Source organism: Onychostruthus taczanowskii, unplaced genomic scaffold (genome assembly GCF_017590055.1).
Source record: "Onychostruthus taczanowskii isolate IOZ18803 unplaced genomic scaffold, ASM1759005v1 scaffold22, whole genome shotgun sequence".
Classification (NCBI taxonomy): Eukaryota; Metazoa; Chordata; class Aves; order Passeriformes; family Passeridae; genus Onychostruthus; species Onychostruthus taczanowskii.
The window spans coordinates 7717691-7861869 of NW_024499462.1; the positions used below are offsets into that span (position 1 = coordinate 7717691).

At 38.6% G+C, this 144179-nt stretch overlaps 1 protein-coding gene across 2 annotated transcripts; it reads right to left on the bottom strand.

The window, feature by feature from the left end:
- Positions 1-58823: 58823 nt before the first annotated feature.
- Positions 58824-116410, bottom strand: SH2D4B (SH2 domain containing 4B). 2 transcript variants are annotated; one of them, XM_041405018.1, is made up of 8 exons: positions 116227-116410; positions 103494-103653; positions 102284-102431; positions 94570-94714; positions 86636-86837; positions 85464-85591; positions 61600-61820; positions 58824-58916 (listed from the first exon to the last, which is right to left on the bottom strand). In XM_041405018.1, exons 1-8 carry the CDS (start codon positions 116408-116410, stop codon positions 58824-58826), a joined length of 1281 nt encoding a protein of 426 aa, XP_041260952.1. The 2 variants fall into 2 exon arrangements, with proteins under 2 accessions (XP_041260952.1, XP_041260951.1); XM_041405017.1 differs by having other exon boundaries at positions 86630-86837.
- Between the last annotated feature and the right edge of the window lie 27769 nt (positions 116411-144179).

Here is a 144179-nt window from a genome sequence, read left to right on the forward strand (position 1 = left end):
GTTTCTTGTATCTTTGGACAGCTCCTTTTAAATCAGGTAAAATATTTTTTTGATTAAATAATGTTCATGACACAGGCAAACATGAGTTCATCTGCCTGTCACAACAGGGAATAAGCAGATGGGTGATGCTGATGTACTCAAGTGGAGAGGTTCCTGTACAGCCTGCTGTGTTCAGTGGAACAGCAAGTGAGTGAGAGCCCTGCTAGTCCCAGGAAGGGGCAATTTGCAGTCAGTCAGGTCTGGAATGGTTCCTTCTACTTGCAAGGTTTCAAACTAGAAGTTGCACAAGTAGCTAGACAATTTGCAATGATCTCTCCAGCATTACAAACTATTAATAGACAAAGCACTCAGCATTCTGTGCAAATTGCCTACTTTTTTTCTTATTTCCTTTTGATCTTTTTCTTTAATCTGCTACAACCAATTGTTCAAGGCTCAAACACATACATATCTCTACGCCATTATATTTATAGCTTGTGTTTTTCTTTCCATCCAATACCAATCTGATGCTATTTTTTTTTCTTTAGCTTTGATTTGTCAACTCACATTCCTTTTTAGGTGTATTTTTAATGCAAGAACATGAACAAAGGTGTCTCTTTATCTACCTTTCATCATTTAAGCCATGCCTAGACTATAAGCTTTCCACAAAACAAAAGCTGTAGTTCAGTAACTTTGAATCAAATGTTCCATTACTACAGGGCCTAAGAGGTTGAAGTCCTTCTAAATGTAGTATAAAGCTATCTTGAGTAATTTTCACTTCTGCAAGAATTATTTCATTGTTTCTACCATTAGGGTTTCAAATCCCCATTGTTGTTCCCCTGTGTGATTAAAGAAAAGCAATGTTTCAATGATTTCTTATACCAGACTTGGAGTGCTTTCACAACTAAAGAAACATTCTGGAAGGGACAGGGAGTATTTTCTGAATTTCTAAGTTCAACAATAGACACAGATTTAAAAAATAAAAAAAAAAAAAACCATCAAGAACAACAACAAAACCAACCAACCAAAAACTCTCCCCCAAAAAAATTTCAGCAACAAAACCCAAACCACCCGACACTGGTGGGAAGACTGCTTGGATATCTAATAGAGCATTTTTTAGATCTACAACCTAAAAAATGATCAGAGGAGGTAAATACCCGCTAAGCAGCATTGCAGCACTGTCTGGTTTTTGCTGTGTCTAGTTCTAGGAGAAATAAGCACTTGCCTAAGGCTGACAAGATATTCTGGTATCATCATTCCTTGCTCCCACATTTTCTTCTCCTTCTGCCAACACTAAAGCAGGTACTAGTGATGAGAGGCAACTGCTGCTACTGATATCACTGTGTGCAATTTGTGTGTGGTGTGCACATGTGAGAGAAGAAATAATAAAGCATTCTAATGCCTTTATGAAAAGTACAGCTTTTAAGCTTTTCTGAATCAAAACAGTCTTTAAAAAGAATAAAATATTTTCAGAGCCATACACTACTGTTTTTGTCATCCTCTGCTTCTCACTAATGTCCACTTGCCTCATAAAGTAATAATACAATGTATACACAACCAGGGTCAGACTGTAAGAGCATTCATGCACTGCAAAGTAGAAAGAATTGCCGAGAGAAGCAATTAAAAATAACCTTTCTACAGAGATACAAGTTGTGGGACAGTCGACCTCATTTTGAGCCAGTTAAACAGAGTTGTATTGAAATGCAAATATGTTGATTCCACAAGTATTTCTGTAGACACCTGTTAAAGAAATTTCCTTCAAAAGCTATTAAAGACTGCATTGGTTTTGCATCAAACCATACATGAGAACACAATAGACTCTGTTAAATAAAGATAAAGGAGAGGAATAACCTTGTTAAAGGCAGCACTGTATGAAACACAGTGGTTGCATTTACCACTATTTAACTGTAATTACGACTTGTAGAAAAACAGTATTTTCCTTGGGAATTAACACAGTGGCTGCAGAATTCTTTTATACTAAACCACTGTTCATTTTGGTTTTAACCAATTTTATTTCCATTTCAGTGTTTTGGAGGGCTTTATTTAATATATGGCAGCATAAGTTCAGTAAGCACATGCCAGCAAGAAGGAAATAGCCAGGCTAGGAGTGTTGTTTGGACTCTGGCTGTAAGGGCTCACTGGGCCTTTGTGGCCAATGACAGCAGTGAACAATGGAGATTTGCAGGTCCTTGGAAGTGCACCCAAGACATTTTTGGAACTCCATTTAAACCCAGTTCGAAAAATCATTGCAACAGCAAAAAAAAAAAAAAAAAAAAAAAAAAAAAAAAAAAAAAAAAAAAAAAAAAAAAACAGGAAGAACTTCAATAAATTTCCTCTGAGGCACAGTCTAACTTTTTTATTCATAGTGGTGTCCTGAAAAAATAACCAGACCTACAATTAAGATCAGGTCAGAAAACAAGCTTATCAATATAGCTGTAGGAGAGAAAACTGGACAACAGACTGACAGAACTCTGCCAAAATGGGACAGTAGCAGAATTTATTTATCTCTAGATTATTTAACTCCTTCACCAAAATTCAGCCAGATAAGCTGAATATGATAATTATCATGAGCAACTGAAAACCTCCAGACAGCACATCCATTTACAAAGAATCCCCTGCCTTTACATAATCCACGCTGTTGTTAATTAAATTGTGCTGGCTGGCAAGACCATTAGCTGCAGGTTTCTTAGCTAGCTAGGTCTCCTATGGGATGTTACCTGCCTTGCTTCCATGGGAGACTAAGGCTGACATAGGAGTATCCTGACTGGGCTCTCCATGTTTCTGTAGGACATGCATTTTGAGGGAGAGGCTTCTTCTTGTTGATACATTTTTCTTAGGCTGTGAAATCTTGATAGTAGGTGAGGTCTACAGATAGTTCTGGAAAATAATTATTGCCCTGGTATAAATTCCCAGCGCCATTTAGTCCCAGGAAATGAGTTTTGCACTGTGTTTCAATTGCATCCTGGTTGATTTTAACAACAAATTATTAAATTTAAAAAAAAATATTAAGGATAGAAAAATTTCCCAGAAAGAGTTTACAAAGATTTATGGTACAAATTAAGGTTTTTGAGTCCCTGACCTCCAGTTTAGTTATTGTATTATTTATATTGCTGAAAACCAGTGTTTATCACTATCTATATTGAAAAGACATCACATTCCTTTTTCTGGTACAAATTAGATTTAAGTCAGAGCTTTTAGCTTCAAACCATTCTGAAAAGCCTGAGGATGTATTTATTGTAATAAGACAGACGCAAGGCATCAGTTTTTCACCTTTTCCAGACTGTTCTTTAGAGAAATAGCACTAGAAGGAATTGTCTAAATGACTTTAAAATGTAGATTGTGATCAAAATAAGTGATGCAAGATACTAAATACTTTCAGTTTGCGAAACAGATATAAATCTCCTTGGCTCTTGAAATTTCTGTTTTCAAGGCACAAGACACAAATTCAGCTAACCTCTCTCAGCAGTGAGAGGTTTTACTCCAGTGGCTTCACAGCCACCTGTTTCTAGTGTCAGCAGTGCATCAGAATTGAAATTCATTCTGAACAGGGAGATGAGGCTTTTGAATAAACACCATCATCCAAAATATGTCCCACATCTCCAGAGCAATAATAGCAGGGAAGAGAAGAGTGGTGAGCTCTGAAAATGGACCATTCCTCCAGTTGCAATGATTCACAGTTTTGTCTTGAATACATTGCTCACATCTGACATTGTCTTTGGACTGGCCTTGAGTTTCAGTGCCTACAAAATATAAATTGCTTGTACATGCTCTGTTTACTCTGGAGCAAATTGCCATGATTATAGTGCAATCTAGAAGTACAGTAAAAGCTACCACATGGTCAAGGAAAAAGCAAAGATCAAAAAAAAGGAGGATCACTAACAAGAAAAAAGGAGTTGTTTCATTTCAGTAGTTACCGGGGTTGAAACTGCTACATCTACAGATCTCTGTATACAAATTAAGCACTGTTTCCAACAGTATAATCAAGAACCACTCTGCACTTTATAGCCTCAAGAGGAGCATAAATAGAAATGTACAGAGGGCAAAATGGCAGTTTCACTAAAAAAGTGAGATTTAAAAACATATTCATTCAAACTGTAAGTGAAGACTGAAGTCTTCAGAATTCTTGAAGCAATAAAAAAGCCTGTTTACATGGGATTGTTAATATCTAATACTAAAAATGAAGAACATAAAAATATATTTCAAAATGTTAAAACAAAGTAGAGAATTTTGATGTTGTTTGAACATCCAAGTATTCATCCTAAGCAAAAAGTTTGATGAAATCAGCTTTGGGTTGGTTTTCTTCTTTTTTTTGTATTGGTGATGAAATACTGTCCTCACCTAGACTTGCCACATAGTTCAGCTGAAGAGCTAGAAGTGCTAATCTAAAATTAAATGAAATTATTTTGTTACATGCTTTTCTCTTTACATGGCTTTTAGCAAAAGGAACACCTGTAAGTCAATTGATTGCTGTATATGGGGTAGAAGATAATCATCTCAAAAGGTCCTTTCCAACCCAAAGTATTCTTTGAATCCATGACTGTGGAGATTCTGAACAAGAATTATAGAGATACAGAATGCAGTACTGGATTGCAGGTGTACGTACAATAGTAAAAACTATTTAACATCCCCTTGGCTCACACAGTGATTAAAATAGGTTTTTCTCAGTTATCTATGTCCTGCTCAGATTACTATTTACTATATTTACTCTTCTCCATCATGTCTGAGGAGATGTTGTAGCTCTTGAGATGGAAACTCTTGCAGCTGTGATAGTTAGCTGTCATTGATCACTGTCATAAAAGAAGAAAATTTGGGCAATTGTATCTTTGTCAATATTTGTTGCTGTGACAAAGGGTTAGTTCTTCCTATATCAACTGCAATTGCAGTATGAGGGTTGTAACAGAATTTTGAGCTATGTCTCTTGCATTACCATTTTCAGACATATTATCTTCCTCAGCTTTTAATACCTACTGTAACTCCTGCTGCAATCATGTATATACTCTGTGGATTTACTTGTTAAAGATAAGCTACTTTGTATAGAAAAGACTTTATAATGAGCCCAGTGTTGGGCAGTGATGCATAGAGACCCACTGCACTAAATTTTCTGGAAGTTGATTAAGAAGGCCTTTGGTCCCCACAGATCTGCTGTATTTAAAAAAAAAAAATAATAAAATCAAAGTAAAAAAGATTTTTCCTCTCCTCCTGGATTTTTAATGTAATTTATACTAAAATAAAGATCAGAAGCCAAACCCAACAGCCCACCTATACATGTATATGAGTTTGTAATAGAAGAAGACAAAGGACATACTGTAAAATCCATTTTACAGAGTAGGAAAGAGGAAGAAAGGTATCAGAGGCTTTACCTAAAGTAAAAGAAGAAATACAGAGCAATAATAGTGACTGGCCTCCAGAAGCCAGAAAGTTATCATCCCTGCTAGAATGTGTGAATCTTCTTTGGTACCGTAATCAAGTCTCTGCCAATGATATACATGCTGCTGCAAAATGCCAGCCATGAAGGGAAAGGAAAAAGTACTTACCTTGTTGTAGCAAGGTTCATTATTCCCTCTTCTGACAGGACTGGAGAGAGCAGTTTTCTTTAATACCAAGGTACTTCAATTACTTTTGCAGCACAAATATATTCCTCTTATTTTCTGCTCCTTTGGATATAGAGAAAGAAAGGATTTCTGTCCTGGATTGTAGAGAGTATGACTATGCTTTGCTCTCCACAATTTGGAGCCTATGTCTTTGCAGGTGCAATTTTTCAGTCTTCAACCAAAACACTGCAAATTACTTTCAAGTCCTGTAATAATTTTAGCTATAACATTGTCATGAGTGTTGAATGTACTTAGCCCTGTGCTAAACATGAGAAGTTTATTCACTCCTACGTACTACTGACACTGCAAATAACACCTAAATTCTACTCTAGGTAGTGCAGGAAAGGCTTGGAGATGATAAAAAACCACAGAAATGGAATCTCTGTTCATCTGTGTATATTCTTTAAAGTGTTCACTTCAGGTAAGCTAGGAAGAAAGCAATGTTCTCATGATTTCTGCTTGCTCTTTCCTATTTATCATTTAACTTCTACATATAAACAAACTTGTAAAACAAAAGTGCAAAATTAACTTGACCAAGTATTTAAATACCCTGGTGTGCCTTTGCTAAGCCAAAGGTGATTTAAGAGGATCCCTGCTCAGAGGTAAAAAAAACCCCTTTGATATCACCATAACACATATGTCTGAATACACGGGTAAGATTCAGTTTTGAAGCTTTTACAAAATATCACTACAAAGCAGACACAGTAAAGAAAGAACTAAGAGCAAATGTCCTTTCCAACAGAAAACAAAATGTTCATTAATCCATATAAGTAAAAGAATGCAGCATAATTCATCTTAACAGTTTATTATATGAGCATAATGCAAGACTTGAAGCACCCTAACGCACTGTAAAATGTAAATTAATATAAGGACCAAACTAAGAGCTATGTTACATAAGAGCATAATAGGTATGAAGGGAGTCATATATATGTACTTATTATCAAGGACACACAAAACTACTTAGATCTATCCTTGATTTTTCAGTACGGTTCTGTTCTATTAAGGACAGAAAGATGAACTGTGCTAACAGACAGAAAAGCATGGGCAAGCGCATGACAAAACTATGACAGGGTGAAAATTTCCAAAGCATTCACATTTGTCTTTAAACATCTGAATTGCTATTTTCAACACCAATGTTTCCATCCACCCACAGCTGAGAACCAACCAAAAGCTTTCAAAACACTTACTGTAAATATTTCTTTTCAACTGCATGATATGTGAGTGCTCCCATGGTCCACCTTTGACAAATGTCCTGAATAACACTTGCAAGAACAGAAATGCAAGAGTAAACAGCATGAGTGACTCATATTACACAAAACTATCTGGGTAGACATTTGCCCCACATAATTCATATTAAAGTGAAAGAGAACCATCAGCTGGATTAAATAACTGAGGAATTACAGAGACTTCTGAAACAAAGAAGCAAGCCTGAAAATAATTATTGAAGCACGAACTTTTGTAAGAGAGGGGAGACCTGGAAGTTGACACAGTGGTGTGCAAAACCTGTTTTGATGGTACCACAAGTTGTCACACAAGCAGCACAGCCTCTGCCAAGGCCTCACAGAGCATCTTCATCATCAGACATGATGAGCAGTCACAATCCAACCAGGAGAGTGAGACCCTGGGGTGCACCAGGGAGGTACCCAACCCTGGAGGGGCTAAACGTCACTCAGGGAGGGTGGGGAGCTCGTGGGGAAAGGGGGTCTGAGCCCATCACTGAGGATAGGATTAGTTACAAAGGGTGTTTCAATATCTGTGGGCATTTGTTAGCATTTTGTAAGTGTTCTAGTTTTGTGGATTATCTGACATTGGTTCTTAATATACAGTTCACTGATTGTTAATTACATGTTGTTAAGTCTTCAATAAAGTGGTTTGATCCTGATTTTTATTTAGAATACGTGTTCTGAGCTCTGTGAAGTATAGTTTCACGCCTAAGTATTTTAATTCTTTTCTCCCTGACATATCAGCTGGACAAATTTTATATGAGATATGAACTCCTACCAGTAAAAAGAAAAAAAAAAAAAGAAAATTCAGGTCAAAAGTTTTCAGCTGGTGGTAGTGGCACTTTTTCTGTACATGATACCACACACTTCACAAGATTACTTTGAAACCTGAGAAGCAATCCTTAAATTCCATCTGTTACAGACTCTCATATTACTAACTTTACACCTTTTCACAATTCCATAAAAATTATTTAGCTATCGCTCCAAACACTTCCAGGGAGAGTTAAATATCAGTAGTGTCAAGGAAACTTCCCTCTCTGACAATCCAGGAGGCCCTATTGCAGTCCCACTCCTACAACCTGAGCTGGGACCGAAGCCCCTTTGCAGCTGCACCCCCCTGCTCACACAGTCAGACTAGGTTTCCTTACTCTAGGTTTCCCACAGCAGTCTCAGACATCCAGATCCTTCAAATGGTTTCATCTTGCTGCAATAATTTCATCTTGGTGTAACAAAACAACAGCTTGAGCTGGTGCCTCCAATGAGGGACCCTCAACAAAGGAACACCCTAGCTTTTATCCCCTCACAGTCTATGTGTGCAAAAGTCTGGGGTCCTCAGATCCTGCCCTGCCCCTGAGTGTCCCTCACCAGGTCCCCAAACCTTTGTCACACAAAGGATCAGCAGTTCACAGACTCCTGTCTCAGGCTCCCACCACCCAGAGCTCAGCCTGCAGCCCCCATTGCAGCTGCACTCAGCTGCCCACACCACAGGTGTTCCTCAAGTTAGTGACTCTATTTGCAGTGGACAACTCAAAGCATTTAAGTGAAGACTATTCCAGGTTCTTGAATGGGAACTAGTTCTGGAGACACATTATGTAATCTTTCCGAGAGAAGTTTATCCCAGTTCAATTTTAGGGATTTCTGTCAACTAATTTGACTGCCATGATTTCAGTTTCCCCACCACTGGGGAGGATGCAGGAACACTTGCTTACCTTCAACCCCAAAGGTGGTACCCTTTAGCTGTCTTCTTCAATCCAGAACAGCCCAGGAGTCTGCTGCTTCCCTCATTTAATGACTGAGCAGATTAATCAGTTCACAGAACTTGTGAAAACTATTAAAGAGAGAAGAGTAATGGGGATAATTGGCTAAATCCTAGCTTTTGAAAACATCCAGGGCTCTGATTCATGACTAAGGATAGCTTGCATTGAGGTGGCAATGCTGTAGTCCTGCTCCAGCTGACCATAGGGAAGTGCAACTATTTTTGTGGCAGCGGCTGAATAACCACAAATTACAGCCTGATGTATTACAGGAACCCAGAGGGTAGTCTTGGTTTACCTCAATACCCCGGGCTCTAAGACTGTGAAATTTCAACTTTTGCTTGGTGTAAAAATACCCAAACAGCTCAGTGCATTCTGCTTCTGACACAGAGGGGTAGGAGCTGCAACATCTATCTTCTTCTGCTATGTGACTCACACTTTTTGCGGTTGTTATTGCAATAACAATTTAAGTGCATGAAAATTTCCAATATTTATAGAGCTACTTATTTTTAATTAGTTAATTAATTTCAAATTAATAGAATGTATTTCTAGTTTCCTTCGGGTTATTTATTCATCCCTCCTAGATTTGTCATATGGTGGCCCTTTGTATTTTTTATACTACATATCTAGCATTTCATGAGTCAGATGATTTTTAATTTGCAGTAATATACTACTAATACATATTACTACTAAAACAGTGTATTTTCAAAGCTGGAAATTATTCCATCTATGGTGAGTCATCACCCACAATTGCTTCTCACACTACATCTTTTAATACAATCCTCATGAAGTCAAAATGGGACTTACTACTAGAATTTTCCCACACATTCAGAAGCATACTTCTTAATCCTACAATTACAACACGAAATATCACATTTGATTATCACTGAAGACAGGACAGGCTTAATTATAACAGCTTTGATCAACTCAGTGTGCTCTTAATGAATTATCTCTCACACTGACAAAATTTTCACACAATTGGCAGGGGTGAAAGCTGAGACAGATCACAGAGATGTCTCCTATGTCTGCCTTCCTTAAACAAAGCAGAGGGAGGGCCTGGAAACCTAAACAGCTGTGTGCAATTGCTCAGTCTCAGCTATTAGTACAGTCCCGTTTATGCTGACCCCATTCTTACAGGAGAGCTCTCAGAAGACAGTGTTTCCAAGATGAATATAAAATTAATAGAACAGTATTGTGAATCTAAGTTAGTTTATAAGTGCATGGCAGCTGAGTGCAGAATAGATCTATTTAATAGCACCTGCAAGTCACTGTCCACAAGTGTTTATTCTCACAGCTCTGCAATGCAGTGCTGAGAAGGAAGCCTGGTGATTCCCTCGGTCTGGGAGCACCGTTAACAGGCATCCGCAGGCTCAAACAACCTGCAGTACTCGTAGTCAAACCCCCCCAGGCAAGTTTTGAAAACAAAGCCTAGAATTTTTTTTCTGACTCTAGCACATCCTAGTGTGGTCTTCAACACAATTTTCAGTCTAAATTCTGTGAGTTAAAACTGACTTTGATCAAGACTGCAGTAGAGAGAGCAAGCACAATATTGCTAGGAACTGAAGTTTACAGTATTCACTTCTGGAAACAAAAGGGGGAGTTCTAAGTAATGGGGAGGGGAGGGGTGGAGGGATGTCTGGGTTGGGGGTTTTTTGGGTTTTTGTGGGCTTTTTTTTGGTGGGTTTTTTGGTTGGACTTTTTTTGGGGGCTTGGGGGTAGGGTTTTTTTGGTGGGTTGTTTTCTTTCAGCAAAGGAAGCAACAGAAACTTTTTCGAGGTTTTTAGCCATACTTTGTAGATCCCACTGCTCTGAGTATTTAGTATTCAGGCAAAACATAATTTTAGATCTAAGTTATATGATAGCTAAAAGTAGACACAGCAAATTTGTAACACCACTGGTCTTAGTTCTGATCCATTCTATGCCTTGCAGTTTATGACGTATCCCAGAAGTTTCAGCTACAGGTGTTGCTTCACCATTCAAATCAAAAAGTGAAAGCAATGCACAGTATGCATATGAAAACTCAACCTTTTTTCAAAACCTAATATCTTTACTGAAGAGAATTATGAATCAGAATTATGCTAAAATGTACAATATTAAAATATAATATAGTAATGTAATATTAAAATATAATAAAGTAATGTAAAAAATAAGTTTGACTGAAAAAACTCTTGTATTGGACTGATTATTGTTAGCATTGCAAAGCAAAATAATCCACAATGAAAAATTGGAAGAAAGGAAATTAATGTCTCATCTTATTCCTTTCCCAATGATAACATCAAAGCTGCTCAATACAAACAGATTTTGAAAATGTACAAAAACAACAGAGGTAAGTCTATCTGCAATTCAGATATCAGTAATTCAGCTCTTCAGCAATGTGTCAGAAAAGAAACAATAGTTTCTACCTGATCACTTCAAATTATCAACTACTGACTCACTCCATGTCTTCACTAGAAAATGGACAATAACTGATGTAAACCTAGTCTGTTGAGACCTGTACTTGTCCTTACTGGCAGAGAAAGCAAATAAAAATTAAGCTTTTCTTCGTTCCTGTTTTCTATGTAATAATTATGCCAGTGGAAGACCTTATGATCTCAAGCAGCATCCTAAACCATGTAAGGATTGCCACCTGATAATAGCATCATAGTTACTATAACATATGAATTTTTATCCATATATTAACTTAGTGTCCTACTGGTCCCTTCTCCAATTTCTATTTAAATGGGATTTTTGCAAGGTCACTGAAGGTAGTGGAATGTTCCCACAGCTCACAAAGGACAGATATAAGCACCTAAGTGATACTGCTGAGGACTCAGGGTGGTGTTCATCCCATGACATTGCATTTGGCTGATGATCTATGACTACAGGGATCCTTTGCCCCCACTTATAGCTCATTCCAGCATTCCCCCTTTCTTCCTGCTCTGCAAATGAAGCACGGAGTATTGCTGCTTCATCATCCTGACACCTTGCACCAGCTCACTGCATTGTCTGCCACAGCTACCCAAATTTGAAATATACTTCTGCTGCTTTGGGGCTCCATCAATACACATCAAGGCAAAAGGAAAGGAAGGAATAAGATTTTTTCACACATAGGTAATACATTGATTCTATGAACATAAATTCCATTTGTAAAACGCCTGTGTTTGCTTCCACATTTTTTCCAAAGGACTACCACCAAAAGGATTGCCAAGCACCACAGACCTTTTAAAACCCCGCCTGAACTTCATCATGGTCTTTAAATGAAAATCACACCTCCCTGAGAATTTCCACTGTAATCAGTGTAATCAGAATTTCCACTGACATCAGTCTCATTGCAGCTACAAATATTCTGCCAGAAATTATTTTAATGTCTTTCCTCCTCTGCATAAACATTCCTTTCTCACAAATTGTGTTTCTCCTATAAATATCTGATTTAAGAAATAATCTGGTTTAGTCAAGGAAAATAAACAATAAACTTCTTAAATCTTAGTTCAGTATTAAGAAGTGTGACACTTTTGGCTTTTTGTGTGTATCATTCATAGTTAATTTGAAACAAAGGCTTTTCATACCAACACCTTTAGCACTGAAAACCATTCGTTGCATAGTAGATGAGGTAAGCAAAGATTAATCTGCCACAAGAAAGCCATTACTTCCTTATTAGGCCACACATATATTGATAGACCCAAATTCTTATCCAGCTTCGAATTCTGTACACAAAACACCATTCATGATGTGTCATGCACACTGAGACCTGACTGCTGTTGTTTCAGGGGTTCCAACCCAATGATCAAAGCTCTTTATTCATCCCCAAATTGGCCAGAACATGTTGGAGGGCATACCCAGTGACCTGTGACAGTGTGTAGCCACACTGACCTGAAGGCACCAGAGCAGGGTCTGAGCCTGGCCTTGGCTGCTGCTGCCAACACAAAGCCTAGTGTCAGCACCTGAACACAGAGAAGGGAGCACAAGTAGGATAAAAATATTAGAAACTTTGAGGTAATGAATGTCCCTTCATAAATGGTGTGATAAATTAAAATCAGTTTGTTTTTTGGGTTTTTTTTTGCACATTAAGTATCCTTTTCGTTTATGCCACACCACATTCTCTTACCTAACACTTAATTACCCCAGGAATGTTTATTTTCCTCCTTCTCAGCAATGAAATCTGATTATTTAAAAGGAAATTAACTGAATTACACCCTTTCACTGATGTCTATGCCCTGTTTTTTCATTCAGTTCAGAGTGCATAAATTTTCTTTTCCTTTTGGATAAAAAAAGGTATCTGAAGGATCAGAGTTATAAGGACCAGTTTGCTATATCCATACATCCACACTTTAGGATACTCTGAGGGAACAAAGATTTATAAATTTTGTAAAATGAAAAGTTATGTCAACACGTTAAGCCCCTTGTAACCCTGGTGAATTTTACCTTTTTGACCTGGCTGGGAAACGACTGCCAACGTGGGAAGTTTTTTTATGGTCTCAGTGGACCTCAAAAATACATTTGAAATCAAACAGGTACCATGGGTTTGACTGACATGGAGATTTGTTCGTTGTTCAAAGCTTGAAACACATGAATTTACAAACAGATATCACTCTAGAACCTGATGACAATCTCTTCATTATACATGCTCCTTTGGTGATTTGGCGGCTGTATATTTTCACTAATGTATTCAGAGACATAGTTCATCTGCAAATGAGATGTCCTTTTCAATTACATTTCTGGGGGAAAAGAGTTGCCTAAAAACTTTTTGACAGTGTTTGAGAAACAGTAAAAAGAATAAATTCTTGAAAAAGTGAAAGTTTTTTTTCAGGAGGAGTTTTGGGTTATTTTTCTTCCTTCTGGCTAATTTAATTTTGGGTTACTATGTTAATACTCTTCCCCCATACTATGTTCCTTCAGTAACAACTATTTGAGTTATTTTGTAATTGACTGCCACAATGCTTATAGCTGTATAGGCAAAATTTACTGTGATTACATCCGAATTAATTATTTCCACCCAAATACTAGTAGAGTAGAATTTGCTTCAGGGGAAAGAAATGCTTTACATTCCCTCAGCTGTCTGAAAAAGAAAATTCATAACCCCTCCCAGAGAAAGGGTTTTTTAAAAGCAGACTGCAATGCAAAGAACTGAACCAACAGATTTCTTCATGGCTTAATCAGAATTTTGAATTATGTATTACGGGTTGAATCTGATAAATTTGGCAACTTCTGACCATGAGCCGAGGGGGGATTTCAAGTAATGTGATTTCACGTGATCCAGGAACACCCAGCAATCACAGTGGGCTCCTCTCTCAAACTACCTAAAGGTCAGATGGCAGGGGAAACCATAAGGGCACAGCTTCAGCCAGAGAGAAGCATTAGGGACCCCAATTCCTTTTCTCCTGGGGCAGGGATCACAGCACTTGCTCCCACGACACCCTTCTGCTTTGGCAGTGTGGTAGAGGAGCTGGAGAGCAGCCATGGCTTGCTTTTGCTCCTGCACATGTATCATGTCTTGCAAAGATATTTCTGGCTTCTAAGGAAAGAATTAGTCTGGATTAGTGCCTACCACAATTTCACAGCTGGCATTTTCACTGTCAGAAACTTCCATCAGCAAAACCAAGTCCTTTCCTGAAACCACGACGCAGATTAAGGTGTACAGCCTGGGTTCCAGCTGGAAGACAACCATCATGGTATACTTTAAAGTTTTCCAAAGCAAAACCTTGTGGTTGGAAAAGGTTGGTTCTGGAAAAGGACTCAAAAGTCTTCGCTCGTAATTTGTGCTTGGTAAGAGACATTTTTGTCACCATCTTTACAAGTGTCTACGTAGGTAAGAATAGAGAATTAATTTTGCAATAGGAGCTCTTACAACAGAATCTGAGTCTGACATTCTTAAGGCATGTTAGAGGATTCAGAAGTAGAAGCAGGCCAGCTGCACCTTCTAAATAAATGAATAATGTAAAAACAATTCTTGGTTTCTACAGTTACTGCACAGTATAACACACAATATTTATTTTTTCATTTTGAAATGCGAATGTTTATGTTTACAATGGCACTTTTTTCTAGGGAAGTGACAGTTATGACAACTGAGAACAATATCTAGAATGTGCTTCACGATTATTGTGCTGCAGTGATAAAAAAGAGGAAAAATCAATGAAACCAATTAAACTACATTAACTGCAGTGCCCCAGTCCAAACACAGCTTTCCCTCTGTATCCAAGCTTTCCTCTTAGAATCTACAGTCAAGGCTCGAGTATTTGAGTACCAAACCCAAACAAGCAACAGTGGTGCTGTTCATACCCCTGACAGGAATAATCCTGTTTGCTAAAATCTGCTCTCTTTAAGCTGTTATTGATGCAGATGGTAAAAGAGCTTGTTTGAAATTCAATTTGGGTGATTTGAAAACAGGACTCTGAGAGGAAGCATTTTCAGTGGCCTGCCAGAGTAAAAATGTAAATACACAAACCAATTACAAACTTATTTCCTTCCTGTGAAGCTTTCTTAGCGTAAATGTAACTGGAGGGAGTAGAGGAAGGTATTTCTCTGAAAGTGTAAGGTGGGTCCATACTTGCCACTCACTCCTTATTTAAGAATAAGGTTGATCTTTATGCAAAAAGTGCTCTTTCTACTGGGTAGAAGCATTTTTATGCTAAGTTCAAACACAGGGAAGCAAAATAAAAAACAAAACCAAAACAAAAAAAAATGCTGCCCTGTGCAGATTAGGAAGCCATATTCTGTAAATACAAATAATGCAGCTCAAACAAATCAGGTCTTAAGGTCACAGCAAGTCAGGTTTGTTCTGTATTACATCTTTACTGAAAGGTTTGAATGATGACATTTCCAGAATATCTGAAAAAGACATCAGGTATGTAAGGCACAGGGAAGCAGTGAAAAGGTTACATACGAACAGCACATAAAAATGCAATTTCCCAGCATTTAGCAGATTGATAAGCAGACATTTTCTAGTCAATGTTTCAGCAAGAGGCATAATAAATAATTAGGAAACCTTTTGCCCTCTTGAGCCTTGAGTTAAATTCAGTGATGTCACCATATAAAAGAAGTTCAACTTATTTTCTTGTGGATCCAAGGGAAAGTCATTCATATCACATGAAATGAAAGCGTGTGGCAACTTTCAGAGAGTGAAATAGATTACAGCACAAGCTAGGACACCCAAAGTGGGAAACATGCTTGGATAGAAACAGAAATTGAGTGATGCAAAAATGAGTAAAGTATGAAGACATGCAAACACAATGTAGTATTTCTGAAGCCCATTTCATACAGCATTTTGGATCGTCTAATGCTCTGGATTCTCTGATGTTTCCAAATCCTCAAAACTGAGTCATAAGAAAGGATAAAAAGCTCCTGACATGAAGAAGTGGTGGTAGCAAAATATGGAATCTAATGTAAAAATGGGATTTAAAAAAAAAAAAAAGTAGCTGTTCCCATGGATATATAAAGAGTGTGTTACTAGCTGCTCTTACTTTTTTGTTCCCTGAAATCCAACTTCTGTAGCAAAGAATTAAGTCAGAAACAGGACTTTTTCTTTTAAGACAAATACATCACTTTACTGAATGCCTACTCTACAAATTCTTCACAAGTGTTATGTTAGAATTTTATATGAGAAGAAAAGAACAAGCAATGAAATTACAGAATGCAACAAAATTTCAAGTTTTCTGATATCTTTTATGGCCCAAACACATGGCAAATTTTGAATGGCATTCCTTTGTGTCCAAGCACCTGAAAGTAGATGAGAAGTGACAGAGGTGAACTTCTTATCATAAGAACAGACAATGACAAAAAACAATGGCTGATAATGCAATGCTATTACCATGAAACAGTAATAATGTTAATTCTATGCTACTCCTGAAAGATGATAATCCTTTTTTACAGTGGCATCCTGTTCACAGTCATTTTTCCCATGGCAGTCTTCTTGCTGGTGATACTCTCTGAAATGAGAGGAAGCCATCTGAGACTTCATGGACCCCTCTCTTACCCTCTCCCTTGTCTATGGAGAGATCTTTTTGTCTACTCTGAGCTATGGATGAATATTCTGTTGATAATATGAATGGCCCATGGTTGCAAAAGGCATAATTAAGTGCACTGTTTCTTTCATTGAATTTTCAGAAAAATTCTAAAATTCATTCCACCCTGTTTAACTCCTAAGTATTGAGTGAGGACTTAATAAATCTGCTAAAGTCATTGTAGTAATGCTAGTATTGAGTTGAAGGCAAATAAATTCTTAGCTAATCCACTAATACCTCTCTCAACCAACTCTCATGAGACATATTCAGAAAGCAAACATTTCCCTGAATGCAGTAAGATTTCATCTAAAGTAGTGTAAATACATCATCATTACAAATTAAATCTCGGCCCTCTTGATCAGCCATAAGATAAGAAAGACTTGATTCTAGCTAAAGATTTCAAGCACTTCTTCTTTCTCCCAGGCCTTCATGTTTAAACTTTTAAAATTAATACAAAAATGAATACAAACACTTTTGTATCACTCTGCATTTTCACACTAGTGAGGGATGAGGTAGCACACCACAAGGTATTATTTGCTTTCTCTAATGGTGATAATATTGGTTTTAAGACAGGAAAGATACTTCCAAGTAAACTGTGGTACAGAAGAATGCGGACTACCCACTAGACTTCTATGTGATACAATTATTTATTTCACCTTTCCAAGTAAAAATACCTTAAATCATCTTAGTCCAAGATTTTATCTGGTTAGTTTTTTTGTAATTATAAAATTAGTTTTTTGTAATTATAGTTAATTTTTAATTATCATTTATGATTGGAAGATTGAAGTGATAAAAATACCTTAAATCATCTTAGCCCAAGATTTTATCTGGTTAAGTAAAATTAGTTTTTTGTAATTATAGTTAATTTTTAATTATCATTTATGATTGGAAGATTGAAGTGTGAGATGAAAGTGCTGAGGCTGAGAATTCCTTTGTCTCTCCATGTTTACACATGTCCAGTCCACCCTTAGAACATTTCACAGACATTTCCAAAGTGCTCAGTACTTCAAATCATAGGAAAGCTGTGCTTGTTACCTTCTTTAGTTCTTTGTCACAGTTTAAGATTCTTATGTCCTCTATATGCTCCTCTATATGCTGCTATTGCTAGTAGACAAAGTTCTTGAATTTATGTTAGGTACCCATTCCACAGTGGTTGTGTAGGTTAAAGTTACAGCCACACACAGAGCTTTATTTGATGTGGGCTTAACAGCAGGTGTGCCAGCAAAGCTAAAGCTCAAATCAGACTTGGGGTATTTATTAATCTCATGTTAAAGATTCATTTTTATCTCATGGTCACTTATTGTATATTGCATGAGCCTTTTGTCCTAATGTTATTTGCCTTTATCATGGGAAAAAATGTGCCAACTGAAAGGGAGTTTAGAAAATTTAATTTAGAATGCTTTGGGAGATTAGAGAATTAAATTTAGAGTATTGTCAATAGCTTCATCTTCAGAAGCAGGAAGTCCTTTAGTGTGACTCCATATTTCATCGTATTCTTAGAAAATTATTTAATTTATTATGGGCAAACATTGAAGTACTAGACATACAATTATATAACTTCATAAATGCATGTGTTTAAATTTGCACTATAAACATAAATTAGCAGCACAAGGTCTCCAAATGCACTGAGGACAATACAAACCTCTCTCCCACACGAGACTGAATTGGTTTCTGTTCACTCATGAGAGTCTGATGGAAGGTAGGAGCCCACTGACCACCCCCATAAACGGAGTGGGTTGTTAGGCAAGCAGCTCAAAGGCTCTGATTGCCTCCCCCCACCCCTGCATCCAAAGCTCACTGCAGCACTCCACAATGCCAGGCACTCCCAGGCACCTCTCAACTCCCATCCACTTCACACATCCCTCCACAGCCAGCCCAGTGAGAACCGGCCCACTGCCCCAGTGCCCCCAGTGCCACAGCCAGCCCAGTAAGAATATGCCCCATTGCCCCAGTGACCCCAGTGCCACAGCCAGCCCAGTAAGAATATGCCCCATTGCCCCAGTGACCCCAGTGCCACAGCCAGCCCAGTAAGAATATGCCCCATTGCCCCAGTGACCCCAGTGCCACAGCCAGCCCAGTAAGAATATGCCCCATTGCCCCAGTGACCCCAGTGCCACAGCCAGCCCAGTAAGAATATGCCCCATTGCCCCAGTGACCCCAGTGCCACAGCCAGCCCAGTAAGAATATGCCCCATTGCCCCAGTGACCCCAGTGCCACAGCCAGCCCAGTAAGAATATGCCCCATTGCCCCAGTGACCCCAGTGCCACAGCCAGCCCAGTAAGAATATGCCCCATTGCCCCAGTGACCCCAGTGCCACAGCCAGCCCAGTAAGAATATGCCCCATTGCCCCAGTGACCCCAGTGCCACAGCCAGCCCAGTAAGAATATGCCCCATTGCCCCAGTGACCCCAGTGCCACAGCCAGCCCAGTAAGAATATGCCCCATTGCCCCAGTGACCCCAGTGCCACAGCCAGCCCAGTAAGAATATGCCCCATTGCCCCAGTGACCCCAGTGCCACAGCCAGCCCAGTAAGAATATGCCCCATTGCCCCAGTGACCCCAGTGCCACAGCCAGCCCAGTAAGAATATGCCCCATTGCCCCAGTGACCCCAGTGCCACAGCCAGCCCAGTAAGAATATGCCCCATTGCCCCAGTGACCCCAGTGCCACAGCCAGCCCAGTAAGAATATGCCCCATTGCCCCAGTGACCCCAGTGCCACAGCCAGCCCAGTAAGAATATGCCCCATTGCCCCAGTGACCCCAGTGTCACAGCCAGCCCAGTGAGGACCGTCCCATTGCCCCAGTGACCCCAGTGTCACAGCCAGCCCGGGGAGAACCATGCCACTGCCCCAGGGACCCCAGTGTCACACCCAGCCCAGTGAGAACCGTCCCACTGCCCCAGTGACCCCAGTGCCACAGCCAGCCCAGTAAGAATATGCCCCACTGCCCCAGTGACCCCAGTGTCGCAGCCAGCCTTGCTGTGCACTTGCAGGCAGCAGCTCCACAAGGGGCTCTGCAGAAGGGCAGCCCCTGAAACTCCCTAAACCACTCCCTGATCCTTAGAGAGATGCTTCATATGCAGTGGGAACCAACAGCAGAAATAAACTAGTCTCAGAATCAACTTTTGGGAGACTGTACACCGAGGACACAATTATTGTATCTTCCAAGGAAGAATATCTTGGCAAGTTACCTGAAAAATTAATCCCTCATAGCTTGCTGGAAGCCACTCCAGGGCAGCAAAAATGATTTGGTTTGGGTTTTTTTCCAGCTGAATTAATTCAGAAACAGTTATTTCTCAGGAGGCTGAGGTGGGATAGAAAGTGAGCTGAAAAATCTGAATACTCTGGAAAAAAATTGCTGAAAAAAAATAACAGATCAATAACACTTTTTAAAAAATCTATAATATAAAGAAAATAACATCCTGAATAATTTCAAAAATGTGAATCTAGGAGTTCTTGTGGATATATCCTGACATAGAAAAATTAGCATATCTCCAAAGAAACAGGGACAGAAAAAAACAGTAGGATCTGGACCCTAGAAACCTTTATGTCAGTCCTGGGGAAAAAAAATTGTTGCTAAGAATGCCTTTCTCAAAACAAGTACTGGCAAGTTGAACAAAACATTCCATTTCCACAGTTTCTTCCCAACAAAAGAAGTGCTCACATAAACACCCAAACATTAAAAAAGCAAATAGTCAAATCTGTGCCAGTTCTGTAAGTTTCTGACATTTCTTGTGTGACAAACATGTACAGCAATGCCACAGACCACTGGAAATTGTTCACATTTCAATGGGAAATTTAAGAGATTTCTCCAAAAACTACTTTTTTCTCACTTTCTCACACATGCAAGTGTGACACCTCTTCCTCTCCCTCCTCAACAAAATGGTTACTTTTCAAGGAAGATTATTTTCATAGCTCCCTGAAGTTATGATGGAACAGACTGAGCTGCTGCTTCATTTTCTGCACATCCTCTGTGTGGACTCAGCATTTTGAGAGAAAAAAACTGAGAAATGAACAGTGACAGTCAGGGCCTGCCTCCTTGCCCTTGAAGGGTGCTACTGTACAGACCTAATGCAACATGACTTTCCCCAGTGCCTGCTTTGCCTGATGTCAGGGAGGAGCACCTGGTTTTGTCCAGTTCTTCCTGCATTCTTGTGTCAGACCCTTATCCAGATCCTGCAACGGTTTGTTTGCCTTTAAAGTACTTCATATCATATACTTCTTTGAAGTATATGATAATGTCAATTAAAAAAAATAAAGCTCGGCTTCAGGGTGATGGAGAACTCTCCAAAATACTACAGTATTTTAAAATATGAACAAAATAAATAGAAATGTGGATTTCTTTTTCCGTTAAAAATATTTCAAATGTTTGGGCCTACTATGATTTATCTAGGGGAACAGCAGCAGCTCTGCAGATATACCATAAATATTGCTAGCTGTCACACAGAAATAAGGAAGTGAGTTATTGCTCCTCAATCCCTTAACAAAGACATATAACATAGACTATGCACTCTGGCTTCAAGGAAGTTAATATAGTAGTTTCTGTTCTTGAAAGCAAGAAATACAAAGCTGTGTGAGGTTCTTTCAGAGTTGTTTTTCTTTTCTCGTTGGGAAATGTTTGCTTTCAGTAATGCTACAGGGTAGAAATAATTGTTCATTATTTAGCAGCAAACAAAGAAATTATTTCACAGTTGTGTAGTATAAATAAATATTTTCTTCAAATTATCCCACACAAGTTAAATTCTGCTGTTCTAGAGCTACTGTCCTCAAAAGTCTTGGCAGCACCTGAAGATAAGAAAATCCCTTTATAACACTTTTTAAGGATATAGGTGGACATTTATGATTTTTGACAAGTTACACTTAATTGCAGTGGAACTCTGCACTGTATTTAATTGAATACCTGAAGAGTTTGTTAGTGTTGAAATTACTACAGTGATTCCATAGAAAACAGTTGGTCTGGTCTTCTATTACCTAAGTATCTCAAGCTGATTTACACCAGTTAAGAGAAGGAGAAGCAGACAGCACTTGGACAGGTGAAAACACATCACTAAATCTTGAAATTTTACCAGCTCTCATCCATATTCTTACATTCCTTGAGCTTTTTTTTCAGTCTGGCTATCACTCCTTTAGTTTTCTGTATCCTTCACTAAAAGTAAAAAGTACTAATTATGAAGAGAGACCTTTTATATCATTTAGTCCAACAGAATCCAACAGATCTACTTTGCAGATGTCACTGCCAGATGTCACTGCCACTTAGTCTGAGTAGGGTGGGAGGTTGTGAAATACAGCTTTTAACCAGTGATTTCCTCTCCTTTTCCACACAATTAATCTATAAATAATTAACTGAGTCATCACCCTATTTAGAGGTTGACATGGCTGAACTTCCATTGCTACAGCATACACTTAGAGAAGGATGAGCCTTCAAAGCATGTCCCTTCTTGACACAGTAAAAAGGGCAAAAATATTTGGAGTAAGGCATGAAAATCTGACAATACTACACATTATGTACTCCATTTCAAAGCAAAGAGAAGCTGGCAGGTGGTCAGTTTGTCACCCATTAGAAGTTTGGTCACTTAAACAAAATTACATAGGGCAAGATATTACAGTGAGAAACTTTAATATTCTGGGACCAGTTCAAGGAGTTATTTTGGCCCTAAAGCCACTGGAGTACGGGAAGAGAATCAATCTGTAGGAATCTGACACAGTGACAGGAAACCTAAACCCTGCTTAACGGGTAGAAGCCAGCCTTTAACATCATTCATGAAAAACTGCATCATTTCTTTGCTTCTCCTATATCAGATATCCCATAAACAAAGCAACCAGGAACTTTTGAGGAGACTTCCCACACATACTCAAGGCAGTTTTTAACTAATGTAATTGATGTTATTATTAGAGGAATAAAAACCACAACAACAACAACAACAACGAAAAGCTAATGTCTGGATCCTGTCACAGTATTCTAATGAAGGAGATCAATAGTTGTGTATTTCTTATAAGTTACTTCTGCTGTCACTCAGCATTATTTGCTATGAAAACAAATTCTGCCTTTCACACCTGTACCGGTCAATTACTAGCACTAGAACATCTTTGTGTAATCATTTAAAACCCTGCACTGCAGTTTATGCTTAAATAAAGCTACTTTCCTGTCACATGAGTGAGTAAGTCAAGAAACCACAACTTTGAGACAAAGCCATGACTCTTATGAAATATCCTTCTCTTTAGTCTGAGGAGAAGTTGTGGTTGATCAGCAGAGAACAGCAGACACTAGGAAGGTGTCTGTTTTCCCAAATACAGTTCTTACAATGCAATAATGTTCATAAAATAAAATTTATACCATCTTCTAAAAAATACGTAAAACCTGTTTTTTATATTTTCAGTGGAAAAAAAAACATGTTAAAAGTCACAATATCTTACATTTTGTAGCGTTAGCCATCATAAAATTCAGCTGAAAAAATCAATAAAATTTATACCATCTTCTCAAAAATACGTAAAACCTGTTATTTTTTTATATTTTCAGTGGAAAAAAAACATGTTAAAAATCACAATATATTACATTTTGTAGCGTTAGCCATCATAAAATTCAGCTGAAAAAATGTATCTATATGAACTTTGTTCCCAAGGCAACAAAGTTGGTTTTGTCAGCACAAACTCTCCAAGAATCTTGAATAAAAGTTGTTCAAAGCATTATAACAGTAAACTAGACTAATATTTGTCCTGTTCTTCTTGAAATTTTGGGGATTTAAGCCTTAATGGCACAAAGGACAATGATTTCGAATCACATGTAGTCTTTAAAACTAAGAGAAATTTGGAGAAAAAAAAGTATGAAGTGATTTATACTGTTAGGTGTTATTCTTATAAATGACAAATGCATAGATTGCTTGGCTTTTTTGCTTAAATTTAGATCTTTCATGTCATTTCTCTACTGGATGGGTTATTTCTTTGAAGTGCCACCTAAACAATTATGAAGAGTATAAAACCATATCTTTGGTTTTAACCACTAGACCCCTCTTCCTAGATAATGAGTTTATTTTTCCATGAAATAAATCAAAACCTTGTTGCTGTACTTAAGCACATCAATATAAATGGTTATAGCCTGGTATTAAAATATTTGTCCTTCTCCTCCATTTCCTTTAGGGTAACAGACTAAGGAAATAGCTTTTGAGTAAAAGGTCCAGACTAATACAAATTGGGTAAATTAAAAAACAAGCCTCATAAATCAGTTTTCCAGTGATGTTTATTTTTGTCATTGTTCCTGATGCTTGTTATGCAAACATTAGTCATGTAGGATGTGTCAGCCTTTGTTAAAGCCTTGATTTATTTCACATAAGAGAAAGAAACCTGTCATTGCATTAAAAGTTAATGGACTCTTCAAAAAATAGCTTTAGTTTGGTACGCAATTTTCTAAAATTCAGGCCAGTAAGGGCCCAAATAACCCTAGGTCTGTATTGCATTAACATCTTAAATATATACATACTTATATTCTCCAATAATTCATAGGGTTTTTTTCTGTGTTGTTTCAAAGAGCTCAGATTAAACTAAAAAAAGTGTTCGGAAGGAAACTTGAAGGTGACAGAATGTGTCTACCCCATGGATGAGGCACTAAGAAATGGAGAAAAAAAGGCTGGATTTCACTGAGCTCTGGGTCGCAGCAGAGAAATCTCTGTCTAAAACTTCCCTTAGCTTAACAGGAGCAGAAGCAAGGCCCACTTCTGGAGGCAAACCTGATGGTGGGAGCGCTGGTGTTTGGTTTCCAGGAGTCTGCTCCTGGGTGAGCGCTGCCAGATGAACTGCTCGAGAACACGAATTCTTCAGACTTCTCAGGGCAGGTGTAGCACAAACAGTGGAGGTAGGATCTCCCTAAATGTGTTGGGCTTGAAATGGAACCACGGAGAAGCTTGGTCCTGTAAGTCTAATTGTTCTTGGACCAATTATGTTTTGTTCTTGTGCAACCCTGACTTGTATTTGCAGTGGTTCAGACAGCCACTTCTGCATGGCATTCTGCTAGGGAAACCTGTGCCCTCAAGAAGGGAGACCACTGATCTCTAAAATGTGCATTTTTGGGGTATACCTAAAAAACCCCCATCATGAAAAATGCACAACGCATGCGAAAAAATTAACTTCTAGTCCATTTCTTCCTGATGAAATTATTATATCTCTAGTACAAAAATACCATACAAGATTACATTATTTAAGTGAAGTTATTATATCTCTAGTACAAAAATACCATACAAGATTACATTATTTAAGTGAAGTTACCAGGTAAGGCTGTGTCAGAAATAGGAAAACAATGTCAAATTCTTAATTCCAGTTAACTGAATAAACTTCTAGATTGCTATAATTTCAGATGTCCAGTATGTTAGGTCACCTTACTCAACATCTAGATAAGCACATCTTACCCTGAGGTACCAATATCAGATCACATGTATGAGGGAGGAATGGATAAGTTCAAAGCTACATTTTTCAGCAAAATTAGGTCTTACGTATTGTGTTTACTGTTTCCTCTAAATATTTGCATGAATCATTTGCAGTTCACTTTATAAGTTACTTCGGTAGCATTACAGCAGGCCAAGCATGCAAAAGGAATAATATGCAGAACGGTACGTGGCCTCCAAGACTAAGCACACCCCTTCTGCATCTGGCTGGACATGAATTGTTTGTAAAATCTGACTTAAGTCACTATTACAGTCCTTGCAAGGTTGTCATGTCAAAATATTGATGTTATTCTAAAATGCCATTAACCTGAGGATGTCCCTGAGGGTGCATAAGATTATGCATGCACAAGATTAAAAGGTCAATAATGACTTCCCAACAACACCATCAGCCTGATTCTCCAGGGCTGTTAAATTTCTGTGCCAGACTTAATTTGAGCCAAGAGGATACAAAATGTTACAATGGGCACCAGTGAGTAGGGAATACTCACTGGGTCATGGGCCATGAACTCCTTTCCTGGGTGAATTACAGATCCTTTGCGTGCAAGTGCCCAAAGTGAAAGCCCTATTGCCTCTGATGAAGCAATTACAGGGTGTTCACAATATTTCATTTTGCTTTTCATCAATGTCCAATTGCACAATTTAGCCTTAGAAAGTAGCAATTGACCAGCTGTCTGATTACCATGTTCAACTTGGACTCACACACCTGGGAAGCTCCAAAGAATATAAGGCCACTAATTTTGAAAGTTCAAAGGCTTCCTCCATAATGTAAAAGCAAACACAAGAGTAATTCCACTGGCTGTCATTCTTGTTGGATTACCTTACGCCTCGAAGCCTTGCATTACTCTGTTTAGACTGACAATGCAACTTGTGATTAGATAGTAAATTTACTCTTTGAATAGGATGAGCAGCAGAACAGCAGAAAATGCCATTGACTGCAGTTTCAAATTCCAATAAAGTCTGGCACGCTCCACTGCCTATGAGCATCTCTGAAGTAAAGCACTGTAGTTAAGCTTTCACCTTGCATGCTGCTCTAGAATTCAAAGAAAGAAAGGAAAGAAATCATCATAAGAAGCCCCAGCTGTTCAGATTGTAACTGCTTTACTCTTGGTATGACAAAGTATTTAGATGCTTCTCAGTATTGACTTTTTCACTCAGTTTCTCTCTTCTGACCCCACTCTGTAAAAGGTATTATCTCCTATGAAACACAGTCCAGGATGGAAGAGGTTCAGTGTCTTCAAAGTGAAAGGAGCATAGAGGAAAGCAACCAGAGCATACAAAACACCTTAATTGCAGCAGTTATGGAACAGTCAGACTCCCTAGGTACAATTTAGGTGATTTATTATGCAGTGTTGATAGCCACTGGAGAAGAGAGTCATGTAAAAAGAAATATTTTATTGTGTTAAATTGCTAAATAACTGTGCCTTCTTTTTCTTCATATTTTCATATCTGCTGGCATGGCAGAGTCTGATGACCCTGCCATTGTCTCCAGACTAATAAACAGTGTCTGTTGCTGTCCTCTGACTAAGACACAGAAACCTTGCTTCAGTTTCCATGCACAAACAAACCAGGAAGGCAGCACTCATTGCCTCCGAATCTCAACCCATTGATATTTTAATTTTACTGAATTACAGTGTAGGCTGAAATGAGTGTAGGCTATACAAAATCACTGATCATTAGGGTCAGATGGAAATATATCATTTTCTCAATTATAAAAAAGCCCGAATTAACTGATGGAAACATCTTGCCTGGTGATCAACTAATCGGGCTGACCTCTTTTGTCTCTCTATAAATAAGAGACTCCAGTTCATCCACACAGTGATTTTTTGTTTTTTCTTTTTTGCACTGTCAGAATTTCAACCATCTTTTGAAGAGCACGAGTACTGCAACTTCACACAGAATTTCAGTATCACTCTTACCTGTGGCGAAGAGAGATGAAAGTCCTTCCCTTCTCACCAGTCTCCACTGTAAACAGTCAAAGACTCCCTTAAACCTCTTTCTTGAAAGCTCATTTTTGTTTATCTGCCCTGACATTCTGTGTTTCTTGTACAACACACTGCTTTAGAGAAAATAGAAAGACTCATACGGAGTTTTAATACTCACCATCCACACATTATAAACTGATCAAACAATTCTTCTGATCATGGACAGTAATTTAGGTGAGTACTGATAAAAGGGCAGAAGTTGAAAGTTCTTAATAATCTCCAATAATTTCTCCTCAGCGTCATAAAATACTCTTGGCACTCATGTTTTACAAAAGTCAACATATTAATATGTCAGGGACAGGGAGAAATTAAGGAAATGCTTTGTCATGAGGCTGCCAAAGAAATCTTTCCTTATTAAACGTCTGCTTATGTGATAAAACAGAATTTAGTAGGTTTCTATAAAAACAAGTGAGAACTGGGTTGTATTGAGCAGAAATACTGTGCTACTAAAGAGAACTCACATGGGTGAAGAAAACTACTTGGATGGCTTATTTATTTCCCCTAGAACAAGGAGAAAAATTAATACTATATATTAACACCATAACTTCTTGGTCTGTTGAAATAATCCAGAAAATTATGAGAGATTATAAAGCAACATCAGCCATCTTTTTGTACATATTTCTTTTGTTCTGTATCCTAAAAATTAAAATAGCAAGAAAGTTTCCATGTTCCAGCCTCTAAAGGCCACATGGGTGCCTCAAATCCATCACCTCTGTTACCTAATGTCTTTTAAATAAAGAAGCGTAACTGATCTCTCAACTTCATAACCTGTCACATGTTGGTGTCAGAGTTTCAAGAATTTAAACCTTAATTTGAGTCCAGGGTGAAATTACTTAATTTTTAAGCAGACCTCACTAGTTAGGTACTATGAACCAGGGGAACCAGCAGGGAAATAGATTTAATGCACAGAGCATGAAGTATAGAGGTTAAAATGACTGAAGCATGACAGCAACCTGAGAAATATTCTTCTTCATCCTCCCCTTTTCTAAGAGCACTTATTCTAAGAACAACTTTAAGAAAACACAATTTCTTTTCTGAGGCTGGCAAACTTCTCAGCATGCACACACAACCTCCCAAATTCCCGAAGCATCGCACATACAAACACATCCTAGCACATAATTTCCTTAAAGACATTTCTTAAAAGAAGACTAAATAAGTCACCCTTCTCCAAAAAATAAACCAACTGACAAAAAAAATGGACAATACCATTTGTTTTGAATTACACTTTATTTATACTTTTTACAATCTGTTTGCTAATTCACATGCAACCAAAATAAAGATGACAAAAAAAAAGGGTGCTATGTCCTCAAAACCAGGGAGCAAATACAGCCCTAAGCTCTGAAGAAACAAGCAGGGCAGCTACTCTGCTGGAAGCCTGGCTGAAGGGGAATTGTGATTAATCAAGCACTATGCTTACAAGGAGGATGTCTGGCAATTGCAAGGTCAGCAGGAGGCAAGTAAGAGCACAGGATGATCAAAATGTACACTTGGAGATATTTTCATCCCACATCCAGCAAGCTGGGCTTGCCACAGATCAGATGTAGTTTGCAACACGGGAAAGACAGCTAGAAGAGGCTTGCTGCACTGAGTCTCCACTAGCAGAATACAGTGAGCAAACCACTACATTCTTTATGTGCCTGTAGCATTACAAAATTCTTATGTCCTTGCAACTATACACAGTGAGCTTCTCTGGGCAGGGAAGATGTGTTTATGTACATGTAGATAAAGACACCCTGAATGACCTCCCCTCAGCAGCAAGGCTAATGTTTTTATAAAACTAAGAACAAAATAATTTGCATGCATCCAGATGGCAATGTCATGTAAGCAATTCTCCAGAGCAGAGACTAAGCTCCACAGGGTACAAGATACACAGATGTGCACTATGAGAGTGCTGATGTTGTTCTATGCTGTGTTGGGAAACAACTCTGTCTAGAGGCATCATATGTCCTTTGAGCAACAAAGGTTTGGAGACACATCCCTGAAACATGTCATGTTTCATACCTCTGGGCACCATCTCTGCAGTTTGATGATTTCTTATTGGTCTTAAGAGAGGATAAATTCTGGTATTCTAGTGGCATCTCACCCATGATGAGTCATATCAGATGTTGCAGAAACATCTGCTCTAAAATGCCTTTTGAATCTCCAGTTAGATGGAATACCTGCCTGGAAAGCTGCTAGTGTCTCAGAAGTGATGAGAAAAGAAACACGCTCTTTTTCATGAAGCATAAAACTTAGACAGAAACTGATTTCTGGGTGGTTTCTGAAGAAAATCTCAAGATCCTTGCTAAAAGCAGCCAGTTATTCCAGCTGTTGATAATGCATTTTAATGTACCATGGCCACACCCAAGTTTTTCAAGCAGCTAAAGACAGGCTACAGTCAGAACGGCATGGACAATGCCTCAGAGACTTTTAATTTCTTTCTTGCCTGTATAAAGTTGAGAAAATGGAACACATAGTATACAATGTGTTCTTGCTCCACATAATTGTGTATAGGAATACAGCTGATTTTTTTTTTTAAAAAAAAGGTATTAAAAATAATGACTAAGACATCCCAATATAGAAAACCATGGAATTGTTTACATTGAAAAGGACCTTGAAGATCCTTGAATCCAACCATTAACCCAGCACTGCCACATCCACCACTAAACTGTGTCCTTAAGTACCACATCTATGTGTCTTTTAAATACTTCAGGGGCTGCTGACACAATCACTTCCCTGGGCAGCCTGTCCTGGTAGCTGGTCACTCTTTCAGTGAAGAAATTGTTTCTATTATCCAATCCAAAACCTTCCCTCATGCAGCCTGAGGCCGTTTCCTCTCCTCACGTCCCTTGATACCTGGTAGGAGACTGACCCTCACCTTGCCACCACAAGGGCCAGTGGCAGCTGGCCTGTGTCAGGAGCAGTGCGGCCAGCAGGACCAGCACAGTGATCCTCCCCCTGTTCTTGGCGCTGATGAGGCCACACCTTGAGTACGGGGTTCAGATTTGGGTCCCTCACTACAAGAACAACACTGAGGTGCTGGAGGAGGTGCAGGGAGGAGCAATGAGGGTGGTTAAAGGTCTGGAGCACACAAGCAGTGAGGAGTAGCTGAGGGAGCTGGGTGTGCCTAGCCTGGAGATAAAGTGATTCAGGGGGGCACCTTATTGCTCTCTACAACTTCTTGAAAGGGATGTGTGGCAAGGTGGGAATCAGTCTCTTCTCCAAAGTATCAAGTGACAGGATGAGAGGAAATTACCTCAAGCTGCACAACAGAAGGTTTAGATTGGGAATTAGAACACATCCAAGCCACAAGTAGCCAGTTTGTCCAGGAAAATGCTTCAAAAGCCATATTGATGTCTAGGCAGACAACATCCACAGCTGTTCTCTCATCCACTAAACATGTCACCTTATCCTAGATCAGGTTGATCAAGCAGGACCTGCTTTTCTTAAAACCAAGTCAGCTGGGTGTGGTCCCCTGGGTGTCCTGCACATGCCACATGGTGACACTCAAGAGAATCTAACAGTCCACTGAGGTTAGGCTGAGGTCAGGTCTGTAGCTCCCGGGATTCTCCTTCCAACCCTTTTTGCAGGTGGACATCACATTTCCTGACTTCCAGCCCATTGGGGCTTCCCTGGTTAGCCAGGACTGCTGGCAGAGGGCAGAAGATGTCTCAGTGAGCACTTCCACCAGCTCCCTCAGTACCCTTGCACAGACCTCACCTGCCCCCACAGACCTGTATGTGTGTCCGAGTGGTTTAGCAGGACACTGACCATTTCCCCTGGATCATGGGGCTTCATTCTGCTCTCCATCCCTGTCTTCCAGCTCAGGGAGCAGGGCATCCCAAGAACAAATGCTTGTGCTCTTAAAGACTGAGGCAAAGAACACATCATATGGAGCAGGAATAACTTGAACACATCTGTGTTGTGTTATGGGAGAGTTTATCCCAGACTGGATGTGATCAACATAACAAAAGAGTGGAAATAAGCCCTTGGTGTGTTACACTGACACATTTAATTGTGTTGTTGAATCTATTTTTTACTTGTCACATGTTAACACATAAATGGGGAAGTATGAAGGATGCTATTATTTACCTGTAAGAATACTAACATTCCAGTTGTAAGCAGTTTTAGTCACAGTCTGTCTTCTTTCTTTTTCCTCTTGAGTCAATGTCAAATATCTCCTACAAACTACACTGAGGAAGGGTTTGCAGGGATATTTATTCTTAGTTGTTATTCCTGATTCTTCTTATTCATTTTCTGTCATTGGTGCTGCTCTTTTGAAGTTAAAAAGAAAAAAAAAAAAAAAAAAAAAAAAGTACACTGCTCTGAATTAGCATACATTTAAATGGAAGAATGCAATTCAGACAGCAGCTATACAAGAATGAATCAAGAATTGTTATCTCCTTTAAACCCAAACCTTGCTGTAATACAAATCAACTTTAGCAGATTAGACCATCATTATATTCAGTTTTGCATCAATGACAGTCCTAAGATCTCATAGCTTGGGAAGCAGCACGGGTGAAATGTGAGCATTCAACCATTGGAAACTGGTTTGACAGGTGCAGGGAAATTCAAAATGCAGTTACAGTAACCACAATATTCTTATTCTTTAAAGTATTTCACACATTAATACTTGTGCAGGATGACACTGGCAGTATTAGCAATAGTATTGCTTGGTAGGCAATTCCCTGCAAGGCTGGGGCCAACTTTCACAAAGATCCCCCCACAGGATTCATTTTGCATCTGGTGCACAGGCCAGGATGCTGGGAGGACTGAACCATCCTAAATTCTGTTCGCAGCTGTTTGCTGTGCCATTATATATTTTGTCAATACGCATGCAATTTTTTGCAACCAAGGAATAAAATTAGTCTTTAAAAACATGATACAAGTAGGCACTACTCAGAATCAGAACAGGTTGCAGAAAGAAACGGACTTTCAGCAGGAACAAAGCGCAAAACCTTGTTCCCGCACGGGGTTTTCGCTGCCCTCTGCATTTAAAGCGGTACAACACCACCCCGTCATGACTTGCAGTTCGACACACAGGCGGATATTAAAAGACGCCCCGCCGTGATATGAAAAGACAGAAATCCATTAAAGGCGAGGGGAGGGCGGCCGCCGGCCGGCCCCAGAGCGCCCCCTGCGGGGAGCGAGCGCCAGGGCGGGCGGCGGCTCCCCGCTCGGGCGGCACCGGGCACCGCTCGGGCCGCGGGACACGGCCCAGCAGGGCTGCCTTCCCCTCCAGGGACGGACAAACACTGCCAGGAGTCCAGAAACCAGGCTCGGCCCAGTGCAAATGAGCTCTGGATTTAGATGGTGTTACCCGTCTGTCTCTTCCTCAGATTACAATAGTGGATTTAAAGGATCCGCCTTCAAATCTTTCCATATTTATTCTTAATATGGTCGCTTTCCTTAGCTTAATCAGACTTTGTCATCCTGTATTAATAAATGCTAGTAGTTTATGCAATAGGAGCTCTTTTCCTTTTTTACAGCTGGGAGAAGCTCTTTCAGAGAGAGATAAAATCGCACTGGGTATGAAGGAAGGAAAGGAAACAGACAAAACATAGTTTCTACTGTCAGGCTCATAAACTGAAGAAACTACAGGTGTCCTGTAAGTTAACTAGAACATGTTCTAGTGAAGGCTAGAACATGTTAAAGTTTCCTGACATACATCCTACCTAAAAAAAAACAAAAAAACCCCTCAAATTCTATACTTCAAGTCAGTGTTATTTTTTTCATAGTATTATTCAAACAGAAATGAAGGAAAGGAAAAAGGGAGTCCTATCCAAAACAATGAGGATAGACAGAATAACCTCAAACAGATAATCATATAAATAACTCCTGAATAATCTTTTCTATTCATGACCTTGTTTTCCTTTATACTTCTAAAGGGGACAATATCAATTTGTTTGAGTTCAAATTAATTATAACTTCAGATCTCATTAACTGCCAAAACAATACCAGAGCAAATGTTTTAAATCTCTTGGTTTTGGAAACATGTTTCTGCTGAGGAGAATTTATGCAAAATTTTGCAAAGAGAAACCTCACTCATTTTTCAAGATAACTTTTTTCTGCCTCTGGATGGTGCTGGCAGAGGGAATGAAGAGCTTCTCTCTATGGAATTTCAGTGCTCTGTCTTGGTGAGGCATGTGAGCAGCCTGATGCACAGTCAAGGGGTGCCAGGGCTATTCACAGAACAGCATTACAATGGAAAGCAGGCAATGTTCTAACGCAGAGCAGCATTCCCAGTCACGGCAGCAGCCAGGACTGTGCAGGGGTGGGCACCCAGAGCGCACCCAGTGTCACCCTCCTTGGCCCTTCACAGCATGTGCTGCCACCTGGTAGCATTATTCCCACTCTACAGGCAGAGCCAAGCCACAGAACCAGGTAATCTGACAGAGGTACCAAACCTTTGATAGGGCTGACCTTACTAAATTAGATTCCAGATAGATTTCGTCACCTCAGTTCTCACACAATGCCTGTGCAAAGAAAAGCAAACAGACCTGTAATATATGACTAGATAATAAAAATACCCATTTTCTTTTCTAAAAAGATCTTTCAGATGTGAGGTTTCCCTGTAGAACTTCAATAGCAACCTGTTTTTCTATTAAAATGCTGTTTGCCTTGTCCTTGGGATTTTATCTGAAACACTTATTCTTGTAAAATTCTATATGAACCTTAAATTTTCTCTAACACCTCAGGCACTAGCCTTCCTGCTGTGTTGTTACATCACAATCAATGTTGCAATAGTGTGGCACAGGAAAATTTCCTGAATAATATTAGACTAGAAAATAACTTTTAAAACCATGTTGGATAAATTAAATTAATATTTGATTGGAAAAAGGCAGAATGCTGTCAGAAGAGCACACTAAGGATGGGAGCCTACACACTGTGTGTAGGAAATTGGCATGAATAGTAATAAAGGTGTGGAGAATGAGTGGGCCAGGGTAAGAGCACCATGATCTGTAGCCAAGAAGACTCAGTGTGTTTATTTATGCATTACTCAACAGGATGAACAGTAATGAAGCTCCTGTCTTTCTAGGTCAGGATCTTCAGAAAAACCTGACCAGGAATATGCACCCACTAGGAATTTCACATGCGTTCAGCACACAGCATTCCCCACAGCACTTCCCAGTCAAGTACTTCTGCTATAACCTGATCCCCATCAACCCTGCTTCCATGAATTCCACCTCTGTCATCTGTTCTTTTGACAGACCTGCAATTGGCCCAAACTTGTGACATTCCCAACAGGACTCATTGCTCAAAAGCTTTGTTTTACAACTGCTTTGGCATCATGTAAAGGAGACATTGACCCTACCACTGTTATGCCATGTTGCATCGAAGCAGAAAATTATGAAACTCCTGCAAGGACTAGAAAGGAACTGGAAACAGTTTGAAATCACAATTACAGACTGTGACACCTGCAGGCAGGGACACGAGGACCAAAGATCACCATTACAAAGTGGATTGTCCTTCATATCAACAGATGTGAGAAAAAGTTCAATGTATCAGAGACATCTGATGCAGTACAAAGTCACATCTTGCAAGCTATTGATGAGTCTGCATCTGGGATTTCTCCTTTTTTTTTTCCCTTTCTTTGAGTTTTCCCATACTCAGTCCTATCATAGACAATCATTCTTCCAAACTTCTTTGGAAAGATTTTTTTTCTAAATTTGGAGTCAAACTGTTTATCATGAAGGTTTAGCCTTTTCCCCCATATATGGGTAATAGGTGTATTTTCATTTTCTGCCATATCTTTTTTAAAGATTGCCATATTGTTCTTGTTGAAAACAAGAACCACAAATAAACAGCACTGTATTAGTGCTCTTCAGATTGGATTTTTCTGTGTGCCTACAAAATGTCTACTGAAGTACAGCACTGATTACCTAAAATGCACCACAATTTACCTGATTTGCTTTCAGTTCTCCTGACCTCATTTTGTGGGGTGCCAACAGAAATTCTTGTTGGTAATAGAAGTAGTCAAGAGATTGCAAGATATGGAAGGGCTCAGGGCAGCATGAAATCAGAAATACAGGACTCCCAGATAATTGATTAAGGGTCTTGACCCTTAACCATGGGGTATCAGAGCCAGATGGAACAGCAAAAGCCAGCTTTATTACTCCACTCAAGCTCTAGTCACAGCAGAAGCAGCACGAAGCTCTCTCTCTACATGGCAGCTCTGACACTGTGCTGTGAACTTTGTCATAGTTAGTTGTAAGCATGTGCTCCAAAAGCAAGGCAACATAAATATCCAGGTTCCACTGCACCTATTTCAAGTATCAATAGCTGCATGGCACTAGGAACTTCCTGGGAAGTTACAACTCACAACGACTTTAGTATATAACAAAAAATAGGGTGATTCCTTAAGGTTTCTAAGTCATGTACAGTTTCATTCCAGGTTTTAATGTCAACTGAGCCGGCATGATTTATTTCTTTTCAGTAGTTTCATGGTACATCTCTACAACTTCCCAAATTGTCAACCAAAAAATTAACCAAAGAGTTATTGAATGCTATTAATCTATAAGTATCATTCAGAATGATTATTTTTCTGTCTCATTCTGAATAAACGTTTAGCAAGGTACAAGGAAACGATCTAGTCTTGTTGACTAGACAAGCAGGGAACTTCTATTTCATTACTATAGGGATTGTTACACATATACCATTTCCTTTCAGTATTAGCTACTAACACCTTTTTTGGACATTCTCCCCTGTTTGATTTTGTGATTAAGAGACACCAGTTTCACTTTGCATAATGTACCTTCCTCCTTTAGAATATTAGAGACCTCAGATTGAGAACAAGCATGATTAATAATTCCACATGTGTCTCAAACACATGGGTTGTCACTGCTGACATATATATATATATATTTAAAAACATGTTGTGCAAGTTGTGCAAACACACTTGTGCACAAACAAATGTGTGCGTAAGTCTAGAAATAAAAAAAAAAAGGTTGTAACATTAAATCTTGGTGCTACATTAAATCACTAGGGATACAGAGTTTATTTATTTAGCTAAATGTACTCAATATTACCTTCTCTGCCATAATGTTATTCCTTTTCAAGCTAGTATTTCTGGTTTAAAGCAATTCAAACTACAGCAGGAGGAAAAAGCTACTTTGCTTTAATGCAAAGTTTGTAGACAATTTGCTACCAGATGGAAAATTTTATATCACTTCTTTTGAATTTCTCCTTTTTTTTTACCTTCTTCATCTCAGCTACTTATAAAAATCAAAAGCAATTTTTAAATTAGAAAAACATCACCCCATAAAGCTTTTGTTGAAATGCCTTTGAGGACATGGTGCACCAATATTCATTTAGGGATAGATAGATTCATAATAATAAAAAATGAATGAATACCTCAAATGTTCATAAAAGTAACAGCACTTACAATGATAACATTAAGACTTTTTTAAATCCTTTCATAGTCCCAGATCATCAAATCCGACCTTAAAAAACACTGATAGTGTATCATTGTAATTAATGAAAGGACTCTTGAGAATCTGGTTGATTCAGACATATATATTGTAAAAAATCAGCACCAGAGCTTTTCAGCTCTCACTCTCCATTTTCTTATGAGGAAGAAATAAATCATGCTGCAAAATTCAAGTCACTAAGTTCCAGTAGGAACTTGGAAGCCAGTAGAAGCCACAAAGGATGCATAAAGAAGGCTTTCTGTCCCACATCTCCAGCGTGAAGGAGGTCCTTTAGAGAACATGGGGAAATTAATTATCATGTTGATCTACTATCACTAAAGCTGTGTCAATGTTTTAGTAAACAGCAGCTTTTGACTTAGCTGAAAAAATGAACGTATGTGACTTGTAACTCTCAATGTTACTAAAACAAAGCAAACAAACAAAGTTGTTTTGTCTTCACTACAACCCTTGCTTTTATCGAGGCAAATCTTAGTAGAAGCACATTCAGTTAACAAGAAGCTTTAATTTCAAGGCCTAATGCACATGATGAAGTCTCAGGAAATAAAACATATCACAGCTTGAATGTGCCATTCTTCCCTTTCAACACATGAAAAGATGTTTGCTTCTCAGCCATCAGACACACAAACCCCCATGGGTCAGAAGAAACAGTTATTGCAACTGTAGGCATTTATTCTATTAAAGAATTTCTGAAATGTTGGAAAGACTTTTCTCAGAGTTAACAGTGTGATGAAAGACCACATATTGGGCGAGTGGAATCAGTTTTGGTGCTGGAGTTGAAAAAACACAGGCTTAGGAAAAAGATGTTAAATCCTCAAAACATTCTCTACTCACTACTAAAAGCAGAAATTGAGTCTTTCATGTAGAAATCTGTATTTACAATTAAAATAATTATCTTACTTTCCTTAATTCAATCCTTTTGACTTTTTTCTGAAAGAAAAATAACAACACTGTATCTGAACTCCTGCTGAAAGGCATGATTATCCACTTCTAAGTTTGCTTTAGCTGCTGCTTAATGTTCATTAATTATTTTCATGTTTAAAAGACTTTTTCTCCCCTGTAATGCTAGAACTTAGTTCCCAGATAAACTGTAGCTCCCAAAAAGGAAACCTGACATGCCAGTTTTATCTTAGTGTTGATGCTTCTGTTGCTACAGCTCCATGGGAGAAAATCTCAGCTGGTGTACATGGCTACAGTTAACTGATCCTGTGGAAACTGGGCAACCTGCACTGAAGGTTTGATATTTCATTATGAGAATTTGCAAAAGTCTATTCTGCTGTGAGATACAGAGTCCAGCTCAGAAGAGAGTATTGACTACTTCTAGCTGCCTTCCTCTAAGCTGTTAATCGATCACTAATTAGTCATTTAGATTTACTTCAAGATAAATCCTGCTTGAAGAGTATTTTCCCTAACCACATAGGAGTCTCAGCCTCCAACAAAGATCCTCACTGAAACTGAGGCAGTTCCCAGGAATACCTCAGAAAAAAACCCCACGTGGACAAAGGTCTGCTCCATCCCCTTATAAACCAACGCGCTTCACCTGCAAAACTCAAGCCACAGGTTTATCACCAGAGCTCACCAAGGGCACACATTAGCACCATTCTAACATAATAGTGCTCTTTGTAATTTGGAGAACATTAAACAAAAAGCTCCTAAATTCAGCAGGTTACTAAGTTGAACTGCATCAGCACACAGAAAAACCTCAGGAACAGCACTTTGACACCATTCAGCCATGGCTGCCATCTCCACCCTATGTAGTGCTTCCCTGAGTTCCTACACAGGACTTGTATTTTGAAGGGTCCTTGCATGGAATTCAGAGATGTGCTTCATGTACCAGTGCCACACACTTAACAGCTTAGCCCTGACAAACCCTGAGGATTTACATATGCTCTAATCAATTTCTCCAAATAATTGCAGCAGGCTAAAATATACTGAATTGGTTTTTTATACCTTTGCTCTCACTTTATTTGCTTGCGCATGTCCAGTGACAATATCCAGGTACTAACAGTGCAGGCACTATTGTTTCCATTCATAAATAAATACTAGCAAATAAACACCCATGCAACAGTGTTGGTCCATTGTTAAACTGAAAATTATGGAGCAAAGATAGCTTTTGCAACTTACATAATTCATATTTTATTATTTTGCTACCATTTTCCACCATCTCATTCAATTGGGGATTTCCTGTAACAGGTATTTCACTAAAAACATCATAATTTACCCACTGCCTTGTAACTTGCAATCAAAGCCCATGCATATATAATGTGTGATAACTAATAAAAATACAGGCACACCTGTGCCCTTGCCCTCTCCCTACTTCTTAATTATGGAACAGGCAAATTTTTTTTGATTTTGTGGGGATTGTGGGGTATATTTGCCATTCCAAATCCATTTAGACAAACTGTCTTAATTTTTGCTCAGTGGGCTCTGGCCTGCTTTTTCTGAACTCAGTTCTTCCACACAAAGACTTCTGGGAGTGCCTGAATACATGCATGCATGCAGAGAGTGACAGCAGTGAAATGCAGTGAGCCTGCAAGATGAATAAAATCACAGCTGGAAGGAGCTCCCCCAGAAACACAGTACCTATACTTGTGTTTTGAGATCAGAAACTGATACTGATATGGAGGGAAAAGTATGACTGAGATTGCAAAAGCAGTGGGAGAAAAGCAAACCTATTTTTAAAAGTACCTGAGAAGTACAGATCACCAAACTGAATGAGATATTTGGGAAGATCCTGGAAAACTGGCAGCATTCTTGCAGTGATAAGTAAATAATCTCCTCCATGATGTAAACGAAACATCTCACTAGAGCAAGTGAATTTCCTTAGCTGCCTTAGTGAACAAGGTTAAGCAATAGATGGGCCACCCCCCAGATTTAGTGAGGTGTTTGACACTGGCATTACAATAAACTGGAAACATTTGGAGGTGGCCAGTGAAATTATCTCAAAAATTAGCAGTTTTTGACTTATCAGACTAGGAGATTTTGAGATCTTTTACAAGTCTGCCCTGTGATTAATTTTTTTTTTAACTATTCAAGCCATATCTATAAATCACAAGTCTGCCCTGTGATTTTTTTTTTTTTTTTTTAACTATTCAAGCCATATCTATAAATTATTTGAGTAATTAAATAACACAGAAAATTTACATGGGATAATTTAAAAGCATATTGAAGGAAAATACTAAGATTTAGAATAACCCTAGTGAGCCAGGAAAATGGTTTAGAGACAGTAAGATAAATTCAATTAGGACCAGAGCAAAGCACTGCCCATAGTAAAGAGAAATAAAGAGTGTAGATACAAAGGGAAACAAACCATCAGATTTTACCAAGGAAAATTCTGGTTGTTAAGATTAAACCTCAGTAAGAGTTAACTTATTCTGAACTGTATTAACAGGAATATTGCAAATCTGAAATTGAGAAAATTGGTCTGCTTTTCACCATCCTGGTGAGAGCCCAGCCAAGAACCCTGACTGAAGTCTGGCCTGTCTGCTTAAGGCAGACAAAAGCAATTTACCAAATCCTGAAGAGAACATTAAGAGTAAAAAGGTTTAAAAATGTGAACTAAAAGAAAAGGCTGCCATGAATTCAGCAGAGTTAGTCAAGAGAAGAGGAATTTTACAGGTAACATGACAACAGTTCTATAATATGAAAGCTGGTAAAAGTGCTATAGCAATAAGTTGTTCTCCAGTCTCATGGGGAGGAGGAAAAAGAAAAACAAACTTTGCCTGCTGAAGAGATTTCAGATGGAGTCTGGAAAAGAAATTTCTAATTCACAGTTTCTGTGTCTATCATTAGTGTCCAGGGAAGTTGTGTCACTGCTTAGACAGTAAGGGACAAAACATCTGTCATTAATGCTACCTCACTGAAAAGAGACAAGCTGGATAAAAAAAAATCCCTTTATAGTGCTACACTTCTAAGATTTGTAAGCATTCTTTTGCTAAAAGACACAAAACAAAATACTGAAAAATATTGTACAGTGCTGGTATTTGCAGTTTCACAGTAAACATGTCAAGCTGTTTTTTCTCCATTTTAAAATAACTGAAAGCCCAGATGGTCCCTGAAGTGCTTAAATTGCATTGATCATCACCTGTTCTGCATAGCACATTCTTTTGCACATTCAAGCTGTGAGCACTGTACACATTCACGCTGCTTTACAGCAAGAATGATAGGTAATAGTAACTTCTCCCAGGCTTATGTGTATGCCACCCCTGAATAGAAAATTTTACCATTAGTAGCTTGTTCCTTTTTTAGCTTATTTTTAAGCCATTGAAAGAGTTTGAGTAACAGGGAAGTTATTTTCTGCTATTCAAAACAAATATTTTAAATCTGCCTAGTGTATTGTAGACAAATTGTGTAAATTCACAGTAGACATGGTTTTTTTAAATCCCAGTTCACAAGGTCCATTGCTATCATGGGTGAAGGCCATGGAATATGTGCTGGTACTATTTTATCCCTCATTTAATTACTTACTTTATGAGGACAACGCTAGTTTTAATGCTGATTTCTCAGGGAAAAGTCAATACTGTATAATTTCTCTCTAATGATATTTGGGGGGGGGGGGGGGGGGGGAGGGGGGACAGTGCGATTTTTTTAATTAGTAAATGTGAGTAATAATGCTGTGTTCTTCAAGCCATTATGTCTGTAATTTAGCCTTGGCAGTGCTGTGGTGTGTTACAAGCATATTCTGAAAATTTAGGACTCCTTAACAATCTTACTGTCCCTACAAGTATTTGCTTAAGCAGTACAAAGAAGAAGGCAGAAATCTACCTGCCTTCTCCTGACTGCTTGCTGAGTCACTTCCATCAGCCTCCATCACCCATCATCCTCCTCTTACTACCATGACCAACTTCATGACCTAAGTTTTTCCCAGTAAGGGACCTCTTGCTCAAGTTGTGGGAGAAAAAACCTCAGGAGAACACACCAAAACCTGAGAACCTCCCCACAGACACACTTCTCCCCCTCAAACAAGAAGTCTATTCCTGGTGTCTTCATCCAGTGTTGGTGACACAGCCAGAAGGCTGTAAGGTACAGTAAGAAGATAAGTTGGTTACACAAATTCAGTTTCTTTCAATACTGAAGAAAAGAAAAGGAAGGGATGAACAGAGACAAGACAGTCAAAAGCCTGCAAATTATTTAAGCAGCAACCTGATGTAAGAGACTGATATTCAAGTTCTTCTTTTAAGCTGGCTCTCAGTGGTATCCATGGATATAAATATTTTTTATAGTCATCACAGCTGTGAAACTCTGGGTAAACTTCTTTCACGCTTTCAGGAAAACTTTAAAATACCAAATTTAATTTGAGATATCAAAATAAAAATCATAGTTTTAGTCCATCATGTAATTCATGAAAAAAACAACATAAGTTTCCTAATAGCACTTACCTGAAGACCTTGAGAGCTCACACAGTTGGAAGGACAACTCTTTGCAGTGATAATGTAGAAGAGAAGAAGCATCAGCAACAAATCATGAGGAAAGGACAGCCTGGCTCCTAGATGAACTACTGTCCAGGCACTTGCTAGCAGGGATTGAATTTCTTTTCATTTCATTTCAGCCTGTGAGGCTTTTTACCTTCAACTGAAGTTTCCAATGCATTCCCATCAAAGTGAAAAGAGAATGAGGGGATGTCCTAAGTTTGCATGAGCCCATGGAGACCCCAATGGACTGGTGGGGTGAGAGAGCACTCACTTCTCATCACTCTCACCTGAGGACCAGGGGCAGCTGCCTTCCTCCAGCTGCTCCACATCACCTGAGGCTGAGCCAGCCAAAAGGGCTGAAGTATTTCTCAGTATGCCTCTCCTTTGAGGGCAAACACAATTCTGCTCCTGCAGAAACAAACTCCTCTACACATCACCAGATCACGAGCAGCATTTTGTGTTTAGGCAACACATCCCCACAGCTTCTCAAAAAGATGGTGGTGGGACAGATAGGATCTATAACACTCTCTTAATTAGGCTGGGTTGCAGCATTGTATTTGTGTACTATATTAACACACATAAAAAGTATTCAGCAATTGATCATTCTTGTTGATAATCATATTCAGATGCTTAATTTTCTTAGAGGCTCTAGTCAAGAACTGTTGAGAAGGATTCAAATAATATTGAAAGAAAGATTGTTCAAAAATGACTGATTTTGGATTCCTCAATTTTTTGCCCGAGTTCATTTGGAAAGAATTGTTCTGCAGAGCACTAGCAAATTTAAAACCTTATAAAATTTATCTAATACAACAAAACAATGCAAAATCCTTCATCATGTTTGAAAAGTTGGGCTGTGATTTGTTCCCAGTCAAGATTGTGCTTGAAACTGAGATATATGAACTGTAGAGTGGTGCCAAAATGATCAGCCCTGTCTGCTATATTTCTTGGAAGGGCATACAATCATCCTGGTCCATAAATGGCTACTGTTCCTAGAAAACAAGTCAATTTCTGTCTTGCTCTCTGGCTTTAATTTTAAAGGCATAACTCCACATGCAAGCCAAATAACCAAATGCTATTAAAATATTTACTTTTACAGAAGGTGCTGTCTGCTTGTCTCCTAAGTAGAAGGGTGATGAGAAAGTGAATTCACTGACATTTCAGAACTCAGGCCCTTTGCAGTGACAGGGACGCACTAGTTAAGGAGGATTTTATGTCTGTTCCAATTTTACTGTGATCTGAAACGTTTTAAATTGGCTTTGTCTGCCAAATCCTGAGAAATGTTTGTGATGTCCAGAGAAAAACAGAATGCAACCTACTTGACTCTATGCCTGTCAAAACCGCCAATGAGTTACAAACCCTTGTCAAATCCTGGCAGAATGTTGCAGCAGGAGGTTCCCTATCTTATATGAAGAAAGGTAGTATTCTAGTACAAATATATATATAACATATATTTTTTAAGCCAATACAAGGGGACGCTAGCAGTTACTCAAAGATCTCCTATTATACCTAGAACAAATGGCAAAGAAATTGATCTGGCTTTCCTCCTTCAACTTTGGCCCATCAGGAGTTTCCTGACTCCAGCACTATGAGTTATAGATCATGCAGTGGAGGCCCCAAACTTAGGAGCTGGGCTTAACAACTGTCAGAGCTGAGTTAATAGGCACTCACTTCAGGATTTGCAGCTTGCCTCAACACTGTGCTCACTGACTTCAGATCTCTGAGCACAAGAGCACTTCCATGTCTGCTTGCAGCAGGAATATGCAAAGTGAAAGATTTCACTCACATCTGTGTGAATAACAGTATTTAGACTATAGTCTCATTCTCAGATTCTGTACTCTAGGTTCAAAAGGAAAGAAATTAGTTATTCTGAACCTCTGAGAGAGTCAATTTTTCAAAGCACTTCCCTTTAGAACAGTTTTAATGAGGTTTTAATTGCACTTTTCTTCCTTAGGCAGCACATACCTTTTCACAAACTGTTTGTGTAGCATTAAATATATCCTCCCAGCAAGCAAATATTTGGTACCTAACATTTTGCATGAAAGTATTTAGTGTTTGACTTGAAGTTCTTCTATCATTACCTTATTGCTATGGTAGTCTTCCACTGTAATTCAGCCCACTGTGTAGCAAACAATCTTTCCAATTATGTCTCCAACCCACATCCAACTGCCTTGTTCTACAGGTTATGGAAACACTGTGTTCATGGCAAGGCAACATTACAGTTTTCCCAGGACACCAAGTCACTCTACACAGCTGATTGGAAGCTTCCAAACAGTACGTGAGATATGCATTGGCTGTGTCCTGGTGTTCTGAATGGGACTGAGTTTTTCTCTGGTAGGACAAGAGGACTAGGCAATGTGAAGGGGAGAAAATCATCTAAAACATCATTCCCATGTGGGGAATTAATTGAAGCTGAGGATTATATTCTCTAAAATCAAAACACCCAAAGTATAGACTAGACTATGGAAAAGGCTTGCATTTACTTTTACCTCAGAGGACCTGTTGTGATGATCGCCAAACCTTAGAGCCACATTTTTCATCTATAAGCTCTACTTTCTGCGTCTTGAAGTGTGTCCAGATAATCCTCTGGATCTTGCATGTACCATCCTTTTGGATGGAGATAATCAAGTAAGTTCAGACTTAGTTGTTTCCAGCTCAAGTGTTAGATGAGGGATACCACGGCAATAATCTAGTCTGGGCTCCTGGCAGAAAGCATTTTGAGATTCGGGTACACAGTCCATTGTGAGCATCGGTGACTGCTCCATTATGAGCCATCATTGACAGATGAGAAGAAAAAAGAAGGTGGAGAAAGACTTATAAAACACTTTTGGGAACCACAAGAAAAGCTGTGCAGGCAGTTCAGGCTTTAGTGAAGTCAGCCAGAGGTCTACAAATTTTTCTAATAAGCAAGTGAGTACCACATTTTAAAAACAAATGTATGTGTTTGAAACTTAGCTACCATTCATGAATTTGCTTCTAAATTTGTTTGGTATTTAGAGAAAAACTTCTCACTCACATTTGTGGCACTATTTTACTCAGACTGGATTATTTCTGGAAGTCACATCTAGCCAGTTTTTATTCAAAGACTTGAGAATTTTTTCCTTTCAAAAACATCTATATTTGGAGACCTTGTTCTGCATGTCACTGAAAGCATATTTGCTGGTAAGCAACCATGTGTAACAGATGCATTTTACAAGATTACTTTCCTTGTTTTTCTTTTAGCAAAAATTTTAGAGATCCATTTATCTCCTGGAAATAATTTTTTCCTTTATGAGTTATATTTTACAAGCTTCCTAATACTTCACACATGTTTGACTGGCCAGCAGCTTGCAACCAGATACCTGGACTTGCCCTTGGGACTCATTTATTCAAGGACAACTCAGTTCAGGCTGCTCACTTACAGATGTTAATGTAAGATGAGTTGTGTTACATGAATGAGTAAACAGCTACCTAAATAGCCGTCAGAAAACCTCAGCAGGTAAGCCAAAAGTACAGAGTAAAATTCCAGCCATAGAATCTACAAAAACAAGAAAAATTTGCAGTGACATGGTGCTGAACACCCAGCACTGTGGTTAAATGAGTTTGCACTCTGCAATCCAACACCAATGCCTAGCGCTGGGCTCACACTTTCTGCCTTCACCATCACCAAATTTTCTCTGATGGTATAAAATTTTCATACTATTTTTCCACTGACTTGTTTTGTTTCTCTGCTTCTTCTACAGGTCTAACTCTTCCGCCAATTAAGTCAATGGGATTTTTACAGTTGACCTACATTGAAGAAATACTGGCTTTAGGCCTATTGAGTTACAATTTCCACACAAGTAACTCTAGAGAGGTGTTTTTTTCACTTCACACATGATAAAAACCTTTAAGGAATATGAGTGAACAGATAAAGTAACTAAACACAAGTCAGAGATCAAAAACCTCAAAAAGATTAATTAACGTCCAAGCTTGTATTGTGAGCAATGCAGTTTCATAAACAATAATGACTCTTATCTAGAAAATGAATGGTATTTGAACACATACTGAAGGATTTTATATCTATTACAGCTATGCAAGATGATGAATTAAAAACAGCTTTGAGTGGTTTCTTTTAAAACACTATTAAAATCACTGTCCAGCAGGAGTTTCTAACACCTTCTGATCATTAGGCATGCAAAACCCCCAAAGATCCCTCTTGCATTAAACTGTATTTTGCTTGGTGCTGCTAGGACTGCTACAAGATAAATGGCTTGTGAGGATATGGATTTGAAGTATTACAAATTACTTTTTGACTGCATATCAGTGCCATTTTATTGATAATGAGGGATTTGCTGACTATTTACAGCTGACATTTTGAGAAGTTGTTCTGTAATCCAAAATGATCTCCTATTCTACAGCATTCATTTTTAAGCTAGGATCCAGAGAGAAAAAAGTAGGTGTTCAGCACAATGTGACATTTAATGCAAGATGATGACTTAAAAACAACTTTGAGTGGTTTCATTTAAAACACTATTAATATCACAGTCCGTTGTCCAGCAGGAGTTTCTAACACCTTCTGATCATTAGGCATGCAAAACCCCCAAAGATCCCTCTTGCATTAAACTGTATTTTGCTTGGTGCTGCTAGGACTGCTACAAGATAAATGGCTTGTGAGGATATGGATTTGAAGTATTACAAATTACTTTTTGACTGCATATCAGTGCCATTTTATTGATAATGAGGGATTTGCTGACTATTTACAGCTGACATTTTGAGAAGTTGTTCTGTAATCCAAAATGATCTCCTATTCTACAGCATTCATTTTTAAGCTAGGATCCAGAGAGAAAAAAGTAGGTGTTCAGCACAATGTGACATTTTGATGTGTCCTGAAGAGTTTTTAAAGGACTTACCATCTAAAATAGCAGAATAGATTAAAAAATACGTAAGGACATTTTCATTAGAGATTAGCTCTTCTCAAAAAGTTCAGATGCTTCTGAACAGGAGTTCAGACCCTCATCTGAAAGTGCTTCATGGAGTTGAGGTCTTTGGGATGCATCAAGGTGGTCTTTTGAGACTTCCCTTTCTTTATATAGCTTCTTGTAACAGACATTTAATGAGTTGTAAAAGGAATATAAAGGCAAACTTGCATGAGTTTCAGGACTTTGGATCAGGCAGGCACTCACAGAGCATCCTTTTAGCACTCAGATCAAAACTAGTAAGAAACAGGAACTTTATGAGGCCCTAAAGGGAGACTGGAAGTAGAGGCACTGAACTATTCTTAAACTTCAAGAGAGTTCTGTTATGGTTACCTATAAAACCAGAATTAATTCAGTTTGCCTGAAATAGTTTTGTTTTCTTTAACTAAATGGTTTATCCAAGGTATTCTTCACTTCTATTTCTACAATAACTTTTCTATAGTAACTGTTCTGGCACCTTTGCCAAAGGAATGTGTTATGCACAGTTTAATGGTGCACTGAAGTGACAACTCACTGACAAGCACTAGATTGTAACAAACAAAAATAAAAAAAAAAAAAACAATAGGAGAAAAGAAAAGGCAGGAAGTGGGAATCAAGAGGGGGAGATGTCTACATCTGTGAAAGAAGCAGAGTGGCAGAAGATCCTGGACTTGTAAAACTGAGCAACAAGAAAAATGAAGTAAAAATAATGAAGAAATAGTGAGGCAGCTCACAGGCTTTGTGCTGCAATTATTAGCTGTTTATTGTCCTAGAAGACGTGATCCATTCCTCTTATAGCCTTATGATTAATATTGATAAGGAACTTCTAATCTCTGCCAGAAATTTCTGTGCCTCAACATAGCTCAAAGTTTATTTTTTTTACAACTATATTGAATCACAATTTTTCCAATGTGTGAAACATACATTGTACATACAGAGCTACGTAGAATATTTGAGACTTCTCAGTTTGTCCATTTCTATTGTGGTGCCAAAATGGGAATTTTGGAGCCTAGCTCTAGACAGGCAACTAAGCCCTTTGGTTTTGGGTTGGTTTTCTTAAACACAGTGTTGTGTAATAATGTGCATTGTACTTAAGAAAGAGAAAGAAGACCAATAACCAAGTTGTTGATTTCCACCACAAATTCCCTGCCTGAAAGGAAAGCTCTCCATAAAGGAAGTTAATAACCCTGGTCTGCCTGCCTTCCTGAGACAGGACATCACTCAGATGCTGGTACAAATTCATTGTCTATGCATGTATCTATTGCAATATTTATTCATCTTCCCGCTGACAGCAGTGACAAATTGTTTCCTTGCATTCTTTAGTTAGAAATGGGCTGCTTTTTCTTTTCCTTATATACCTCCCAACACCTCAGTCATGTCCATAGCTGTTACAGAATTCAAAGGCATTTTATTAGACATGCAGCAACAACAATCAATGTAAAATATCAAGCTTAAAGAAGAAATTTCATGAAGCCTTCAACAAATCCTCTCATATCCCATCACAGTTTTTTTAATAAAAAAACCAAAACCAAAGATAACAACCTCAACAAAACAACAAAATCAACAACTCTCCTCTTGCTCTATGAATATACATAAAGAATTGTAATAGTACAAAAATAAAAGATGGGTAAGAATTTCCAGAATTCCAAAATATTTTTCAGCCTTTTCAATGGAACTTTTCACCCATATTCACACATAATATAGCCCAGCATCTGAACTGCAGTTTAAAACTAAAAGTCAAAAGAAAAAAAAGTGTCTACAGCAAAAGCTCCACTGAACAATGAGCTCCAGGAATGACAGCCTGAAATACATTCATAAAAATAAAAGGGCAGATCTGTTAGTTGGACCAATAAATTAGACAGCTATGGTCCTCCAGAGGGTGCAGTGACAAGGAAAAAAAAAATGAAAGTCCAGATGCTGAAAGATTAAAGAAAATTAAGTTAATTCCATGAAAATCCAGGAGACACCATCCTAACACCTATGAGTTCCAAAGGCCCCTAAAGCCCCAAATTATTCTAAGATGCCACAATTCATCCCTGCTGAGTCAAAAGCATCTTCCTTTCTTTGTATCACAAAGGAATTCTTTATCTACACCTTTGTGCTGTGTAGAATGAGGGCAGGAGAGTCTTCACCTTTTATTTGCTGCTTCTCATCAAAATCAATTACAGTGCCATAAGTCCACATTTTATTTTCTCTATTGGAGCTCCTTGGTTTGTTAAAAATTAAACTACCATGAAAAATACTCACAAAATATTAAATAAGCATAAACATATCAGTCAATCTACTTAAGAAAGCATTAAATTTGTTTAGATGTTCTCCAGCTTGTTCTGTAGTAAAAGGATGCACAAATACTGCTTTAGACAAAGAAATCAAAACAGAATAATTTCATTGTAAAAACCAGACATTCTTGATAGCCATTTACACTCCTTTTTATACAAAAGCTTTATTGCATTTCTGAGCATTATTTTAGTATGTGTTAAATAATTTTTGAAAATTTATAGACTGTATCAAAGCACATCAAACCAACCAGAACATGGCTGTTTGCCACTCTACTCTCTAGCACCATCCCATTTTGGACATTTCTTATTTTGACATTTCTAAGTCTTCAGACAGTTTTCCCTCTCCTGTATCTGAAAATGTTTAGTGCTGTCTGGAGCAAGGTGGTGGTAATAATATTTAAATTTACAGTTTCAGAGAATGATACACTTTATGTCATCAAATAGAAACAGTTCCATTAAGGGAAACACAGACTGCCCTGATAATATGTGCCCCAGCTGTGACTGCAAAGATAAGAAGGCAGGTTTATTTTCTTTTGCATTTGAGGCTTGACCCAAGACCCATTGGAATAATTGGAAAACATTCACATTTTTGTAAACATCCTTGGAATTTAACTGATATGTGATTTGTGTTCAGTGGTTCATGGAGATCCAAACATGTTGGAAATTTTTTCCTTTAGATTTGTTCTACATCTGACTCAAACCTTGCACTTGGTTAACAAACCGGGGCAGTGAACACTGGCCTCCTCAGCAATCACTGTGGGTGATTTTCCTCTTTCAGCAATCACCTTTCCTGCATTCCACCACTGTTACACTGGCAATTCAGAGAAGCTAAGCCAAACTGCAACAAAAAAATGCATCTTACCTATTGGTCTGCCTCCATCACGTAAGCATTACTGGAGAAGAGGGTTCCTTCCCTTGTGCTTGGGGACAAAAGGGTAGCTTCCTTCCCTGGAGCTTCCCAATATTCAGCAGGTGATGAGTCCTTAAACCAGGACAAAAACCAGGACAGTTTGGCATTTCCTGCCAATTTCATCCTGTCGGTCTGTAAATTATCTGCTCTGTTCAGCCTGAGAGGAATCAGCCCACGGGGCAGGATTTTATTTGACTTTGGGCTGAGGAAAATTGCTCGGAAAGTTTCCTGGAGCAAAGCTGCGAGACTGGGCCCTCAGCGCCGAGCCGTCCCTGAGGAGCGCTGCTGTGTGGGACCGCTCCATCCCGCATCCTCCTTCTCCACGGCCGCTCCTCCGGCATCTGCGGCAGGGCCGCAGGATGCGAGCCGAGCCCTCACAGGCCGTGGGACGGGGCAGGTGGAAGGGCCCGCAGGGTTCAGGAGTACCAGACTCCGGAAGGTTGCAGGCAGAGCCGCCCGAGGAGGCCCCGCCGCCCCTCACAGCGCCCGGGGGGCCGGGGCGCGGCCGCTCCCTGCCACAGCGCCCGGCGAGCGCCCCGAGTCCGCGGCACACTGCAAAGCCAGGCAACGAATCCTGACCGGGTCAAGTGGGCCCAAACCCCTTCAGTGATTTTTACCCCAGGAAAAGCGAGGTGTGCTGTTTGACTGATACTTGTCTCGAATATTCATTGCGGGGCGGCCACGGGCGGCCTGTGCTGCCCATCCCGGCTCCAGAGATGGCTCCGGGGCAGCTTTGCGCTTAGAGTGATGGGTGGGACTGTTCGGAGAACAATACAGCTCCCACTGCAGCTCTCAAGAAGGGAACTCAGTTAATGACCTTGGACTTCCCTGCGCCTGGTTAATTACTGAATTACCCTGGAGATTTTTAAACCATTTCAGATTCTCCCTGAATCACCAGATCCAGGAGTTAATGCATTCCCTACTGCACTGCTGCAGCATTTATAAGGATCAGGCTATCAGATGCTTATACCCTTACACCCCTTCAAACGCCACATTTTCCTATTGTCTCTAACAGCACAGTTCATGAATGCCTTCAATCTTTATTACAGCTGATGCCACCATTGTGCAGAAACAAAGTTATCAAAGAAAAAAATCTGAAAAAAACATTATCTGTCGAGCATTTGAGAACTTCACTTGATATTAAAACAGGTAAAGCAACATAATTTGGTCTCAAGAAGGCTCTCTATTCCATTAAAATTTCATTGATTTGCTGCTGATAGAAAATGAACCACAAGAGACATTGATGAAAAAGCTTTATAAACGGATATGACAAGTGATCATCAATTACTGAAGTGTAACTTGAATTGAACTTTAGCACTGTGGGCAGGTGCAGACCCAGGATTACAAACAGAGTGTTAGCCAGCAGCCAGTATTCTCCTTCATTGTTTTGAACTTGGTTCATTATTAATAAGTCTGGGGGAGGAAAAGAAATTTAAAAGAAAGAACCCCGATGCCTCTTAATTTATCACCTTTATCTGTGGCCCAAAGTAAAAGCATCCAAGAGTTCTCAAAGTATGTCGCCTGTCTCCTTGGCAGACTGAGTATTTTTAGCTCACTGGCTGTGAGCTTCTCCTGAGAACAGATGGGTTAGCACTCCAAGCACTTCATGGCTCTATGTGCACTGCTGTAGAACAGAATGAATAAAAAATGACCTGGCTGTGAAATCCTTATTCCCCACTTCCATCTCATTGACTTCAACAAATTGTGTACATGTCGCCTCCCCAACAGGAAACAATGTCTTCGAGTTTCACAGTGCCTCCTTGTTTCCTCATTACAAACTGATTCTTATCTAGGGTGGGGAAGGGGAAGTTGTTTGGTTTTTTTTCCCTTTCATAGTAATATTTCAAAGTTTCACAAGTTTTCTCACTCTCTCCTGGTCCTGCCTTCTCAAATAATCAGTGGTCTTTGGCAGAGGAGCTGACACAACACTGACCGGGAACTCTGAAGTGCCTGTTTCTAGTCCAGCCTGAGAACAGCTGGAATCCAAGCTACTCATTTTTGTTACACCACCACAGCTGTTCTGTGGCATGTTTCACCTTTGCAAGGAGCAGGTACGTTGCAAATGTTTCCATTTGGTATTTGAATGTGTAGTTTGAACTTTGTATTTCTTAATCACAAACTTTCATCCAGGAGATTTCTATTGTGATTGACCACAATGACAACTTGGAAAATCAGATGCCTTTTCCCTACAAATGTTCATTAATAGGCTTGGTCTTTTACATAACCATTGATAGAATTAACCTTTTTCAGAGAAACTTGAACAGTAGGTCTAATTTCCTTTATGTTATTTATTATTCAATTTAAATTAATTACTTTTTGATGCTCAGACTTTTTAGCAGTGTATAAATGTAAATCACGCTCTAAGGATCCAAGCATGTAACACAATATATTCAAAACTGTGGACAAGATGCATCCATTCCTTTTTTCTAAACTCACTTTCCTAGCTTAGATTTTTTTCCTGGAGAAACGTGTCAGGGGTTTTATTTAAACCACAAATTTATTTCAGTCATCAAATCAGATATTTAATGGGCTTGACATTTTGAGTAACTGCTCCCTGGATATTTTAATTCTCCCTAAAAAGGAAACTAGCATTAAGGGAGAGAATGGATACCTAATGAAATGTCAAAAACATTCAATATCTGCATTGAATTTGGAGGATAATGTAGCACATTTTCTTTTAGATATTAACAAAAATATAAAATTTTTCTGTGTTAAATTTGAGCACATTTTTCGTATTTTCTGCAATTAAAAATTCTCTTAGGTTTTTTTTTTTTTTTTCTGAGGAATTGAAACAATTTTATGAAGCTTGGCATTTTGAAAACAGAACCTTTCTCCATTAAATAGTGTCAGTGGAAGATTTTAGAGTAGCTCTGGGGGAAGTGAAAAGTGATTTTAACAGGCAGCCCTGATAAAAAAAATTTCATATTTATCAACTAAGGATTGCCACATGAACTCCAGCAAATGTTGTGGGAGTTCAGCATTGGAATTCAGTGAATATTTTTTGTCACACAGAATGGTTTGCTTGCCTACAACTGTCTCTACTGCTTTCTTATTTAAAAAATCAGGTAGATTGCAATACATCATATGGACTACTGAAATTCATAATAAATGAAACAGCATTATGTGAGTACGGCACATAAGAGGTAAACAAAATATTGTCTAGAATGCAGACCAGAAATTATACATTGCTGTTAGAATTTTATTTTTTTCCTGGATTCCTTGAGAGAAAATGTCAACAGTAAAAATTATAATGAAACATACACTTTAACACTTCCTCATTACATTGGATTTGAATTATTTCCTTAAAACATATTTCACATTAGCATCTGGCTCATGAGCAAAAAGACTTTGAGGATCAAGAGCAGACATAAATGCAACAGGCTGCCTATCTTACTAATTGCAGTGCAGTGTTCACTGTACAGCTCTCAGAAATGACTGGCTGTAGTCCATTATTAAGATTAAATTCCTGCATGGGACGATATTTTCTTGTTTACAGTGATGACATTTCCTACAGGAGAGCAGAATAACCAGGGACACCTTTATTCTTCACTGAATTTTTAAGTGCTGTGAAAATTACACTGGCAAACTCATCATATTTTACATAGTAAGCAGTGTGTAGTTTCTGCATCTGTAAAGCCTGATATGCATGACACATTTTACAATTTTCTGCCCCAAATAAACTACAAGAATGCTTAGTAACTTTTGTCTAAGACAGCTATGTCTGATTTTCCTTTCAGGAAGTCCATGCTCTACCAGCTTGTGGAATAGAAGGTGCATTACACTTGGCCACATCTTCACATGCATTGAACCTAAATGACAACAATCATGCCATTAAAATAATTAACTCCTACCAAATAAGAATTTGCAATCACTCCCAGTCTACAAACCCATACACAAAATATGTCTTTACTGTGTTCTTGATCCACACTCTTTCTGTATACTCCTGGGGCACTACGACATTACTTACTGAACAACTTCAGGGCTTTTTCCTCACCCACTAGGAATTTCTTCCTGTTGCTGTTGTGTGAGGAATAAGTAGTGACCACACTAGTTTGAATGGTAAGCAGGAAAACCTGTGCATCTCAGGAAGTACTTAATCCAAGCTCTGCCTGCTGTTATAAGGAAATTTCTGTGGAATAAACCAGTCCTGCTTCCTCTCTTTTCTCTCCATGGCTTGCAAGCTTATGACCTTCTCCCACCCACAGTTCTCATTAAAACTGAGAATGGGGGAGAAATGGCAGCTAAACTTTAAAGGAGACATTAACATGCCAATTGTTTTCTTTGTACATACATCACGAGGTCGAATATAGGACCAAACTAAATGTCCAGTCTCTTTTGAAGTTATTTCTCTTCCTTAAGAAAAGTCACTTATTGTTGTTTAATAAAGATACCATAAAATGTTACCTTCATTTAAAACTACTGGAAGAAATTCCAAGAGAGAAGAACCTAAACCTGTTGAAGGCTCCAGCCTAGTAGAAAATTTGCATTAGCTACGGGCCATCATGTAAATATACAAGCTACAGGATTAATCACTAGCAGTAAACAAATATTTGAAGAGATGCTTTCACACAGCACTTGCATGGCAAGAAATTAGCTATAAAAATCAATTATGCATCATTATCGTCTGACAGTATGTATCCAGGAGATTCATCTCAGGAAACACAAAGCAAACACCTGGTCAAGTGCAAACAACTCATTTTGCAATTGATAGCCTGGTCAGGGACACACTTCACAGAGGTCACCCCATCCTCTTGGGAGGGGAAAAATGAATCTTAAAGCAAAGCCGCAATAAGAGAGAAAAGAAAGGCAGACCCTGAAAACCATTGAAAAATAAGCTCTGACCTGTAAATTATGGTAACAAATTTATTAATAGAAAGAGAAAATCTTCTTCCACTGTGAACTACCACAGTCTACCAGGTTTGTGATAAATGGGAGAATTCAGACTGCAGTGAAATGTGGTGTAACTCCATTAATGCTCAATATTCAGGTTTCTGGTGTTTCAAGGGAAGTCTGAGCAGAAGTGGATTCCTAGTTCATACAAAAGGGAAGTCTTTTACTGTAGTCAGTGTATTAATACTGCCCCACCTCAGCCAAGAAATAGGTTTAATTTGATTCAAGGTAACTGAAATCTAGTGGAAATTCTCCCTCTGAATCTGGTTTTTGAAATAGTTTCTACTCAGCCTGAAAATTAATCTCTGTTATAAAACAAATTTTTAGGTATATTTTTCTTGAGGGAAATATTATTTTATTTAGCATAATATTTAAGAATAATAGGGATTTATCACTTAAAAGAATAATCCAGGATATCTACTATAAAACTAATATGCAAAAACTCATACTACATCATTGTTCCTTTAATTACAAGAGTTGGACTGGCATCTACATTCTTTGAGTAGCCTTGGAAATCTCATCCATGACTGTTGTTAATTTCTTTCCTTGGTTTTTGTTCTTTTTTAGAGAAGAGGGCAGTATTAAATTGGAGATGTCTGTGTACAATAACAGATTAAAACAAAATTCAAAAGAACAGATGGATCTGTGGATCTATGAAGAAGCAAGAATAAATACTCAAGAGAGGCTTTTTTCAAAGATACCTGCAAACAAGCTTGAGACCTTGTGTGCCATATTTTGTTGGTATGAAACAGATGTGAGAAAAGTTAATTCCTTTTAAAGTTTAAAAGTTTACCTTACTGCTGTGGCACTTTTCTTTATCAAACACCATACCATAATTACCATAGCAGAACTCTCAATGAATTCCTGGTGGTCTCTTCAGCAAGAAATATTGACAGGGAATCTTATAAGGAAATAACATGCCCCTCTTACATGCTCCTCTTACAACTCACCAATACTTACCACTAGAAAAACAGGTCAGGAAGCAATACTGGAAATTCCCAGGGGGATGAGCTAAAGCTACCCCGACAGCCAAGGAAATAACAGCACCAGGACCATTTTTTCAGCCAGTGATGAACAGCTGCAGCCAGCACTACATGGAGAGGCAGAGAGAGGGAAGCATTCAAGGCTGCAGCACAGACCAGCCCAGCTCTTACAGATTCAAGGGTGTCAAATCTACCTCCAAGGTAGGTTTAGCTCAAAGCTGAAATCCTCCAGACTTGCAGAGAGAAGAGGTAGCAGTGCCCGGTCTTCCTCCCAGAGCAGCAAAAATCCAAAATGCTTTCAAAAGAACAGGATAAGCACATTTTGCTCTTTCTTATTTTCCTAATTTTCCATATTTACTCCTTCACTGCTTTATCTTCTATTCTTCCTACTAACTGGGCTACCTTTTCATAGTCCACTTATTGTCTTGTTGCCCCCTTAGGTAACAAGAAGCACCTGCTAGAAAACTTAGAAAACATCACACTTGTACTTCACTCAAGTATATTGGCAACAGCTGTGCATCTCTATCAAGGAAAGCTTCTGTTCTTAGTTTCTGCTAGCTATGATTTCCTTTTGTTTCCTTCAAAACTTATCTTCAGCCAAGTGTACAGTATTTCATTGCAGCTGCATCTGGTTACATATTGTTTAGATTTCTTTCTTGCTAAGTCTATGAATCGGCTGAATACTTTTCATTATTTCTGTGAGGCTTAAGGGAGAAAAAACAAGCAATTCCTTTACTTGTGAATTCTGCCATTTATTAGGAGAGTAAAACTCTCAGGAGAAATTGCAATTTTCCAAGTAATATCATTTGCAGGGGAACTTAAAAGGGCTTTATTTTAAAACTAGGTAAAACTTAGAGTGAGAAATTGATGGAATGGAATTGAGACAAAAATTAGAAAATTAGAATATGTGCTCTGAAGTGAAAATAATGTTAATTACATTGCAAGAGGCTACATAAGCTAAAGAGCTATTATTTCCAGGCCTTCTTAATGCTAAACAAAACACAAGCAGTTGCTGGGAAGTGTGTCACTACAAATAAAGAGCTGTATTATTACCAGCTTCTGAATGTGAATTGCATGTGGAACAAGTTCTTCAATATTCTGTCTACAAACATTCACAGCATTGTGTTGAGTAATCTTCCAAAAACTTTGGAATTTGCATGTCTTCTAGCATGCCTAGCACCTTTTCCAAAGAAAAGGTAGCATTTCATGGGAGTTTTTTTGTTGTTATTCTTGGTTTTTTGGGGGGATTTTCTTCAGTGCATAAAGGTGTAAAGACACCTAGGTGTCTAATCCTGTACAGTCACCTACTGCTTTCTGGTTTTAGACATAAGTTGTGGATACTTATATTTTTTATAATTTTAAAGGTCTCTTTCCATTCTACTTTAAGTAGAGGTTGAGTTGTTCCATGAAAAAACTGCAGCTGTGAATAACCTGAGGCTGAGGTGGCTCTTGAGGTGCCTCTGAAGGAGGGAGAAAGTGCAGAGCTGGTTTTCTCAGAGAAAGCAGATCTTTTTTGCTTATTTGCGGTGTCCTAACTTGCTTTGTTCCAAGGTGCTAACAGTAACTATCTAAAACCTCCCGAGCCAGTGTGGCAAGTGATTACTACAGAAATTACCCAGCTGTCTCTGTGGGAAGTTCAATAGAATTTTCTTTTCACGGGCCACAAACATTGTTGGATTAAATAATACAAAACCCAATGTTAAGAGAAGAAAAGGTTCCTGACCAAGAATGAATCTAGTGTACAAAAAACTGTACTTTAATATGAGCTAGCCATAAAATTAATTGTAAAAAAATACTGTTATTACTACCACAAATATTTACTGTTGTAGCACCTGAAATGTTTAGTGTGCTTTATTGGCTTGGATAAGACAAGTTTCTTTTCCTGGTTGATTTTACCAACTAGATCAGACAGAGCACAGAAGGTAACAATGAGTCCAGAGTCAAATGACTCTTTGAGGAGAAAGGGTTCAGGAGAGAGGAGGTTCAGGAGAGGTCTTCACCTGGATTTTGAACACAACCCCACACGGCTCAGAGACTGCCCAAAGCAGTAGCTTGTAGAAATATGCTCAGTGTGCCTTTCCTATGTGTACTGTGATGAGATTTTATTATTTTTCTAGTCCAAGCACTAAGCAACTGCCCCACACATCTAGGCTTCTGGTCTATTTTCTTGGAGTTAATATTTATAGTAACAGGATCAGGAACACATTGTGTGCACCTTGTATTTACACATAAAATAGCATGATGATAATGTAATTAGCTGTACCTTTTTTATCTATAAATACACCAGCCCCTCCCTCTCTCATAACTCAGAAAAGGAAAATACCCAGTCCTATAGCAAAGTAAAGCTAGCAATATCCACTGTGTCTCTTGCACATCTAAAAGTGGAAAGCATGACAAGGCCAGTGAGAGAATTGCAGCAAATCAATCCGTTTCCTTTAGAATAAACTGACCACTTACTGTACAGGAGTAAAGTTCCTTCCAAGGCTGTTGGGCTTCATGAAAATGTAAATAAAATATGTTTGACCTTATTCTGTCTCTGCTGTGGGGAACTTTGTAGGCCTGAATTCAAAAGCATAATGGCAACTTTCAAGCTACATCTAATTACATACACAATCACAAACTTCACAGGGATGTTTGAAGGCTGCTTCTCTTGTCATCAAAATGCACCACTGGGTAATGAAATTGTCAACAAAAACAGTCAAAACGTGTTTTGGAACACAGATTCTGTTCACCAACACTGATACTTCATACAGTACTCTGTGAATGGCTCCTGCCCATGCTTCTTGCAGTATAAATCATGAGAAAATTAGAACAGGAGCTTAGCATTCCGTGCAATTGGCTACAACCCCTTGAAAATTTTTTTGAAGTAGTCCTCTTTTGCAATTTGCTGGTAATTTCTCACCTTTCAAGTGCTAGCAGTATGAAAAATGATGATGATAATTCAGATGCAAACCAGAAATATTTTAGGCCTCCTAATGAGGATACTTTTTGGCCACAAGACCAGTGGCTTTGAAAGTGGATTAACTACTTCCATTGTTTACTTTTGTAACTATCTATTACTACACTTATCCAGAATGCATTCCTGTTGGTCCTGGATCAGTTATTCAAATAAAGGGCTGTAGTCTGGTGGATTCTTCTGCTGTCCACATGGCTCCAGGAGTAGCTCCCCACCTGAGGATGTGATGATTTCATCCTGGAATGATAAAACCAATTAAAATACCAGAGATCTAAACCGCATCTACCTTCTAAGAATAGCAATGAAGGCTATTTTTTCAGCCAGAGATGAACAGCTGTAGCCAGCACTACTCCTCTGTAACTGGCAAGCAACTATGAATAAACACTTGATAAAATAATTACAGACCATCAGAAGGATCTTATAGGTTAATCATTTTCTTCATGCTTTGTTTATCTCTTATTTACGCTGGTAGCAACTTGTGCTACTGTCAAAGAGTGAAATCAGCGCACACAAGAGACTCTGATTTGAATGACTTGTAAGTCACTGCACTACTTAGGAAGTCAACTACAGATGCTTATAGAGGGTGTTCTCATGGGTTAATTGAACAGACAGATGCCAGTCACACCATGCTGCTGCCCCCAGGCAGACTGAGCAGGAGCTAATGTTGAGTGCTCACACACAACAGTAACAGCTTTCTGACTGATGACAGCAAGGTGAAAGACATTGCCCTTGCTAGGAAAAGGCAGTCTGTACTCACAGCACCTATGCACAGAAGATGCACACTCACACCATATTCTGTAAGGTTTGTTCTTCCAGCTAACAGTTACCACCCCCTTGTGTCTGCAAGCTGAGTTGCTTGAGTGACCTCTCAGTTTTTTAATTAAAATGAAACAAAAAGAAGTCAATCAGTATAAGCAAGTAAAAAATTAGTTATGCCAGCCTTCCTCAGGCCCTTAAAAAATTCTCTGCAACCTTTGGGCTGGGGAAGTATACTCTTGCTAAAAATAGTCATGAGGAAAGCAGCACCTTTTCCAAAAAATATAGCAATAGCTGCAAGGGAAAATGTGCCCACATCACCACCAGTCACATACAGATTGCTTGGGGTTACCAGGAGGTTTTGGGATAATTGACAGTGTACTTCACCAGAGAAGGCAGGCAGAAAAGACTCTAAGAAAACCATGTGACAGACATGATAAAATGCCTCCTGAGGTGATTGCCAAAGGTACCAGTTTTAATATAGCCATAAGCTAGACAGGGAAAATAGAATTGTGTGTTGGTATAAAAGGTGAACTGGTTTCCTTCCTAGGCTTACTGCTGGGGCAGCTATTAACTCTTATCACGGACACCTAAGCAAGTTTTTTCCTTTTTTTAAATGGCAGGAACTAAAAGCCATTCTGCTTCTGACAAGTGATCTACTGCTGTCTGTAAATAGATGCGTTCCTAATGCAGTGATTGCCTAATGTGAGCTGTGATGAAAATAAAGGAACATAGCTGGAACACAGATGGCTGGAATTGGTTGTTGCCATCAGGACCAGAGGGAAAACTACATTAGCCAATGGTTCCACATCCAAAACCTGATAATCTGCATTTGAGGTGTGCATGCCTGCTTTTCTGTCCCTGACAAAGCCCTGGTTAGACTCTTTCCGGGTGCACTGGGGCTGGCTGGCTGGGATGGAACTTCACAGCTGCCTGTGCTCCATTGTGACATTGTGCTTTGAATTTGTGGCTAAAACAGTTTAACTATTGCTCATCACTGCTGGCACAGCACAAAGGCTTTCTCTTTTTGCCACTCAGGCCCTGCTGGCAGAGTAGGCTGGGAATAAGGGAGAACTAGGAGGGGACACAGCCTAGCTGGTTAACCCAAATTTGCCAAAAGGACATTCTGTACAAGAAGGGTGTCAGGGATTTGACAAGGTGGCCACTGAGAAAGGTTTTCTTTAAATTAGGGGAGGACATATATTTTAGTCAAATGCTACACCTACCATCTCCCCATGTGGAAATATAATTTGTGGTCATGTAATGTCATAGTGATCTCTGATGGACACTAAGGCAACACTAAACAGATGCTGCAAAACAAGTGAGATAAAAACAAGATTTAAAAGACAGGGAATTTCGAAGAAAAATAACTGAATACTTTAAAAATTAAAAGCTGTGAAGAAAAGGAGGAGCAAAAAATTTATAGAATTACGCTGAGAAAGAGTGAGAAAAGGATAAAATAGGATGAGGAACTAGAAAAGAAAGGATGAAGAGGAACTATAAGGGTGGCTAAGAAAAAAAAAACAGAATTAAAACTGATGAAGACAGGGAGATGCAAGATGAAAACAATTTATGCTTTCAGGAACAGTACTACTATTTAGTTACAGTCTGGCAACAAGAAACAGAACCTAGAGGTAAAGTAATTCAAACCCATCTAAAGTCGAATAGTAAATTCCTCTTGCAAGATTGTTTTGGGTAATAAGGAGTGACCCTTAACACAGCCCTAAAAGAGAGCCCGTCCATGTTCCCTTCTTTAGCGCAGGGTCACACTCTCTTGCTTTTGCACATTACAGCCCTCACATCAAAGGTAGAAAAATGCTGAAATTTCATTGAAAGACCTTTCTGTGGTATTTCCAATCCAATTTTCCACAGCAAAGAGGCTCAGAAAGCATTACATCTGTCAGCCCTTATTAGGCCATTTGTAGCCAAGGAGAGTACACACTGTATAAGGGGACACAAGTACATACTGGAGCATTTGAAATAAGGGGAAAAACCTTCTGATTCACTGCAACAGAAGTATGAATGTTACAGCTGGGCATAGTGTGCAATATTCTTTCTCACTATGGCCATTGCTATTTTCCAGTGTGGTTTCAAGCTACATGGCTCCTCATTAAATTATTAATCCATTCCACTCAGCTATTGATCTCAACCTAGCAAGTGTTACCTTGTGAAAATCAATCAGATCTGTGAGTGTTGGGTGTCGGTTTGGATCTACCCCCAGGAAGCTGTAGAAATCCCCCGAAGCATCAACCAGGAAGTGCTTGAAGCCGTTTTGCTGGCGGTAGGACAACGCGTAGCCCCAGATTTTCTCACTGACTCGCACCAGGAATGCGCCTTCAGATTTATTCATCAACAACTCCTCTGCTTCCTGACGACTGATAACGCCTGGCAAGAAAACACCCCATGGTTATGCAGGTAACAGGTCTGCCGGAGGCAATTAAATGCAGCAAACACTGAACAGAAGTGAAATCACAATGGTATAACTTCTGAAGACTGGAACGTTTCTAGGAGGAGTCTAGGAGGAGATGAAGACAATGTTTATGCTGTTTGCTTCTGAAGGATAGCTGTTGTTTTGATGGAGTCTGGTGGGATATGTTTTTTAATTTGATGATTAAGACTTGCTTTTTCACATCGTTACTTCTTTTTCAAAGGAAGTGCATAAATGCAACTGGTCTATCAAACCAGCAAATTCTGGACAAGCTGTCATTTAAGCAGACTAGCACAGCTTGGCATTGAAGCTTGAATTTGCAATGCATTTCTGATACTTGCAATTGTATTGCAGTTCTGCAGACTGTGTTATAACTGCTTTATAGGTCCTATGGAAGGAACATAAAGCAAAGTGCCAGGAGAAAAAGAATTTCCCTGCTTTTGTACATCCACACAGATACACACCTATAGATGCATATAGGTAAATTGGAGGAAAAGGTTTAATGGGAGTAGAGTTCCAAAAACTTTCCCATTTTACTCTTTTGTGTTGGAAAAATCTTCATCTCTCTTGTTCCTTCTGATTCTGGGGCACAACACTGAAGTTGCTGGTACTTGTGCTTGCATAGAGGTTATAACAGATAAAACCTGTTCTGATCCCAGCCTACAACAAAGGTGTGATCAGAATTACACCTGGCACTAAACTAGGTCTTACCATCTACCCAGAGAGCCTGGTTCCAGTCTGTCTGGTCGACCTAGAGGACAGTCAGCTCATGTCTCAATTATCTGTGAAACACCAGATGCTCACTCTCATCAGAAGCAGATGTTGAATTAGGCCATCCTGAATGTGAACATGGCACATACGTCAGTAAATAATGTATGTACATGTTCCAAAGTTACTCTCTGTGGGCATAACTTTCTCTAAACAATGCATGTAATATTTAATGGAACTGCTTCTCATCGTAGAATCCTACACATGTCCTAGAGAGAGCCCCATGGAGTCCAAGTACTGAATAGCCACATTGTTTTAGAGTAATAAAAAACACAGTTCAGGGATTATCAGTTTGCACAGAGAAGGGTTTACCTGAAAGTTTGCAATGCTCTAATTAAGTCCTTAAGGAAAATTATGCATCTGGGAGACATAGGAAGGGACTGAGGAGGTCTGGGTACTAAAAGCAAGCACTGTGTGGTATTAGGAAAGGCAGAAAAACATCTCCTTTCAATTTTTTGTCTACTTTCAGGATACTAATTTCTTTTACAGTTTTACTTGGTGCTCAATCTCAATGGGGCTCAGAGGTCCCCTTGGGAATACCCTCAGTACTAAGAAGAAATGCGCACGTATACAGTCTGCTGAATGACACACATTTCTCTTTTATGAAGGATATTGCATCATCTTTGCACCAGACATGAAAAACAGGCAATGCAAACATAAGCATTTGTTTAGAAACAGCAAGTAATTGCTCAGCAACAGTGTCAATTGATGCACTTTTCAAAATTCAAAATACTTGTGTTGAAGGTATTCAAGATGAATTATTAAAAATTTTTCAGCTCTGTTCAAATGAAAAGACAGGACCAATATGAATCCATATGACACAGCGTATTATGGGAAGCCTCACCATCACATCCCAATACCAGGTACCCAAGAATTACACAAAATCTGATTCTGAAATCACAGTATCTGTTAAACCAGTCTTCTCTCAAACTGGCCTAATTTAAATATTCATGAAATGTTTTATTAGTGATTATGATGGTTACTTCCTTGACAAATCTCTGCTGGAAATAAATGTAGATGAGTCACACTACCAATCTCAGAGCATTTAATGACAGGAAAGGATACACAGTGCCATCACCACCAAATACTACATTAATTACCATAAATCAGTATTTATACTGTAGTTCTAGAGTGAAGGCATGCTGATAACTTTTGAGATAGGAAGTGGGTGTTGTTGTAACTACCTCTTCTCCAAACAGTGCCAGAACTGTTATGCAGCCCTGAAAAGGAATGAGGTAGACTAGACAATTCAGTCTGGATGAATATAGAGGATTTGTAAAACAAAGAGAGTTATAATAAAGGAGTGGTTGTATTATACAGTGAGCACTATTAGGATATTTTTAGAGATTGAATCACTATCAGGCATATAATATGAAATTAATTTAGCATTATTAGTTTAATGACAAACAATCTGTTCACCTGCTCTCAACTCCCACCAGTGGAGCTAAAACACTGGAGGCTTCCACACAGTGCCATCTTCTTTGCCAGACCTTATTTTTGTTCTGGGCACTTCATAACATTGAATAGGTGAAAAAAGCTATATAACTGACAGCCAAGTTCTTTTTTTCTTTTAATTCTCTTTTCTGCTAAAGATGGTGTAATAAATTATCAGCCAGCCACTCTCTTCCCTTTTACTCTCCTGATTCTGTTAATATCTCACAAGAAATCATCTCTCCCCTCCATCTCCTCCCTCTCCTTGCCTCCCAGTTATTTTATTTTTCTCTGGTTCAATTCTTCAGAGGGTAGTTATTACAGCAATGAAAGTTTCCCTCTACCCTTTAAAAACTTTATCCTGTTCTCAAGACAATCAGAAAAGAGTGGCACTGTTCAGAAAGATAGACAACATCTGTGAAACCCCTACATTTTAAATTGTTTTAACTAAAATCAAGAAACCTGGTTTTCCAAGGCTCCAGTAAGAGGTATGGAATCACAAATGCTCTTATCTGTGTTAATTAGGATATTAATGATATATATTATATTGAATAGAAATCACTGATGCTTTGAAAACTAATTTCCCCCCACTCTTATTCTTGCTAATCTCTTAAAAAGATAAAAAAAGGGACAGCCCGGTCCAGTTTTTTAATGCTTATACATATTAGCAGCTTGGAATCTTAGCAGAGAGAATAACATTTTCTAAAACAGTTATTTCAAATCATAGAACATTCATCATCAGCTGGCATGTTCTTAACTAACAGCTTCATTTTTAAAATACAGGACAAGTTTTAGATGATGATAGGCAAGTATTAACATTTTTGTTGTAATTATGTTCTGTTTACTGCCACCAATCTTTCAAACAGGAAAAAGATCATCCTAACATTAAGGGTATGTTAAGCTCATATGAAAAGTGGTGAGTTCATTATTAATTTAATAAGCCCAGCTAAGAAATCCTAATGCTGTCTTCCAAGTTTACAGGAGCCTCAGCAGCAGAAAATGCTATTCTGCAAGATTCTGCCATGACACCTCAGTTTGCCACTCTACTTTCAGGGTTATCCTACATACATCCTTGAGTGAAACTCAAGATGAAGTACATATATATTTGATGAAAGAATGCCACACCAAGCACGAATCCAAGGCTGATAAATTTTGCCAAGAACATAAACTATGTAATAGAAGCCTAGAATTATTTTTTTACCGTTATACAGATAAAGTAACATCACATCCTTTGTTGTAACCTACCAAGGCTCTAAAGTACCACATGTAATAGTCATGTCTATATAAAAAGATAATTCAGCCTTTAATGGGCAATATATTTTTAATATACACACACATATATAAAATAAATATTATATATAATACATGTATATTATAATATATGTGTATATGCCAAGAGGCCAGCTAAGGTTAGAGGGACAGCAGGTACAAACACAGCCCAGAAGCTTTCATTTACTGTTCTGCCATAGAAGCTATTTGCTCAGCTGATATTTTCTCTTCTCATATTTTTTCCATTAGCTTGATCTCAAACACTCCAGTGCATGAGGTCTTACTCAGAAAAAGTGTTACAAATACTGGCATGAATAAATGAGAACAATGTAATGAAAGAATTCATGGCAAAAGTGCTTTCACGACCATTATGAAAAGCCTTCTATCTCGTGCTAAATTGATTTGATGAACAATTATGAATATTCACACGTAATAACTGCAGAAGAAGGAGACCATTCTGCTAATACAACTTAAGACATCTAACCAGGGTAATGTAGGTCACTAATCAGGACCCAGAGAGAAGACAATACCACATTCTCCTTTGTTTTCAATGACATTAGATGAAAGCCCATATGAATACAAATATGCCTGGCAATCACTACATGAATGATTCACATGCTAAAGGTCATAAAAACACATTACAATGAGAGCAACTGTAAACAGTAAATAAATAAGTATACACAAGGAATTATGAGGAATTAGCAGATAACTCCTGAATAGGAGGACTATATTTGGGACTATATTTGTTCAATAATACAGGCAGATCTAATCAGAAAAGATATTCTTAAATAACAATATATAAGAATATATATAATTTGAAAGACAGTGATAAAATGGCCATAAGAGAGAAGGATCAGTTTGCCTAGCATCAGCCAAACCCTTCCATTTTTTTGAACTGAAAAACTGAGCTAGGCAGATATACTACTCTAAATATAGCATTTAAAATAAAAAAGTTCCCAATGGCAAACTTTTTGCCAAAAATTTCCAAAGCAACTTCTTCTCTTCAAGACTTAATTTCAAAGTCAAAATTTGGATTACACCTCACAATGAAAGAAAGAAAATAGCTGAAGTAAATGTCAGGAAAAAAAAAAAAACACCATAGAAGCTTGAAAAATAACTTTGTTTAGAACATGTTTTAGGGTCTTAGGCATTTTGAATCAAAAGTTGTGGTTTGTTGAGAGGAAACTACATCATAAGTTTTTCTCCTTATTTCATTACAATTTTAAAAAAATCATGCAGTTGGAAGTAAAGCTCAAACCTGCCTGGGGCCAAAATCTGAATGAAGGCAATCAGTTTTGAAAGAAATAATCAGACAAGTAAGCAGAAATTCAGAAGGGATTGATCCAAATGCAGACAGTGTGGTTTCAGAGGAGCTGACAGGCTGTGTCACACGGCAGCGTTACGATGAGCCACTGCCAGGAGGAGAAAGAGCAACTTCTGAGAACACTCTGTGAACCTCATGGAGGGGGGCAGAGCTTCCAGAGCCCACAGAAGATTAAGATGCTCATGAGGAGCCAATACAAGGTAAGATGAAAACTGAAACTGGGGAACTAAGACTAGATCTAACCTTTTTGAGGTCCCACAATAAGGTGGGATAATAAAGGCTTGGAGCAAAACTTGAATGACACTAGCAACCATCTCTGGTCTGGAAGATGAAAAACCCAGCTCCTTCAGCCACTCAGAAAGACCAAAAGCATAAAAGCAGGGAAGCTGAAGTAATGGCTTCCCTGCAGTGGAAGAACTAGAGCAGCTATGGTTTATACTCTCAAGGAAAAGCATCACTCAAAGCAAGTTTCCTCAGGTTGACTTTTCCAATTCTCTCCCACAGGTGCAAGTCTATACGTGGACCCTGAAACTGAATATGCTTCTGGTTGTTCATTGGGAAGGACACAATTAATCTACAGCAGGGTGATGTCTCGACTGAATACTTTATGTCATCCTTGAGACTGCCAATGTCACACAGAATTTAAAGAATGCTGTTATCAGTGTGGTGGTTTATGGACTGTGCTGTGCCTGAAATAGTCAAAAAATAACAAAGGGTCTAAAGTACCACATATAGTCATGTCTATATAAAAAGACCAATCTGCCTTTAATTATAAATATATATAAATAGAAGACATGCATTGTCATTTCTCTGGTGTTTCCAGCAAGAGTAGCATGCACAACTAAATACATGCACAAATATTTGCAGCAATAGGATCTTACAGTATACTGCTATGGAAGAGGTTTCACCCTCTCCCTTCCTTTTAGTCACAATGCTTTTTTGAATAATGCCACAAGAAGAGATCAATAGTATTGTATGAGAAAAGCTATAGCTGAGAGGTAACAATAGCTCTGCCTCTGCTATTTCAGAATAGAAGCAATAAAGGCCAGAAAGCAAAGCAAGGGAGTAAATCAAAGACATCTGGTAATAGAAACAAAGCTGTTGAAGCTATTCACCATCTGCTGTTAAGGCAGAACAAACTCACATGGGACTAGATCTTCAAAAGAGTTCTGTTTCCATTTAGACATTGAAATAAATGGCCAAGATTAGTTAGAAAACCAACAAATAACAAAACAACAAAAATTCAATAAAAAACCCAAACAACAAACCAGCACAAGAACTGGTAGGTTTGTTGAGGTTTGGGGGGGAAATTGTGGTTTTTTGCTGTTTTGTTTTTTCCAAATTCTGGCTTGAAGTGTCGTGGCCAGAATCCAAGAGCCAAGGGGTCCTGAATTCCTAGGTAATGCTTTTGCTAGTTACAGCTAGTAAGAATGCAGCTATTTCATGCTGTGTTGAAGGCTGGTAATCTAAGTCCTATTAACTAGTAATATTTATGGATATTGATAATAAAGAAAATATATGCAATAGGTCACAAAAAGCAAAACCTAAAATATGTGTAAATAAAACCTTCCTGTCTCCATAGAACTGCACTGGTAGACAAAGCTGGGTTGTACTTAGAAATCAACAGGTAAAACACACATTTGCAATATACTCACAGATGAGTTATGTCAGGACTCAAGGGCCAGCACAGGGCCAGCCTTCTCTGAGCTGCATAGGAAGTGAGACTCTCTAGGAAGCCCCTGGAGAAAGTTTTCTTTGCTCCACACTCACCACCTCTTCTGCACAATTTCAAGAGTTGAGCAGGCAGTAACATAACTGAGATAGAGATAAATCTGTGCTGGAGAAAGGTGAGCAGGAGCTCATTAGCCATTCTTCACCATTCTTCTCCTTTGTAACCATCATGGCACATTTCAGGCGTATGCAGAATTGGGAAGCAACACCTCAGCGAGATTCAGCCATCTCTCCAGTGTGCCTTGCTCACTATAGGAACTATGCCCTGGGCTATGCATAGACATGTATAGCAAACCAAGGCCCAGAGGAATAATGTATTGCTGGTGGCAAGAGATCCCTTTAGGCAAGGATGGGGCACTTTGATAATCCAACATGTCCTAAATGAGCTCTTCTTGAAGACTTAGTTGATGCATGTCTTGAGTCTCTATACACAGGAGAAATTCAAGGAAAAGTATCACAGTTAAAAATATATAGGACTGGTTTTGTTTGGGTGGAGTTTTTAAAGGGTTTTTTTGGTAATTTTTTGATTGGTGGGTTTGGAGGTTTTTCCAATGTGGATTCAGTTTTGTCAGAGTGCAACATTTCTTAGAATAAAGCAAACTCAGTCCACAGATGATTTCTTAATTCCCTAAGAATAAGGTTCTCTAAAGCAGTTAAAAACCTACTGAAATTCTGAAAGGAATAGATGCCTTACTCCCCTGGGAATCTTAAAAAATCCCATCTAAATGAATAATGCAGCAATAAAGGGTATTTTTCTTCAGGTTTACAGAAAATCAGGTGTGTTACATCCATTGTTGCCAGTGCAGCTCACAGTTAATTCCCTATGCACTCTGCAGAAAATATACCTCTTAATTGTCTCCTTCAGAGTTCATTCTACATCCAACTATCAAATACTGTAAAAACCCTTTATACCCACTGTCAAAACATTTGCACCTTATTCACTAGCAAGCAGTGCTGCACATAAAAGACAGGTGTTGGCATTACGTGTTTGAATATACCACTGTATCATAGAGCTGTGAATTTTTCTGTTAATGTCTCCTCAAAACCTCGTGTTGGTTTCTTTTCTTCTTTTCAGAACAGCCTATAGAATGCATTAGCTGGAAGGAAAACAAGTTAACCTCTCTTCTCTTTTTACCTTATTGTCATATATCAGAAGAAAAAATAGAGCACAAAATACTTTTAACCTTTTATCTCTTTTTTTTTTTGCTTCAGATGTAAGCTCTTCTGACCTGAAATCCCTACATTAAATCTCTGCTACTACCCTTTAATTTTTGTGAGTTTTCTCTTCTTGTCTAAATAGCTTCTAAAAAGAAGCTTATGCTAAAAGATGGAACCGTTAAACATTCCACTTTCAGTGGCTTCTTAAATGAAAATCCTGTTTGTAGTTCACTATGTATGATCAGTAAATTGTCAGAAATTATGGGTCAAGAATATTTCATTTTGTACTGTTTTCACTGTTGGAACACTGTCATGTTTCAAAGAGAGAAGCCTCAATGTTCAAGTGAACTCAATGGAAGAAAAACAGGAAGGTTGGGGTTTTGGTTTTTCCTTTGTTGGTTGGGTTTTTTAATCATTAAATACTTCCAGGCCTATATATACATGAAGAGGTCTTCAAACTTGAGAAAATATCAGTACACTAATCCAAGGAGGGAATTTTGTTACAAATACTATTCCTGTAGGATGCATTCACCTCCTTACAATACAGATGAGATTGAATTTTTATTTCTATTATGTACAAAAAAGCTATAGCAAGCTATACAGACCATCAATAAACTTTTGTGATGGGTGCATGATGTGACACATGCAGTACATATTAAGACCTTGCTGTGTCTACTGAAACATGGAAATTTGCTTAATCAGTAAAGAACACAAATATCTCACTAAAACCTGACAGGGCTAGAAATTGTACAGTGGAGTAATAAACACAGAGCAAAGAAACTGATTTATGCTCTGATCCTGGCTCAGCAAACCGAAACACCTCTGTCCTGGTACAATAGTCACTGATATTTTGTTTTGTGTGCAAATTGAAGAGTGTGACAGTTTTTTTAAAAGGTTAGTGGGCAGTATTCATCATCCTTTCTCCAGGCGGACAGAATGTTTGTATTTATTCAGTCGGTCTTGCAAGCAAGAAACGGGAAATTCTAGTTTGTGGGTATCTTTTGTAAGCATTTCACTTGTTTACATTACTCACCTTGTTACTGCTCATCTAAATTCTCAGTTTACTGGATTTGAAAATGAGAGAGAAAAACCTTCTAGTATGCAAATTAGATCTAAATCAAGGAAAAAGATGAGAAAAATGATATGTGCAAGAAGAGGGAAGAGGAAAAGCCCTCCTGGGACCTATTTATGTTTTCATAACTCTAGCCATCATTAGGCTTTTGTTTCTCCTAAATACTTCTGAGGGAAACACAGACATGAAGAAACATGAAAGACTGAGCTTTTACCAAATCAATTGCAAAACAAAGCCCACAGCAACATTCTTGTTTACTCTGGATTTCTGAAAAAAGGCAAAGTAGAAGAATTAAAGTAGTCTTCTAGTAGAACCTTCTTGGCTTTGTACAACTCATTCCAAGGCAATAGTGCCAGGTGACTCTCCAGGGGGAACACATGGACCAAAGGCAAAAACAGTGCATGGAACAGAACTGCTGCTAAGTAGCCTTGGCTGGGATGACCTTCCTGCAGAGATCTCAGAGCCCAGCACTGGCTGATGGGCAGTTGCAGTAGGGGGCACAGTTCTGAACACACAGAGAATGAGGAAACATTGTGAAGCTGGGGGTTCCTTTCTGGATCCTTTCTGGGATTCCTTTTGATGGGCAGTTGCAGTAGGGGGCATGGGGGGCACAGTTCTGAACACACAGAGAATGAGGAAACATTGTGAAGCTGGGGGTTCCTTTCTGGATCCTTTCTGGGATTCCTTTCTGGAATCAAAGGCTCCTTTAAAAAATAATTTAAAGAAATATATGAAAGCAGAAATTATTTGCAATTCAAAATCAGCAGTCAGTGAACACTTCACCTGCTGAAGACATCACAGTGAGAACTGAGTGCCAGTTCCCTGACTTGCTGTGCAAGCTGCATTTGGAACTCGACCCACTGCTCACTCAGTGCGTGGAGATGTTCCCATTTCCCACTGCCTGCAAGTGGAAGACAAGGGTGAAAAACTGCAAGTGTTAAAACTACTGTCAGTCTCAGGATTGTTTTGGAAAAAAACCTGTCTCCTTACATTTTTATTTACTTGCAGCATCTTCCTTCTCTCAAGCCTATATGCGCATTTAACCACCAGGATTTTCTTTTCAAAACAGTGTCAGAAGAAATACTTGTACTTGCAAATCTATGGGTGTTTAATCTCAACAAGAAAGACAAGTCAGGCACAAAACTTCAACTGTGCAGTCTTTTAAAACAGCTACATATTTTACTTTCTCTGAAGTAAGCTTTACTGACTAAAGAGTGGAATACTTTACAGTGCATGTAAATCCATAATCATTATTTAAAAAATTAAATGCTAATAGATATACTTATATATTTACTTATTTTAGCACCAGGTTCTGCTTCCACACTACACATTTAATATATTGATGCTTCTTAATAAGTAAGATGCTTCTTTTTGTCTCCAAATAATTTGGACATGAGAAAAATACTATATACTAACACCAAATGTATACTTTTTCATTAACAGTCTTTCAGTATTGATACATAAATTAGTATTGGTGCTTCTGAATTGTGAATACTTGGCTGCTTAGGCATACAAACATTTAAGTCCGCAATGCAGACTGGCTCCTTTGTGGAATCTGTTCTAAAAACATGGCCACATTCACGGATGTATAGAAGAGACAGTAAATAATGAACATTCATTTAAAAAGGCTGCTGTGGGCTAAGAAAAAATGAATTCCATCCCAGCCAAAAGCAGGATGTTACCCCACCATTTGTATGCTCTATCATGAGTATACCACTTGTAGAGGAAAATGGGATTGAATTCAGCTCCCATGGAATGCATAATATCTACACTGTGGTTGATATTATCCTGAATAAATTATATAATAAATCAGCATAAACTCTGTCAAAACAGCTAGGGCCTGATTAGACTTCTCCTTGTATACTGTGCAGCCATTTATTCTGAGGCAGGTTTTGACCCATTATACCCATTTTTCCATCATGTAATTAAGTACAGAAAATAAAGAATTAAAAAATCAGACCCGTGTCCACACAGCCTGGACTGAGACAATCAGCTGCCAAAAAGCTTTCTAATAAGAATAGCAATAATTTACTTAGTATTGTAACATGCTCTGATTTTCTATCAAAATTAACAAGACAGCAACATTAAATCCTAGTGCAATTCCCTGTGCCACAATTGCCAGAGCTGTAAATGGCTAGGAAAAAGAATAACTGTATTTACTAAATGTAGAAAAGGAATTAATTGCTTAGGTAATAGGAAGCTACTGGCAAATTTCATCAAGACAAGTGAAAAGCAGAAAATTGGACAAGAATATTCTGAAATCATGGTGGCTGCATGACACAAACTGTAAAAAGGCAAACAAAAGCAAAGCAGATGTGTTTATAACACCATATTTTATGGGTATCCCTGCCTTTATCAGACTGTCTTGACTAAGCATTAAAAAACCACACCAAAACAATACAAAAACCCACCCACACAAGCACACACAAAAAGTAAAAACAGAAAAGCAACAAGTAAAAACTGGAGGGAAAAGCAGTGCATTCAGTCATGAGCCAAATTATTAAAAGCCTGCAATCCTTAGGGGTTAAAACTCAGAGAAAAACAACCAGTGCCACTTTCTCAAGCTCATCTCTAGAAAAATAGGAAAATAATTTTAGAAAAAGGTAATTCTCAGGCAATCTTTCCTTCTTCACATTGTTACAAAGCTTTTCAATACATCCTGTATAAAAGCAATAAAATGTTTCATTATAAAAACAAAGAATGTTTATTTTCAATACATATTCCAGTTTTTCATTATTTTGTTGAACTAATATAAATCTCAACACTTCAAATTTGGACTTAAAACTGAACTTACTGTCCTTATTAGACATTTCACATGTTTTACTTGGATGTAACAGCACAACCAAAATACAGACTATAGCTTCAGGCAAATAGGAAATATATCATAGCACTACTTAGGAAAAATCTTAAAATAAATGAGATGTACTGAATGAAAGCACATTTTAGAACACTGAAGAAAAGTTACCATGTCAGTGTTTATAAAGAGGAAGACAACTGCATTGGCTTTAGACTAGCAGATGGATTCAAATAATTTTCTGTATGATGAATCTCTGAATGAATTCTTCAATTATTTTCCATAAAGGCAATTAATCTGTAGTTCTACCTAAAACAAAGAAGCTTCACAATGACTTCAGTGAAAGAGCAAAGTAAAATGTTGACATGAGTAATGATTCTTAGATATTCAAAATCTGCTAGTGTGTAAACTGAAACCCAAAGCTCTCCACAGACACCCATGCTTAGTAAGGTTTATTCACATGTTAAATTGCTGTGAACAAATGTCTTTAATAGTGAACATAGAACACATGTGGTAGGAAAGGTTTTGTAATTCTGCTGTTTACTAACAGAGAAGTGATACCTAGGCTGGTCACGTTTTTTGAGCATTATGAATGTTCAGCCTTCTTTTGGAGCCTTTGTGTTACATTGCTAGTTTAAATGGCTTTATTTATGCTAATATTGATTTGCTAGTCAGTACACAGGGAATGCATTATGAATAAAACTTCATTAATCCAATGGTCTCACAGTAAAAGCATTTACCCAATGAACAAACACAGAAATGTCTAGAAGATAATTGGGTTACATAGTAGTAAACAAAATATTACACCACAGCCTCTGACAAGCTGCTAACTTGCCAGAGTTGCTAATGTTTTCCACTGGTCCTTACATATTGATACTGATTTGTATTGATGTATCTATGCTTTTTATCTGACTACATGGAAGTTAGGTTTGGATTCTTCTTGCATCCAACAGGATTCTTTAGACCTCTAGTTTGACTTCAAGCAGCAAGCGTTGCCTTTTAGATCCTGGAGCACTTTCTCCATGTGTTGTTCCATGTGCCTCATGGCACAGCTGAGGGAGGCTGCATGCTCCCAGGTGAAACTGTTAATTTCAGGAAGAACCCAAACTAGTGCCACAGATTTGGCCCAGCTTATAGCCTCTCATGAATACCCTGAGTGGATACCAGCTGATAAAGGCAGTCACATTGTGCCACTGGCTCTGCAGCCACCACAGCAATGTTTGAGTACAAGGCGAGGATACTGGTAGTGTTTTGGCCATGAATTAGAGAGAAGAAAAGTAGTGGAATGCATTCTCAGTTTGTTTTTATCTAATAAGGAAACCCTCAGTTTTAAACAAAAAATACAAACCACAATCAAAAATTACTGATGAGCCCTTCTCCTTTCTATAATTAAATTAATAGATGCAAAAAGTACAAGACCCTGATTATATAACCACATATACACACTCACAATGGTCTTTAAAAGCACATATATCTTACAGCTCACCTAGAACACCATAATCTCAAGGATGTTGAAGAAGCTGTCAAGACACATTTTCCATAAAGCTAAATGACAAGTGTACTAGTAAATCACAGTGTCAGCAGAGCTCACTCAAAAGGAGGAGAAAAACAAAGCCACAGTTGACATGGAGCCCTGGAAAATTCAAATTTTACAGCTGAATGTTTCAACAGATAACTAGGCAGAAAATAGACTGTGTTCTTTCTTTACATGCTTTTCTCTCAGGTGAAGGAAAATGTTTTTGTTTTTTTTTTCCTTTTTCCCTTTGAGTAAAGTTTAAGAACACATTTATTTTTTAGGTACATTAGCAATCTGAAATCTGAAATCTATTTTTATCTGTGAGATGCTTCCAGATGACATCACTGATTTCATAAGAAATCATTTGACATGTTTTTTTAATCAAGTAATTATTAGAACCTTTATTGCTAAAAGAGGTACAAATTTAAATCATAGTATATCTGGAGTAATTTCCCATATTCAAATTAAAACAGCAGGTTCAGATTAATTTCTACAAAGCATTTTCTGTAACTGCTTAAGAAACTGTACTTCTTTATCTAGCTCAAAGAAAAGTAAATCTAGGCATAATATTGATAACTAATTTTTCTTCTCACACACTTGGCTAGATTTGGGAACCTTAGGCTAGCTTTGTTAATTACAGTGCTTTCTAGCTGCTTGCAGCATTCTTGAACATTGATTTCTTGTGCTGTTCCTCAGGGGGAAAAGTTACCTTTAATCACTAAATAAAGTGAACCAGACACTGAAGCACTGTTGAAAGTCAAATGAGAACAACATTGGGATAGTAAAAACTTCACACCTAACGAGTGGCAGTGTAGTACCCATATGCAGCTCTGACAGTGACCCAGTTCAGGACATCCCCTGGGGTATGACACAGTTCTCAGGTAAGCCACCAAAAACCAGGCACTAAATTGCCTCATTTCTTACCAGCAATAAAACTAAGGTGAGTGAGTTAGCAGCTAGGCTCAAACTCACAGCAGGATAATCTGAATGAGGGGTTTGAAGGCACTACTCAGAAACAGAAATTACTTTAGTGGACAACTAACTTCATCTCAAGTTCCAAAAAAGTTATAAACACAAGGAGGCACAAATTTTTACTTAATTTTTGAATACAAAGTCTGGAATTAGGTGTCTGTCATTTACACTAAATTTCATGAATGAAACATGATAAAAGGAACTGAACTCATACAGCAACTGTGCAGAATAATTTGCTCCTCCCACCATCAAGGTTCTTAAAGCTCCTGTCACCACCCTGTACACAGTAGCATCAAGAGAGAAAACAGAAGAGGGAGTTCTGTCCCATTACTAATGAGCTATTACTTCATTGTATTTTGGATTGAGTATCTATAACTGTTTATTGCACACTTGAAGTCGAAAAGATTCCTTTTATCAAGCATATTGGAATGAATTTATAGTAATCACAGGCACTCATGAAAGATCCATGCTGTGTTTAATTGTGAGAAGCAGTGGTAGCAGCAGTGGCAGAATGACCCGTGGAATTATATTTAATTTAGATCTCAGTCCTCTCCACTGTGGATTAAGAACTCTTGTGTATTTTATCATGGATGTTAACCTTGGATAGAGAGCTAGGGTTTGAAGCAGTCAGAGCCAATGCCAATCAGTGTGCCAACCTGCATGGCTCTTTTGGAACTTTTCCTCTTCAAAAGAGTCATGAGTTTGTGATTTGACAATCCCATTCACTGAAAGGCCAGGAGAAGAAGGAAGAACTGACCTTTCTGAAATTGAAAAGGGAAGGAAGCTGTCATTCCCTTAATGTTTGCAAGAGAAAGGCAAATTTCTGTCTCCCTCACTCCACCCCATTCTGCCCCCATGCCAGCAGCACACAGTGCAGTGACACACACAGGTTAGTTGCCCGCAGTCACAGAAATCTCTTCCTTTTCTTTCTCTACCATCTCTTACTGTTTACCTCCTGCAGGGAAAGCAGTTCAAGTGTCATGATCTGCTTCTAACTGGGTGAACTGGAATTAAGGTAAACCAGCAACATATTCTCTCTCAGCCCCATGCTTTCCCCCCTGCATGACTACACACAATACCTGCTGGTACCCTGTTTGAGAGAGTTGTCTTTGCTTAGCAGGAAAATAGTATTACTTCAGAGAAGCTGTCAAACTAATAACTTGTAATCTTTCCCCTTGAGGCTGGATCAATAGGACTGCAGGCTCAATGCTTAGCCGAGCAAGAAGAAGGACCAATAAGGCATCCAGCTTCTGAGAAATCAGGGAAATTTACTGACCTCAGGTCTGCAAGTGTTTGCTGGGCTTTAAATAGATAAAATAATAAATATAACTCAGTCTGCTGTAAGCAGATGAAAAAATATACAGAAGCCTGTGAAAGAGTAAGCACATTCTTGTAAGTGTGCCGGCAAAGGAACAAGAGCTGCAGGCATGGCTGATAGACACTTAGATATAGACTAAAAATAAGCAGGATATGGGCAATTTATCCAGGACTAACAAGGTTCTGCACAGGATACCTGTGGTATGCCAGAGGGAGTGATGAGAAAACAGACACAGCACTTAAAAGTGCACAGTACCAGCTGAATGTCTTGTGCTGATAGTGACTGATATCTAAAAGTACCTTGTGCATGGATAAACTCCAACTGACACATCCACAATGCCACTGGAAGGAGAAAGCATGGTCCAGCAGGTAAGGACCAGACTACAGTACCTGTAAAAGGGTACCACTGCTCAGATTCAGGCTGCTGGGCAGACAAATGAGGTCTTCTGCATTTCCTTTGGTTACCATCAAATAATCATAATTCCTTCCAGTCTTACTATAAGCAACCTTGGTGGATGTCTGGGCTTTTTACTTGTGTGTAACACTCATTATTTTATGTAAAATGACTTTTATGTCTTTACATATGATTTCTTCCAGATAACTCTTGCTCTTATATCACATGGTTTTTATAAATGATTTTTCATATCTAAACATTAACAGCAGAGCTTTCTATCCAGACACGCCTCTCTCTGTTTTATGGAATGTGATAAAGCCTGAAGGAGCTGCAGTAACAGAGAAATGTACTCACACACAGACCAGCTCAAAATGGAGACAGAACTGTAGTGAAAAATACAGTAAATACTGTAAGCTGCCATGAAGGCTTACTAAGCAAAATCATAATTGCTCACAATGGCATGCTCTAACAGTAGCAGATGGAGAAGAAAATCTTAAAAGTGTTTTAAGTGAAAGGGGAAGATGTCTTCAAAATGTAAAGGAATTTGATTTTCAATATTTTTTCAGTAAATTCACCTGGGAGTAAACTCTGAAAAAGTTGCTCAATATTCTTCACTTATGTAAAGAAGTACATGATGCAAACTTGAAAAGCCTCTTTTTTAAAAATTATTATTTTTAACTAACCCTGCACTGTCTGGGCTCTCTACCTGACCTGTTTATGTCCGTGAGACTGTTTGCACACCACACCTGTTTCCCCTTTGTGCTCACATGTTCTTTATTATCTCTCATTCTAAATGTCTGCCATGCCTGCTAAGAAAAAATCCTGCCTTCTATCTTCAGAACATGCCAAATCTTTGGAATATAGCTTCCAGTTAAAAAGCAGTCAAGAAGGACAATGTATTGTGAAATAAGAAAGCTCATTTCACATTAGCAATTAGCCTATTTACATTAATTATTCAACTGCCTCATTCTACAATTTCCCTGCTGTTCTTTTGTGCTTCCTTTCTCCTTGCAGCCGGTTACAGCTCACATTACCTCAGTTTGATACTTTGGTCCCTTCCAAGAGGAGCCATGAGTCTAAAACATTTATTTTGTTTGCTAATAACCTGTCTGTGTAGACACTTTGGAACTCTAATGGTGTAAGAAAAACAATTCCAAAGCCCTCAAAAGAACTGACAGACTGAAACAATCATTATGACCTAAGTGGAATGAATTAGCGTGTGAAGAATCATCTAATTTCTCAAAAAACAGAAAAACACCTCTCATTTCTGAAAAAAGAAGCTGAGAGCAGAACTGAAGCTGAGGAAGCATATGGGGTTTTTTGTGTTATGGGTCTGACTCAGGACAAAAATAATCAAGTACCAGAATCCACCATAGGACCTGAACTCCAAATACTGTGTGATCTTTGAAAAATATTATCAGAATATCCAGTAAATATTCGATAAGAATATGTTCAGGAAATACAGAAAAAGAATGTTCCATCTCACAGAAAGTAAAAGAGATTATCATGACTCTAATAACAGCTCTCATGCTCATATCCATATAAAAAAATATATATATAAAACTGCAAGAACAAACTGGTTCATGTCTGGTGCTGCATTAAAACCTGTATGTGTAGGTTATAAAAATTACTGCTTTATAATAAGTAAAATTACAATAGTGTTACTATTTAAAGGCAATGGTACAAACTAAAAATGAGCGAATCCTCAGTCCTTCAAATGCAAGACAGATTTTCCAGCCTCATGGGGAGTTCAGCAACCCCTCTGTATAATACACCACAGGGCTCTCATTCATCCTGCAGCACCACTGTGACAGGAATATCATCATTCTGTGCCGCAATTCAGCAGTGGGGGAAAGCACAGGACTAAGCAGCCTTGGAATCTCCTGTGCCCTGTGTAACTACAGGATGGGGACAACAGGGGTGCCAGCACAGCCTGCCTTCCCACTCAGGCCTAACTACTTCACAACACATTTTCTAAGGTAGGCTTATGTGATGAGAGTGTAATTTGGTGTCCAAACTTATTCCAGATCTGTTCTTCCTGCCAAGATTCCCAACAAAGGTAACTTCCATTCCTACCTAATTTTTCTGAGAAAACCACACAGATTGGGGATGCTGATTGATACTAATTGGCTGTGGCATTACTTGTTTTGTACAAAATCAACCAGGTGGCAATACCTGGCAGCCTGTGTTGACCTGGCTGTATCCCTGCAGCAGCCACAAGCCACAAAGCCTACAGATATTTGAACTACTGATCACAGCTGTGTCCATCCTCTCTGAGAACTGACTGGCAGAGAACAGAGGACTCTACCTTTTTAATAAAGGGAGTAAGACAATCTCTTCTAAATCTATCATCTTGAATGCATTCTCTTTTTTTTAATATTTCCCAGACAATGGTTCAAAATAAATTTTTATCTTCTGTAACTCCTTTTTTTTAATCTCACTTCCCCTTCTTCATTACTTGCATAAATTAGACAACTGGATCTGTCCTGCAAATGGATGCAACAGGTACATTGATAATCACAATTTTCATTCCATTCCAGATGTTTCCTGGCCACAGAACATTTTAGATACCAAATCTTGCATATAGCTATTTTTTTGCATGCTTCAAGTCCTGTGGAAGACAGTGAAAAGCTCTCAATGAATTCAGGAGATTTTTAACAAACTTTGCATCTTTTTATCATCAGCTACAATTTTAGGAGAGAAAATAATCCCAGACCCCTAGGGCTCAGTTTACTTAAGTAGGTAGTCTATATGTACACTTTCTCAAACAGATGTAAAACCTAGATAATGATAAAGCAGTGAATTAGAAAATAGATCTCTAACATCAAGAAGGCTGTACTTCTGCTAGATTTACAACACTTGTTTTACGTCTTCCTAAAATGCATTTATTGGAAAACTGGAAAGTTCCTCTCCAAGAGCGGAAGAAAAAGCATGCTTTTGTGCTCAAAGCAGCAAACTTTGTTCACTGTTAGATGTTTTTCAAACAAACCACTGCCATTTCTTTGTCCTTCAAAAATATTACAATACAAGCTATAAGTTATATTTCCCACAGTTCATCTATATGAATATTCCAAGTGCCCTCGCTCTTGTTCAAGGACTCATAATGAAAAGACCTTCAGAAATATCTCCTTTACTGAGAATACCTGATTTGCAGAACCATTATGACTCTTTCAATTTGCTAGATTTTGCTGTTGAAAACAAGTTTCTTCCTGAAAAGAGCATTAGCCATCTGAGGCTAAACCTTGATCTGTAAACATTTGCAACATGTTCCTGATAAAATGAAAATATTCTTCCCTGGCTCTCCTGACCTCAGAGATTATTCATCTCCTGCATCTCTCAACATTCTTTGAATCCATCCTTCGATCTGCTCTGATCAGCTCCTCCACAGTTCCCCACTCCCTTAACTGCACCACCCCTCTGACTTCCCCTGGTTAAATGGTTCTCCACAATAGCACCCATGCTCCTGCAATTACATTTTAAAGGTACAGCCTTTAGGGTAACTACCTCATGTCTCCAGATCTGTGATATCAGCCTCTGAACTTTCCTTCCAACCTGAAGACAAGTGGAGATCTGATAGTGCTGCAGTAGATGCTTGGCAAAGAAGCCCACAGCCACCCACAGACAGACAATGAATAAATTCTGTACTGTGCTTACTACACACCTGAGAGATCCCTCTTATATTGTGTATAAACAGAAACAATCATAAAACATTGCTCTCAACTAAACCTGGGGAAATATTTTGAAATCAACACTCTCTGCAAAGACCAGCACCCCTGTATTCTGAATAGAAAATAACCAAATGCAAAACAAAGTATGTGAGGGTGAACAGTCTAACATCAGAAGTTAAAAAATATCAAAACTATCAAAAGTAACAGCTGACAAACTACTTGTAATGGGGAAAAAATTGCTGAAACAGACTTCAGGCGCAAGAGAAAGGTTAAAGGACAAATGAAAGAGCAAATATGGAAATAACACACATTCCAGCCACCAGCAACATTTTGTTAAATACTGAGGGGAGGGAGGGTCTTTAGTTTTGTGTCATATGGAATTCCCAAGTGTCTTATGCCTGCAATAAACTGAAAACTACAATTTGCTAATGTCTCTGATATTTTGGCAAAACTCTTCAACATATAGGGAAGACTGATAACTTTCCCTTTACTCAGCATGGGACACACAGGGGTTTGAAAAGAAAAACCCTGTTCAAAGCTAAACTTAGAAAAACACGGAATGTGGAATGTATCCCCCTTTCCAGCCTGTTTGAGAGACAGCTCTCCCCTCCTAAACAACAATTTACTTCCCTGCTTTCAAAGCATATCAGCAACTGGGATCTTGGCAACATACAACTTGATACAATATTAGGATGCCCATATAAGTTTGATTAATATGCTAATACTCATCAATTAGCAGGTAGGAAATCAGAATACAATTATTAACTTTCTGGTTATCACACTATACAGGATTTACCTTTAATTAAATTTAGACCAATTACTTAGTTTTCATAGTAAAAAAATTAAATAATATTTCTTTTCACTCAAACCTAAGGCAACTATTAGACAATACAAAAGAAACAGACACTGATTACATTAAATCCCAAGACAGTCCTGGTGACACCTTAATCACTGGCTCTGATTCTTCTCTGTTTTAACTGTTTGAGAGTTGAGCACTGTGGCCACAAAGTGAGCATAAGCTACTTGTAAAAAAAGGTTCGTGCTTCACAACCCAAATGAAGTAAAGATCATATAATAATTTTATGATTTAGGACAGAATTAAAATTGGGTTTAATTTATATAAAACATTTGACAATAAATATGTGGGTTTTTTTTCTTTGCAAACTAAAGAAAATCATTCTAGATTGGAAGGGCAAATGAACTGGGTTTTGGCAGGGATCTATTATTCAAGCAGAGCAAAAAATAATTGAATTCACATCCAGAATTCAGTTGTATGTTACAATTTGTATCCTTAATGTGTCAATTTTTTAAATTAAGAAAGCAGTAAAGCCTATTTCAAATGAGCTAAAAAACATCTGCTGAAATTTAGATAACTGATGATAATTTCAAGAGATAAATAGAGATGGATGAAGTTGAAGCTGATATTTATTTAAGAAGTAACCTTTTGTGAATAAAGAAAGAAATGTTCTGATTTGAAAGACCTTTTGTTACTACAGATTTTACTACCTTGCTTCAAATGATACATTTTGTAGTGATTCTTCAAATGAAGACAAAAGGAAAACTTCAGGTACCTTAAGCAAGCCATATGTTACAGTGTTTCATGTACTATGAAAATGCCTCAGACAATGTGTATTTTTAAACAGAATCCAGATTGGTTTGATCACTTAAAGTGGAAAATAAGCCAAATATATGAGGATAAAGACATTTGCATTATGATTTGTACTTTGCTACTTTAGCTACACACATCTGTCTCAAAGCTTCATCTCTGAATAACTAGAATAAGTTATATGTCCACAGTACAATTTGAAGACAGTGAATCACCTAATGCTTAACTTCAGCTAAAAAGCTGAACAGTCTGACAGTCAAAGCAGACAAGCCAAGCTCTACTGACCCTGGCAAAAACATGTAATTCTGTAATAAACTGGTATCTACTTTTTCAGTACTGCTGCAATAGCTCTCTTAGTGCATTGCATTCAAAAAGCCCTTAACGTGAGGCAGAATATTAAACTTCCATTTTATGGTCCAATACTGAGATATAAGAAAATACAGAAGTTGCTCGAGGATGTGAAGAACCTGATTATATCTGTTGTAAGAGATGCTTGAGGAGACCCAGTGGCTTGAGTTGCCAGCTGTAATTCTGGGCTTTGCAGAATGGCTTTCATTTGTACTGCCAATTTCTTATACAAGTCAAATATATTCTGCTGTATATTTGTTCATAGACAAAAATCATTCATAATGTATCCTGGTTCCCTGAATACAGTACAAAATAACAGGAGGCCCAGGAGTTGGACTCAATAATCCTTGTGGGTCCATTCCAACTCTGCATAATCTGTGATTCTGTTTGGTTTCCCTCGGAGTTATTGTGCGCTACAAACTGTAACACAGACACCAGATAACACTACCAAACACTAATTATTGCACCTGTAATAGCCTCTTTAGATTCCACCACTGCAGAAGAGTTACAAGGTAGCTGAGTTGTTCAAAATTTACAATTGTAACAATTAATCTGACCAAAGCTGCAGAATCCAAAACAACTCATGCAGCAAATAGGTACCAAACCAGCACTCACAGGAGTCCTTGCAAAGAAACCACTGAGCTTTAGGCTGGGAGTGTAACTTGATTGTCTTTGTCAGGCTCTTCGAGTGAGGAAAGGAAAAATTAGGTACTCTGCTCACTTTATAAGTCATTGCATTCAGTTTCTCAGGATATGAAGAGCATGACCTGGGAAATTAAGGAATGATCAAGAATGTCTCAGTTCTTTCAGTGATTAACAAACTAATCCAAAAGCCACCAAAATCAGTAGAAAGACTGCACATGCATTGGCTCAAGCTCAGATGCCTCCTTAACTTTAGGCATAAATTATGTTTGTAACTCCTCACATTAATTTATATGGATGTGACCTTCCCACATGCAGGGAAAACATTTATCATTGGATCATACAGAAAGATGCTGGTTGGAAGCATGTCTGGCAAATGCCCACAAATGAAATTTTAATCAGTTTTTCTCTCAGAAAGCAACCACACCAAATATCTTCCCTAAGGAGAAAAGTAACACTGCATCACTGTTAGTAAGAAATGAAAGTATTTAGAATTAACAAGCTATACATGACTGACTTCAGTGTCTTTGACCAATTAAGCCAATGAAAACAGCAGCTTGTTGATGTCTTTTAACACATAAGGATTTGTGTATCATAAACAGAAATCTGAAATATATGAAACACTAAACTTATTTAGAAATCTTCATTGTCTGACTCACTTCAGAACGCCCACACATCGTCATCTTAGCCTTAGAGAATCATGAATCAGATGAGGGTCAGCTTAGTGCTTTGAACAAAGCAAGAGACTCATCAAAAGCAGCAACAAAAAAAAAAAAAAAAAAAAAAAAAAAAAAAAAAACAGCTTTAGCTTTAAAGTCTTGCTGGTCCCCTCAGTTATGTAAGCTTTAAGCCAGAACTCTTTTTTTTTTTTTTTAATGTCTGAGAATACTGAATATAAAGAACATTGCTAATACCTATGAAAATAAGACATCTTACCTGTGAATTTGATATCAAAGATTCAGCTGCATTGCAAATGCTATACAAAGCAAAAGTCTCAGAGATGCTAGCAACTCCAGCATATAAGACAACAAATTTTGAATCTGCACATGTCCCACTTCAGGAAAATTGCCTAAAATTATACACTCTCAATTATTTTTGAGGAAAAAAAAAATTTTTTGTTTGCAAAAGAAAGCAAGAAACAAACTCCCCCAGTTTATAAAGTAAAACAATGACTAAAAAGATATGAGTTCAAGTCATTCTTGCAAGTCAGGTAAATCAAAAGCTTGAACATCAGTCATCTACCTACCCCAACATTGTAGTATTTTCCAGTTAATTTTGGAGTTCTTCTCACCCTATCTTTGTTTCAGTACTCTCGCTTGACTTGCTATCTTGCAGCAAGTATATTTTGGCCAAAATATTCCTGAAAAAAACTTTGGTGCTATGAGTCCCACATTAGTCTACTTAGTTAGTAAAAAGAAAACAGGAAAATTGTATGCTAATAGTAGGAAAGATGCAAAAGTCTTGTTTTAACAGGCGCTCAGTTTCATCATGTCAGTAGGCTTTGCTTTTTGGGATGGAAGCTGGCAAGATTAATTTCCAAGCAGATACTCACAGCTCTGTTCTACACAAAATGAGAGATCAGGGAATTACCATGGAACCACTGAGCAATCCTGTTGGTGCTCCTCTCAAAGCCAGCCCGCCGAGGGATCTGCTCCTCCTTGAACCAGCGAATGATGACGTCTCGGGAGAAGGGCCGAGAAGGGCGCTCCCAGATGTTACTGCACCAAAGACAGAGCATCAGCAGTGTGTGAGAACAAGGGACAGCATAAATAATAGTCTTTTTTTACACATTGGCAAAACATACAGCTGCAAAATGGTCAGTGTAACTACAACTCACTGAACAGCTTCTTAAAATTTGTTAAATTTACTTTGTGTTTTTATGGAAACCACAGTGGTGTGATTTTTATATTTGCAACAGCACCCTGAACATTTTCTTACTGAACTTAAACTGAAAAAACAATTTACCACAATGGACATTTCAGTCAACTTTCCTTTTCCACCTCATTTTTATTCCAATGTAAATACTGACAAGCAATTCTTTTTTCTTGAGTATATTCCTTCTTACTAGCAAAAAACTCTAAATCAGTATCAGCTATAATACTCTGTGTCTCCAAACAGGAACCACTAAGAAAACAGAAGGAATGTTTAGTTTAAACTTTTATGTTTCCTTTGCATTCTCTACTTGACAGCCTGCCTTACTCTTTCTACTGCTTTCAATTTGTTTTAGCTAGTAGGAATTGTCCTCTGGTTTGAATTCTTCTCCTCTCCTACAATTAATTGTGCTCCCTAAATAGTTAAATGAAAGATTAATAAATACTGAAGGTACTTGTTTTGCCTGAAAAAAAGCCACAAAAAACCAAAAGCCTCTAAAATTTAGGACTGCTCTCATAAAAAAAAAAAAAAGGAAAAAAAAAAGAAAAAAAAATCTGTTAAGCAGCAGGAAGTTTTAGGCCTGAGGCTTAAGACTTGCTTAAGAATTTGTCCATTTGACTTCAGCCTCACATACTGATTTCATACTGTCTTCTCAAGGAGTCATCTCTGTGTGAATTCTAAGAAATCCGCCTGAAGAGAAATGACATTTAGTTTGCATTAAATGTGGTTTTCTTTTCCTTTAAACATTCTTTTTTTCTGATCATAAGGAAATAGCAAGACTGAGGACTCCCAAAATCTGAAGAACAGTTTGTTGAAATGGTAGGGATTGGAGAGGGAGCAATCCAAGAGAAAACTGTTTCAAAACCACTCCAGTACAAACCAACCTGGACACTGCAGGAGACAGCAAAGGACTCGCACTGTTGTTGTTCAGTTTGATCTCCTGATCATTGCTCAGGTTTGTCCCCTGGAACAAGTGACTCAGGCCAGCCACTCTTCCCTTCTGGATGGCCCGCAGGGACTGCCGTCTGTACTCGTCCCGCGCCCTGCGCGCTTTGTGGCTCCTCTCCTCGTCGGCAGCCTTGGAGCGGCGCACTGGGCGGAATGAACGGGAGAAGAGATTGAGAAATACCAACAGCCATTTATCCCTCTGCTTACAGCAGCTTAGTGCCCTTATTCCTAGATGAACTGATTTTAAGAGCATACAAATTGTGACACATTACTGAAGTCAGATAACTGGATGACTTTTCTGATGCTTCAAACACAGGCCCACCTCTAGAAGAAGTCTCAAATTAACAATGATCTGACCACTACTGGCAAAAACTGAGCCTCTACATATTGTGATTAAATTTGACACTTCTTTTGGCTGTAATAAGAGAAATTCTGCTTGGGGACATCCTTTCCCCTGGAAGTGCACCAAGTTCTGTGTTTCAAGAAAAGATGTTAATTACTGCTTTAAATTAAGTCTGTGTCTAACAGTGTTCTTGGCCACTATGAACATAACTAGAATTGAAGAGTATACTCCCAAAATTTACCATTATAAGAACTGACATGTAGGTTGCACTTTGTCGGTGCTGTTTGCTGTCTGAAAGGCATATGCTATCTTTGTCATGGTACTTATAGTCACAGATATTTCCAACGTGAAATTTGCAGTCTAAAAATGGTTTCAGTAACAATGGATAAATTAACAGCCATTGGAAAGGTCATGTTGATGCTATGGATAGGGCTGCCTCACATTTCAGTCTCTGAAACTGTATATGGAGAACCAGAACTTGTAGTTGAAGATTTAATACGCACCTAACCATGGCACTGACCAAGGAGTTTCCCATTTCTGTAACCTAAAATGAGACTACTGTTCTGGCCTCTGTGGTTCAGGCGTTTTTCACTAAATCTTCTTCATTTTAAAGTTAATGTTCCAACAATCCCATCTTTGACATGGCATAACTTAAATGCACCAAGAATTCTACTGCAAATATTCGTCATCTATCAGCTCTTTTCTGGTGCCTCAAGCCCTATTTGGATGATGTCTTTGAGTCACAAATAACTGCAGGCAGGCAAATTATTCCAGTGCAAAACAAACCTTTAACATGCAGTGAAGCAAATATTAAAGAAGCTAGCTATGGCCTCCAGTAGCAATTATCAATCCTACCATGACTATCCTGGCTTAGATCATATCCAGTTCATAAAGTGAACACTCAATTTCCTACTCCCCTGTGACTGCACCTGTGACTAGGAATGCATGATATAATACCAGACATCTTCATTTCATTAGTCTGCTTGCATCCCCTCTGGTTTATACTCCCAATTTAAAGCAAGCAGAAGTATAACTGGATTTAACTCCCAAATTCTAAGAAGGTTTAATGGAATCAAGAAATAAAAGCACTCAAAGCCAAATGAAATGAAATAAAACCTTGTGGGCAAATAAGTGAAAGAGAAAAGATCTTTAAGCTTGGAATTATATAATATTATCATAAGCAGAAAGATATGCAGGACTAAAAGCTCATCAAGATAGCATAATAAACAAGTCATAGATGCTTCACGTGTATACGACTGGCAGGATTTCAGTTTCACTTAACTACATACCCTGCAGTTTAGGCTAAACACAGTAAAAAACAAATGCACAGCACAGGAAGTAACAGACCTCACTATTTATCTTAGAGATCATTCTTTTTAAGGGTAGATAATGTCATTTACATCTAGTGCTTCAATGGCTCCAGTATTTCTGGTTTATCGCTTATAAAGCCTCTCAGTAATGGACACTTTAAAGATGAACTTTGTGCTTGCAGCACAAGGAGAGACTGCAAGGAAGATGAGTGTGATGCAACTTTGCAAGACATCTAGAAACCCTCAACTGTTTGTCACCATCACAAAATTCAGATTGAGGGCAGACTGCCTGGAGCTTTCTGGGACTCTTTTCTACTGATGTACAGGCTGCCTGGCAATGACAAAGACAAGGTATCTTCATGCCTCTCTTTCCTCAATAATAGGCACTTTTTTAATAGTTGTTCCTATTGTATTTTTGCTAGCCAACAAATCTGTGTCATCAGAAGTCAGTGACCCAGACTACATCTTCCCAAATTATCAAACTTTAGTACTTATCACAATCATATGACATGAGATAGCATAGTTAAATATCAATAGCAACTGTTAAATATTGATAGCAAGTGTTAAATATTAATATTCAGAAAACCTTTTGAAAGTATGACATGCAGCCCTCTCTATGCAGACATATATATGTATGTATGTGTGTTTAAATTTGTGTACATACCCATACATGTGTGTCTGTGTACACATAAGGATAGGGAAAGCTGCATATAGATATTGAGATTTTTATATACAAAATTATCTCTTTCACTTTATGAAGAACTTTTATTGAAATTTCCCAGTGGAGGTATCTGAATTTTATTACTAACCATAGGAATGCATAGGAACTCTTAATCCATTTTTCTCATTACTGGACTCCTGATTTTCTCCCTATTGCCTCCCTTACAGTTACTCCCAAAAATATCCTTCTCTTTCCTCTACCTTTTGAAGTTGTCTAATGTGGCTTCCACTGCGGACCTGTGTTGCTGTGTTATCCTATATTTCTTTTCATCTCTGATTGGTCAAGGAGCTTTTTGAGCAAATAATCAAAGTCACTGGCATCAATAACCATGTTTGGTGACTAGAAATAGTATTGGAGATAGAGCCATCACAGGAATCTACAGAAAATTTTTCACTACACCCCAGACAAAATGATATATACCACATGAGCCATCCTCCCATACTGACACTTCCCACAAATTTATCTATCTTGAGAAAGTCACTTAGAGTCTGAAGATAAATCTGGGTGTATTTTTGTAGAAGGTTTTTCTTACAATAGAATTTCATTACTATTCATATTTTTCTTTATGGCTTAGAACCCATATCACTAGGAGGGAGAACTTTATGTCTGGATCAAGTCTAGCACAATTTTAAGATAGAGGAAGCCAAAATTCTGCATTACTTATATTTTAAGACATATCACAACCTTTTCAGTAACAAGAAAGCAAAAGTAGTCAGGACTTCTAGTACTGACTTAAGTAGAAACAGATTCCTTTTCTTAGCTGGCTGTCCTTTTACAATAAATTTACTTCTGGCATGACCCCTGTGAAAAACACTAGTAGTGTAATCAGTCAGTATTCTCAGTGGGGAGATTATGTGTCTGGAAAAAAAAACATAAAAGCTCTGAATCACCATAACAGATCCATATGCCTAGCATAAAGAATTGCTACAAATAATAGTTTACATACTCTTACACCTTTCTTTTATTTCATGGAATAATGTAAGGACTGACAAGGTGGGGAAATTAAGAATTGTAAGACCAGTTCCAAGACCAGTTTCTCTTCTGGTGTTGGTGGTACCAACAACAGGTGTATCCTCCAGTGCTCATAAAATGAAGAAATTTCTGCCCTCCTGGAACTGGAGCTTGTGTAGAAATGCCTGAGCTGCTCAGAGAGGTGTGTACCACTGTGATTGCAGCCTCAGCACAGCAGGACAAAAATAAATGACCAAGCCCTCCTGGAATACTGGTAGATACATCCAAGACTGGTCCATGCTGCCATTATTGTCTGGTTGTCACTACTAGAAATGAGCAGTTCAAAGCCAGCTCAGACATGTCTCTGTGACATACAGTGTGAACATCCTCTTAACAATGAAGAGCAAACCACAAAGCTGGATATGCAGGAGCTCTTTGGGTCCTAGAGGGGTTGACTTGGGATCACCTTGTTTTCCATGAACAGTGTATGAGAATCTATTCTTTCTCTATGCCAACCTAAGGTGCCTTTTTTCTTCTATATTTTCTTAGGATTGGGAAATCCCTATTAGCAGTCCTGGCAAAGTTCTAATACCAAATATTTTGATATAGATGAGGATTAATTCACAATGTGCTGCAGCTGAACTTGATGAAATAATTTGTGAAAGACTAAGACCTCTCCATTTTTTATCATCTATTTTCTAACTCAATCTATTTTCGATTTACAGTCAGATATGTGAAAGCTGAAAAAAACCCCAAACGTACGCTATGAATATCCATCATTAATTTTAACTCTTTTTTTTTTGTTTAAGTTTTCCCCTTTTTAAAAATTCTTGGAAGCTTGTTTATTCAAAATGACTAACTAATACATAAAATTCAATCTTCAGATTTTCTGAGTGCACATACAAATCACTCAGTGTTTTTTCCCTTTCCTAAGTGGAAAATATAACTTCTCACAAATATTCTGCAATATTACTTCAGTTCAGCAATCTTATGTGAAAGCAAGTGAATAATCTCATTCCTATTCAGCAATGCACTGTGAGACCTATTGCAGTTCAGAGGGCACATATATGTAAGACTGAGCACTTGCTTAGTTAATGCATAGCTAAACTGGGGACCACTCACTTGAAAATTCAGCATTTTATCAATGCTCCTGCCAGCAAACTCACTTGAATTTTTGGGGAATATAAATAACCAATGAATTCCTTTAAAAGTCAGGCAAAAATAAATTCATAAAAACATTGATAGAAGAACATAAAAATACAATATAAAAGAAGTTATAACGAGTCAACCTGGTATCCTTCTTCCAAGAGACCAAAATTAGGTACTCAGGGAAAGGCAAAAGAATAGATCAACTCACTCATCTCTGTTTGCATTTTTAGTGGACTAAGTTTTTTCTGGAGAAAGCTGGTCAGATGGTATCTGAGCACTTCCCTACCTGATGCAGTTTGCAGGGCTTTGTAAGTGTATTAACAGAATGCCTTTTACAATATTCCATCAGATTTGTGCTACAGATTTTTCTGTCATGTTTCACAAATTCATTTTTTGCTTTCTCAAAGAGAGGTCACACTTAAACTAGGAACCTAAAAATGGGAGAACACACAGAAGTGTCCAAAACTAATGAAAATACGTACCCTCTGCTATGCAAGTCTAGTTTTGTTTTTCAGTTTCAAAAATAAGAGTTTTGAACAGGAGACTCTCTGAATAAGTCTTCCACTATTCATCTTTTCACTTGCCAACCAATATCCCTGCTTGACTTACTAACTTACAACTGCTCTCTAAAATACCCCAATATATATCTTTTATATGAAATCAAACTGTGTAATTGCTCTTCAACATCATTTTTCCCTTTTAGCACTGATTCCCCAAATTATTCTACACTTGTTATTTACTATACTAAAAGCCCTAAAATCATGTATTTCAGTTAACACAGTAGTTCTATGGGCCATTATTGTTCTTTGGCAAACAGCAGAAGCAAACTGAACTGAACAACAGAAACTAATATTAGCACCACTTTGCTTATTGCCTTGGCAATAAATAGCTGAGGGATAATGTGATGAGGAGAGATGAATCCCCATCATATTCTGAATTCCATCTACTAAACAAATTAGTAGTGTCATCAATATCATTGCTACATTCCTGTCCCCAATACCTGCTCCAGCACTACTGTTCCCCCGCAGCACTGATCCCCAGCTCTGTGGAACAGGGCAGGGCTCCCTTCAAGGAGGTAAGACCCAAAGGAGCCTGGCCTTGTTCCTAATAGACAATATGGTCTCCACTGGAGGTTGGTAGTGGCAAAAAATGTAAATATTACATCTGTTTGTAATTCTCTTATGCATTCATGCATTTATTTATTACTTAGAAAAGCTGACTCATGGACAGCCATGCCTAACTTCACTAAATTTCCTCTCAGTGCCCCACAGGAATACTTGCAGACAAAATGGAAAGATTACCATAAAAGAAAAATGTATCTGGAACTGAAATAAAAAATGAGAAATCTGGTGAACCTGAGGTACTAATTAATTTCATAGCAATTTCAGATGTTCCCACTTCCAAATATTTGTTACTATCTGCTGCACATTTTGGCTCCTGCAATAAAGTTAAGGCAATGGAAGATGTTAAAACACCTGAGGAAACTCAGTGCAAAGTTTGATAGCACAGTCTAAACCAGCCAGCAGCTGGTCTCAGCTGAGGCACTAAACACTGCATCTTCCTATCTTCACCCATTTGCTAATGGAGCACAGTTCTGAGCCTCAAACCAACAGGGACAAATTGAGACACTGAGATAAGCATAAGAGGATAAACAAGGATATGGAACACTCCAGTCATTAGTCTGTAGTTAGTTTAATGCTAAATCAATTACTGCTAACAGCATAACTCTGGCAGCACAGAATTTATAGCAGGCTGCAAACCCAGCAGCAGGAGAGAAGGTGCTGAGCTTTTGCTCTGCCTTGACAGCACTACTGCTGGTGACCAGGCTCAGCAGCTCCCAGCTGAGCTGCTCTCAGTCACCCTCTGGCTGAGGGGACAGGCCTGCAGGTACTGAGGCACACAGACTGGAGGTGACACAAGTCCTCCAGAGCATAGAGAATACCCCAGAGCTTTCACAAGATATAGTACTGGTGGCAGACTATCCCCACCAGCATGTGACACAGTCACAAGTGTTTTAACAGACCAAAAATGCCATTACAGAACTCCTGGTCAAAACTTTCCATAGCTTATTCCTTTTTCTCCCTCCCTTCTCCCATAATTATTCTACTGCATTTTTTGATGTCTATCCCTGCACAAACAGCATCCCTCAAAAAAAACCAGAGGCAACAATTTAAAACATCAGTTACCTCATTAATGCAGTAGTAAGAAAATGATACCTGGTTTTAGCAGTGTTTGTAGTATTTTGTTTTATTTCAATGTAAAGGTAACCCAAATTATTTTTTTTCTTTTAACATTATGATTGAAATGTATTTTCTTTCCTTATATAGTATCAAAGAAATCCTAAAGAGTACATAATACCATCCTCTATGCTGGGTAGCCAGCTGATGCTGATTTTCTGCAGAAATGAAGGGCTACTTTTTCCTCAACTCGCTTTTCTCTTACATACCCAAAATACACAGTTAATTTCCCTTTCCATATAAATATGTACACCTAGATTTAGATAATTCTCCAGAAAATAATTATCTTTATTGACAGTGTAATATGCAGAGGTTTTATTGATCAAAATTAACATACTCTGTTATGAGCTTGGAAAATGCCACCAGTGTATCATATAGATTTAATTCATCTTGTACAGAATGATTCATTATCAGATCAATTCCAGGTAATAGCACTACAGTAATTAGTCCTCAGGAATTAATGAAGTGATGACTAAAGCCATAAAATAAACTAACTGTATATTTTGAAATTTATTCATAATATGGGCCATTACTTATTTACACTACTAATGTATACATCTATATAATACTATAGTTGTTCCTTATACACTTTTTTAAATCACCAAAAAAAATTGAAATTAATCACAATTATGATATTCATAAAGAATTTCAGGCTATCTAAAAAGGAGCAGTACTTCCATAGAATGAGGTCATCATCAGGTGGTTTTTTTAGAGCAATAATCTAAGTATGATTTACTGTAATCTTTTGGAATGAAGTGAGTTTCAGCATTGATATCATAGCTTCACCCCACTACCATATGGAAGCAATTAAAACACTGATGAAGACAGATTTTATCTCTTCAAAGATAGCTGAGGACAAGCTGTCAAAATAACTGTGCCCTGAGTTAATATTACTGAGCCAAAACTGTTAATTAAGTACATTAGACAGAACTTAATGATCTCAGTCATTGTACACAAAAACTTTTCTATAAGGCACTGACTCAGATTCAGGAAGAAATCCAAAACTTATGTTTGTAATTTTAAGCTGGCAATTTCCACCAAAATAATACCGTATTTTGTATCGCTCTAGGTAGAAGAGATTTTTTGGTCACACCTTCTCCATTCTGCAAGTGTCATCTTATCTGCTTTCAGAAACACATGAGTGCTGTGGAGGTAGTTTACTCACACTGTTCTTCCCACTCCTGGTCATCGTCGCTGTGCTGACTGTGCTGCTGAGCTTGCTTGAGGCTCAGGTACAGCTCCTTTGCCCGGATTTCTTCCTGCTGCCTGATTAGTTCCTCACCTTTCTGTCTTTCCTCTTCTTCTCTTTTCTAGGGAAAATGAAGTAAGCCAGAAGTGACTAATGAGGAAGAATGTGCCAAAAGTTGAGACACTACTTCAGTTGCTTCCTATCACAGAGAAGCTGCATTACCCTGGACAAATCACTATCTCTTCTAACTTTGGGCTTCTCACCTCTCACAACTGGCATCACTGAATTTTCCCACCTCCTAGGAATTGCTGAGGAGGGTACATTTTGAGACCACAAATCAAAGGAAAGAGGAACATGTAAGCATTAAGATCATCTTACATGATCTTAAACTATACAGAAAACATTTTATCACGTGGCACCAAAGCCTGTGCTATTCTCCATCCTGTAAGCAAATCTTGGTTTTAAGTCCATGTGTGCCCTCATTGAAGATACAGCTGCCTTTGAGCACTACACACATCATCCACAGAACCTTAGAATTCAGGAACTGATTTATTGCTGTTCTTGGTTTAGCAACTGTCCCAGTGTGTCATCACAACCAGCACAGGAAATCATATTTTCCAAAAATTAAGATCACTTCATTCTGGAGGAAAAGGCAGATCCTTCAGCACAAAACAGTCACTTTGTAAAATGTAGCTAAGAGTAGCAAGACAAAAAAGTTTCCTTCCAAGAAAGCCTTAAAAGAGATTGAAATTTGAGAAAGATTGCTTCTTCAGGGGGCCTCCCTCACATTATCAATAACATAGGAGCTCAATTAATTCAGAACTAGGAATCTGTATCTGCTTTCCAATATCCCTTAGGTAGTGAAGAAGTAGATTTAAATAATATAGTTTAATTGAAACCCACAAAAAACTCAAAACTGAGCTTCATTAAGTGTTATTCATATTCCTGAAATAACTTGAATTACAAATAAAAACAGTTTTTATTTAATTTTATAATGGAATCAGCACTATACCCTTATGGGTAACGAACATACAGCTAAGAATTTTTGTATAAATCCCTGAGTAAAATCACCCTGAATTACTGTCCTAGTTACCTGACCTAAACTATAAGTACAGGAAACCCAAGTAGACTGTTGCAAAATGTTAATCCTATGAAATTTCTAGGGTGAAGGTTAAGGGTCCAGCTCTTTATGTTATGTGGTTCTGTGAACAATACATTAGACTGCTCTTACAATTTCTAAGAAAAAAAAATGCCTAGTACTGTTCTTCAGTCAATTTAATGCAGCTATCTTGGATTATTCCTAGCATCATCCTTCCATTGTTATTTCCTGGGTCCTAAAACATGAGCTGAGTGGACAGTTCACTATTTTTGAAAAGTCAATGCTTTTAGACAATGCTAATTTCAAAGCCAAACAGCTTCCTCAGAAAAAATAATTATCTTTTTTAATATCTCTGTAGAACTAGGGATTGCAGATTTTAGCTGCAAGTAAATAGTCCTAGTTTCTTCTTGAAAAAAAATATGAGATCAAGTGTTCTTATTCTTATGAGGGGAATATTTATTCACTTATCTTCACTACCCAAAAAAATTCAATACATTCAGTCTATCCTTCAGGAAGATGGACAGACACAGAAGCAATCCTGGGTTATCAGAATATTTTCTATTCAACATCTTAAACCACAAGGCAAACTTAAAATAGAGGACGAGGGAAAAAAAATCAATCTCGCTGCAGTTTCCCTGAATCACACAGGAGTTTTGTTGCAAGTTTGGGCTTGGTTTATAATGTAGCTGTTGTTGAAATATTTCTAGTAAAAAGATGAAAGGGTCAAAGAAAAGCAAACAAAGAGCAACCCTACACACACCAAAAAAATAGAATTCAGGTAGATTTTGAGCTCTTAATGGAAGGCAACAATGCCAACTAAGAAAATCCTACCTTTTTAATCGAAAAGGAGATTTAAGGCAAAGAAGAGATAACAAAAGCTTAACACAGGCACTTGATTCTGAATTTACCAAAACTTTTTCACATAATTTTCCTTTTTACAGAAAGAGGAGATTTAACTTATATTTATTAAATTAGTGCATAGATGTGCAGGTATATTGCCCAAACCCCTCAAGGTGTGCGTGAGAAGAAATAATCCTAGCTGTTATGACACAGGAACAGTCATCCTTTTGTCAAGTCTGACTAAACAGTGTGTGTGTGTCTATTTAATGAACAACAATTGAACTTTTCACATTTACTCCACTGGAAGAATACAGTAAGCAGTTTGTCTGCCTCTCCCCAGGAATCCAACCCTGTACATCAGAGCTGGGAGTGAAGAGCTGTAATGCCTACAAACACCATCTTCTGCCTGACAATTGAGAGAGACTGTACTCTTTGTCTGACCCTTTTAGCTCTGCCAAAATAATTAGGGAGTGACAATTCAGTTCAGAGTTGCAAATTGTTGAGAAATATCAAGCTGCTGAAACAAATCACACTGGCAATTCGACAGCCAGAAGTAATCCTCTCCAGCCTTTACTCCACTGGAGAATTTGAACATGTTAAATGATATTACATATCTTCTGGCAGCTGAGAATTTACCACAGACTTGTTTCTGTCTATGAGTATCTCACAGTGTTTGACAGCTTTACTATGAGCAGCTCTACATAATATTTAATATTAGCCATGGTTAAGTTTTAATGTTTTAGTCCAAGGCAGATGAAAGGAGATTAGGTCATTACCTAGTTTTTGCTGCAGAAAGATTTAAAAAATACACTGAGGAAAAGCTAAAATAGAGCAGTGAGTTTTTTTACAGAGGAAAACTGGGCTTCTGGCTGTCACAGCTTTCAGGGTCTTTCTGGGGAATCTTAAAGGTTGCGGGGCAGCTGAATGACCACCCTCCTCCTGCTCAGGGCAAAACACACAAGATGTGCTTGTTAGAACAGCCCTCTCTGAAACAAATGCTACCTGGGATTCTCCCAGTGCAGTGTCTTTGGCAGCCCTGAAAGCTGCAGCCAGATGCACTACAGCTGCCGCGAACCTCCTGAGCCCACTCAGCAACCACCTGGGCCAGGCAAGACAGTCAGGCCACCTAAAACACAGCTGAGAGCCCTTAGGGACTCCCTGCTCTGAGGAAGGAAATCTGCAAACCCCAGGGTCACTGGCTGCAGCACAGGCTGCTCTCAGCAAGGCTGAAACAGCCAGCTGAGTCCAGAGATCAGACACCTCTCCAGAGCCACCTGACAGGTGCCAACAGAGCTCTGAGTAAAGGCAGAAATACGTCCAACTCCTTCCCAGACTTTTTCTGAGAAAATTCTCTCACACATCAGAAAAGAATGTGTTTGCAGAGGCTTTTTTTTTTTTTTTCTCTACTACCAGCATCTCAAAAGGAACACAGGCTTTGCATCACTTCACTGTGCATGCATTTGCACAAAGACAAACATATGAACTGCACTTATGCTTTATGCAGAAGCTACGAGATTTCTGCCATGGGTGTGTCCCAGGACATGCTATTCACACACCTCATACAAGGAGGTACCAACTTACTCTGATCACAAAGATCCTGTGCTCCATAAGCTGGAAAGCAAAGCTAAGGACTGTTCCTGGTTGGGAAAGATCTGACATTTACTGCACATGCTGGAACAGACTCTGCTCGAGTAATTTGCCATAGATCCAGTGACCATCTACTTAAAATTTCTCTCTGGACCTTAGACACTCTTCACAGCTTGAATTCCTAACATGTAAACTACCCTCACTAGTGGCTCAGATTTTCCCATTCACCCATGGAAAACACCTGAGCTTTGCTAGTTTTTACCAGCAATTCAGACTTAAGACAGTGGCTTCAGAAGTGCAATCATTACTGATGTCACTAAGGAAGATATTTTCCTTTAACATTAATATCAGTTACAAGTAGAATAGAGAAAACCTGAAGAGCCAGTTCCCAACCAGAACTAACAGCTTCCTCATTTACAATATTGTTCAGGAGAAAACAGCATAGGGGAAAAAAAAAAAGAATTACTGAATTGTGGTGACCCAAAAGGAAGAAAAATGAAGTATTACTGAATTATTGTAATTGCCATTGAAATAAGTCCCAACTAAGGCACTTTGAGAATGAATTGCGTGCTGAACCCCAGAAAGAAGCTGTTGTCATTTTCCTAGATTATAAATATGCTGTCTTTAGGAAAGAGTTCAATGTTTTCTTGGCACAGCAAAGCACAGAGCTGAACTTACAGCTTATTTGCACTTGGAGATAGCAGTCCCACTCTAGTGCTTGACGTTTACTTGGAGAAAAGAGTTTTTTTTCAGATCAAGACAGAATGCTCACTGCTCTATCATAAGAAATCCACAGTACTCCAAATGGCAATGGTGACAGTTCACTGTATTCCTAAACTCTACATCTGGCAGCAATTTTCTGAAGAATCAGGTCCACAGCACTTGGGGCCACAGTAAAGCATTCAGGCATGTGTTGAAAGCTTATCCAAGCTCAACAGAAAGTGTATTCTTTCTACTGAGCATAAGGTTAATTAGATATTTCCTGAAGAGAAGCACTAATTGTTCTGTTCTCTGAACCTATCTGCTTTGATGAGACACATTTCATCTCCCAGGAAATTTTTAAGAAGCAATCTAGCTCTGCTGTCAACTGTGCTTATATTATTAAATTTGGCAGGTATCTGATGTTGTCATAAGGACAGCACTATTAATATTCTCTTGCTTTGTGTAGACCACATGAAGACTGAACTGAGAGATCTCTTTTATTTCTAAATGTAGCTGAAGGGTACCCACCCCTGCCTGGATGACACTCACATCTTCAATTTGCCTTAGCTCTGCACATTGTTCAGACTCTTAATAACAGCTACTGATAACCGTAGAAAATTATGCCTATGAGTTCATAGCCTTTGTGAATTAGCAAGAAGATTAATGATAGTAATTGGCTCTCTTATTTGTCCTTTGCAATAGGTGCATAAAAGAATTTCTGTCCTTAAACTGCAAAAATAGAGTAGTCAACTTTTATATTCTAGCACCGTAAATTAAAGGCAATTCTGCTTAGAAACGCCAAGGAAAGCAATACTTTTGGAATAGTGTTGGAAAAGGAAATAGGGATCATCATTCACTTTGATATGTAAGATATCATTTATCTAATGCAGATAGCCCTAATGTCCCATGATAGGTCAAGAGGAATAAAAGCATCTTAAAAAGGAGTTTTTGTGACACAATATGGTTAGAAATTAAACATGCCAGCAGAAAGGAGACAGTTTCAATTTCCCAAGTCAAACTGCTTCAAGAGGGTGAAGCATTAGCAGAGACTGGACTTTCCATACCTCAGTCTGGAGACCTCTTTAAACATGGTGTGGTCATCATCACAGAAGGTTGATTAGCAGTGTGTTAAATATTTTAAATCTGTTGAAGAGAGCTTGCCTACGGATCTACATCAAATTCCACACCCTTTCCTTCATTCTATCAATTACTTCTGTCATACATCAGTAGATTCATTAATTCAGCTTTTTCCCTGTACCTTAGTTGTATTATTTCCTTCTAGTTGGACGTGGATGCCAGAAACACAGCTTTCTTTCCCTGTCCACATACCATGTACAATGCACAAGATCTGATCTTTTAAGAGTGTGTAACAGATAAGCTGCTTTTCTGAGCAGCAAAGGAATGGTGTCAAAGTACCAAGAATCAATGCTGCATTTGGATTTCTGCTGGGGGAACCCTATGACAGACCAAGTCTCTCCCAGCAGATCTCAGATCACAGACCTGATTGAAGGACCTATGCTGAAAGTAAAATTAGACTCTGTTGTTGGATTAACACAGGAAATGATGGGGAACACTTGATAAAGGGCATTTAAAGAAACAATCACTGCATCATATCTCGTTTCTAAACTAATTCTTTAAGTCAGGAGTTCCTTTCATCTGGGTCTTGTTTTGAAAACTTTTGTCCACTTATTAAAATTCTTGCAAATTCTATCTTCAAATGCTTGATTTAAGAGAAACCATTGGGAAATAAGATTTTCTACTTCCTTAACAAAAATGTTGGCAACTTTAGGAAGAGAGATATAGAAATCCTGGCCAAAGTTAAGTATTTGAAATTCAAAGTAGAAACTGAACCATAATCTCATCCCACTTCCAGCAGTGTTCCTACCAGGCACACAGCTGGATGGAGGACACCTGCTCATGTCCTGGGAAAGAGTGGAAACACAAATCACTGTGACATTACCTTTCATCAGTATGAACACGAGCAGAATTTGGTGCCATTCCTTTTAATTTTATCAACAACTGAACAACTAGATGTCCTTAACAGAAAGCTATGAATACTGGCCACTGAAAGTCTCAAAAGCTGCTCACTCTGCTCTTTGAAAAAGTCTCTTTGGAACAGAACAGTAACACTGAGCTCGAGGACATTTTCCCCATCAAGTGTCCTGTGAGTCAGCCACATAGACATAAGTGAACATCGTCAGCCTTTGTTCAAGAGGGCTTTACTTTCCAGAGAGCAGAGGAAAGAGTGTTTAATTAGTTGCTCTGCTCATTATTCATACATTAATAAAGCAGAAAGGTATACTTTCATTACTCATTGACACCACATTTCAAAGGCCCCATTCACTCTTGTGAATTCAAATTAATTGTGCAAAGGTAAATCAGCAACTCTATACAGCCTCCTCTTCAGGAACTGCCCTGGTTTTGTGCTCCCCAACCACCTCAAATCCCAGGCCCACAGTCTGCAGAGTGACAAGAAATTTGCTATTTGCAATCAAACCACATAAACTTAACACTAAGTTTTCAGCATTCCTCCCATCACAAAGGGACAATGGGAAAAGTCTATCCGCCCTTTCCATACCTTAAATCACTGCACCAGGAAAGGAAGAAGAGACATAGCAAGTCAACAGCGGGGAGGAGGGTGGATGGAAGCTACTGGATCCTCAGAGTCAGATTTTCTACAGGCTTTCTACATGGAAACTCAGCCTCACCAACCATGTGCAGTCCCGGCATGCACATCCCAGCCTCAGAGGATGGTCATGACTTCTCTGCACACTGAACCCATTATATTTCACTTTCTCATTTTTAAAGAAGTTTTTATCTTTATCAAGAAATTTGAAAAAAGAGTGGACAGAGGTGTTCCCTATTTAGTTTTGAAATTTCTATTTTCAACTAGAAATTGTGAAAAAAATATTATTTCCAACAAACACTAAAATACTGTAACTGAGCTTGTAAAAAGTTCATTGTGAAGTCAATAAAAATCAAGCAAATTAACTTCTCCCAGAAAAGCCAACTGGACTTTTTCCATATGTTGAGTAGGGGAAGGATCCACCCCTTATTATTTTGAAGGAAGTAGTGACACAGTTTTGAAGTTCATTATGTGAACAAACTCATCCAAAATACACAGAATACATTCAAGCAAACTAACTTAAAATGAGATCTTTCCCAATTGTACATTTTTTTCCCCAGGATGATTCATCCAGCACAGCTGACTGAACAATTCTGTTAATGTGTGAGCTGAATAACCAGTTTGATTGTTCTGGCACTTCTGAATGAGACCTGTAATTTTTTCTCATGGCTCACCCAGCTGTTCTGCTGAACACCATGTAGCTATCTGTATATTCCAGAATGAAAAATTACAACTCTGGATTTTAAAGCTTATTAATAAGCATGCACTGAAGGTGACAAGAATTGTGAATCTATATGAAAACACTATAAAAAAACCCTAAATTTCTCTATGCAAACCTTCAGTTCCTCCTGAATTTTTTCTTCCTCCAGTTTGGCTGCTTTCCGATCCTCCATTTCTATTTTCCATTTTTCTGCCACTATTCTGGCTTTTTCTTGAGCCATAGCATCACGGAATTTCTTTGTTATTTCAGCTTCCTTTTGTCTCCTTCAGAAAATGATGTGAAAACAAAAATTTAATGCAGTCATTTTCTTAAATTGAGGATCAATACTTACTTGCAATAAATAATTAGCATAATACTTGATGGAAAGATGTAAGGAAAGAATTAAAATCTATTTAACAAGAGACCTACCACAAATCATATTTGAAGAAACCGTCCAGAAAGCAGGCAATTTACAATTTTTGATAAATTATTAATTAAAATGGCACTTCTAAGTTAGACAAGTACTTCTTGGATGTCTTTAAGACATACCTTATATCTTTCTATTAGCCTAGCAAAGCATGGTTGGGAATTTCAAATACCAGTACAAATGCATCCCAAATTCTTATGCTGGATTGTTTATTCATACTGACAATGTAAAAGAAATTCAGAGCACAGGTTGAAGGTTTCAATCCCTGCTTAAATATGCAAACACTCAAAGCAAGAATAATCTCATACAAAAAAAGACTACATAGAATAACCTGATATTAAAGAGTCACTTTTCAGTGCTGCACTACAAAGGGAAGTCTGTGAAGCAGGTGGCCTAATTCGTAACAATATCAAGCATCAAAACACTTTGGAATCTCCCCCAAATCTGGAAAAGACCCTGCTAGAAACATCCATATGGGACTTTGTATAATGAGTTTTGAACTGCTGGAATAAAAATTAATACAAGCAAATTGCAAATAAAACCAATTTCCAAAAGGATTTTATGTACTAAACCCCCATTGTGGGCTCAGAACTGTGATATAACATACACATCTAATTTAATCATCTCAAAACCAGACTGCTTCATTTTTCTTTATTTGCAGGCTGGTCAACGGTTTAGCTAAATTCCCAAGAGAGAAAGAAGTTGGCCTCACTTTTTTTGCAAATAGGGTTTTTGGCTTGAATATTCAATAAAAGCAAAGCAACATTTTTAACATGCTGAAAACCTGACAAAACAAGTGAAAGCAAACGTTCACAAAACATACTTACCAGTTTTACCCACCATTACCTCCCACCTTTCTACAAGGTCATGCCTCCCATTATGCCAAGTGGACCCTGAACTGAGAATCTTAAATCCTCACCATAGTTCTTCTGCCTCCTTCTGTGCCTGCTGCCTGGCTCGCTCTGCTATGAGCTCCTCCGAGATCTGCTCGTAGGGTTTGTCCCCCGGGGCTTCTCCCATCACCCAGACCCAGACCTCACCGTCCTTGCCCCGCAGCCACTGCACGCGTTTGCCGTTACCTGCAACAGCCACCGAGAACACACCAAAACGTAAACACTGCCTCAAATCCTGCATAAACAGACATGAAAGGATGGGAAAGCTGCAAGTTAGAAAATATTAAGCTTGCAATTTACAATTTGGAAGAAAACATTGCTCAGAGGTCTAAAGAAATCTTCAGATTTGACCAAATCATGTCAAACGCTGGTGAAAAAAATTAAAAGGTTTTCATGCTGCGGGTTACCCAATCTTTCAAGACTCTCTGCCCCACAAAAACAAAAATTATTAATTCAAGTAGGCATTTCCCAGAATTCCAGTATTATAATCCCTTTTTAATTGCTATATTTGCTCACTTCACTCAACAAGGGATGAATGAAGAGCATGGAAAAAGAGATGGGGCAAAACCAGAGACCAGTGATATTATGTGACTAAAAATGCTTTGTGCACAATGAACACTGTTGAACAGGTAGAGAAACTTCATTGGAACATCTTCAAAGAATGCAGGAATTTGCTGCTCTCACTGTGTGAAGCAGGAGTTTCAGGGAGTCTGCATACTCAGAGCACACCACTTAGTGCTGCAGAGCCTATTCTTCTCACATAGGCAATTGAGAGGGATTAAATTTCTGGTTCAGTTTTCATTACACAAACTACACAAAAATCTACGGTTACTGTGTTGACAGAGTGATTTTAAGAACACCACAAAAGGCCTGCGAGCTCTTTACAAAACAGACTGCATTTGGTGAGCCATCAAGTACAAGAACCAACTACAGGACTACAAAGGGCACTAGATTAGATCCTACCTGAATACATTTTCATAGTTATTCACATTACCTAACTTATTGTTGCTTGGTCTTTTCCTTCTACTTTTATAAATACAACTGTCAAATATAACCATTTCAGAGGTTCATAATAAGGAATTTTTAGAAACATCTCTTATGCATCAATCTTTCTGTTTCATTTCTTGCAAATTTCTTGAAACTGTCCTCCACAAAAGGAGATTCTGCCACAAAGACCACTGCCAAATGAACAGTGGATTTATTTTGAAGAATTCAGACCACAAGGCCATAAAGGGTCAGCAGTTTGCATCATTCCCTGTATATTAGAGTCGCCTAGATTTCATCCTCTTACCCAAACATTGATATAAGAAAATTGTGCATCACAACATATCTTCTAAAAGGCACCTTGTCTCATTTGAAAACATGAAGAAATGGACAGAGTTTTCCTAAGTAGTTTCCATAAAAGTTCCCATAAAATTTAAAAGAAACCTGTCCTATTTGAGGCAGGCTTTGCTTCCACTTTTCCTCCATCTCTCTCTACCAACATCAGCTTAGCTACTCTCACTTTAAGCTACCACTTGTTCTGTGTGAGGACATATCCATTTAACCGGATTAAGTTTCCCGATGCACAATCAATGAAGTGTTTCTGACATCCCAGGCTGCAGGCAGAAAACTGCAGGAGGCAGTGGAGTGGGGCTGTTGACAGCAGCAGTGTCAGCACCAGCCCACACTCACAAGTGTTGACAATCCAGACTGAAGGCAATGAACAGATCAGATCTCGCCGTGAAAGCTGATATTCTATATCAAATTTAAAAATGTAATTTATACGAATCCCCAGTGTTGGCCTAACGGTACTAACTTCAAGGAGGGGTGGAAATTTAAGCTAATAGTGTTTTCCTTCAATAACTCTCAAAAGCATTTGCTCTTTCAGTCTATCAAATTATGTCTCAGGTTATAAATGTGAATATATTTCATTGTGGTTCTTATTCTGTACGTTGTGTTCCTGTCAACACAACATTTATTTTGAACTTGTATTTTTTGGATACAGCATTAGAATACCATCTGCTGAGACCTGACTGGCCTTATCACTACTTGCCTGCAAGGTTTTTTCCTACTGCAGTTCCTGGTAAAGTATCTTGATAAGTATGGAATGAGTACTCCCAGGAACCCATAAAATTCCATAAAACCAAAGATAGTTTTTTGTTTTACAAGCACAGCATGACTTCTTTCTTGTGAGGAATCTGAATATTCTAGTTACTCTCCTTTATTTAGAACTTTAAAAGATTGCGAACAACACGCCTTGTATTAATTGATCTGTACCATAACTGGTAGATACAAAATACTACTAGAGTTTTGAGACAGTTTCACTATTTCTGTTCATTTATGAGCTTATCAGAGGGAACCAGGAATTTAAAAAAAAAANNTATATATATATAACTTTTCAGGTAAGCAGACAAATTTTATCTTTGCTTCTCTCAAGGTTTTCTGTGCCAAAGGTTTATTAATGTGTTTCTCAGAGGCACAACTTACCCATTGCAACCCAGCCCAATAAAACAAGTAGATGATTCGTAGATGTGTCTTGAGAAATTGTTCTTTCTTCTTTTAAAACAATGGATCTTTTTTATAAAGTTCTAGCCAGTAGATGTATAAACTCCTTTGAAACCATCAGTATTGTTGGTTCAGCACTACACACAATACAGAACTCTACTGTATATGCATTAAGTACGTGTTCAAATATAGTCAAAGCTGAAAGATTTGTGTATTAAACAATCTGGCAATTTTAACCTTCAGCATTGAATAGATAGACGCCCATATATATATAATTTTAAAATGATAGCTTGAGAACAGATGCCTTAATTCAGATTTTTCTGTAGAAGAAAAGCAGGCCTTTTCACATCTAACCACTGAATTTACTTCAAGAAATTCCTCCCATGCAAATCTTCCCTTAAACCTCTGCTCCTATAAAGCTGCAGCTGGGCTTCACTGTACAATCTGATCATAAAACTCAGTAGATTCTTAGCACAAAATAACATCAGAAACGAATGTGTAGGAAAAAAAAAAAAAAAAAGAGCACCTAAGGGAGAAAATCTGGCACTGTGAAAGCAGAATTTCTGCCATGCAAAAAGTCTCTGTGGCCTGCAGAATCACATTCACACTGAGATGGTCAGCTCTTCTGGACTAATGATCTTTTAAACTGCAGAACCTATGGCAAGATCAAGAAAGTCCAGAAAATTATTTTCCCTAATACTTGTAGGAAACTAGTGTTGTCTGTTTTGCAAGCAGAGAATTACTACTATTTAGGGCTGATTATAATAAAATAATTCCTGTTTTAAAATGCCTCTCAAGTATTAATTTTTTTTTCTGTTAATTTTTTTGTTAATACACTTCCAAATGAAAAAGAAATGAAAAGGAAGAGACAAGTCCTGACTAAACAAATTTGAAATGTAGATGAGAAGGAGGCAAGAGAGCCGAGCCTCATGTTTCCTGGTCAGCAGTAGGTGTCTGAGCCCAGTCACAAAGCCTAATGCAGAGTCAAGAAACAAAAATTAAACCTCTTGAGCCCCAGTCTTGTGTCTTGGCCACAAAAGTACTGTTTTCTTCTTGGAGAGACTGTGACAGGCTGAAAATAATAACCTTAAGGAAGCAGTGGACATCAAAGTTAGTCTGGATTGGAGAGTAAAAATGGAAGTATTTTAGAAACAAGCAATGCTTTATTAGGAAAATTTACTGAATAATTTACTAGGTCTTTGCCATCCCTACTCTTCCACCATTCTTCACCTAAAACAAATTTGTAGCATCAAAAAAAGACAACAAACTTTTGAAGTTCTTTTCATCTGATGCTCATCCATGAATTAGTATCTCGCATGGAGCTCCTCTAAATTTACACCCACACTGCTTTGAGACCAGTAAACTGGATACTGGCTCCTTACTCCAGACAAATGCCAGGTCAGAGAATGCAAAATCAGGTCTCTCAAATTTGCAGCACAAAGGGATCACAGCAAACACTTTCTCAGAAACCTTAAACCAGAACCACTAGCAACTCAAGTTTGTATCTATAAATGCACTCAATCAAAAATAAGACCAAATCATGTTTTCTATTTGTCTGTTATTTGCACAGCCAATTCTATAACAGCAATGAAAGTGTAAAACAATGCCCTGGAGAGCAATTGGAAACTCGAGCTCTCACCTACAAGAATTACAAGGCTCTGCCAGCAGCACTCCTGATCCCATAGTGCTGGAGTGCTACCATGAGATGAGCCATGGAGCACCACAGGCTGCTCTGGCCTCTGAGCTGCCCCAGGGCCAACAGGGCATTGTCACCTCTGGCTGAACACTGCCAGGGAGCACTGACACTGCCTGGAGACCTGGGGACAGAGAGAAGCACCAGGATGGGAAATCCCTGGGTTCCAACCCTGTCAGCTCAGACCTCCAGGTTGTGTCTGAGGCTTGGAACAAACACAGACACACTGAGGAGACCAGAGCCCCACACTGCCTCTGCAAGCTGGAGCAGAAAAGCTGAGCCACTCACTGGGTTTAGGAGTTTTGTGGGTTCTTGGCCTCGCCTCCTTTTTCACATCTCCAAATAAAAGTGCTTTGGAAATAATGGCAATTTTTGGAGCAAATAGAATACTGCTGGAGTCAGCTTCTTTTCTCCAAGCTTGGTCACCATTTCTTTAGCAGTTAGAGAATCCCCAGCAGCCCCCATTTGTGATCCACCCCCAGTGTTTACACAGGGCTATTCCAAAGAGCTAGAGGTCTGGTTTGGTGACAGGATTCCCAGCTGTGCCATCACCCAGTCTGCCTGCTTAGTCCAGCAAAATGACAGAGAGCACCAAGCACCCTTTCTGTGGTAGGTAATACCATAGGGTGTAAATTCAGAAAATTACATAATTGCTGATTTATAATCTCAGAACCAAGGAACAGCATTCAAATTCTGCTGAATGTTGTACTAAAGAATCTGCTTTTTCCATGAACAGCCTTGTTTCTCTGGGCTTCCCACCATAATTCTCCTGCTTGGAAGCTACAATTCTCTGCAATAGCAATTGACTATCCTTCCTCACGCACTGAGAAGCTTTGCAGTCACACAAGTATCTTTTGACTCTCTACAGAAAACATGTCTATTCTTTTCTCTCTCTGGGCTAGAAAAAAACTCCTGAAATTCATTATGTGTTTGAAATAGGCTGCATGTGCATTAAAAGCTGATCAGCCTGATCCACTTTTGCCATGGAGAGCTAAACTGTAGCTCGTGGAGTTTGCTGTGTTTGTAGGGCTGTGGTTTTTTGTTCTTCTGCAATTCAAATATCTGGTATACACTGGTCTAAGCATAATGTCATTTACTTGAGATTTCTTGGCTTTCCAAGCAAATAATTTTTATGGCTTCTTTAAAGTAGAGGCTTGATTTTGTTAGTCTGAAGGGTAGATGAGGTTCCATTCAGAGCTTCATTTAGCTGGAGGACGTGTGTAAGAAGCTCATTGATTAGGATGAAAATGAGGATATGAGCTTTAGGCTGTTCTCAATTCCTTGGGCTTAGCCAACATAAGTACTGAATTTTTTTTTTTTTTTACAAACACACAAACAGAATTCCACTTCTTTCTAAGGAGAAAACCTAGGAAATTACTGTGAATGTTTTTGTGAGAGTATTCAAAGGACAGAATGCATTTCTCAAAACAATAACTGCTGTAAATCCATTAAAAAATACAGAGAAGAACTAGATAGTAATGAGGAAAGTAATGAAAATAACATCATCCCACAATAAAATGAAGATATACAATTAATTTGTGCTCAGCCTCTGCTAAATCTATGCTAGGGAGCATAGAATTCCTCTCTTCCCAAAACACGTTCAAAAAACCCCTTCATTTCAGTTCTTAGAAGAATGGGGGAAAATTCTGCCCCTGACATTTCAATTTACACACCTTTGAATTTCAATACTGTGTTACGTGCCTTTCCATTGAGGGGGGGATTTGCAAAGGCAGAAAGAAATTCAGCTGATTACATTAATATATCAATAAGGGTTGCAGGATTTCAGCATTGCTGAAAAATCAGCCTTTCATGGCTCTCCAGCTGCTTCCTGATCATATAACAAACTCAATCTCCTGTTTATGGAATTACAGCCTGTTACCATGGAAATAATTACGCTGCAATAAACCCCTGCAGCATCAAATAAAGGAAGAGTGACTGAAGAGAGCAAATATTAACTCACATAGGACTCTGGTAATTAACAAATGTAGCAGGGATAACTGTACACAACACTCAAAGGTAAGTGGGTTTACATTAGGATGTACATATACATGGTATGTATATATGCAGTACACACACAGGGGTTTGCATGTTAGAAACCAAAAAGAAGAAAAAAGAAACACAGAAATAAAATACCATTTAAGCTTCATCTGCCCAGTATGTTCCAAACAATTTCGTAGCTCCCTGGCGAAGGCACATTGTTACATGTAACAATTTTGTAATTGGACCAATTTCAGCCAGGAGATAACATTCAAAACTCTTTAAGAAAGACATTCTTCTAACTCCTTGTACAATCTACAGGCAGCCTCTTGTCTGTCCATTTTAATGGTTGACCCTCTCACTGTAAAGAGCATAAAAATATAGCTAAGCATCAGAGGAAAATTGAAGGCTTTTAAATCATTCCCATTAGAATTGCTCATTGGAGATTTTTTTCTTCATTAAAAAATTTCAAGAACATAGCACCATATTTTCTGATTCTTCATCCAAACAATCTTGTGAAATGTAAAAGCTATACAGAGGGCTTGGTTTCTCTCGCAGACCTATCACAAAGCTTCCTGGTTTTCCCTTTGAGAATAAAATAAAACCAAGTCTGCATGGCTGCTTCAGGGTCTGCTGGAAACTCAAAGCAGGAGGAAAAGGGTTCTGTGTCACAGAACGAACAGGGAGCTATGGATCATTTTCTGCACCAGGCTCTCCTGATTAATGCAGCGTGCCAGGTTTGCACTGACTCCTTTTGTCAAGCACACAGGACCATGGAAGCAGGGAGAACTGTACCCTACAGTGAGGCTTTTTAGCACCACAGCAAACAAGTAGACTCAAAGGTTATTGAACTGCCATCAGTGTCTGGCTAAATCCACTGCTGACTTGAACACAGTGAGTTTTCCTGTACCTTCCAAATCCTGCTCTCAAAACCTGGCTCCTTTGTCCTTAAATGTTTTAGTCATTTATGTAAAAAAATGGCAAAATCAGCAAGAAAATATTGAATTAGCTTGGGCAAATCGCATTCTCCCCTTGGCCACAGTTCTGCCCTCTTTCCATATCAAGTATTCATGAGTTTGCAGACAGCCACAACCTCATACCATTACTGAGGCACAGTATGTAGGAGAAAGTCCAACACTGCTGTGTCCAGAAAGGCAAAGGAACATGATGCTGCAGAGAAACACAGCGATGCCCTCCGTGCCAGAGGCTCGCTAACCCAGCAGCCTCTCTCAGAGAGTGGCTGATGCCAGATGTCTCAGGGAACAGGAGCACTGAGGATTGCATGTCTGCAGGAGAAGACCCAATGTAGACAGCAATATTCTGCTGTCGTTTTTCTGCAGAACAGAGAAACCAGCTGCAGGACGAGATACAAAACCCAAAAGCACAGACGTATGTCTAATCATAGGAGGTGAGAGTAGTCCCCCTGGATTTGTTCCATCTGGTGCATACCTGGGTCATCCAGCAGCTGGAGGTCCCTTGATAGCCCCAGGTACAGAGAACTGAGCTCAGAAGCTGCTGTCTAACCAAACCTCAGCCACATCAGGCACAGGCCCTGAGCAGCTCGGTTCAGGTACAGAGCATAACAAAGCTGCAGCAAAATTTAAGCTGCTCTACATTGTGTTACATTAAAACTTATCCAATTGCTACAAATTAGGTGGTTCAGTACCCTAACAAAAATTGTTTTAATGTTCTTGCTGCTGTTCTCTTGTTACTTTCCCATCTATATCGAATTGGAAACAAAGGACAAGACTGTACAGAATTCAATATCACATAATGCCAGAAGTTTCAGAAATACTGAGGTCTGATGTCCCTGGTTAGATCCATATCCAGTGATACAGAGAAAGAGACACTGAACACTGACAGGAGCTTGTCTCCACAGGAGATAAAATCTTAGCTAAGTATTACCAGGGTCTGTGGAGGCCTGAGCATAAATAAGGAATACATTTCCAAGTTCAAAGTCAGAAAAAATGTCACTGCACGTCCACCCACTGAAACACATTCTCACTCACTGGCCTGCCTCTGACACTGATGTATTCTCCAGCCATCCACTTGGTGTATTTTAGATACTTGCTTCCAAACAGCATCATCTATTCTCTAATGATCTTTCTAACACGAATATCATTTAGATAGATAAATTATTTTCTAGCCATGCTGTGATAAGCCTACCCTATTTTCTCCCAGCTTCTCTTGTTAAGGACAGGTAAATAAGAGCATTTACAAATATCTCCCATCTAAGCATCACAGGCTGCAGTTCACAATGAATAAATGGCAGAAATAACAGCAGCAGACCAGCATTGTCTCCCCTCCCACATGACTGTCCTTCAGCTACCTAATGCTCATAGTTTTTCAGATCTCATTTTGGGAATGCTGACAGTTCTGGATACTGCATCAGTGTCAAAACCAAAATTGGCAGGGCCCGCTGCTTCCTCCTAGCTCAGCTATAGTGGCTAAAGAGTTCCTGCCTAATCACGTAAATATGTTTCTGTGCAAATTGCAAAGCTGCCTGTCAGACAAACCTCAGAAAATCCCAAAGGATCTTGAAATTCTGAGGAGACTTCTCTCAGTGACTTTCGCACAGTAGGAACAAGCAAACTGTTTCATTACAATGAAGATATGTTCCTGAAACATCTGCTCAGAAGCAATTTGTGAGTGAACTGAAGGAGGGCCTCCAAGAATTCAGCTCACCTGTGATGCTATTCCAGCACCAGCCAGAAGTCATTATTCAATTAAAGCAACAAAAGATTTCCTTTACACTGAATAAGCTCACTAAATGCTGTCATTTTGGGAGGACCCACATGATGCCCAAATTCTAGGCAAGGTGCAAATAGCAAAAATATTGGGAACAATTTATTCAATATCTTCTGAAGGAAATACTTCATTCTGAAGTGATGTTTAAACATTGCTTCCCTTTAGACATCAATCTGTGTTTTTTATTGGCAAAGAAATTAAAACCATTGAATAATCTGAACACATTTCATTCACCCTCAAAGTGAAATAATTCCTTCAACATTGACTCATTCTGATACTAATTTCAATTTTAACCTTTCCTCAAGACACATGGAACCAAACAATCCGTATACAGAAGCAGGCACCCTTTAGCATTACGTTTTTCAGGTGACTAATATGATTTTCTTTAGAAATTAAGACTAAGACTACACAGATGGGTACACTACTTGGCTTGCTAAACACACTCAACAACTTCCATCTTATTTCATGGTTTGCCTGTTTGCTTTCTAAGCAGCAAATTTCATAGTACTGAATAAGACATTTATGGACAACCTCCATTCAGTGGCACTGCTTTAAAAAACAATGCAGATTTGGGGCCTTTGGTAGTTAGTTTCCAAACAATGAAAAAATGATCATGTTAATGAGCATTCCCTAAATCTGTTGATGATTTTAACTCTAGCACAAGGCCTTCCTGACCTGCATATGCCAATCTTTTTGCCCCCAGTTCTTCACTTGTGGTTTCCGTAGGGCAGCACACTTAAAACACAACACTTCATCCTCAAGTCACCATAGGAAATCAAAATTGAACTCACAATCACTGCTTTGTTTTGAAAAATCCAAGCCTTTTGCTGTGCTGCTGGGTGCACACATCCCATGAATCCATGGGGAATTGCAGCAGCTGAGCTATAGAACTCTAGATCAAGCAGAAGGCATTTTCCAGAGCACTTTTATTTAGAGAAGTGTCCATTGTCGTTAACAGCTTTTGTTCAATCTCACTATCCCATCCCAAAGAGATGGGAAGAAAAGTTTTCATATGTGGCTATTCTAACATTGAGAAAAACAGAAGGATTTGAAAGGCAGTGCTATAAAGACAATTCCAGTTAAATTAGTATAAAATTATTTCATATAAATGCTATTTTGTATTCACAAACTACATCCATGTTTTCAGAAACTCAGCACAACATTAAAAATATTGACGTCTCACATCTATTCCACTCTTTCAGGCTACAAAGATATCTAGAAACTCAGAGTAACTCCTGGCCTAAAAAAAGTAGCACAAACATAAAACATGTCATGCAGCAGAGTCAAAACCAAACCCACAGATTAAAAACCTCAGATCCCTCAGTTTCAAGGGAATAAAGAACATGTAATTGGGGTAGTTTTGCATTTCTTGGTAGCCACTAATTTAAAACAGGAATAAAGCCACTCTACATTCTACTCTGTGTAGCAGGGAAAGAAAGTCTAGAAATTCACTTATATGTTAAGGGCAACGTAAAATTAAGCAGCTTCAAGGTCCAAAAAATGATGATGTCAATTGTCTTCTAGGAAAAAAAAATTTTAAGATAAAAAAGTATTATTGGCATCTACTCTGACCCCTTGAGTCTATAGGCAAGACTATTGCACAGTAATTACTATTTTGTATCTATAATTTGCAGTTGGCTTTTTATAATTTCTGTTTTAAACAAGAAATCACCTTCACTGAGAGACCATTTAACATCACATTGTGGAACTGTGCAATAGAAATCAATTACAGGTATCTGTACAGTTAATGATCAGCACACCTGAAAGAAGTTATATTTTCTAACTCTGGGGCACATCAGTTCATGAAAGCAAAAAAATTTTTCCAGCAGAGCCGGATGCCTGACTTGCAAATCTGATTCCAATAGTTCTTCACTACAGTTCTGAGGAAAGTAGAAATTTCCTGACAGTGGGCAAAAGTCAAACCTAAGCAATACCTTTAATTGGCAATTTAAGAAGGTAAAATGAAAATGGGTTTTTGTGAAATTTAACTCAATGTATATTTGTGACTACCTTTGTCAGAGCAAATATAATCTATAGGGTACTCTACTGCTCTCCTTTCTCCCATTACTTGCTAATCAGAAAATTGCTTAACCAGAAAATGGTCTCCTGTAGTAGAAAGCTGAACAGGTTTAATGTATAATTTATATATGGAAATGTAGGTGTCAACACTGACAATTCATCAGAAAAATATTTTTGCAGTTAGAGTTTTCTGTATCTGTCTCCCTCAAAGAATGGGCATGATACAGATTATCTCAATGATACGATGTTGTTTTGGTATGTGGAGCTGAACTGCATTTTTAATTTTTTCTCAGCTACAAATCAATCAAAATGAACAAGGCTTTTGTGCTGCATGAGAGAAGATGTTCTGATGCCATTCCTCTCAAGAGGGCCATTCACAGTGAGAGCACTAACATGAAAAAACTAAAACTTAAACAGAATGAGGTTTTCCAACATCCACCTTGCCGTCTCTGAGGGATCATTTTCAGCTCCTACTGTGGCTGACTAGGGTGTTCTGGACATTTCCCCCTCGTTTTAAGGCTACCGTTCTAACTTAGTCCAGTCATTCCATGCAGCTCTGTGCTTCAAGTGAGTCTGGAAAATATTTTTGCTTTGAAGCACTTTTCTAATAATAGTCTTTGAATTGATAACTATCTAAGGGACACTTTGTAAGGTTCAGAAGCTCTGGATATTTCAAGTCTGACAACTGAATCCAACCATGTCTCTGTATTGGGGTGTTCCTACCATGAGTGTGTTCAAATAAGCAACATTTGAAATGCTGATTGCAGTCCCATAACCATTACAGAGCTGTCTCAAAATCAGCTACCAGAAGTTATTAGAAACTTTGAATATTCAAGCTTTAATAGATTTAAAGATGTGATAAGATTTTTTGCAGGGAAATGAGTGGTTTATGTATCTCTGTGACACCTCCTTGTTGAGTGAGGAATCATTGTAGTTGCATTTCCAAGATGAAAAGGTTTTCTATCTTACACCAGTCTACCAGCTTCATCCTATGAATGGGGGAAAGAGCTGGAAAGGCACTTACTCAGAGAAAAGAGCAATGAATTAAGTATTTCTGTTTATTTGAAACCACCCGGACCCAAAGCCAGTCAGCTGGAAAAGACATTTGGAGAAGTTATTTTCTGATTGTCCTATTGTTTTTCAAGTCAACACACACATTCAGCATTCATAGCAGCCTCTGGGAGGAGCTCCATATTTTAACTACTTATTGTATGCAAAAGCATTTCTGGTTTCTTCTCTTTGGTTTTGGTTGTTGGCTTGCCACACTATTATCCAATTCCCTAAACAATCTCTTGGAGACTATTTACTAGTAAGTTGGAAATTTAGTCTCATATAGTATGGCTCTTTTGGTATTACATTTATTCACAAAGAGCCCTTCATAGCAAGCTCAAATTTATAAAATTATTTCCTACTACAGCCAGATGGAAATATGTAGTGCCAAGTCAAGAAACTGCAACAGCACAGGCTTTTTCCTGACCTAGAGTGAGGGGTGAGGTTGTCAGATGGTAAAAAAAAAAAGCCTTAGGAGTAGAGGAGAAACTTGGTCATGATGCATCAGTTACCACTGACAGTACATCAGCAGTGACTCCTGACTGAAACAGGCACTTCAAAACAGTTCCTCTTACTCCATCACTAAGATACACCCAAAACAAAGGACCAGCCTAGAGATACAAGGAGCAGGAACATGTTTCTTTTGCAGTCCCAGACTGTCACTGTGCCCACGGGGACAGCTGGCTCTCAGCTTTGCAATCTCTACTGGACGCCTGCTGCACCACGGGCAGTTGCAAGCCCACCATCCCCAGCTCTGAAGCACAGAAGGAGGTCAGAAATCTTACTCTGGTTGCGCCTTGCTGTCTTTCTCAGCACAGCCTCCTCCATTCGGGCTTTTTCTTCCCTTTCCCTCCAGCGTCTCAGCTGCTCTTCTCTCATCTTGTAGAATAAGATCTGCTTTTGCTCTTCGTTCAGCTCTGCCAGGAGCTCAGGGTCAATATACATATCACGCAAAATTTGCTGCAGCATGATGACTCCAAAAAAATTAAAAAAAAAAAATTAAGGAAAAACAAAAGAGAGCTAAAGCTGCTTCCAATTATATCCACTACAGTGACAAAAACCCACTGATGGCATTCCAGAAAGCAGACTGCAGCAAAGGAGCTCTCCCAAACCTGCCTGCCCAGGAGAGGTTTGATTCCTGTTCTGGCCCTTTTTGTGCAGGCATATTCTGCTCCTTGTCTTGACAGGGACAGAGTTCTTTTCTTATCTCATCCTCCAAATGTAGGGACAGGTGTCAAGCAAATGTAAGAAAAATGAACAGAAAAAGCTAGGGAAAAAACATTAAATGAAAAGGCTGGGAGAAAAAAGTAAAAGTCACTTGAGTGCTCCTGACTGCAAGCCAGTAAAAATAAGAGATTCTTGATTGAACCCAGCAGCTTTGCTCCCTTGAGCAGAAGAAAATTCAACATAGAGAGTCTCAGAGTTTCAGGTCAAGCAGTTCCCTTCAGCAGCAATACACTCCCAAGGGCATGAGCGTTGCCCAGGGGTTTAAAGTGATGTCATGGTTAAAGGTATCACCTACACCAACAATATCCATGTCACTTTGGGAACTGATCTCTCCTGATAAGAGAGGAGTTTGCATATTATTTCTCAGTCTGGCCTGTTAACCAGTCTCAACAGAGTAAGGCATGTTAGAGGTCCTAGTTACCTGGTGTTGACAAATACTGTCATGCAGCAAATTGACTAAAATGCTTCTAAAATTAAAAGCAGATGTTACAAAAGCCACAAGAATCCTGTTATCACTTTATAAATAAATCAATATGAATTAAACAGGACTAAGTTCTCAGCAATTCATGCAGGCTATGCAAGCCCTGATGTTAATTCATTTTCCACTTGATGACTGGAGAAAGTTACAATGCTGCTCTTCCAGGAGATTATAGCTCTCCACTATGTAACAGTTTTATCAAAATCAGCAAAAATAATATTTCAGCACTAGGGCCAATAGCCACTTAATTTTGTAAAAAAGCCAAACCAAACCAAAGCCCAACACACTAAAAAACCTGAATTTGGGAGCCTGTTTTCACTGGGCAGGGGCTCAGCTCCTCTGGAGAGTGAGGGCACACTGTGGTAAGGGGCTGCTTTGTGAGACAAACCAAAGGGTAGCCACTCAGAGGCACAACAAAGCACAGATCACCCCAGCAGGCTGAGCCACATCCCACTGCTTGATTTTTACACAAGAAGGAAGAGAAAGAGCAGGCCTGATTCCTCATGAGAAACCTGCTTTATAGATAAGGAGCTATCAAAGCCCTGTATGACTTCCACGACCTCATATTCAAAAACATCCTGCTAATGCACCTATATATCCTAATTTTGAAGAATGTAAAATACTATTGCCCTAATTTAGGTGCAAAATCAAACCGATAGAAACCAAAATTCTTGTGAAGATATTCTATTACCTGGAAACACAATGCCAAAGATGCTGGAACAATACCTTCAGCTGAAACAGGATTTCAGAACCCATGGGCTGTAAGAAGTCTAGTCCACATGCTACTCTGCAATTCAGGATTGGTCTTATGTATAGATTTTGTCTCCTAAAACGAAATGCTTTTATTATTACTATCATGTTTTAAGAAATACAGCTTGGCAAGAAAAAAATTAGAGTAAGAAAGATTTTGAATGCTTCTCTCTTTTACTTAGTCAGGTATAGAAAGGGGAGACCCTGAGGGGGTTGGCTTTTGTTTCTCTGCTTCTATTCAATTATATTAGAGCTGTGCCTCCACATTTTGGCACTAATTGAAAAAGACTCGCCTTTGCAAAGGCTTCAGGGCAAGCAGTTTCACTGTTTTACTCATTTGTCATCATTCTTTATTTTATTTTGCTTGACTTCACAGACCAGAAATTAAATCCTGATCAGAAGCTATCATGGTGCAGAGAACAAACACTTCATCATGGATTATGTGTATTTGAGCATGACAAGTAGCACCATCTCTGAACAGCATTCAGCTGCAGAAGCAGCTCAGGATGGAGATACAAGACACAAGACACAAAGCAAATATTCAGCAACTACTTGTAATGTTCAGTGAGCAACCACACAAGAAAAATGGCAAGAGCAAAGAGATTAAATGACACTTCACAAACAACCTATTGCCTGAAGATTATTCTCCAAAAATATTTGAGGATGGTAACCAAATGATCAAGTGGAATTAATCTTTGTGGGAATTATTTTTTCTTTAACAAAGTAAAAAGTCACATGTGGAAGAGTTATCATCTAACCACAGCAGCCAATCTGATCAACTTTCTTGTCATAGATTCTCTTTGGGTTGCAGCAATCCCAAAATAAAAAACTGGAAACACAAAGGAGAAGAAATACAAAGAAACATCCCACCTGATGTAAGCCAATATCCAACAGCAGTAGAAACAAACATCATAAATTTTGTCATTAATTTTTAACCTATTAGATACTGATTCTTATTGCAGTTCATGTTTCCACAAATTGTCCAAACACAGAGATGGAATTATCACCAAAAAAAACTATTATGATCTCTCCTGATTGCTCAGAAAATTAGGCAAATCTATGAAATCCAAAATAACCTTGAAGAAAACACCAAACCTACTATAACTCTTGTTATTTCTAAGATTATCTCATATTTTGTAAAGTGATGAGCTTTGCAACTCTAACTAATGTAGAGTTAAAAAACTCAGGGATAGGAAATAATTCAGGCAAAACAAAAAATAAAAACTGTATTGCAAAAAATTATTCTCTCTCCCCTTCCTTCCCAGGCCAAATTAATATATAGACAAATTAATGACTGAGAAGAGCAGGGAAATTTGTAGTAAGATGCCTGCTTCCTGATGGTGGCCATCCATCATCTTTTCAGCCTTCCTGAGAAGAATTTTGAATAGTTTAGGAGGACAATGAGCTCTCCATTGCTTTTCCACCTTGGTTACCCCTAGTTCCATAGTCCAAGCTAAGCTAAAATCATTGCAGAAACATTACAACTCAGCAGCCTATGCACAAAATAAAAGTGACTATTAATGGAGTTCTTTGTTGGCAGTTATTACCTTACAATAATTGCCACAAAACTTGATGCTCTAATTAGTAGCAGTCTCTGCAAGGAGGCCAAGCTGTTTAAAATTTAAGCTTGGAGTTTCCTTTAATCTTAAATGGCATCTTCTGGGACTAGGCACACTGTGCCCCTCCTCTGGTGTAGCATCTTTCTGGCTAAGCACTTCTCAACACTATCACTAGAATCCATCTGCTGGGGGAAGGGGAGGGAGGAAGAGGAAAAGGTGCAAAAAAACACTTTCATTTCATTTTTTAAGGGGAAGTCCTTTATTGACTAAGGGCTGCAAATCTCTTCATCCATTTTCCTCTGAGCATGTGCATCTTCCACTCCCTGAACTGAACAGCTCACTGGCAATGCTGATTATTGCTGAGCCAGGAGAACAGCATTTGCATTTTATGACACAGCCGTATAATCTACTCTAGCCATGTAATATACATAAAAATATTGTGCTATAACCTACACATTACAGGGGAAGAGAGGGCTGTAATGCATCTCTCTCCTTAAAAATTAATATGATTAAGAAAATATTATTTTAAAAAAATGTTTTCTTCACATGACTAAGAAAAAAACCCAGTAAAGAAAAAAGGTGGCAATCATGTTGTCCAGACTCTGAACTCCATGGTCTTAATTTCTTATAGTTTGTGTCTTTATATTTTTCATTTTTTAAGAGGAAGGAGCATGCAGTATCTTAATTTTTCAAGTCCTGCTGTGTCAGCCTCAAAAGAAGAACAGTAGAACCCAGAACCAACTGATGCAGGAGGGAGCTGACTATGTAAAGGGGAAAGGTAAAATTAACATTTTGTTGAGGTCTCCAAAACCCTACAAATCTGTCACTACAAAAGAAAATCTGCTTTGGCATTCCCCATGAACTAGCCTTATGTCTGATTTGAAGTTGCTGTTAATTAAAAGCTAGAAAAAACCAAAACCAATTGAGAACCATCCCTTCCCCACCTCCTCTATCACAGATGGGCACAACAAAACCTGCCTGGTTTTCCTCCATTTCCATAGTCAAGTCTGTGGCTCCCTCTAAGGGCTGAAATGAGTTTCTCAGCAGCACAATCTGCAGCTGGGTCAGAATGATTTTTTCCCCTGAAGCTGCTATTCCACTATAAAGCACCACATAAAGCAAAAATGAGGGTATGTTTTTCCAGACCTTCCTTCTCAATAGAGCTCTAGCATCAGTAAATCAGACTGAAGCATGTTTTGGAGCACGGACAGGCTTTGCATCATCTTCTCTGTACTAATTCAAGACTGCTATTTTTGCAAGGCACTCTGCCAACTACAAAGAAAAGGAAAATTCTAAAAATTTAGATTTGTATAGCAAAATAAGAATTAAATAGATAGATTAAAATCTTATCCTAATGAAATGAAATGCAGCAAAAGAGCTACAAACCAATCCATGAGAAAACACGTCTTATACTGTCAGTCTTACAGCTGCAAGTGAAACAATGCTAACTGGGAATTTTAATAGTGCAATGAAGATTTACAGTGGCTGGAATCTCATCAGAGACATAGGTTTTGCTTGGTTTTATTTAAATTCAAATCTGGTATTCCTCAGTCCCACACAGAAATCAGACAATCACAATTATAGAGAGCACTGACGGTAGGGAAAGCAAAGGGATAGGCACTAACCCAGGGAAAGCAGTATTTGCAGTCCAGAGCTGCAGAGAGTAGAGCCATCTGTCATTACTCCAGTCTCCCAAGGTTGGTTTTGTGCTCTGCAACACTACCTGCCCTTCAGAAGAAGTCCCATCAGTGATTATTTTTGCCTGGCACTGTGGCAATCCTACCCAGAAAGATTACTTTAGGGCCATCCCTTTGTGTTCTGTGCCACAGCTGTCACACACACAATTACACTGGAGCCTCTGATTCCTTCAAGGTTCCGCACAATTTATTAGAGATTTGGGGACCTGAAAGCAAAGGACGGCACTTGGATTTTTCTTCAGTTTGATAATAGATATTCTGACCTACATTACAAAGGTCTGAGAAGTATGTAGAATAATATACACTAACAACAGCAAGACACAACAAAGAGCTGGCAAGTCCCATCATAATTTTTCAAATGGAGAATAAGGCATCCACTATTAAAATAATTCAGAATGAGAGTGAGTAAACCAAACAGAAGAAAAAAAAAAAAAAAAGCCAAGGCTCCTTGACAGAGTTGATCTGAGAAACATGGTAAAAAGGCTACATCCAGTGTTCCCTAAGCCAGCCACTGAAGAGAGAGTGTCTTGGCAGAGGAAGGGCAGATCATGATGACAGAACACTCCCACACACTGCAGTTAACTAGAACAGGGTTCTTGGTACTTCACCAACCTCTCCCTGAGATTGTGCTGTCTAATTCAATTGGTGTATATCTCATTGACAAAATAGTAATCAAGCTCTTCAGGTTGGGCTCTCAGCTACAAATAGGGTGTATTTTGTTGGCAGGCAGCGGGCTCTACTTGGGAAGCAATTACAGCTCACTAAGTGTCTGTAGGGATCTAACCTTATCAGATTAAAAGGCACACTGGTAACAGCATCCTAGGACTTCCTTTGTTCAAAAAGATATGCAGAATGCACTGCCTCCTGCTCTCCTATTCACACTTCCTTGCTCACATCAGGACGTTATATTGCACTGTACAGAACACAGCCTGTGCTTACACTGCACACTGCAGGCCAGCTTTGTGCTGGGTAAGTACAAAATACATCAGCCCGTGTGTTTCTCAGAAGTCTCCAATGGAGACTGAAGGAGGCCATCCACGACCCTTCAAAGCAGAAATGGTTGCCTTTCAACTCTGGAGTGATAGGTTTTTCTTAAAGGTCTATACACCTTTTCTTTTTATTGATTTACCTCTATCTGATCTTTACAATGATCTGTTAACCAAGGAGGAAACTCTAAGTGCAGACAGCTGCCTAAAGGATATTGCTGTGGTGTGCTCTTCTTTCCCTGCCCCTCAGCACACACCTTCCCAGACCCAGCTGTCTGCATAGCAACAGCACACTTATCTTCAAGCAGGAATTCAGTATTCTCCTCCATATGAATTACTTGCTTTGTGTATCTGCAAAGCCCAAAGAGACCTTTGAATTCCATGACCTAATTGCTACATGAAATTATTCCAGCATTTAGTATGTTTTCAGTGAAGTTCATTACAATAAGCTACCCAAGAGATATTATACTCTACATTATGCAAGTTTCTTCTCTCAAATATATATTAACTTATGAAAACGCTCAGTAAGTTCACTTTTTTCCATCTCACCATAAGTGCATCAGAACATATCATGTAAGAGCTAATTTCCTTTAATATACTCCCTGGTACCATTCAGCTGCATAATACATAATGCAGCAGTCGTAGCATATCAGCTTCACATCATATCAGACACTGCATTATGGCAGCGGAATTGATTACTTGTGTAATTGAAGGGCACCAATAGGAATATTTTTAATCATTTAAGTGACTCATCAGCTTTATATACAAAATGTCTTACTTTAGTGGTACCATGCAGGTGACTTTCTTTCGGGCCATAGCATTTTAACCCACGTCTTTTTCTTGTCATTTTTGTTGGCAGTACAATCCTACAGATTTACAAAAGGTAAAGCATAAACTGAATGTTGACTATAAAGGATTTTTTTTGAATATCAGACTCCTGCTTGCAAGACCTAATAAAAATCCAGCTAGACAAAAGTAGTTTTGTTTCTGATGGGAGTTTTTGTGGGTCTGTTTTTGTTCTGTTCTTTTTTTAATTGTAATATTTCACTCACCATAAGAAGCCAGACTTTTCTTTGGTTTCAAGGGTCAGATGGAAAAATCCACAAACATTTTATATTGTTCTATTATACTGTTCTCTTATTTTCAGCTTCACTTGCTGCTGCCCACCTCCTAAGGTAGCAAAACCTCTGCTGCAAAAAAGTGCTTAACTTGCTGCTGCAGATCACATTCAGCACTTTCCATGTCTTGACACTGAAGTGTTGTTCAAAAGTTTAAAAAGCAGTACATAAAGGATTTTGAAAATCCTTCCCTTTCACTTGAAGTATTATTAAGACCTTCTCTACTGCTGTCATATTCCATAGAACAAAGAGTAGCTCAGGACATTCCTGAAACTTGATTTTTTTTTCAAAACTTTAATCATCTTCACAGTTTCAAACCACAAAACCTGGATTAAGCCTACTGGCTCATTTTCACAATACAAGCTTGCATAGCTCTGGCATTCATGTCTGTACTCCATTCACCTGACAGAAAATACCATTTTCAAAGCTATTTGCAAAATTATGACAGATCCAAGTTCCACATCAGGGATACGTCCCTATCAATCCCTTATGGTAGACTTATGAAGTAAGAGCAGTTCTATTTCATTCTCTCTGCCCTTGTCATATCCTCAGTCATGAGAGTCATCTCATTCTTTTCCAACAGTACCATGCACTGCACTTCTCCAGGCTTTTATTTTTTCCTAAGTTTCTTCTTTTTATATTTCTACTGTTGCTTCCTGCACAAAGTCTCTGCCCACTGTCAGCAGCTCCTGCCTGAGAAGGATGACTAGCTCAAGAAATTTCATCCCTGTTCCTCTCATTGCAACAGAGGACTGCAGTGTTTTCGTGGCATCCTAACTTTTCCCTCTCCCAACAGGAAGATGAGCCCCTCTACAATCCCAATAACCCAAATATGCAGAGGCAATAAAGTCCATTATATTAAATATATTGTACAGTATGACCATAAAATGAGTAAATACTCAGAGTTGATTGAGGAATTTCTTCCTACAGAAACTCTTGCTTTGCTGTAACTGACACTGCACCATACAAGCTCATTCATGCAAAGAGACATTACATGAACTGGGAAAATATTCTAGCCACTCCTGAGTAACAATGGATTCAAGCAGGTTATGCCTACTGCTCCAGGTCTTTCTATCCTTTTAGTAAGCCATCTTAAGCCACCCTCATGCCCTCAGTTTAAAAAAATTATGTTATTTCTAATTGCCAAACAAGCATCATGTTCATGTGTTCATCTTAGAATTCTCTAACTACCTCCTTATTTCAGTATGGTGCCATGAGGGAGCTGCCCGGGGGCAGGTGATGTACCACTACCTATGTTTTGTGTTTTTCTACTCTCTCACTGCCACCCATATGGATGATCAGCAGTGGGGATCTCTTCCATTCCCTGCAAAGCACTGGAAGACAGAACCTGCTGTCAGCTGCCCTCAGAAATCTGGAGTAGGGTTCAGATCCAGCCGCCAAAGTACACTCCAGTCGCAGGCCTGTAATGGTTAGTTTCCAGCTGAAAGCCACTCCCAAGAGGCTGCAGCTGCCCATAGGTCCATTTCCATCACAGCTGGAATAACCTTGAAGTTTGTTAGCACAATGCTGGTTCAGTTCCTGTCGTTTTTCAGGGTTCTGCTGTCTCATACCAAGCTTTACTCACCACACTCCACAGCAGCAGCTGCCTTCCGCACAGGCCGTGTCTCCTCTTCCACAGAGCCCTTGGCCTGAGGGCACAAGCCAAGAGCTGTGGCCCTGCTCCTGTCACACACCACACCCTGCAGAAGCCTTGAGCACTGTTCTGCTCCAAAGCCCAGAGCAGCGAGCTGCTCTTCATCCTCAGCCTTCTCTCAGTGCTCTCCTCACGCTCCCAAAGGCCAGGCCGGCACACCGTGCCATGGCCTGCCTGTGCAGCCCGAGGCCCGGCTCTCCGTGTTCCTCACAAACCTTCCCGAGAAGCTGAGCTGATGGTGGCCTGGAGGGTGCTGCTACCTCCCTGCTACCCCTACAGGAAAAAAAGATCATTTATTCCTCAGGAGAGCAAGCAAGCAGGTCAACTTCTGAAAGCAAAGGTGAGGCTCAGGGAATTCGTCTCAGTCACCATAAACCGCACTGTGGTTCCAAGTGTGAACAGTGGAGGAAGACCTGGTCCCTCTGATTGGACTGGTAAAATGTGATTTATTTAGTAGAGGTGGGAGTTTTTACATTAATACTCTCAGGAGTTTCAACTCACTCATCCAGTAGGTTACATCGTATGGATACAAACAGATCCTTTGATTAAATTACGCTGATAATCATCAGTCTCTCAGTGAGATGAGTCGTACGCTGACATGAAACAGGTTAGTGAGAGCTTTTTAATTTTTCACTACTGGCACCACAACAGTTCTTGGCAAACTAAATTAACCATCAATTCTGAGCCCTAGAGTGCTCAGTGAACCACAGGAAGCCACCCCATTTTCTCCTATGAAATTCAGAAAGGTCACAGATCTGCTACATTCAGCCTTACAAACAAATGCTACAGGGATAACTGGGTGAAGGGATAATGGCTTGTGATGATCAAAATGATCCTGCAGGCTTATTTACAATGAATCCACAAACTCACCCAAGAGAGAAACAGACTGCTCCTAACTGGAGCTGTCATCGAGCAGATCAAAGTCAGCACTTAAAAAGTATAAATACCAGAATGCACTGGAGTGATGCTGGACTTGTACTGAAAAGTTTATTTTTAGTGTTTAATTTATTCATTTAAAGTAATAATCCTTATAAGCATGATTATTATGAAAAAGAAAACAGTTTTATATCCCTCTCTAAATTTTATTGGAATTGCCTGCAGATTTGTCACCAGCAGAGACCCTATTTTTTGGTCCAGCTGTTAAAGAAAATATAGACTGAAGCAAGCATTTAACTTTATGCTGTATAGTCAACTTTAGTAAAATCAATGGGATTACCTAAACTGTGCAATATTAAAGAACTTTGTAGGTCACTGAAGAAATGGGATCAGACGTTGCATTTTCCCTGAAAAAGCACAGTAAGTACCAGGGACTATTATGTGATATGTGTGGGAGTAGGATAATACAGGCCAAATTCTTATCCCAGAAATAAGCATTTGGAAGCCACAGGGAAGCTCACAAGACCACGCAAACATTCAGCTGAAAGGCCAAAAAGCTGCAATGACCCTCTAGGACAGGGGGATTGTTTGGAGAAAAGATGCACACATGCAGGCTCCTTTGAGCCAAGGAAAAGTAGGTAGAGCACTGTAACAACCTTGAGGCTTCTCTAGGCTGCACAGGAGTTTGAACTGCCCCAGCTCCACTCCTGGCCCTTCCCAATGAGCCCAAAGCTATGCAGAGAGTTTGGCTCAGCTAAACACAAAGCTGGTCCTGGTGATTGTATCTTATTCCCTTCCTACAATCCTACAGAAATACTCAGAGACTGTATTTCTTTAGTAGTTGTTGTTCCATTACAAAAATGCTTCATTAAAACTTATTTTCTGGAAATAAAATCCATTGTAGAGCAAGAGGTCGATATTTGCATTCTTTAGGAGGAATGGTGCAGACGCTGAGTATGTAAAACAGGAACGAAATGCCTAGGAAAAAAAAAATAAGCTGCAGGAGGATGCAGATGGTTGATACAGGAAGTCAGTTTAATGTCACAGCTCAATTTAAGGTCAGAGCTGAATTTAAAAAAAGAAGGAGGAAAGAAAACCGCTACAAACTAAAAATAAACAGACTACACTGTTTCAATAAAGCAAGCACCCATATTTTAACCAGTAATATTTCATTATAATCCAGATCTTCAATTAGAAACTATGCTGGACAGGTGGAAATTGTGACTTTGCAATCAAGTACAGAATTCCATGATGTTTACCTCCCAGAAATTCATTAGCTTCATGGACTTACTATGATACATTTTCCATTGTGAACAAATACCCTTTTTCTAAATTCAGTAGCAGGTTGAACACAAAGATGCTTCTCTGCTACTGGTATACCACTGTATCTTGCAGCTCTTATATATAACAAAATAGCTTGCACCATTAATGTACCATAGATGATCTCCTAGTGAGCAAAGATATTTTGTGATTTTTTTTTCTAAATATTCAATAAACAAAATCATATATAATTATTTCTGTAATAATAATCACATGTTTCTGTATTTACCCACTCCTTTACCACACAAGGATTGTAAAAAATCATATATACAACTTCACTCAAAAGAGCAATCCTAATTTCATAACTTTTTACGTCTAATTATATATTGTCATCATCAAAGTGGAAAGACATGAAGAAAACCCACAACAATTTCAGAATAACACACACACAGTTCTGAGCATCGTAAATATTTGTGCATATCATTCCCTTGCCATTTCTCTTTCTAAGTTTATGTATATCAGCAACAAGTAATTTTTTGTGGATTTTAAAGGCTCTTCTATGCCCTACAAAGTCAGAAGTTCAGGTAGTTTCAATAATTTCTGGTTTTCTCAAAAAAAAAAAAAAGAACTAATTTTTTATCTTCCAAGCAATTTTATAGTACCATGAGCAAAATGCACAAGCCCTTTTTCTCTGAACAAAGAAGGTGCTGGATTGCTTTGCTGCTCTTCAGAACAGGGAATTCTCCACTCAAAAGATGCCAAAGAGTATTTCATTTCAGGAATCTGTCACAAGGAACAAGCATGGTTGGGTTCTCTGTATCTTCTAGAGTCTCTCCAAAGGTCAGCTGGAATCATCTTCCAATATCCCTAAGTAAGGACTCTGGTCATTTTTTGAACAGCTGAGCTGTAGGACCTACCTGCTTCTTTCTCTTGATATTACAATTTTCACTGCCTCAGGAGACAGAGCTGGAAATAGAGCAGCTCAAGTCAGAATTCATTCACTGGGCTTTGAATCTGTCTCTTGAGCCTCAGCATGTGCAACTAAATGAGAGCCAGCCTAAAAAAACCTCTAGCTATTAATGAAAACTATTGGAAGCAAACCCTCAAATACTCAGAGGGCCTTAGAAAGAACTGACACCAAAAATTAATCTCAGCAGTGAAGTTCCTCTGATCTCCATTATAAAGAAAAAGAACAGCAGGATTTATATAACAATACGTAATTAAAAAGAGGCATAGAAGATAGTGAATATTTCACTAATGTTAGTTCTTGCAGTGTTGTTTGAATTTTACAGTCAAATACATGAGTTCTCTGAGCCTGACAGAGATTAAACACAAATAACTGAATCTAATACCTGCTTCTAAGCCTTATCCCTGAGCAACAAATGTACTAATTGCAGAAAGCAGAATCTAGGTTTCCTTTTGTGCTCTACATGTTGTCACACATGGATGGAAATAATTAGCATTTATCAGAAGGGTTTTGGCTCAAAAAAGTTCAGTGAAAGCCTAAGTATTTTGGAGATGTATCAATAAACATTTCATTAAGAAAGGCTGCTTAGGGCTAGGTCTACCTATGCCAGTGAGACATTCTTATTGCTCTGGACCTATACTAAAATGCTGGATGTACCTGAATGAATTCCCACCTAAACCTACACTCAGCAGACAGTAGGCAGAACAGAGGTGTGTGCATTGTAGCCCATTCCCAAACCAGCTTTGTGAACCTAGCTGGGTATCTCTGCAGCCTTCTAATTGAAATACAAAGGTTTCGATTCCAGAGATGACACCCCAGCACAGCTCCAGTTGTAGAAGCTTAAAAATGAAGCTGAAATCTTCCAACATAGAAGAAAATGAATTGTCAAAACATCAAAAAACCTTTCTGAAACCAAGCTTTGCTGTGTAGCCAGCCCCTATTGTGACACATGTTATGAAGCAAATTATCTTTTTACTGAACCAGACAGGAAGAATGAAAAATCTATAGCTAATTTAAAATCTGCCTGCTCCACACAATATCTAAAATATTTTCCAAATGCATAGTGGCAGAACAGTTCTCCTAAACAAGGGATTTGCCCATTTGCCCTCCAGCTCATCATTGATACTTCCTTAACCATTGTTAAGTCTCTTTAAAAGTTCATTATTTTTCTTTCAGAAAGTTTCTTACCAAGGTCCTAAGGAAAAAAAAAATATTTGAAAGTAAGTTACATGAAAAGACATGACATCTCCCAGCCTCAACAAAACTAGGGAACCTATAGAAAAGTTCTCTTTTTTTTCATTTCTTTTTTCATATAACTAAACTCTTAGAGTCAACCTCTGACAATCTAGGATTTCTATTGTGCTAAATGCTACAGCCAAAGTAACAAGGAATGGAAAACTGGCCTGTACTCATGATGATAATGATTCCCAGGTAAAAGAGGCTGGCAATGGTTTGTAATTATACTCCTTCAGTCACACAAATCCCCAGCTCCTGCCCCAAAGAGCACAGCTCAGGAACATGCAGTGAGATGGCTTAGGCTTCACTGCCTTAATGCAATTCACAGATTTCTAATTCACCACAAGGACTCACTACCTAGTTACTAAGGCCTCCGTACTCCAGGGAGAAAGGGAAATATTAGCCCTGCTTTAGCCCCTTTAACAAAAACCTGCAAAGAAATAAATCTTCACACACAGCCCTTCAGACACAGCTGCAGCTGTGCAAGTCTGTGCCACGGCCTCTCAAGCAGCCTGAGGACTTCTGTGGGCAGCAGCATCTGCACAAACGCACCAGACTGCCGCAAACAGACAACCGCAGCAGCAGCCTGCATCAGACAGAGGTGGATGTTGGTCCACTAGGACTGAAGTGCAAGACTGGCAAAGTAGAAGTGAAACCAAGAGCGTGAATGACCTCCTGGACTGAGCTCACAGAAACCATTCATCCCAAGAGCACTCCTTAAAATGTTGCAGAATTGAAGGATATTAAAACTAAATTATTGCACACAGAACTCTTACTCCTCAGCATGGAGTGATTTGACCATCCTCCTGAGAATAATGGTGCTCATGCCTTGGAGCTAACCTGACCTTCTTCCATGACACAGTTACAGCACCAAACAAGATTAAGAATAGTGTTTTGAAAACTCTGAGAAACATTAGCATGTGGGACTCATAAAAGTGACTCACACAGAGTAGAAACCAGAGCATTGCAGCCTTACCAACAACTTGAATCTTCACATGCAAGCTTCCAGACTAAAGTTAAATTCTGCCAAGATCACAACTATCACATCTATTCCTGTTAGTCATTTCTTTGCTTTCCAGAAGCATCTCTTAGTAATGAGGACTGAAATGACATATTTTCTACCTTCCCCCTTTTCTTAGAAAGGATAATTTCTCCCTGGTTCCTAAAATCACAGACTTCGAATCCATCAAGTCTCTGACCATTACAGGGATCTCCAGATAAGCTTCTTTGAAATGTGAGTCAAGGGAAAGGAAGGAGATGGTGATGGTTTTTTCCTCAGCTGAAGTTACTCAGATTGACAGGCATCTGATGCTTTCCATTTAGTATTTTTATTCTGTACTAAAAAGCATAAAAAAATCTGTGGATGTATGCATAATTTTAGTGCACCACCACCACACAAAACAGAAAGCAAGAAGTGGTGCATAAAAATTGCAGCAGGGGAGAGCAGAGACAGATAGAACTATTGAAAAATAAATAGATTTGCAGGATCTAAATACTTTATGGATGCACAGAAAAGGACACTTGAAGTGAGTGTCGCTATAAATGTTGCTGCTTTTAATTAATTAGGAATACCAGGCTAAGCCAGTCTGAAAGTGAAAGAAAAGTGACAGTAGTAATACATACAGTTATTGAACAAGTCTTTTTTTACCATCAGGAAATGTTCAATTTGGGAATATGACCATTAGGTATATCCCATTTTAAAAACCCTGACCAAACAACCAGAACTCCAAACATGGTCCCTGGATATGCATAAATTCTGTCTATAGTGAGTACATAGGGACCAGAGTGCTACACGGTCATAGTGGCAATTTGTCCTGGATTTGGTGATATCTGTAGACTACTTGGGCCTGGAGTTACAAGAGAATAATATAACACCAAGAAATACAGGACAAACAGCATGCTCAGATCAAATCTAACATGCACAAGAACATGCAGAGTAAATCCAGTGCATAATAGATGTGTCTGCTTCTTTTCAGGAAATGTTGGACAGAACTCTGGTAGCTGTAATTGTGTGTTTTTACCTGTAAGAATATATAGCAATTTTCATAATAAATCAGGCATGTACCTCTAAACTCAATAATGGTATTTGCTAACATGGATTCCCCATCAAAGTACTGCAGAGACATCTGAATTGCAGAGAGCAATCAATCTCTGATGTCCTGCACACATCTGGAGCAGCACTGCAGCATGCAGGCTGGAGCAGCCACATCTCTCGGAGTGCTGTGATGCTGGGCACTGCTCCCTGTGTGGTGATGTGTCCCCATGAAAAGGATGGCACTTGCTGTGCATCTTAATGTGCTGCTGTAGATCAGTCTATTCCCAATTCTTTCCCCAAAGCACTTTACTGAAGCACGACCACAGACTCGAGCTTGCTTCTCCTCTCAGATATGCTCACCCTCTGCTCTAACTCCTCCACTCTCCCTTCTGTTCTGTTAGGTTTATTTTCATCACAGTTACAGAAGTTTCATGCTGAGCAAGTAAAATGATAGTTCCTTTTCTAAAAATCTCTTGATCTTTCCCAAAATAACTGCATCTACCAGACCTGTGAACCAGACCAAAATACCCTTCACTAGTATTCAAAGGCAGAGAAGATAAACAGTGCTATATAAATCAGATTATGTTCCCCAGTGCAGAAATTCCTTCCCAATAAATCTTTTTCTAGTATTTTATTGCTCAGATCAACACAGATACACACTGTCCACTATTTTTTTTTCTCCTGGGAAGGGGACAGTTTACTTGAAGCCACAATCAAATGAATCACATTTACACCTTGTAAAAAATTAAAGCAGCAAATTAAGCTGCAGATGAGAGATACATCACACTGCAGAATATTAGATTAACTTAACTTAAAGCAATCCATCAACTAAGAAAGGAAGAAAGACCCATCCATTTATTCTAGATAATTTCTTTTGCTGAAAGGAAATTTTTCATTGGTATCTGCAGAGAAAATAGTTTCTGCCTATCATCCCTGGGATGTGCCTACAAGAGCAGGCATAAATACAGCTCAGGTCCCCCAAGTTGAGGCCCAGCTTTACCTCAGGAGCTGTAGAGGCACAAGACCTGCCTGAGACCACTGTTCCTCTCAGCAGTGCTGACCAGTAAATGCTTCACCAGAGCTGAGCTTGTTCCTCACCTGAGGAACAGGGACACTGCTGGCTCCTTTCTCTGCCACTGACCCTCTACCAGGTAACCAATGAGATATCTTTTGCTTTTTCAGTTTGGTGTAAACTTTTCCAGTGCAAAAATTGCTCCCTGTGCATTTGTACAGCACCCAGCTCAATCAGCACCTGAGCAGTATCTCTTACAAAAGATTTCCAGATTATGTGCAAACAGAAAGAGCTTTTTACAGCTTGACATTGCTGTTCTATAAATTTGCATTCCCAAACCATCTTATTTTGTCAATCTTTGAAACTAATTAGTTTGCATATAAAATCAAAGTTCATTTGGCCCAGGATTTCTGTACCTGGCTGCTTGTCAGTGCTTTGTGCAGTGTTATGAACCTCTGTTCCCCCATCAGTATTCACTGCAGCAAGATGATGAACGACACTGAAGATGTGTTTATCTGATATGAGTTCTTACTTGTCTTCACCCATTTGCTATATACCTCATTTTGTTTCCTTTGTTGTCTTCGGTCTTTTACCAAGGAAAATTGTTACACTTTTTTTCATGACTACCATTTTCTGCATATCCATGAACCTGATCCAGCTTCTTTGAAAAAATTTCTATTGACTTCAGAACACATTGCAACTGGCCTCTATAGAGGATGAATGTGTCTGGCATGCCTGACGCTGCAGTACCACCACCTACTCATCCTCTCTGGTTCTTGTCTCTTTTGGGCTTCACACTTCACCGGCTCTGCCAATAACTGCCAATAAAATGCTAACATTTAACTTCCTGGCTTGCATTTCAGAAATATCCCAACCTCTGGCCATGCTGGCAGCATGTGGCAATCCTGCCTAAGCCTCAGTCTGCACTCTGACCTCAATAAACAACAGTACCTTTGATACCCAAAAGCCAACAAGAACCAGCTCATCTTGTCAATCTCTGAACCAGCAGGAAGGTCTCATCATTTTGTGACATGCAGCTTAATCCATGACTGATCTTGGTCCCTTTTAAGCAGTCAAGCATACGTGCTCTAGTTCTCCATCATCAGTAAAAAGCATTTTTTTCTGGATGTGACAATGTAAACATAATGCAATACACAAAAGAATTTTACCCATTACAGGATGTAAGGTAGCAATCTTTACCTGGGACTTTTATTTTCCAATTCATATGTAACTTTGCAGGACATGTCATTTCAATTGGAAAAAACAAATTATGCCAGAAAGAATTCAGCTCATCTTCTCTCTCCATAAGCCCAGCCAAAGGCTTTTTAATTATCGAGCAAGAGTCAGTAAAACATCTCCACCTCCTTTGCAGGATCCTCAGGCTCCAAACTCATTATCAGATTGCTTTTTAAGAGTCAGCAAATTAAACTCCCTCCAGCGTTATAATCACCACTGTGATTATAATTCTGTGGTGCAGTGAAGTTTTAGGATGCTACAGACTTGGAGCCAGTGTTACAACCACAGACTGCACCACAGCCCCCACCAAGCAGCACCACACTGGGAAGCTCAATCTGCTTACTGGAACAATCTTTAAATAGTATTAACTGGCAGACAGCATTTCCTCTAACTCAGGCTGCAGCAACACTAGGGGGTTGTAATGCATCCCAAATAGAACACAGCACATGCTTCGTAAGCTGTCCTATAACTGGCTCTTATTTATTAGAGACTCAACTCTCCCATAAAGTAGGCTTGGAAAGACAACAGGAAGAAACAAAACAACTATATTATTTTTCAAACCATTATTTTCAAACTATTGCTTCAAAACCAGCAATTTTTTGACAGCCATTTTTTGAAAAGCTATGCTTTTTAAGTAACCATTACAAAATTATAGTTGAGAATAATTCAGAAAGCATTCTACTTGATCAAAAACCAGTAAGCCAGAGATGGCACCTTCAGGCTCTAAAGTTTTCTTTACCAAGAAAAAAAAAAAATCCTCTTTTATGTTTTAGCCACAGGCTTGAAAGATGAGCGTGAAGGGTTTGGACCATTTCTCAAGCACTTAGTACCTGCCAGGTGAGGTCCAGGTATGGATAAAATTTGGCTAGACTTTAAAATCAGCTTCTAGGAACACTCTTAAATCTGCCTGCAAGTAGATGCCAATTGTAATCTAGTCTCTCTTGGAACTCTGTCCCTTATTAGATTCAATAATCACTCTTCTGAATGACAGCAAAGGGAAATTCACTAAAAACTGTTTTGGAGATGTGAAAGGATCCCTCCCAGTGTGATAATTACTATGTTTCCATTTCTGTTAATGACATCTAAGAACTGGAAACAAAAGTAGTGCTGGAGGATTAAGTAATTATGGAGTATTAGATGCATTTGAAGAGCAGGGTCACAGAAAAAGGCAGGAGGAGGAAAGAGTGAGCATGCTGTGGGCTGCTCATCAGCTTGAAAGCTGTAAAATATTCTCCCTTACTCACAGCGTGGTGGCTGTAAAGGACACAGACTCACAGCACAGATCAGCTGTTCTTTATTGTCCCCATTCTGGAGAGCTACATCTTTTATGGGTAAGTAAAGCTCTTGTTAACTGTAGATGGATACAATCTCTAGTCTATGCTTAATTTTCTCTCATCTAGAAATTGCAGATGCATGTGACAGAAATAGAAAACTAATTTAGGATCATTTAAATATACAAGTGTAATTCTATGATAAATGCAATACTATAGGTGACCTAAAATTCTTGTGTCTATTTCAAACAATACTTAACACTTACAGTCACATGAAAATTAAGGCTTGTTTAAAGAAAACTAGTAAATTATAGGAATGGCAATGTAAAGGGAACTTGAAGCATTGGAAAATGATGACTTCTTATGAAATTTAAGTATTTGAAAGAGAAGAGAAATTCATTGCTCTCCATTGACAGTACAACATCTATCAAAGCAAATATGCTCACATGTGCCTCTGCATACATGCTGCACATTGCCAAGCATTACTGAGGGGACTGGAGCTGCATTTAGGTGGTCCAACCTTCGAATATGCTTCTTTATGACTCAACCCTCAGCACAGGGAAAGCTGGAGTACAAGCCCTTAGCTCTGACCTTGCCACGTGAGAGGAATGCCTTACGTACTGGATTTAAAATATACCTTTGAGACTTTAATTTCCATTAGTCTCCAGATCATTCCAAGGTATTGGTTAACTGGATCTAAGGGTTCAGCCATCCACCTTCATTCATGTGATGGCAACTCACATCACAGCTGGACCTTGTGACATCAGCAGAACTAATTTTAGTAATACTCAATATGTTTAAGGGTGAAATAATCTCTCTTTAAGAGCAGTATGACAACTGAGCTGCTATTTAGAGTAATTACTTTCCCAGTCAATTAAATCATTATTCAAGTAAAGTTAAGCATTTCAGTAGTTTTGGGACACTGATAAAAAAGCAGGTCAAAATTTAACATAAAACACTTTAAACAGTCAGAAACATTTAGTGGACTAAACTAGTATTAGACAGGTATTGCTTCTGGCTAAACTACCTCTACTGTACAGGTCATTTCTATAGGACTGACTTTCTATTGCAATTCAGGTGGAGACAGCTGAACTTGGTGAATTGTTTCTTCTACTCCTACATCATTTATGTATACCTGTCCTACTTTCTGAATGTTCTGCTCAGAAGGCTTATCCTTTTGATATGTTTGATGGTCATGGCTCAAAGTTTTTATTTCCACTTTTGTTCTTGCTCTTTCCAGCCTGATTTTACCCACACAGGACTGTTGCTGCTGCCCAAGTACAGAACTCTGGGCAGGATAATAACAAATGACAAACAGAAACCCGCACAATTCTAAGTTCAGGTCAAACTTATCTTAAAAAAAAAAAAAAAAAAAAAAAAAAACAAAAAAACCAAAAAAAACCCATTAATTCCTGTAAAGAAAAAAAAAAAAGGAGATAATTTTTAGATGTAGACTATGTTACCTTCCTTACGTCTAAAAATACTAAAGCCAACCCAGAAGATATTACAAATTCCTTGTGTGTGCAGTTTTCAGCATTCCCCAGCACCTTGCCATTTGCTTTCAACAGCATTATAAGCCCATAATGCATCAATACCATAGGGAAATCCCACAGCTGCTGCTTTTAATACAAGTTGCTTTTCCTTCTCAATTTTAAAGCATTGTATCAGATGCACTTAAATAAATCAGAGTCAGCAAACTTATTGCTGTCTAGAACCTAATGAAAATTCAGCTACTCTTATTCTTTAGAACTAGAAATAGACTGCACCAAAGTCAATAAAGCCATCCTGACCTGCACAGGCTGCAGGGGGGGAGACAGGGTCCCAGAGCAGTTTTGAACCAACTCCTCAAAGGCTCTCAGCCTCTTTTCTGAGGTGCTTTGTGAAATAAAGCTCTTGCACTTGAGGAAGGATGAGATTGTGTCTGAAGGCTCATACCCCGGTATGTGTCCATCTTTTCTGTTTCTAAGGACTTGTTTGTATCACAGGGTCAACAATAATCTAAAAAAAGAAAAAAAAAAAAGGAAAAACAATCCCCATCTTCTTGCTCTGTTGCAATCCAAGTAGCTTAATATCCAGTTTCCTAAAGCTCTCATTCTTGTGCTTAGGGATCCTTCCAGAGGCACTAAAAAATCTAAACTAAGTAAATAAAATACAGTGCTGCTTGGAAAGAGCTAAATTATCTTTTCACTGTTCTAATATCAAAATCAAATTTTCAGGGGGAGCTGTTCTCTAATGGAAATACAATTAAAATTCAATCTATACAGAAAAAGTGCTTCATTCAGGACCCAGTCCAGGGAAGGACAGTGACAGTACATTGTTGTTTATAAACTGGAATGGGGACTTTGCTATGGTCCCTTGTAGTTAAGAGTACAAAACTATATCCTGTCAAGTCTAAAAACATTTGGGAATAAAAGCAGCTCAGCTTTATTGAAAGATCTGTAGAAACTCCTTCAAAAACACCAGTTCCAGACAAGAAAAACAAATGCCCATTAAAAGAAATTACCCCATGTTACAAATTAGAGAATATCTTCAGACTATTAGAATTATCAGAAGTATTTGGAATCAGTGCTGTTCAATACAGGTGTTGAATCCAGCATCCCAAAACTATTTTACCAAATAATTTTATCATTCTTTAACTTATTTGTTGGAAAAAAAAAAAAAAGGTAGAACAATAGGTAGAAATGTAGCCACGAAGAAATTTAGCCAAGACAAGCCCAGCACAGCAAAAGAATCTTAGGACTTGCTCAGAGATAGTCCCTCCCTCTCTCTATTAAATGTTTCTTTTTCTGAAAAGCCCCTCCCACCCACTTGGAATTTTGATATTAATAACATTATTTAGATAATTCCTAATGATTGCAAGCATTTCTTCCAGACAAATAAAATTGAGAGAAACCTGCCAAGAATTTTGAACCAGATAGTTCTAGGTAACATCAAAAAAGCTTGCACAGCATTGCATAAACATGAATTTGTCCAGGAAAATCTTATTGCAACCTTCAGTGTCCAGGCAATACCAACCCACTCGTGCAGCAGAGCTCAAACCTACTCACACGGCACAGGTAACCAGGTCAACATAGTTAAGTTTAAACAACAAAGAAATTACTCAGAGAAAAAAAAAATAGGATTTTTAAAATTGCTAAGACACCTGTGCCTACCTGCATACATTTAAAATCTGATCCTTCTTGCTCTGTTGGGAACAAGCATAAAAGTAACACTTCATAGATATTGAAAAAGTGATGCACAAGTAAGCAGATTCTGTTGAGCAACTTGGGTTTGGAGCAGAGCTCTAAATTGTAGGTCATATCTTACAGCAGTGTGTTACTTGCATTAAGCACCAACAGAGCTTATAAGGCCATAGCTTTAAAATATGTGTCAGAAGAGAGAATGATCTTTTTTTATGGTACAAAGTCTCTTATACTGCATAAAAATATCCAAACACACACACCCACTAAGCAAGGAAAATATTCCTGGCATGTCCATTATGCAACCAACTTCCATAGTGCCTTCCAAGGATCCTCTTCACACCTCTCTCATTATAAAATGGGTCAAAAGCACATGTCAGGATCAACACCATAATATTCAGCACTACAAAATTGCAGACAGCGCCACAAAATCATTTATATTTAACAGAATTTAGGCAAATTCCCACTACTGTCCATTTTATTCTGGAAAACTCTGAGATTAATAAGGTACCTCACTCCATAGGTCTTGCAATCCCCTTCAACAGTGCAGGAACAAAATCCCCCTCTCTCAATGGCTTTTTCCAGATCTTGAGTGGAGTCATACAAGAAATTAGGAAGAAAAAGACAGGTGCAGGGAGAGGACAAGTTGCAGACGAAATACACTTTTTTGGCATTGTACCAGAGCAGCAAAAGTGAAATGTATGCCCTTTCCAGGCCTACAATAAATCTTTGTACTATAGCTCTTCAAACATTTGTCACACACAAGGAGAACAGACAAATGCTCAGGCCTATACTTGCACAGAAGCCACCATTAATTAATCCCTAGAAGTTCAGGAATTTTCATCTGGACAGTGAAACCTTTGTGCTGTGCCTTTTTAGGGGGAGCCAAAGCACAAAAGGCCAATAATTGCATTTGCTTTGTTATTTTCCATTTCCCCACATAGGTCTCCTGCCACTGGGCTCCCTGGTGGAGCCTCCTTGCTCTGCCAGCTGTGTCCAACGCCCACCTACGCTCCCAGCAGATTGATTAGCAGGGAGAGCTGAGGGCTGGGCTGATGCTTTCATATCAGCAAAAAGGCTTCTGCTTTTACACAGCTGTTCTTTTGCTTGGCCAAAAAGCCCCTTGTAGGAGTTGTCAGCCAAAGGAAATTAGTGTTTTCTCTGCCATGGAGTCTAATTGGTTTTCTCTCCACTGACAGCTCTTCAAGCTAAATTTAGGAAGCGAGGAAAATTAGGCTGAATGCTATTTGGCTGAGACTATGGCCCACTTCCCATACACACATGATAACCACATGGAAGGGTTCCTTTAATTCAGTGTATGCTGCAAAACTTAAGATGTATATTAACTGCATGATCAAAGGCGTCTTTAGAGATCAACATCACTCAACAAATGCAGAAAACTAGATCTCCAGTGAGCAAGACAGAAATTTCATTCATTTCCATAAATGAAGCCAGCTGTCACAATTTGTCTGATTGCTTATCTGCTCACATGATACACTGACAATTGACTCCTCTTTCACAATACATGATGAAATCAACACCTCCTGGAACCAAACAACTGTGAAAGAAGTTGAACTTTGATTTAAACCGTCAAGTTTCCTGACCCCTTGTTTACAGAAAAAAACCTATCTGAAAATATTACCCAAACACAAATTGTGCTGATGGTATATTACTCATTGCTTTTGAGCACAGCATATTTGTGGCTATTCCTGCAAGCATGACTTCCAGCCTTTGGACCCAGAATTTCCTTATCATGCATAACAAATGGAGTATCTGGGAGCTCAGGCTCAGCATTAGCCTATGAAGCTGGAGTATGTCCAACAGACTATTCCCTAAACACTAAGTCAAGTTATCAGGCATGTAAAAAGGCACATACTGGTACACAAGCTTACAATATTGTGATACCTTTACACTAAAGTGAATTTTACCCTTATTCTCCATCCCTCAAAAAAGGAGCAAGTTTAATACAATGCAATTAAGCAGCTTTTCATGCTCTTTGGCACATATGTTCTCCCTGACTGCACTTGGCTGCCTTATTTTGACTTATCTCACTGACCTGTTTTAGGTTATCATATTTTTCCTGTTATCTGTTTTCAGTCAGGGTTCTGCAGCCATTTTTCTGGTTGACTCCACAGGGCATAACATCAGCCACAAACAAAGAGGATCTGCTTTCTACCCACAGCTTTCCCCACACACTTTTTGCTGTACTACCTCCTTGGTAGAATTAAGTTACCCAAGAATAAAGCCAAAAATTATAAAAACATAAGTTGCTTCCCCCCCTTCCAATCAATCTCCATTTCACAATCAATTGCCATTTTTTTCTTACCATAACAATATATTAATTTGGGTTACCACCAGAATATCAGTATCTCCTTTTACTGCTGAGCCTGCATTTCTCTACTAGTTTTCTGAAAACTTCTTCTGTCCATCTCAATTTATTTTTCTACCATACTGCTAAGTGATTTCTTTACCTCATTAAAAAAAGGGGGCCATGTGTGACACCACATCAAAGAGAGCATTTGTGGCTGTCCTACCTGATTTGTGACAATTAAGAGAATTTTAGACATGGATTAAAAAAAAAAAAAATTTAATCCTTGTGATTAATAGAGAACATTAATGCAAGTACTAGCCAGTCAGGCTTAAATTCCTGTTTTCATCAGCCCTTCCACCTACTGCTCAGGCTAAACAGTGAAAATCTCCTTTAAAACCTGCTACTTTCTCATGTTCTTTGAATAGCAAAACATTCAAAGGTCCAACCCATAGAATTATAGGTATTGAATACTTTAAGGAGCTCATTGAATACTTTAAGGGCCAATGCAGTCCAGAAAGGCTTCAAAAGCAATGAGCAAAGGCTAAATTCTGGGGACAACACAGTGGGCTGTCCCTTGCTTTCCAGTTCTAGGCAAGAGGTATTTTTAGAGCACACTTATGTATTTTGCTATTAACATTGAGAATAATTACCCAAAGTCTAGACCAAGAGAAAAGAATATTGAGGAAAATATGGACCCTTTCAGATCCTCAAAGTGGTTGGAAGGAGATACTTGAATTCGCAGGTAATGACAGGGCTCCAGCTTTCTAGGAAAACTATACTCGTCCATTCCTATTCCTTTCCTCCTTGAACAGAGTTCCTGAAGAACGCAGAAGAACAAGAGTTAAAAACCAGCTAGGTCAGGAGTTGTTCATAATTATATCCCTTTCATCCTCAGGATATTAATTTTAAATTCTCTCCCCAGGTCCTTTTTAATCTCGTGATTTTTCTCATCACCCCTGAGTGCAGTGACAGAGACACAAAATGTATCTTTTAACATGGCCGTAAGTGGCTTTCCATGGAGACAGAGATAATAGCTTATCTGATTTATAGGACAATTTCCTTGCCATGGGTTTGAAAGTCTGAAGAGATGGAGGATCTGTTCCTCCAATACTCTACTTCATGTACCAAGATAAGGTAGTTCTATTGGAAAGAATATAAGTCAGCCTAGTCCCAAAACAGTTGCATGACTTTCTAGAGATGAAATAAAATAATTCACCACAGGAGAAATTTAAAAAAAAAATCTTGCCTTGGATTGAATTGTATCTTTCTCCTCCCTTCCCTGGTAATGAAATCAAAAGCAGCAGCTTTTGCTACCCTTGGTTACAGCAAAATGCTATAATCATGTAGCTGCACCACTCACAGCCAGCAGGAATGTATTTGACCTTACAGGCTTTATTTGCTCTTAACACACACTTGCCAGCCCTCCTGGACTTTTCCATCCCCAGTTTACACCTTTATGTTTCATATGAAACAAATTTAATATCACATTCCCAGGCAAAGAGACCTAGAGCTTTATTTCGACTACTATACAGTAATGCTTCTACTCAGCATACAGGTACATTCATTACCATAGGTTCATTTAGGACATGGCAAAACAAATCAGGAATTACATTATCTATTTCAGGGAAGAGCATTAAAAAAATACTGTGAGAAAATGGAAACTTACAGCTACATGATTTTGCAGGCTGTCACACTAACATGAATGCAGGTCAACTTTTCTTTTTGCTTTGTTTTTAATTACATTGCTAGACAAACCCATCAGCTATTTTGCAGTATTATGAGTTAAAATTTTAGTTTCTTCAGGCTACACCTGATGCTTTTCAGCTACTCTTGACCTGCAGAACTCTAGGAGTTTCTCAACCCTAACCCTCATCCCTCAGTTGTTACACAGGATATGTCAACATAGGGACTTCTGTTTCCTGCCCTGGTGATACAACTATTTACAGCAAACTACAGTCAAGAGAAGGCCAGATGACAATTTCAACAAGAAAAAAAAAAAGAAAAAAAGAATGAGTTATTTTCTCTCTCAATCCAAAATTACTTTGTGGTACTTACCTCTAGTCCATGTTCTGCAAACTAAATTACAAACAAATTTGACATAAATACTTTAACAAATTTAAGTGCAATTAAACAACATGAAACTTCCACCAAAGAAGATCCCTGTGGAGTTGATTACTAGGAAAAAAGCATACCTGGGAAAGGATATATAATGTCTTCTTTTACTGTTCTTTAATCATCTATTACAAGAGACATTAGACAAAGCTAAATAGACCCCTACTGTGAATAACTACCTCAATCTTTATATTCTGAATAAACACATTACCTTGTTTTTCTGTTTTGAATAATACTGATGATAATAAGCCATGGAAGAACCTTCTAAACTATACTAAAGGTAAGTGACAGAAGAATAAGTTCAGTATGTGAAATTACTGAAGGATGAGGCAGCAAAACACAAGGCATTTGACTAGATCAAGTTGATTCAAGACCTCAAATTGGCTCACACTGCTCAGGACCCAAATAACAATAAGTAATACCATGAGTAGCATTTATATTGAAGTATAGAATCTATACTTCCTCTAGAAATAAAGGGAAATTTTCTACATATGTGAGTGGCTATAAAAAGGAAAAAATCAGAAGTCATTGCTGTTTTAGGAGGGGCAAAGTCAGATGCTGAAAGAGGGAGATATATGGCATTCTCTCAGTTTCTGAGGAGTTTATAGATCAAAACTAGCACTGAGAATTGACACAGCAGTGGTTCAAGGGATCTACCTCAAATTGGCTCACACTGTTCAGGACCCAAATAACAATAAATAATTGTTATTTGGGTCCTGAGTAGCATTTATATTGAAGTATAGAATCTATACTTCCTCTAGAAATAAAGGGAAATTTTCTACATATGTGAGTGGCTATAAAAAGGAAAAAATCAGAAGTCATTGCTGTTTTAGGAGGGGCAAAGTCAGATGCTGAAAGAGGGAGATATATGGCATTCTCTCAGTTTCTGAGGAGTTTATAGATCAAAACTAGCACTGAGAATTGACACAGCAGTGGTTCAAGGGATCCAAAGAGCTCACTCCTCATGGCTCTTTCGCCACAGCAGAAGCCACATGAAGTTGCTGTGCTACAGCACGTTTTCTGCACTATTGTCTCTGCTCTCATTAGGATGATCGAAAACCAACTCCCACAGCAAAAGCCTGGTTCCCATGACTTTTACTCAATATCTTACGTACAGATTTATGTGTGAATTAATAATCTATGCCTTCAGCTCAGGAAAAAAGCCTTTTGTACCTCAGTCTCAAGAGATTTCTAAACTCAGGCCCTGCAGGCAAGGAGCGCCCATTTCCCTCTCTTCTACGGTGAATTACTAAAGCTGATGAGTGATATCCTAGCAAAAATGCTGATTCAAGAGAATGAATAGTATTCCTTCAGAACATGTTTATTCTGCTAAAAGCCTCCTCAGAGGCCAGGGGGGTGAGCAGTCCCTGCTGTCTGACCAGCTGGCTGGCCTGGCTGGCACCCTTCCAGCCTGGCTCCCCGCCGGCCGGGCAGCACGCCACGCAGCCCCCAGCTGGCCGAGAACCACTTCTGCAAAAAACCTGACACAAATCCTTCTGGTTTGCCTCTAGCTCCACCGTGCCAACAATCTATTCCAGCATGGGATGAAACAAAATGTCAGCACCCCGGAATTTTCCACAAAGGAGAAATAAATACTCTTTTCTGGTCAGTTTTAGTCACAATCTGTATATGTTCTGTCTACTGCTTTTTCACATAAATAACTATCTTAACAGTATCTACTTCACTGCCTCTGCAGAAGCAGAGGACTTGAAATTAAGGAGCATTGAGGAATCAGACCCAATGTGATTACGTTAATCAAGTTTTTATGAATAAC

Coding starts and splice junctions, on each gene's coding strand:
- SH2D4B (XM_041405017.1), bottom strand. CDS start 116,410: ATGCTGCAGCAAATTTTGCGTGATATGTATATTGACCCTGAGCTCCTG. Junction 94,715..102,283: donor AAATTCAGGAGGAACTGAAG/GTTTGCATAGAG, acceptor CATTTTCCCTAG/AAAAGAGAAGAAGAGGAAAG. Junction 61,821..85,463: donor GATTGCTCAGTGGTTCCATG/GTAATTCCCTGA, acceptor TTTTCTTGCCAG/GCGTTATCAGTCGTCAGGAA.